This window comes from Rutidosis leptorrhynchoides, chromosome 6 (genome assembly GCF_046630445.1).
Source record: "Rutidosis leptorrhynchoides isolate AG116_Rl617_1_P2 chromosome 6, CSIRO_AGI_Rlap_v1, whole genome shotgun sequence".
In the NCBI taxonomy this organism is placed as follows: Eukaryota; Viridiplantae; Streptophyta; class Magnoliopsida; order Asterales; family Asteraceae; genus Rutidosis; species Rutidosis leptorrhynchoides.
The window spans coordinates 349,927,775-350,071,953 of record NC_092338.1 but is presented as its reverse complement, the minus strand read 5'-3'; the positions used below and the strand labels follow the sequence as shown (position 1 = coordinate 350,071,953).

Here is a 144,179-nt window from a genome sequence, read left to right as displayed (position 1 = left end):
TCAAGGAGGAAATTTTTAAAGTTGTCCAACTTCAAGAAGAACTTGACATTGATGTCCTAGTTCATGGTGAACCAGAGGTACTCGCCTATGCACCATACTATTATTTACCAAATTAAATAAAAAAATTCAAGTCTAATAGGTTTTTTTTTTTTTTTTTTTTTTTTTTGGAAGAGAAACGATATGGTTGAGTACTTTGGTGAGCAATTGTCTGGTTTTGCCTTCACTGCCAACGGATGGGTTCAATCTTACGGTTCTCGATGTGTGAAGCCACCAATCATCTATGGTGATGTCAGCAGACCCAAGGCCATGACTGTCTTCTGGTCCACCATGGCTCAAGAAATGACCAAGCGCCCAATGAAGGGTATGCTCACTGGTCCAGTCACCATTCTCAACTGGTCCTTTGTCCGTAATGACCAACCTAGGTATAATCACTTAAATCATTGATCACTTTTAATACATGTTGAAAAAACGTTTCGAAAAATGACTAATTTAACCTTCCCATATCAGATTTGAAACTTGCTACCAAATTGCTTTGGCAATCAAGGATGAAGTTGAGGATCTTGAAAAGGCCGGAATCACCGTTATCCAAATCGACGAGGCCGCTTTGAGAGAAGGATTACCGTTAAGGAAAACCGAGCACGCGTTCTACTTGGACTGGGCTGTACACTCTTTCAGAATCACCAATGTTGGTGTCCAGGACACCACCCAAATCCACACCCACATGTGCTATTCCAACTTCAATGACATCATCCACTCTATCATCAACATGGACGCTGATGTCATCACCATTGAGAACTCCCGATCCGACGAGAAGCTATTGTCTGTTTTCCGTGAGGGAGTCAAGTATGGTGCTGGAATCGGGCCTGGTGTTTATGATATCCACTCTCCAAGAATACCATCCATGGAGGAGATCCATGATAGAATCAACAAGATGCTTGCAGTTTTGGAGACCAATATTTTGTGGGTCAACCCTGATTGTGGGCTCAAGACCCGAAAGTACAATGAGGTCAAGCCCGCTCTTGAAAACATGGTTACAGCCGCCAAGAAGCTCCGTGCCGCTCTTTCCAGTGCTAAGTGAAGACTATGAGTCAACCGGTCAACGGTGGAGGGGATGATGAGGAGATAATTTTATGTTATAATGATGAAATAACTGTTTGATTAGGTTTTGTATTTGGTTCCATCTTCTTCAGGATGGTATTATGTTTAATCTTGTTTTTGACGCTTTTTTGTTTGTTATTGTTGGAATGTAATCTACTACTTGAGGGCTTTTGCATACCCTTCAAATGAATCAAATTCTAGAGAAGTAATTTTCCTAGTTTGCAAAGAAAAAAAAAACACAAAGAAACACATCCGTTCAATGTTTTTGGATATTGAATATTAATACAACGTATGTGTTATTTTTTTTAATTTTTTTTTTTTTGAACGGCAAATTATATTAAAGAAAAACCCAAATGATACGTATGTGATAATTTTGGTTGTGAAATGAAGAGTGCCCCTTGTATCAATAAATTTTGTATACACGCAATTGAAGATCTGTATGATTTTGTAAAGTACAACATTTTAATGCTATGTTTGGTGTGTAAAATGTCATTGATCATTTGGTCAAAGCAAGGTAGAAAAACTCGGAACTCAGGGAGTTCTCGGCGGAATAATTTTTAGGAGTTCTCGGCGGAACAATTTTTAGGAGTTCTCGGCGAACTGGGGAGGACTCGGTGGTTGACTTTAGTTGACTTTTAATATAAATATATATTTTTGAATAAATATATGTATAAATATTAGACTTTTGAGATAATTTCCGAGATTTGACCGATTTTTATGAGAAGTTGACTGATTTTTCCGAGAAATTGGTCATTGACCGATAAATTACGCGTTGACCGATTTTTTGCCGATTCACAAACGAGTTCTCGCCAAGATTGAGTTTCCGAGTTCTCGCCGATTTTTTTCTGATTTTTGCAACCATGGGTCAAAGCCTATCAATCATGAATCAAATATTATATAGTGAAGTCAAATAGTAGATTTAAATAACAATCCTTGTTCTTGCCGAATCTGGCTAGTATAATTTTTTTTTGCCTTGTTTTCTTCTTCTTGGTTTCAAACAAGAAAGAAAAATGTTTATATAAATGGAAGTCTTCATGCATATCCTTGAACCAAACTCGAAGAATATTGAGTACTTACTTTAAGCTAATTGATCCAACTCATTAATGTCGATCTTCAATCACATTATGGTTGCTTTAGCGATTTTGGTTGTGGCGCTACTTCCAGCTAACGTGACAGCAACAAACTATGCCGTGGGAGATGATAGCGGTTGGACCAACCGTTATGATTATCAAGCTTGGGCTAAAAACAAAGTTTTTAAAGCTGGAGACATGCTAAGTAAACGTTTTCTATCCATTTGCTTTTGTAAACAATTCTATGTTTTAATGCTAACACATTTTTTGATTCTTATGTAACAGCTTTCAACTACCCAAAAGGTGCACATAACGTGTTCATAGTGAATGCTACTTCGTATGCTGATTGCATAATCCCACCGCCAAGTGAAGCGTACACGTCCGGTCATGACATGATAGGGTTAATGGTTCCGGGCCAAATGTGGTTTATTTGTGGTGTAGGGGACCATTGTGCCGAAGATAAACAAAAGCTCGCTATCAATGTTACATATTCATAACACAAAGTTACGAAACATTGTGTGCTAAATTTTCTTGAATTTCAACTTTTAATTGTCCTTGATCAATTGCTTTCAAATAATAATTAAGTACGTTTTGTTATTATTATTATTATTATTTTATATTAGATATATATTATATTATATTATATTATATTAGATTATATTAGATTATATTAGATACAAACTATTTGAGGTGCAATTTTTGGTCGTTCATTCAAGATGAAAACGTCAGCTCACACTAAATTTACAAACCAGTCCCCCTTAACTATCATTCAAGCTACAACTTTATCAAGGGCATAAACCGTCAAATTATTATTTTATTAAAAATCCTTAATCAAACTTCACCAAATTTTTTAGCGGGCTGTATCTTTCCGCTAGCAGAATGTTAAATTTTCCCGACACCACCGTTCAACTTGGAATAATTTTACGAAAACAACGCAACTGACTATACGCAAAACGGTCATTTTTTTAAAAACACTAAACACACCTACATCTAAAACATGGCTTAACACATGAGTCGTTTTAGCCTCTGTAAATACATAACGCTACGTTAACTATGAATGTGCAACCCGGAAGGTCTCGCCGCAACGCGCGGGCCGGTCTAGGTCTCGTTAATATCATAGTTGATAATTGATTCTTAATGATAATAATAGTTGTATCTAATTATTTTGCATATTTTTTTTTAAAAGGCAAGTAAATTTTATTAATAAAAGGAAACAATACACGAAATAAAAACTAGCCAGGAGCTTGACAAAACACACAACAACAAGCAACCGCATAAATAAGACGCACCCACACACACTAAGCTCGAAACTATATAAGACGCACAATCACGAGGACGTTAGCGGTGACACCTCTCGATCGACAAAAGCAAAACTATGTTTCCGAGTCTGATGACGCATAAGAAGAGCAGCATGAGCAGCAACCAATATCCTCATCCGAGTCATTCATCACATTCTCGATAAAGTATCTTTCGTGCCACCGAAAATTGTCTCGAAGACGGTTACATTTCATATTACACCTACCCCGCACATATTTAATAAAATGACTTTTGATCAAAGGAGGGACTTTTTTCTTTTTAACCCGAAAACGAGCAACCGCGGTATAAGCTAGACAATCAAATTTTTCTGGGCTAGGGTCACCCACGTCTCTTTCGTCTGAGCCCAGGTCCAGCCCATTTAGGGCCTGATTGTTCATATCAAACACACCATAATGGTCTGGCCCAATTAGAGTTTCTGGCCCATTTTAGTTTTGAAACCCTCTTGAATGGGAAATCTGTGACGACCCGGAAATTTTCGACCAAATTTAAACTTTATCTTTATATTATTCTGACACGATAAGCAAAGTTTGTCAAGTTGAATCTCAAGAATTTTAAACTATATTCATACATTCATTTAACCTCGACCAAGTTCTGACGATTCACGAACCATTAATTAAATGGATATGATTATATATATGTGTACATATTATAACCTGAAATGTTAACAAAGTATTTAAATGAATAATACTTTACATGAACATGTTTGTTCAATATATTTATCGCTAGAATTATAAGATAATATCAAATGATTAAGTTATCTGACACATTGTGATATGATTACAGGTCTCTGTTATGAGGTCCACTATGATTTGAGAAATCTATTCTTTTTAATGATATTCGGAATAAATGGTAAAGTGATCTACATGTAAGAACAAAGTGTCAATTAGTGAGAACTAGACAAAAGATAGTGGAGATTCCTGCTTAATTTTCAAAGTATGCTTTACAATAATTTACTTGTGACTTTTGATACGGTAATTATTAGCTTTCATATTATTTAATGCGAAAGTGAAATTATGGAATATAGATAACTTAGACTATAGATATCGACAAGTTAAATAAATCGACATTTTACATTAAGATGATTCCATATGTCTATTAAACCTTTGGACTTTATCCCACGCTTCATCAACAAACTGTAATTTAAACATTTGAAATCTATTGCATATATATATATAATTTTTACTTTTCTAAAATGTTTTATGATATAACGATTTCCATTATTTTAACCTTTTAACAAAAATGAGTCATAAATATTTATATTTCAAAATAAAAGTATATATACATATTTTGCAATGTAATAAGATTTAATATTAATTTAACTATAAATCGTTTATTTAAAATAACACTATTATGTATATATATGTATATGTATATATAACGAGACGTTGATTTAAAGAAGCAAATGATCAAAACACTCAAATGAATAAGTTACACTTTGAGTGGGATAGTTTTTCTTTAATTTAAGTCTAGTTATTGTTAAAGGTACGTGTCGCGAAACGTAAAGTACAAGTTTTCTAAGCGTACGAAAGGACGTTCGAAAAACCAGAACCGGTACGTAAGTCGAGCGTCAACGTACAATTCATATGTGCTAAAATTACAAATCAACTATGCACGAGAATATAATATAATATTTAATTAATTCTAAAGATTTAATATATTATATATTAAATATATATTTATAATATTTCAGGTAACCATAGGAATTGCGAAGGTGGGATGGAATTGTGTCTCATGCACTCGCATGAGCTCTCTACACAATTCTCATGCAAGTGCATGGGGGGTTAGGTGAGAGATATGTCCTTAAATTCGATCGGTTTGCTGTGTTCATTCATTCACAAAATTCGTTTCTCTCTATCATTTTTTTTGGGTAAGAGTTTTTACCCTATCCCACTCAAAATTCGTTTCTCTCTATCATTCTATATATGTATTTATATTATTATTATTATTATTATTATTATTATTATTATTATTATTATTATTATTAATATTATTATTAGTACTATACATAAAATACTACGACGAGGTCATGAGCAAATTATTTTCAAAGACGGGTTTTTCGAGTGGGATAGGGCTAAGGAAATTATGGGTTATAGCTATGGAGGTTATGGGTATAGTTCGTGGGTATACTCGTGAGGCCAATCTAGTGTTTATCATCTCCGTTGCGTCTACGTACTTTCCTGCAATATTGAATCTCAATATTGATACGTGAGCACTCATAACTTAACTTTTGTATATTAATAGTGTATCCCTGACTAGTGCTCGAGTATATAGGATTATGCATGCTTGTACGTTTGATATTGTCGTTAGATAGGTTATGTTGAATCCTAAATTAGATACACATGCTACTGAGATAAGGTATATGATATGCATGTCGTTGAAAAGCTATCGAAAAATTAAGAACTTTTCATTTAGAACTCGTGTGAATTCGATGAACGGATAAAAAGATATAGTCAACTGAATTATTATTAAGTTTAGTATTATTGTTAAAATGATTATTATTACTATCGTCGTTATTATCGTCGTTATTAGTATTACTTAATTATTATTATTATTATTATTATTATTATTATTATTATTATTATTATTATTATTATTATTATTATTATTATTATTATTATTATTATTATTATTATCATTATCATTTTTAATAGAAATATGGTTGTTATCATAAAATATCATTATTATTATCATTTTCGTAGTATTATCATTAAGAATTATCATTTTTTTGGAATTATTATTTTCATATAAAATATTATTACAGTTAATATTAAAGCGTATCATTATTATTAAAAATTATCATTTTGAATAGAAGTAATATTTAAAATATTATTATTATTGTTATCGTTAATATTAAAAATAGTTATTGTTATAATTTTCAGGTTTGTTAGAAAATAATATTTTAAATCTTGAAAACTTATATTTTCATTTTATTAGTATTATTGATAATAATAATATTGTTATCAATATTATTATCATTAACATGACTATAATATTTTTATCATATATAAATTTTAAATATAAATTTTTATTAACAAATGACTTTTATTAATTACTCTAATAAGATCTGATAGATATATTTAAATATATAAAATGACTATATTTATGATATACAATTTTTGGAAATCATTTTGGTCAAGTTGACTTTTGTTGACTTTTGCATGATAATCTCGAGCATTAGGATTGTGATACACTATGATCTGACCTAAATTGTTAGATAAATATTGACCAACATATGAATATATATACTTAGTATAGGTTCGTGAATCCGAGGTCAACCTTGCACTTGTTCAATGACGTCATATGTATTTTTACTACAAAATACAGTACTCTGAGTTTCATTTGCTCCCTTTTTAAATGCTTTTGCAATATATATTTTTGGGACTGAGAATACATGCGCTGCTTTTATAAATGTTTTACGAAATAGACACAAGTAATCGAAACTACATTCTATGGTTGGATTATCGAAATCGAATATCACCCCTTTAGCTTGGTAACCTAAGAATTAGGGAACATTACCTCTAATTGACGCGAATCCTAAAGATAGATCTATGGGCCTAACAAACCCCATCCGAGGTACGGATGCTTTAGTACTTCGATTTTATACAGATGAGAGGATTCTGTTATACAGACGAGAGGATTCTGTTTTGGGGATATTCTATATGCATCTTGTTAATGTCGGTTACCAGGTGTTCACCATATGAATGATTTTACCTTAATGCAAACCAGAGGATTCTGCTTGAGAATTATGTTTATGATAAAAATAAAAATCTTGTGGTCTATTATATTATGCAGACGAGAGGATTCTGCTATTGGTATTATGTTTAATAAAAATCTTGTGGTTTATTAAAATAATGGAAATGAATGATTATGATAAACTAATGAACTCACCAACCTTTTGGATAACACTTGAAAGCATGTTTATTCTCAGGTTTGAAAGAAATCTTTCGCTGTGCATTTGCTCATTTTAAAGATATTACTTGGAGTCATTCATGGCATATTTCAAAAGACGTTGCATTCAAGTCATTGAGTTCAGTAAAGAATATGATTAAGTAAATGACAGATTAGATCATTTATAGATGGATATTACGAAATGGTATGCATGCCTGTCAACTTTTGATGTAATGAAAGTTTGTCTTTTAAAACGAATGAAATGTTTGAAAAATGTATCATATAGAAGTCAAATACCTTGCGATGTAATCATATGTTATTGTATTCATTCTTATGAATTAGGACGCGTCTTTACATGTGGTATCAGAGAGGTGGTCTTAGCGAACCAGGTCTGCATTAGTGTGTCTAACTGAAAAGTCGTTAGGATGCATTAGTGAGTCTGGACTTCGACCGTGTCTGCATGTCAAAAGTTTTGCTTATCATTATTGTGTCAAAAATCATCTACTTATCATCCTTAGGAAAAATTACCTACGCATTATTCTTAGTCTAGACACATCTTATTGCATTGATTACATGAATAGTGTATAGACAAAATTCATATCTTAGCGTATCTGCTAATTCATATCTTATCGTATCTATTACTGTAAACTTTGCCTGACATATTCCGTAAATTCCTCCGTAATCTACGAAATCTTTTGCTCTATATATATAGATATTCTATGTAATTAGAATACCACCTGATAGCCGGAAAATTATTTCATATCGAAAAATCCTTTATTCAATCGTACAAAATGGAATTCGTCATTAGTTCAAGTCACTCGGATTCCGAAATGGAATCCCATTCAAGCTCCGAAAGCAGTGTGACTGGAACGGATCAACCAATCAGCCATCATCTATTCTGGATGAATTGGAAATGAGTTCGTAGCCTCCTCAATCATTAGAGACAAGAAGAAGGTGATCCTTTTCATCCACCACATTGTCCTCTTGACGAAGAACCTGAAGCACTTACCGGTGAACCTGCCCGAAATACCATTTTCTCTCTCATTTCCAAAGTATCTTGTCACGATTATATACTACATCAAATTCTAGATTTTATTTATCCGCTCGTCCGAACTGACAATCACCCCGGTGTAATAGAAGAAGTCAACGAACTTCGCACTCGGATAATGGCTTTGGAGAACATGGTGCAAAGGTTACAAACACCAGCAGAAGCACCAGCAGCATAACCAGTACCACCATCATCAACTCCAACAGTACCATTACCACCTCCAACCACAACCGTGTCGTAAACCTCAACTTCACAATCTGTCCCACGAGCATCAACGTCATACGCCCTATAGATAACAAGGAAGGCCAACAACAACAAACGATGAAGTATTAATTCATAACTTCATCGGAGAAATATTCTATGGTGATTATGTAATCTCTAAAATTTTAGAGATTACTTATTCTAGACCTAACCATAAATCAGATGAGTGAACCAAAATGATAGAAAGAAGAGTAGAAACCCTGACAAGAATGATGCATGATTTACAAGCTAGACTTGTTTTACCAACAGCATCAACAGTACCGTCAGCATCATCAGCACTAGCAGTACCCGTAACATCACAAACTCCGTCAGTTCAAGAATCACCGTGGACATCATTACGAATCAACAACGAGTATATTGTATCAATGAGTTATGAAGTATTAACTCATTCCCTCTGAAGAAATTATATGTATATTTTATATATATATATATATATATATATATATATATATATATATATATATATATATATATATATATATATATATATTGAGATCAAAGTAAATCTTTCCGTACTAAGCTATTATGTGTGAATCTTAACTACTCGGTTTACGTCCTTCGTCAGCAACTTAACCATCGTTAACTACAATCTCTGTTTTAATTCAATGAATTCCATCTCATAATAAAACAAGTGTATTAATCAAATATATGTTTGATTTTTCACTTTCATCATCGATGTACTCTAAACTTTTCAAATAACATCATTCGTACCTTGCGAAGTTCACAAGAATATCACAAAAACCAACATCATGCATCAACAAATAACAAAGTATTGATTCAAAATTTCAATAAGAAATACTTATGTGATTTCTAAAGCTTTAGGGATTACTCAATTCTAGTTTCAACCGTAAATCAAATGAGTTTAATATTAACTCATTAAATCTATTTTACATCTGAAGAAAATATACACATATATATTTTTATAAAGACTGTAATAAAATTCTTCGGTACAAAATATTAATTGTGAATATTTTTTTAACGGGTAGGTAATACCCGAGAGATATATAAATTCACAATTAATATGCTACATTCTTCGAATCTGATTTAGCAATCATCAACTATACTCACTATTTTCATAACAATATACATTCTTTCATAGAAATCAAAACAACCATACTCATTGAAATTCAATTATATATTCTGATTTTGAAATCGCAGAATTCAATTCAAGATATAACCGATATCATTACTCTTAGATTCCTACATCTTTCAAAGCTACACTTTGACTTCAAAACTGTGCTAGAACATCATAAGCATATTAACGATTACAATCTGTGTTCAAACCCTTCGAAATTTCTGAAGTCACTTCAAACAATGAACAATCGAGATGATGATCCAATCACATGTTACCCACAGTTATGTACCTGAAAAACCCTCAAAACCAAAGTCATAATTTAACACGTATCCGTGTCAGACCCTTTGGCATTTATTAGCAAAAAATAACTTTGCGATTCCTTTCAAATTAGTCAGTTTTGTCACAGCTCCAACAAGTCAACTTCGATTTTCATCCGAAGTAGTAGTCTTATTATAACCACTGACATATACAATTACCCTTTTGTTACCGGGAAACCTTTTATATTCCACCACATTATCAGCAGATGTACCAACAACTTCATTACCCTTTGACTTTAGCCTCTCCGAAAAGTCATTATATTTACTCATTAAAACCAAATCATTTATTCATCTACATCTTGTAACGAGAATTGCCATACGCATCATCGAAAATTAGCAATCAGTATTTTAAAATCTCGTAGCATGTCTACGCCAATAGTTATATGTGTACATATAACGGACTTACATATTTCGAATGTGAAGTTTCTGAAAAACACCCCGAACTGCGGAATAGTTCTCGAAATGCTGATGAAGCAGCACAAACTATAAATGACCTTAACAGTAAAAAGTTTGATGATAAAGAATAGTGTGTTGGTAAAGCTCAGAAAAAGAGAAGATTTGGAACTGGAAAACGGATTGAGCAAAGTATGAAGGAGGCTGTGGACTAATCACAAAGACTAAACCTGCCTTCAAAGAATCCAAATAATTCAGTATCTGCTGAAGTCATTAACGAATACCTTGCTCCTGACTCTAAACCCCTGCGGACAATATTTTTCATCATCCTCTGATATTAGAAATTATAAGATATCATCGTATCTTTCATTATAAATATCCTCCATATTTCTGAAGATATTTTTATAATTATTCCTATCTGAAATCATTTACCTCTTCGCGCTATCTGTATTACATCATAAAATAGACTATTTTAGCTTCTAAATTCTGAAACTTTCGAGTTTAAAATAGAAATATTTTTGAAGTAGTGTTGGGAACTGAAGCATGAGTTAGTATAATATAATGACACTTGATCAACGTGATTATATTACAGTAAGTTATGCTGAGTTTCTAAATGGAACGTGGTGATTCACAGATCATAACGTCATCATGTGGCATGTTACACGACTCTTGTATTCTACTTAAACTCTAAACATATCAAGAAAATATTTTCTTGATGATTCGGTCTTTTTCAGGATATTCTAGTAATTTGACAAATCAAGATCGTGCCATTACAAATTCCTTCTTAGAACATTAACTATGTTCATTCCGAAATTCATACCTACGAATTCTGGACCATTATTCGCTTGACTTGAAGTCGGGAAGAGGAGACAAAAGTAAGGAACTGTTGAATATAAAAGAAAATATAAAGCTCGACAACAACACATAAATTACAAACCGTGCATATCAATACGTATTGCGACGTAAAGGCACAGGAGAATTAAAATTACTATAACCCCAAGGTAATAGTAAAAGTAAATAAAATCCTCCGGTGGTAGATGAAAAAGAAGAATGACAGATATGAAAGTGAGGAGTATATCAAGAATCAGTACTGGATGGAGCATATGGACGAATACTTTAAAATATGGGTTGAGGGAGAAAGAATAGAAGGTGTGAGTTGTAAGGAAATGAAGGAGGTGGATTTATAGTGAAATATCCGACAGAGAAATCGAGATGGATTATCGCATTAAATCGAAGAAGATCCTAATTTCCTTAATTACCGAAGAACCAAATCTTATTACGAAGATTTTCTCTAAATCCATTGATTTTCGAAAAACAACTTTGGTACGTCACCGGTTAAGACAAACCTGCATTTAGTCATTTCACTCTTTTGTGATAACTTCACTCATACTATTCACATAAACGGATTGTTCTATCCATATTACTCAATGATGATAAAATTCTATTTATCAACTCATATTCGTCATGAAAACATTCTAAATGTTAGCCATGACAACCTCGATCAAATTTCGGGGACGAAATTTCTTTAACGGGTAGGTACTGTGACGACCCGGAAATTTCCGACCAAATTTAAACTTTATCTTTATATTATTCTGACACGATAAGCAAAGTTTGTCAAGTTGAATCTCAAGAATTTTAAACTATATTCATACATTCATTTAACCTCGACCAAGTTCTGACAATTCACGAACCATTAATTAAATGGATATGATTATATATATATGTGTATATATTATAACCTGAAATGTTAACAAAGTATTTAAATGAATAATACTTTACATGAATATGTTTGTTCAATATATTTATCGCTAGAATTATAAGATAATATTAAATGATTGAGTTATCTGACACATTGTGATATGATTACGGGTCTCTGTTATGAGGTCCACTATGATTTGAGAAATCTATTCTTTTTAACGATATTCAGAATAAATGGTAAAGTGATCTACATGTAAGAACAAAGTGTCAATTAGTGAGAACTAGACAAAAGATAGTGGAGATTCCTGCTTAATTTTGAAAGTATGTTTTACAATAATTTACTTGTGACTTTTGATACGGTAATTATTAGCTTTCATATTATTTAATGCAAAAGTGAAATTATGGAATATAGATAACTTAGACTATAGATATCGACAAGTTAAATAAATAGACAATTTACATTAAGATGATTCCATATGTTTATTAAACCTTGGGACTTTATCTCACGTTTCATCAACAAACTATAATTTAAACATTTGAAATCTATTGCATATATATATATATATACATATATATATATATATATATATATATATATATATATATATATATATATATATATATATATAATTTTTACTTTTCTAAAAAGGTTTTATGATATAACGATTTCCATTATTTTAACCTTTTAACAAAAATGAGTCATAAATATTTATATTTCAAAATAAAAGTATATATACATATTTTGCAATGTAATAAGATTTAATATTAATTTAACTATAAATCATTTATTTAAAATAACACTATTATGTATATATATGTATATGTATATATAACGAGATGTTGATTTAAAGAAGCAAATGACCAAAACACTCAAATGAATAAGTTACACTTTGAGTGGGATAGTTTTTCTTTAATTTAAGTCTAGTTATTGATAAAGGTACGTGTCGCAAAACGTAAAGTACAAGTTTTCTAAGCGTACGAAAGGACGTTCGAAAAACCGGAACTGGTACGTAAGTCAAGCGCCAATGTACAATTCATATGTGCTAAAATTACAAATCAACTATGCACGAGAATATAATATAATATTTAATTAATTCTAAAGATTTAATATAATATATATTAAATATATATTTATAATATGTCAGGTAACCATAGGAATTGCGAAGATGGGATGGAATTGTGTCTCATGCACTCGCATGAGCTCTCCACACAATTCTCATGCGAGTGCATGGGGGGTTAGGTGGGAGATATGTCCTTAAATTCGATCGGTTTACTGTGTTCATTCATTCACAAAATTCGTTTCTCTCTATCATTCTATATATGTATTATTATTATTATTATTATTATTATTATTATTATTATTATTATTATTATTATTATTATTATTATTATTATTATTAATAATATTATTATTAGTACTATACATAAAATACTACGACGAGGTCATGGGCAAATTATTTTCAAAGATGGGTTTTTCGAGTGGGATAGGGCTAAGGAAATTATGAGTTATAGCTATGGAGGTTATGGGTATAGTTCGTGGGTATACTCGTGAGGCCAATCTAGTGTTTATCATCTTCGTTGCGTCTACGTACTTTCCTGCAATATTGAATCTCAATATTGATACGTGAGCACTCATAACTTAACTTTTATATATTAATAGTATATCCCTGACTAGTGCTCGAGTATATAGGATTATGCATGCTTGTACGTTTGATATTGTCGTTAGATAGGTTATGTTGAATCCTGAATTAGATACACATGCTACTGAGATAAGGTATATGATATGCATGTCGTTGAAAAGCTAGCGAAAAATTAAGAACTTTTCATTTAGAACTCGTGTGAATTCGATGAACGGATTAAAATATATAGTCAACTGAATTATTATTAAGTTTAGTATTATTGTTAAAATGATTATTATTACTATCGTCGTTATTATCATCGTTATTAGTATTACTTAATTATTATTATTATTATTATTATTATTATTATTATTATTATTATTATTATTATTATTATTATTATTATTATTATTATTATTATTATTATTATTATCATTATCATTTTTAATAGAAATATGGCTGTTATCATAAAATATCATTATTATTATCATTTTAGTAATATTATCATTATGAATTATCATTTTTTTAGAATTATTATTTTAATATAAAATATTATTACAGTTAATATTAAAGAGTATCATTATTATTAAAAATTATCATTTTGAATAGAAGTAATATTTAAAATATTATTATTATTGTTATCGTTAATATTAAAAATAGTTATTGTTATAATTTTCAGGTTTGTTAGAAAATAATATTTTAAATCTTGAAAACTTATATTTTCATTTTATTAGTATTATTGATAACAATAATATTGTTATCAATATTATTATCATTAACATGATTATAATATTTTTATCATATATAAATTTTAAATATAAATTTTTATTAACAAATGACTTTTATTAATTACTCTAATAAAATCTGATAGATATATTTAAATATATAAAACGACTATATTTATGATATATAATTTTTGGAAATCATTTTGATCAAGTTGACTTTTGTTGACTTTTGCATGATAATCTCGAGCATTAGGATTGTGATACACTATGATCTGACCTAAATTGTTAGATAAATATTGACCAACATATGAATATATATACTTAATATAGGTTCGTGAATCCGAGGTCAACCTTGCACTTGTTCAATGACGTCATATGTATTTTTACTACGAAATACAGTATTGTGAGTTTCATTTTCTCCCTTTTTAAATGCTTTTGCAATATATATTTTTGGAACTGAGAATACATGCGCTGCTTTTATAAATGTTTACTAAATAGACACAATTAATCGAAACTACATTCTATGGTTGGATTATCGAAATCGAATATCACCCCTTTAGCTTGGTAACCTAAGAATTAGGGAACAGTACCCCTAATTGACGCGAATCCTAAAGATAGATCTATGGGCCAAACAAACCCCATCCGAGGTACGGATGCTTTAGTACTTTGATTTTTATACAGACGAGAGGATTCTGTTTTGGGGATATTCTATATGCATCTTGTTAATGTCGGTTACCAGGTGTTCACCATATGAATGATTTTACCTTAATGCAGACGAGAGGATTCTGCTTGAGAATTATGTTTATGAAAAAAATAAAAATCTTGTGGTCTATTATATTATTGGAAATGATTTTACTTTTATGCAGACGAGAGGATTCTGCTATTGGGATTATGTTTAATAAAAATCTTGTGGTTTATTAAAATAATGGAAATGAATGATTATGATAAACTAATGAACTCACCAACCTTTTGGATGACACTTGAAAGCATGTTTATTCTCAGGTTTGAAAGAAATCTTCCGCTGTGCATTTGCTCATTTTAAAGATATTACTTGGAATCATTCATGGCATATTTCAAAAGAAGTTGCATTCAAGTCATTGAGTTCAGTAAAGATTATGATTAAGTAAATAACATATTAGATCATTTATAGATGGATATTACGAAATGGTATGCATGCCTGTCAACTTTTGATGTAATGAAAGTTTGTCTTTTAAAACGAATGAAATGTTTGAAAAATGTATCATATAGAGGTCAAATACCTTGCGATGTAATCATATGTTATTGTATTCGTTCTTATGAATTAGGACGGGTCTTTACAAAATCGGGCGAAAATGTTCACGCGTACCTTTACATTCATCGATACCTGTACCTACAACATAGGAAATTGCATCAGAATGTGACATCCCGTTTTTCAGTTACGCGTTATTTTGGACGTCATTTGAATTACGAGGCATGTAATCATATATTTTGACCCCAAATAAAGTTTGAGTTGAAGTTTTATAACCTTACCATTGGAAAGTGGACCTTATTACGTTTCCAACGATATTTAATTCATCAAAAACGGAGTTACGGTTTGAAAGTTACGACCAAAACAAGTGTCAGAAAAATGCGAAAAAGGGCCCAGGCGCAAATTGCGGCTGGTAGGCGCAATTTTCGGCTGGCTGGGGTACTTCTGCGCCCAAATGGGCGCATTCTTGCGGCCACTTTTGCGGCTCGGCCGTAATTTGCGGCCAGCAGGCGCAAATTGCGACTAGAACGTATTTTTGGTGATTTTCTAATATCTTGAGTTTTAATGAGGGGTCTTTGAGTCTTTTTACTTGGGGGTCTGTAACATCCCGTTTATATATATATATATATATATATATATATATATATATATATATATATATATATGTATATATATATATATATATGTATATATATATATATATATGTATATATATATATATATGACTTAAGGTGCGTGTTTAACTTCGTGTACGTTTAATATAGTATCTATGGCCGTTTGTTTATAGTTCAAATGTTTGAAAATGTAGAAAATGATTCGATCAGGCCTTATGTCGCGTTTTGGGTGGTTCCATCGCGGTTTGGTCTGTCGTGATACGTGACAGAGCTGGCTGAAATGCGACAGCTTCAGGACCCCCGACCTTTCCACTTTATCGCGTTTGGTTAGTGTGTGTCGCGTTTGGGTGTGGCGTAACGCGACAGATTGTCGCGAAACGCGACAGATGTCGCTGTTTGACATTTTTGACCTAAATTAAATGGCATCTTTGAGGGTGTATTGGTCTTTTCACTTATGGACGGTTTTGGGGAGTCTAAAACTGATTCAATCTTATCCTATCCTCATTTATCACATCTTCATCTCCCTAAATTAAATCTAGAGAGAGAGTTGAGGTTTTTAGTGAGAGAGAGCTCACTTGGAGAAGAAGGAGACCAAATCTCACCCGAGTCCAAGTTTTAAAGTTATTCCCTACGTCTCTAGCTACGTTGTTATTGTATTGGTAAGTCTTAACTCCGTGTTTTGAGTTTTAATTGATTTATGGCTAGGGTTTGTTCGTTTGGGACTTGTAAGAACCATTTGGGGTTAAATGGGCGAACTTGGGTTAAATTGATGTAAGGAAACCCTAAGGTTTTGTAATCTAGGGTTTGGTCTTGTAAGTTGGTGTTTGTAAGTATTAATGGTGTTGTCAAATCCCTAATATACTTGTGTGTTAGTTAAAGGTTGATAACGGTTTCGAGTTTGACCAAAATATAAGTCTTGTTGTAAAATGGGTCAAATGGGCAATGGTTGACCTAGTTGGGCAATATGGGTAAGAAAATACCATAAATGGTGTTAGTCTTTGTTGTGGGACTTTAATCACTAGCTTTTAGTGATTTATGATGAGTCTTGGCCATTAATGGGCGGTTTTGGTGTAATGGGCCATGTAATGCAAGCAAGTCATTAAATGCTCAAGAGTTAAGTGTTGGTGGATAGTCCCACTAATTTGTATATTGATGTGAGTACTTAATGTATTAGGTACTTTGCGTGAAGCTTGCGGAGTTGTTAATCCATCGCCTAGTCGATAAGGTGAGTGGAATAATTATGCGTATATGTATATGGCGTATTTATTTGTGAATGTTAGGATATGAACCACGAGCCGGTAGTACCATAGCATGTATGTGACGAGTGTCATGATGTGAACCACGAGCTGGTAGCATCAAGTGTGAACCACGAGCCTGTAGCACTATAAATCAAAGTGTGAACCACGATCCGGTATCACTATAAAATAAAGTGTGAACCACGAGCCGGTAGCACTATAAATGAGTGAGACTCAAATACGTATGGTGTGAACCACGAGCCGGTAGCACCATAGCGTTATGGTTAACCATATCATGTTGTTGGATATTTTATATATATATATATATATATATATATATATATATATACATTTATATATATATATACATATATATATATACATATATATATATATACATATATATATATATATATATATGGTGTTGTGATATTGTACGAGTTACTAGCATTATGAGTATGATGGCACGCTATTTGAGTTATATTTTTCGTATGAGGTATTTGGTGGGTGCGATTGCAAATAGATGAGTTATATATGTATATGTATAATTATTGCACTCACTAAGCTTTGCTTACCCTCTCGTTGTTTACATTTTTAGGTACGAATATGGAGAAAGGGAAAGGGGTTGTCGGGAATTAGAAATCCCCATGTTGGTTGCTAATTGGAGCTTTTGGAAGTCGACCCAATGTTTTGGATAGTTTAGCCCCAAACCATGCTCGAGTGTCGTTTGGTTTAAAACTATCATTTATGGGTCGAACTTGTATTACTTTTGATTAATGGCCTTCGTGCCCATGATGTAAACTTTAAACATGTTGTACGTTTAAATGGGTTGTATGAAATGGTTTACATCTTGTGACCATTCGAACGGCGCGTGAATGGTTTATTATAAAAAAAAATTTTAGTCAGTTGAATACGGGTTGGGTTGTTTCAAGTGGTATCAGAGCATGGTCTAAGGGATTTAGGCGACTTGAGATAGGTGCCTAGACTTAGACTTTATTGTGTATGCGCTTAATGCAGGACTTGTAGGAGACGGGTCAGACCGGGATGGGTTAGTTCTTAGGTTTATGTGAACTAACCTTGCACTAATTGTTTTTGTGTTGTGTTGCAAACATCAAGCGAGATGGGCGTTGTACTAGCAAGTTAATGTGACGTGCTCGCGTAACAATGATTAGCTACCATTGTTACGAGTGCAAATCGTGTCAAACAAGCAACGTACGACGAATATCAAGCAAGATGGGGCGGTGTGGTATTTATGCATGTCATTCTCGTTTGTTCCGTCGTTTAACCTATTCCGTTTTATAGAATGAAGATGAGAAACGGACACGAAACTAATGACGGAGGTACGAGTGAAGATGCTGAGTTCACGGCCAAAGTTGAGGCCATCATTAAAAAGCAAAGAGCGGAATTTCTTGACGATGTCCGAAGGGTTTTCCAAGAATCGGTTGATGGGCAAGTAACCGAGTTAATAAACGAGCGAATGAATGCCACGATCAAAGAGGCATTAGAAGCTAGAAATATTCATCATCGGGGCAAAGGGGGTGATGGTAATTGTGAATATGGAAGGCGAGACTTCCATTACAAAAATTTCAAGGATGCTCAACCTCCTATGTTTAATGGAGTAAGGGATCCGTTGAAAAGCACATGTTGGATCTCCGACATCGAGGGGGCTTTCCGTACCGCGGAGTGTCCTCCCGAGAAGAAGGCGAGATATGGTTCTAGTATGTTACGTGAGGAGGCTAAGTTGTGGTGGGACGATAAAATTAAGTTTTATGGTGAAGAACAATGCATGGGCTTGACGTGGGAAGAGTTTAAAAAGGAATTTTTCAAAGAATACCGAACTCCTTCCGACCTTGATAAAATTCGGGACGAGTTGCACAATTTGCGACAAGGTTCAATGGACTTGGTTACCCTCAAGTCAACCTTTTTGGCAAAGACTCGTTTTTGCCCGGAGTATGTTGGCGATGATCACAAGTTGATGCTAGATTTTTATCATACACTAAGCGATGAGTTAAAGCGTAAGATTAGTCGGAGAATGGCTAAGTCTTTTGAGGAATTGTTTGAGTTAGCTCGGGGTTTCGAACCGGAAGTTCCCAAGCAAAGCGATTTCTCTTTCTCTAAGAGAAAATTTGAAGGTTCGAGTCATTCAAACTTTTCGAACAAAAAGAGCAAGAAGGGTTCCGAAAGTGCTAATAGCGTGAAGAAAGGTGGTTCTTTGAGTTATGGACCCACGTGTTTTAATTGTAATCAAAGAGGGCACATGGCCCGTGATTGTACCAAGGAGTCAAGCAAACTTACTTGTTACAATTGTTGTAAAGAAGGGCATCGAAGGACGGAGTGTCTCGATTTGAACACCGATCATGTTAAACGGCTAGAAAAGGCGGCGGGTACGGCTAGAGGATGCAATTATTTGATGACTAATGATGAGGCCAAGCAATCAAACGAAGTTGTCTCAGGTACTTTCATGGTTAACTCTAATCCAGCAAGGATTTTATTTGATAGCAGTGCTAATTTACCGTTTGTCTCTCCAAGATTTGTGTCTAAGCTTGATAAACCGCTAGCTAAGTTAAGTCATCCGGTAGAAGTCAAAATAGCGGATGGTAAGACGGTGCTAGGGGTTGATGTGTGTAATGATTGTGATATTGTGTTTGGTTCCGAAACGTTTAAAATTAATCTTATCCCGATGACCTTAGGTGAATTTGATATTGTCGTTGGTATGGATTGGCTCGATCGTTATAGAGGCGATATTTCATGCCATGAGAAATCTATTCGTGTGAAGACCCCAAGTGGGGGAGAGTTAATTATTCATGGCGAGAGACGGAGAAGACTTGTGCCACTATGCACTTATGCACGGGCACGTCGTTTCCTTCTTAGTGGTGGCATGACTTTTCTTGCTCATGTAGTTGATACTCGTGAAGAGCCACCACCCATTCGTGAAATTCTAGTGGTTAATGAGTTTGTTGATGTTTTTCAGGATGAGTTGTCGGGTGTTCCAGCAGAAAGACAAGTTGAATTTCGCATTGAGTTGGTTCTGGGTGCTACTCCCATTGCTAAAACTCTTTATCGTTTAGCACCGACCGAAATGCAAGAATTGTTAAATCGAACCCAAGAGTTGCCCGAGAAGGGTTTTATACGACCGAGTGCTTCACCATGGGGTGCTCTGGTTTTATTCGTGAAGAAGAAGGATGGTAGTATGTGGATGTGCATCAATTATCGGGAGTTGAACAAAGTTACGATCAAGAATCGTTATCCATTGCCTTGGATTGACGATTTGTTTGATCAACTCCAAGGTGCAATGTATTTCTCTAAGATTGACCTACGGTCCGGCTATCATCAAATGCGGGTCCGTGAGGAAGATATTAAGAAAACGGCTTTCTGAACGCGTTACGGGCATTTTGAGTTTGTAGTTATGCCTTTTGGTCTTACGAATGCACCGGCGGCATTCATGGATCTTATGAACCGGGTGTGCCAACCTATGCTGGACAAGTCGGTGATAGTGTTCATTGACGACATACTTGTCTATTCGAACAGTATGAAGGAACATGAACATCATTTGCGGGGTGTGTTAAAGACGTTGCGGAAGGAGAGGTTGTATGCAAAATTCTCCAAATGTGATTTTTGGCTAAGGGAAGTTCAATTCCTTTGTCATATTGTGAATAAGGAAGGTATACAAGTAGATCCGGGGAAGATAGAGACGGTGAAGAGTTGGGGACAACCGACTACACCTACGGAAATCCGAAGTTTTCTCGGATTAGCCGGTTATTATCGTCGGTTTATCCAAGACTTTTCTAAAATTGCTTCTCCATTGACGAAATTGACGAGGAAGAATGCTAGATTTAATTGGGAAAATGAGCAAGAGATCACTTTCCAATTGTTAAAAGAGAAGTTGTGTCAAGCTTCGGTGTTAGTGTTGCCGGAAGGTGTGGAAGTTATGATGGTTTATTGTGATGCCTCGTTAAATGGGCTCGGTTGTGTTCTAATGCAAAGAGGTAAAGTCATCGCTTACGCCTCTCGACAATTAAAGGAACACGAAATGAGATATCCGACTCATGATCTTGAGTTGGTGGCTGTTGTTCATGCGTTGAAAATTTGGCGCCACTACTTGTACGGTGTTAAGTGTACGATTTATTCGGATCATAAGAGTTTGTAACATCTTTTTGATCAACGAGATTTGAATTATCGTCAACGTAGATAGATGGATGTGGTGAAAGACTATGATTATGAAATATTATATCATCTGGGCAAGGCGAATGTGGTCGCGGATGCGCTAAGTCGAAAGAGTCAACATCCGACGATACGAGTAGGATCGTTACACATGATTATTATAAACGATTTTCTTGTAAAGCTTGGTGAGATTCAAATTGAAGCTTTTGTTAATAATAAGCATGAAGAACGAATCGTGGGGCAAACGAAGTCTATTACCTTTGGCCCGCATGGTTTGTTGTCCTTTCAGGGACGTGTATGGGTGCCTAAGATGGGTGGTAATCGACGAGTGCTACTTGATGAAGTACATAAGTCAAAGTATTCCATTCATCCGGGCGTGACGAAAATGTATCTTGACTTAAGGAAAGAGTATTGGTGGCCGGGCATAAAACGTGATGTTGTTAAGTATGTTGAACAATGTGTCACGTGTTTGCAAGTTAAAGCCGAACACCAAAAGCCGTATGGTATGTTGCAACCGTTAGAAATCCCGAAATGGAAATGGGAGCACATTACCATGGATTTCATTACAAAGTTACCAAAGACGGCGATGACCCAATTTGATTCAATTTGGGTGATAGTTGATCGGTTGACGAAAAGTGCCTTGTTTCTTCCCATTCGGGAAACGATATCGTCGGAGGCTTTGTCGAAATTGTTTATCAAGGAGGTGATATCGAGACATGGGGTTCCTATATCTATTATTTCGGATCGATACACTCGTTTCACTTCTCGGTTTTGGAATAAGTTTCATGAAGATATGGGTACACAATTGAGAATGAGCACGGCGTACCATCCTCAAACGGATGGTCAAACCGAATGTACGAATCAAACATTGGAGGATATGTTGCGGGCTTGTATTATCGATTTCGGTGGTAGTTGGGATGAGCACTTACCCTTGGTGGAATTCTCGTACAATAATAGCTATCATGCTAGTATTGGAATGCCACCATACGAGATGCTTTATGGGCGTAGGTTTCGAACCACGATTTGTTGGGGTGAGGTGGGTCAAAGAGAAATCGGGAGTACCGATTTAGTTTTAGAGACGAATAGCAAGATTGATATGATTCGGGCTCATTTGAAAAAGGCTCAAGATAGACAAAAGTCTTATGCCGACAAACGAAGGCGACTGATTGAGTTTCTAGAAGGCGACATGTTGATGCTTAAAGTTTCGCCATGAAAGGGTGTTATTCGGTTTCGAAAACGAGGAAAGTTAGTTCCTCGGTTTATCGGTCCTTTTAAAATTTTAGCTCGTGTTGGTGAAGTTTCATATCGTTTGGAATTACCCGAAGAGCTTGCGGGGATCTATAATACATTTCATGTTTCCCATCTCCGTAAGTGTCTTGCAGGTGATTCTTCATGGGTACCATTGGACGAGATTGAGCTAAACAACAAGTTAGAGTATGTTGAGAAGCCGATTGCTATACTCGATGAAAAGGTAAAGAGGTTGAGAAATAAATAGGTGAAAACTTTTAAAGTTCAACGGAGTCGTAGTAAAGGTTCCGAGTTTACATGGGAACCCGAAGAATTTGTATTGGTGTATCTTCCGGCTTGTCATGCGGCTTGGATCGCGAGGACGCGCTCCGATTCAAGTGGGGGGAGAGTTGTAACATCCCTTTTTTTTATATATATGACTTAAGGTGCGTGTTTAACTTCGTGTACGTTTAATATAGTATCTATGGCCGTTTGTTTATAGTTTAAATGTTTGAAAATGTAGAAAATGATTCGATCAGGCCTTATGTCGCGTTTTGGGTGGTTCCATCGCGTTTTGGTCTGTCGCGATACGCGACAGAGCTGGCTGGAATGCGACAGCTTCAGGACCCCCGACCTGTCCACTTTATCGCGTTTGGTTAGCGTGTGTCGCGTTTGGGTGTCGCGTAACGCGATAGATTGTCGCGAAACGCGACAGATTGTCGCTGTTTGACATTTATGACCCAAATTAAATGGCATCTTTGAGGGTGTATTGGTCTTTTCACTTATGGATGATTTTGGGGAGTCTAAAACTGATTCAATCTTATCCTATCCTCATTTATCACATCTTCATCTACCTAAATTAAATCTAGAGAGAGAGAGTTGAGGTTTTTAGTGAGAGAGAGCTCACTTGGAGAAGAAGGAGACCAAATCTCACCCGAGTCCAAGTTTTAAAGTTATTCCCTATGTCTCTAACTACGTTGTGATTGTATTGGTAAGTCTTAACTCCGTGTTTTGAGTTTTAATTGATTTATGGCTAGGGTTTGTTCGTTTGGGACTTGTAAGACCCATTTGGGGTTAAATGGGCGAACTTGGGTTAAATTGATGTAAGTAAACCTTAAGGTTTTGTAATCTAGGGTTTGGTCTTGTAAGTTGGTGTTTGTAAGTATTAATGGTGTTGTCAAATCCCTAATATACTTGTGTGTTAGTTAAAGGTTGATAACGGTTTCGAGTTTGACCAAAATATAAGTCTTGTTGTAAAATGGGTCAAATGGGCAATGGTTGACCTAGTTGGGCAAGATGGGTAAGAAAATACCATAAATGGTGTTAGTTTTTGTTGTGGGACTTTATTCACTAGCTTTTAGTGATTTATGATGAGTCTTGGCCATTAATGGGCGGTTTTGGTCTAATGGGCCATTTAATGCAAGCAAGTCATTAAATGCTCAAGAGTTAAGTGTTGGTGGATAGTCCCACTAATTTGTATATTGATGTGAGTACTTAATGTATTAGGTACTTTGCGTGAAGCTTGCGGAGTTGTTAATCCATCGCCTAGTCGATAAGGTGAGTGGAATAATTATGCGTATATGTATATGGCGTATTTATTTGTGAATGTTAGGGTATGAACCACGAGCCGGTAGTACCATAGCATGTATGTGACGAGTGTCATGATGTGAACCACGAGCCGGTAGCATCAAGTGTGAACCACGAGCCGGTAGCACTATAAAACAAAGTGTGAACCACGAGCCGATAGCACTATAAAATAAAGTGTGAACCACGAGCCGGTAGCACTATAAAAGAGTGAGACTCAAATACGTATGGTGTGAACCACGAGCCGGTAGCACCATAGCGTTATGGTTAACCATATCATGTTGTTGGATATTGTTTAGCATGTTATATATATATATATATATATATATATATATATATATATATATATATATATATATATATATATATATATATATGTGTGTGTGTGTGTGTGTGTGTGTGTGTGTGTGTGTTGTATTGAGTATATGCAAATGTGGTGTTGTGATATTGTACGAGTTATTAGCATTATGAGTATGATGGCTGATGTGTTCTAGAGGGTGTGTATGAAACGGCTATCAGTTTTATATTTATTTACTACAGAAAATCACCTAAATTAAACTAAAACACAAAAGGCAAGTATACCTATCGTGTAATAATATAGCTAAGGTAAAGTCCGGGAGGTCGATTCGTGGACACTATTATTGGGTGTCTTACTAGGTCAAATTAGTTAATTAAGTAGTTAAACTAGATTTAGTGATATATAGTAATTATAGGTAACTTTGGGGTTTTTTACCGTTTAATGACCGGTTTGTCGATTTTAAAACTTAAGTCACAATTAAAACCTAATGCAAAATATAACTTAATTTAAAGTGTAAAGTAAATGATGATAATTAAAAGTACAATAAATTAAAAGTGCGATAAATAAAATGACAGTAAATAAAAGTACGATGAGATATAAAATAAAGGAATTATGCTTATTTAAACTTCCGTAATCATGATGTTCGACGTGTTAATTTTAATTTATTACCATGGGTTAATTGTCCTTTGTCCTGGATTATTCGATATGTCCATACGGTTTTGTCCATAATACTCCATCGGTCATAATTATAAAGTGCGAGGGTCTTCGTCAAATTATCCTTATACCCGAAGTCAAATATTCCAACTAATTGGGGATTCAAACTGTAACAAGGTCTTAATACTTTGTTTAATGAATACACCAGGCTATCGACTGTGTGTAATCCAAGGTTTTAATAATTTGTTAACAATTACACCAATTACCCTTGAATGTAATCCACCCCTGTTTTAATGAGTCTAGTAACTATTAAATCATCCCCGTGTCCGGTCAAATGAACAATAATTCGTACTTATAAATATCCCGCTCATCGTACCCGATTAAGCGTATGTGGTTATATATAGATACGTCAAATCATAACCTTTATATTAAATTAACGAGGTATCGTTTAGTTAATATAAAGCCCATTAATAGCCCATAGTCTAATTTCCACAAGTGTCGATCTTTTGTCCAAACCCCAATTATGGTCCAAAACCCAATTATCCCGTCTTTAATATTTAGTCTAACATCACGATTACTTCGGCTTAAATAAGCATAATAATAACTTAGCTACGAGACATTAATAAAAATAATTTAAACATAACTTACAATGAGTATTAATAGCGTAGTGTTACACGGACAGAGTTTCGACTTACAAACTTAAAACATTCGCTAACATAACCTTATTATTATTAAACTTTAATATTAAAATTATAATATTAATATAAATATATTAAGAGAGTAAGAGATTTAGAAAATAGAAAAGGTGTATCTTTGATTACTCCGTAGTCTCGTTTTATAGGCAAATGATGAATTTGAAATTTTCACTTATGACCCCTTAACTATGCTCAATTAACAACTTTTTATTATTTATTATTATTCTTATTATGAATTATTTAAATATTATATTATATTCTTGTGCATAGTTGACTTGTACTTTCAGCTCCGTTGCGTCGAGCGTTGAAAGTTGGTTCATGTCTCGGTTCCGGATTTTCGAACGTCCTTTCGTATAATTTAATATCTTGTACTTTGCATTTTACGGCTTGTACTTTTGTAATTTTGAGACGTTTCTCATCAATAAATTGAACCACTTGAATTGTACTTTGTACTTTTTAGCTTTTTGGTCATTTGCGTCTTCAAATCGTCGAATCTGTCTTTTGTCTTCACCTTTTATTATTTAAACGATAATTACTTGAAATTAGAACAATTACAACTAAAAGCTTGTCTTTCTTAAAGGATAATGCTATGAAATATATGTTCGTTTTTAGCATTATCTAATATTCCCATACTTGAGCGTTGCTTGTCCTCAAGCAATATAGAACTTGAATATAACTTTACTAGAATCACTTCTTTATTCTTCACACTTTGTACATCAGTGATTTCAATACGGCAGTTATGAACAATGATGGTAACGATGTGGTTTACAGTCTCACATGACTATAAAAATTTATATCCGTTAGTGTTAGGTACCCGAGAAAGGAGTAATACGAGTTTCCCTAGCCTTATGGAGGATCCTTTATACGAGGCTATATAAAGGATCCAAGGCTCCCTAGATTAGCTAAGTTTAGCCACTGTTATGTAGAGATTTCAAGAGAGCCGTGGAAAGTCAATCTTGACTGATTGAATTTCTCTCTCAATCTTAATGGCTATTCTTCACATTCATTGGTATTCATGCATCTAGGGTCCTATCAATTGGTATCAGAGCCTAACCTTCAATGAAACGAAGGAGATCCCTTTGAATATCATGAATGTTTTCCCTCCACCTTCAAACCTTCAAACACCAAAACACATGCATCTTCATACCTTCATCACAAAACCTTCAAACCTTCATCATATTCATCATGAAGATATGAAGATCTTCGAAATTTGTTCGAAAAATTTTCAAAAAAATTTTTCGATACCGAATCTAACCAAAACACAAACACAACTACATGAGATTCATTAAATACCGAATCTCATTTACCGAATCTCACAACAATTATTCCAAATCACAAACACCAAACACATCTAACATCTACAGTACACATGTGTCACGTACAGTAGCAATTTACATCATCTCTCACATATACATCGACTGCTACAGTAACTTTGATATTCATTCATTATCATCAAGCTTAAATTACACGATCTTCAAATGATGATCCTCAACACAAAGAAATTACAGATTCCTGATGTTTATGTCAATCTAAACACTCGTTGATCTTCAAACAAGGTCTACAAGCTCAGATTCAACACAATTTGATTCGTGTTCTTCATAAACTGAATACGTCACCGATTTGAGCTCCGGATCATTCAAGCAACAATTAGAATAATGTAAAAGTGCAGATCTCTTCTAAAACACCTCGTGAATGTGTATGTACAATCTCAGAACCTAATTCAAAGAATTGAGCATGAAATTTCGAGTCAAAGTTCGACACAAAAATTCAACAGGTTATTTCATCATCAAATTCGAGTTCTGTGTTTCTATTCAGGTTCAGATGATAATTTTCGAGCATTCATAGGATGATTTGAAGCAAGTTTTGTGAAGGAAGTATAACTTGATAGTCATCAGATTCGATTTTGATTTTACACCTTTACAATGGCGGTTTTCATTTGCTTTTCGATGAATCTGATGATTTATTGCTGTTTTGGATCGAGATTCTTCACAAGTGTTTCAAATCGATGCTACTGGAATCACTCCAAATCGAGTTCAAGCTTCAATTCGCACAAATTGTGGTTTTGTTGTTCATCGCTACTTGATGAATCAGACTCGGTAATACTGAATTTAATCAGATTCGGTATATGGCGGTTACGGGACTCGGTATGGATATTGAATTCTGCATTCGGTAGATCATTCGGTATTACTTTCGGTATATGAGGTTTCTTTAGCTATGATGTTCATATTCGGTATATTGATGAACATATTCGGTATAGAAGTTCACTATCTGATTCGGGTCCTCTACATTCCTTCATATGTTATTAGGCTGCCCAATCCAACAAGGCCCATCAACCGAATCTGACATGTTAATATGTTTCATCTTTAATTGGGCTTCAACTTACCGAATCTACCTCTTTTCTTGGGTCTACCGAATGCCATAAGCCCAACAGCCAAATTTAGTCCAACTACCGAATCTGGTGTCTTTTATGTGATATATTCAGTTTCAGTCCCTGAAAAGTTTCTGAATTTTACAAGGACAATCCTACTACCGAATCTGGCTCAAATTTAATAGTTTTGGCCCCTGATGCTTATCAAAATTTTCAGGAATGATCCTTTACCGAATCTAGACCTCAAAAGCATATTTTTTCACTATTTTCGAGGCTCGAATTTACATGGATTTTCTCATACATTTTCTTCATGATATTTTGGAGATTTGCCGAGCACGTTAACCATTTTAAACAATGAAGCTCTTATTTCATGCGAGCATCATTGTGGGGGAGAAATAGATATGGTTGATGTGCGTGTGACTTCAATACACGTACAGTATTGGACTCGGACTTCAAAGAGACAAAGTTAAAGCGTTACTTCTTTGACGAGTGAGCACGCGAAACCGAAAGAGACTTCCATATCCTTGGGGGAGTACATGAGACGTTAGGAACTTCGAAGGAGCCAACGATCTATATGCTTTATGTGATGATCATGTGTTTGATTGAAATCAAACTTGATCGGCCGTGCCCCATATAATTTGAAGGGGGAGTTTCTCAAAGTTTTTCGAGCTTACTAATCAAGGCAAATGTTGAGGGGGAGTTGAGTTCTTCATCAACATAAAGTGATGCTTCGATGAATGTCAAGATTATGTGCATTCCGCTGTGTACACTCAAAGACCGTTGAAAGAGCAAAGATATCACGATGAAGTTCAAGTCTCAAACAAAGTCGAAAGAAGATTGTTAGCGTGACAATTCATCAACGACCGTACATCATTCGGGGGGGAGTTAGTTAGCAATAGTTGATTCTTTCCTTGTAATGTTGTATGTTTACTAGGGAGTTAGTTTTTGGAAACCCGTCTCACTTGAAATGTCCCGTTCTTATTGATTAAAAATGTTCCATATTAATTGATTTCTTTGCGAGGTTTTGACCTCTATATGAGACGTTTTTCAAAGACTGCATTCATTTTTAAAACAAACCATAACCTTTATTTCATAGATAAAGGTTTTAAAAAGCTTTACGTAGATTATCAAATAATGATAATCTAAAATATCCTGTTTACACACGACCATTACATAATGGTTTACAATACAAATATGTTACAACAAAATAAGTTTCTTGAATGCAGTTTTTACACAATATCATACAAGCATGGACTCCAAACCTCGTCCTTATTTAAGTATGCGATAGCGGAAGCTCTTAATAATCACCTGAGAATAAACATGCTTAAAACGTCAACAAAAATGTTGGTGAGTTATAGGTTTAACCTATATATATCAAATCATAATAATAGACCACAAGATTTCATATTTCAATACACATCCCATACATAGAGATACAAATCATTCATATGGTGAACACCTGGTAACCGACATTAACAAGATGCATATATAAGAATATCCCCATCATTCCGGGACACCCTTCGGATATGATATAAATTTCAAAGTACTAAAGCATCCGGTACTTTGGATGGGGTATGTTAGGCCCAACAGATCTATCTTTAGGATTCGCGTCAATTAGGGTGTCTGTTCCCTAATTCTTAGATTACCAGACTTAATAAAAAGGGGCATATTCGATTTTGATAATTCAACCATCGAATGTAGTTTCACGTACTTGTGTCTATTTTGTAAATCATTTATAAAACCTGCATGTATTCTCATCCCAAAAATATTAGATTTTAAAAGTGGGACTATAACTCACTTTCACAGATTTTTACTTCGTCGGGAAGTAAGACTTGGCCACTGGTCGATTCACGAACCTATAACAAATATGTACATATATATCAAAGTATATTCAAAATATATTTACAACACTTTTAATACATTTTGATGTTTTAAGTTTATTAAGTCAGCTGTCCTCGTTAGTAACCTACAACTAGTTGTCCAACGTTAGATGTACAGAAAAAAATTGATATATATTATCTTGAATCAATCCATGACCCAGTGTATACACGTTTCAGGCTAGATCACAACCCAATAGATCTATCTTTAGGATTCGCGTCAATTAGGGTGTCTGTTCCCTAATTCTTAAATTACCAGACTTAATAAAAAAGGGCATATTCGATTTTGATAATTCAACCATAGAATGTAGTTTCACGTACTTGTGTCTATTTTGTAAATCATTATAAAACCTGCATGTATTCTCATCCCAAAAATATTAGATTTTAAAAGTGGGACTATAACTCACTTTCGCAGATTTTTCCTTCGTCGGGAAGTAAGACTTGGCCACTGGTTGATTCACGAACCTATAACAATATATACATATATATCAAAGTATGTTCAAAATTTATTTACAACACTTTTAATATATTTTGATGTTTTAAGTTTATTAAGTCAGCTGTCCTCGTTAGTAACCTACAACTAGTTGTCCACAGTTAGATGTACAGAAATAAATCGATAAATATTATCTTGAATTAATCCACGACCCAGTGTATACGTATCTCAGTATTGATCACAACTCAAACTATATATATTTTGGAATCAACCTCAACCCTGTATAGCTAACTCCAACATTCACATATAGAGTGTCTATGGTTGTTCCGAAATATATATAGATGTGTCGACATGATAGGTCGAAACATTGTATACGTGTCTATGGTATCTCAAGATTACATAATATACAATACAAGTTGATTAAGTTATGGTTGGAATAGATTTGTTACCAATTTTCACGTAGCTAAAATGAGAAAAATTATCCAATCTTGTTTTACCCATAACTTCTTCATTTTAAATCCGTTTTGAGTGAATCAAATTGATATGGTTTCATATTGAACTCTATTTTATGAATCTAAACAGAATAAGTATAGGTTTATAGTCGGAAAAATATGTTACAAGTCGTTTTTGTAAAGGTAGTCATTTCAGTCGAAAGAACGACGTCTAGATGACCATTTTAGAAAACATACTTCCACTTTGAGTTTAACCATAATTTTTGGATATAGTTTTATGTTCATAATAAAAATCATTTTTCCAGAATAACAACTTTTAAATCAAAGTTTATCATAGTTTTTAATTAACTAACCCAAAACAGCCCGCGGTGTTACTACGACGGCGTAAATCCGGTTTTACGGTGTTTTTCGTGTTTCCAGGTTTTAAATCATTAAGTTAGCATATCATATAGATATAGAACATGTGTTTAGTTGATTTTAAAAGTCAAGTTAGAAGGATTAACTTTTGTTTGCGAACAAGTTTAGAATTAACTAAACTATGTTCTAGTGATTACAAGTTTAAACCTTCGAATAAGATAGCTTTATATGTATGAATCGAATGATGTTATGAACATCATTACTACCTTAAGTTCCTTGGATAAACCTACTGGAAAAGAGAAAAATGGATCTAGCTTCAACGGATCCTTGGATGGCTCGAAGTTCTTGAAGCAGAATCATGACACGAAAACAAGTTCAAGTAAGATCATCACTTGAAATAAGATTGTTATAGTTATAGAAATTGAACGAAAGTTTGAATATTATTATTACCTTGTATTAGAATGATAACCTATTGTAAGAAACAAAGATTTCTTGAGGTTGGATGATCACCTTACAAGATTGGAAGTGAGCTAGCAAACTTGAAAGTATTCTTGATTTTATGTAACTAGAACTTGTAGAATATATGAAGAACACTTAGAACTTGAAGATAGAACTTGAGAGAGATCAATTAGATGAAGAAAATTGAAGAATGAAAGTGTTTGTAGGTGTTTTTGGTCGTTGGTGTATGGATTAGATATAAAGGATATGTAATTTTATTTTCATGTAAATAAGTCATGAATGATTACTCATATTTTTGCAATTTTATGAGATATTTCATGCTAGTTGCCAAATGATGGTTCCCACATGTATTAGGTGACTCACATGGGCTGCTAAGAGCTGATCATTGGAGTGTATATACCAATAGTACATACATCTAAAAGCTGTGTATTGTACGAGTACGAATACGGGTGCATACGAGTAGAATTGTTGATGAAACTGAACGAGGATGTAATTGTAAGCATTTTTGTTAAGTAGAAGTATTTTGATAAGTGTATTGAAGTCTTTCAAAAGTGTATAAATACATATTAAAACACTACATGTATATACATTTTAACTGAGTCGTTAGGTCATCGTTAGTCGTTACATGTAAATGTTGTTTTGAAACCTTTAGGTTAACGATCTTGTTGAATGTTATTAACCCATTGTTTATTATAACAAATGAGATGTTAAATTGTTATATTATCATGATATTATGATATATAATATATCTTAGTATGATATATATACAGTTAAATGTCGTTACAACGATAATCGTTACATATATGTCTCGTTTCGAAATCATTAAGTTAGTAGTCTTGTTTTTACATATGTATTTCATTGTTAATACACTTAATAATATATTTAATTATCATTTAACATAATTAACCAAGTGTATCAATATCTTATGTACCTAGTAAGACGTTGTTATAACGATAATCGTTATATATATCGTTTTCGAGTTTCTTAAATTAATAGTCTCATTTTTATGTATATAACTCATTGTTAAAATACCTAATGAGATACATACTTATAATAAAATCATGTTAACTATATATATATAATCATATATATGTCATCGTATAGTTTTTACAAGTTTTAACGTTCGTGAATCACCGGTCAACTTGGGTGGTCAATTGTCTATATGAAACCTATTTCAATTAATCAAGTCTTAACAAGTTTGATTGCTTAACATGTTGGAAACACTTAATCATGTAAATAACAATTTCATTTAATATATATATAAACATGGAAAAGTTTGGGTCACTACAGTACCTACCCGTTAAATAAATTTCGTCCCAAAATTTTTAAGCAGTTGGAGGTGTTGACGTATCTTCTGGAAATAAATTCGGGTATTTCTTCTTCATCCGATCTTCACGCTCCCAGGTGAACTCGGGTCCTCTATGAGCATTCCATCAAACCTTAACAATCGGTATCTTGTTTTGTTTAAGTCTCTTAACCTCACGATCCATTATTTCGACGGGTTCTTCAATGAATTGAAGTTTTTCATTGATTTGGATTTCGTCCAACGGAATAGTGAGATCTTCTTTAGCAAAACATTTCTTCAAATTTGAGACGTGGAAAGTGTTATGTACAGCCGCGAGTTGTTGAGGTAGCTCCAGTTGGTAAGCTACTGGTCCGACACGATCTATAATCTTGAATGGTCCAATGTACCTTGGATTTAGTTTCCCCCGTTCACCAAATCGAACAACGCCTTTCCAAGGTGAAACCTTAAGCATGACCATCTCTCCAATTTCAAATTCTATATCTTTTCTTTTAATGTCAGCGTAGCTCTTTTGTCGACTTTGGGCGGTTTTCAACCGTTGTTGAATTTGGATGATCTTCTCGGTAGTTTCTTGTATAATCTCCGGACCCGTAATCTGTCTATCCCCCACTTCACTCCAACAAATCGGAGACCTGCACTTTCTACCATAAAGTGCTTCAAACGGCGCCATCTCAATGCTTGAATGGTAGCTGTTGTTGTAGGAAAATTCTGCTAACGGTAGCTGTCGATCCCAACTGTTTCCGAAATCAATAACACATGCTCGTAGCATGTCTTCAAGCGTTTGTATCGTCCTTTCACTCTGCCCATCAGTTTATGGATGATAGGCAGTACTCATGTCTAGACGAGTTCCTAATGCTTGCTGTAATGTCTGCCAGAATCTTGAAATAAATCTGCCATCCCTATCAGAGATAATAGAGATTGGTATTCCATGTCTGGAGACGACTTCCTTCAAATACAGTCGTGCTAACTTCTCCATCTTGTCATCTTCTCTTATTGGTAGGAAGTGTGCTGATTTGGTGAGACGATCAACTATTACCCAAATAGTATCAAAACCACTTGCAGTCCTTGGCAATTTAGTGATGAAATCCATGGTAATGTTTTCCCATTTCCATTCCGGGATTTCGGGTTGTTGAAGTAGACCTGATGGTTTCTGATGCTCAACTTTGACCTTAGAACACGTCAAACATTCTCCTACGTATTTAGCAACATCGGCTTTCATACCCGGCCACCAAAAATGTTTCTTGAGATCCTTGTTCATCTTCCCCGTTCCAGGATGTATTGAGTATCTGGTTTTATGAGCTTCTCTAATTACCATTTCTCTCATATCTCCAAATTTTGGTACCCAAATCCTTTCAGCCCTATACCGGGTTCCGTCTTCCCGAATATTAAGATGCTTCTCCGATCCTTTGGGTATTTCATCCTTTAAATTTCCATTTTTTAAAACTCCTTGTTGCGCCTCCTTTATTTGAGTAGTAAGGTTATTATGAATCATTATATTCATAGATTTTACTCGAATGGGTTATCTGTCCTTCCTGCTCAAGGCATCGGCTACCACATTTGCCTTCCCCGGGTGGTAACGAATCTCAAAGTCGTAATCATTCAATAATTCAATCCACCTACGCTGCCTCATATTCAGTTGTTTCTGATTAAATATGTGTTGAAGACTTTTGTGGTCGGTATATATAATACTTTTGACCCCATATAAGTAGTGCCTCCAAGTCTTTAATGCAAAAACAACCGCGCCTAATTCCAAATCATGCGTCGTATAATTTTGTTCATGAATCTTCAATTGTCTAGACGCATAAGCAATCACCTTCATTCGTTGCATTAATACACAATCGAGACCTTGCTTTGATGCGTCACAATAAATCACAAAATCATCATTCCCTTCAGGCAATGACAATATAGGTGCCGTAGTTAGCCTTTTCTTCAATAACTGAAACGCTTTCTCTTGTTCATCATTCCATTCAAATTTCTTCCCTTTATGCGTTAATGCAGTCAAGGGTTTTGCTATTCTGGAAAAGTCTTGGATGAACCTTCTGTAGTAACCAGCTAGTCCTAAAAACTGGCGTATGTGTTTCGGAGTTTTCGGGGTTTCCCACTTTTTAACAGTTTCTATCTTTGCCGGATCCACCTTAATACCTTCTTTGTTCACTATGTGACCGAGGAATTGAACTTCTTCCAACCAAAATGCACACTTTGAAAACTTAGCGTACAGTTTTTCTTTCCTCAATACTTCTAGCACTTTTCTCAAATGTTCTTCGTGCTCTTGATCATTCTTTGAGTAAATAAGTATGTCATCGATGAAAACAATGACAAACTTGTCAAGATATGGCCCACACATTCGGCTCATAAGGTCCATGAACACAGCTGGTGCATTAGTTAAACCAAACGGCATGACCATAAATTCGTAATGACCGTAACGCGTCCTAAAAGCAGTTTTTGGAATATCATCCTCCTTTACTCGCATTTGATGATATCCATAACGTAAATCGATCTTCGAATAAACCGACGAGCCTTGAAGTTGATTAACTAAGTCGTCAATTCTCGGCAGTGGATAACGGTTTTTGATGGTAAGTTTGTTCAACTCTCTGTAGTCAATACAAAACCTAAATGTACCATCCTTCTTCTTGACAAACAAAACAGGAGCTCCCCACGGTGATGTGCTTGGTCGAATGAAACCACGCTCTAAAAGTTCTTGTAATTGGCTTTGCAGTTCTTTCATCTCGCTGGGTGCGAGTCTGTAAGGAGCACAAGCTATTGGTGCAGCTCCTGGTACAAGATCTATTTGAAATTCAACGGATCGATGTGGGGGTAATCCCGGTAATTCTTTCGAAAATACATTGGGAAATTCTTTTGCAATGGGAACATCATTGATGCTCTTTTCTTCAGTTTGTACTTTCTCGACGTGTGCAAGAACAGCATAGCAACCTTTTCTTATTAGTTTTTGTGCCTTCAAATTACTAATAAGATGTAGCTTCGTGTTGCCCTTTTCTCCGTACACCATTAAGGGTTTTCCTTTTACTCGTATAATGCGAATTGCATTTTTGTAACAAACGATCTCTGCTTTCACTTCTTTCAACCAGTCCATACCGATTATCACATCAAAACTCCCTAACTCTACTGGTATCAAATCAATCTTAAATGTTTCGCTAACCAGTTTACTTTCTCGATTCCGACATATATTATCTGCTGAAATTAATTTACCATTTGCTAATTCAAGTAAAAATTTACTATCCAAAGGCGTCAATGGACAACTTAATTTAGCACAAAAATCTCTACTCATATAGCTTCTATCCGCACCCGAATCAAATAAAACGTAAGCAGATTTATTGTCAATAAGAAACGTACCCGTAACAAGCTCCGGGTCTTCCTGTGCCTCTGCCGCATTAATATTGAAAACTCTTCCGCGGCCTTGTCCATTCGTGTTCTCCTGGTTCGGGAAATTTCTAATAATGTGGCCCGGTTTTCCACATTTATAACAAACTACATTGGCATAACTTGCTCCGACACTACTTGCTCCGCCATTACTCGTTTCGACACCATTTGTTCCTTTCGTTCTATTAACCCCTGGTCCGTAGACCTCACACTTCACCGCACTATGACCATTTCTTTTACACTTGTTGCAAAATTTGGTGCAGAACCCCGAGTGATACTTTTCACACCTTTGGCATAGCTGCTTCTGATTGTTGTTGTTGTTGTTGCAGTTGTTATTGTTGTTGGGATGATTGTTGTAGTTGCTGTTGTTGTTGTTGTTGTTGTTGTTGTTGTTGTTGTTGTTGTTGTTGGGCCGTTTGTTGTAGTTGCGATTGATGTTGCGATTGTTGGGATAATTGTTGCGATTATTATTGTAATTGCTGTTGTTGTTGTATTGGTGATTCTTATCACCGTTTTTCTCCCACTTTCTTTTGACTTGCTTCACATTGGCCTCTTCAGCCATCTGTTCTTTAATTCTTTCCTCAATCTGGTTCACTAGTTTGTGAGCCATTCTACATGCCTGTTGTATGGAGGCGGGCTCGTGTGAACTTATATCTTCTTGGATTCTTTCCGGTAATCCTTTCACAAACGCGTCGATCTTCTCTTCCTCATCTTCGAATGCTCCCGGACACAATAGGTACAATTCTGTGAATCATCTTTCGTACGTGGTAATATCAAATCCTTGGGTTCCTAACCCTCTAAGTTTTGTCTTGAGTTTATTGACCTCGGTTCTGGGATGGTACTTCTCGTTCATCAAGTGCTTGAATGCTGACCACGGTAGTGCGTACGCATCATCTTGTCCACTTGCTCTAGATAGGTATTCCACCATGTTAACGCAGAACCTGTGAAGGTATGCGTAGCGTACTTCACTTTGTCCTCTTCAGTACACTTACTTATGGCAAACACCGATTCGACCTTCTATTTCCACCGTTTCAATCCGATCGGTCCTTCGGTTCCATCAAATTCCAAAGGTTTGCAGGCAGTGAATTCTTTGTAGGTGCATCCTACACGATTTCCTGTACTGCTAGATCAAAGGTTATTGTTGGTATGTAGCGCAGCCTGTACTGCGGCTATGTTTGAAGCTAAAAAAGTACGGAATTCCTCTTCATTCATATTCACGGTGTGTCGAGTAGTAGGTGCCATTTCCTTCAAAATAGTCAAATGGAACAAGTTAATCATACAGAATATTAAGAGTAGTTAATAGTATTTCGTAGCATAATATGAACTCATTTATAAAAGCTTTTTCTTCATATTAGCGTTTTATAAGTTTAAATTCGGGTAGTACCTATCCGTTAAGTTCATACTTAGTAGCTAATATACAATTCCACTACTACAATTCTATATGAAAAACTGATTATAATAATAATTCGCGTTCAAACTTTTATACAATATTTTACAAACTTACAATACCGCTTATTTTACATAAAGCATGAAATATAGCACACAATAACTTTGATACAAGATAGTTGTGAAGATAATTCTAGCTAGTACACAAGTCGTTCAGCAAAGGCAATAAAGACACGTAATTCATACGTCCAGAAACAAGTCATGCATTCTGGTTTTACTAGGACTACTTCCCATCCTTGGTCTTGTGGAATATAACCGTTATGTCCGTTGATAAGACAGCGTGTTGTAACGTCGTCAAAGGGACGAGGGTTACGTAATGTCCAACAGTCCCGTAACAATCTAAAAACCTCATTTCTTACCCCAATTACCGACTCCGTCACTTGTGGAAACGTTTTGTTTAATAGTTGTAGCCCGATGTTCTTGTTCTCACTTTGGTGAGAAGCGAACATTACTAATCCGTAAGCATAACATGCTTCTTTATGTTGCATGTTAGCCGCTTTTTCTAAATCACGAAGTCCAATATTCGGATATATTGAGTCAAAATAATTTCTTAACCCATTGCGTAAAATAGCATTTGGGTTCCCCGCAATATATGCGTCAAAGTAAACACATCGTAACTTATGGATTTCCCAATGTGATATCCCCCATCTTTCGAACGAAAGCCTTTTATAAACCAAGGCATTCTTGGAACGTTCTTCGAATGTCTTACAAACTGATCTCGCCTTAAATAGTTGTGCCGAAGAATTCTGACCGACTCTAGACAAGATTTCATCAATCATGTCTCCGGGTAGGTCTCTTAAAATATTGGGTTGTCTATCCATTTTGTGTTTTTATACTGTAAAATAGACAAGAGTTAGATTCATAAAAAAAATACTTATTAATACAAGCAATTTTTACATATATCATAAAGCATAAGCACACTATATTACATATATTACACCACACGAATACAACTATCTTATTCCGACTCGCTTGTTTCTTCTTCTTCGGTTTTGGTTCGTTTTGCCAAGTTTCTAGGGATATATGATGTTCCCCTAATACGAGCCGTCGTTTTCCACATTGGTTTAGAAAAACCTGGTGGTTTAGAGGTTCCCGGGTCATTGTTACAACTTAAGGACTTCGGGGGTTCACGATACATATAAAGTTCATCGGGGTTGGAATTAGATTTCTCTATTTTTATGCCCTTTCCCTTATTATTTTCTTTTGCCTTTTTAAATTCAGTTGGGGTAATTTCTATAACATCATCGGAATTCTCGTCGGAATCCGATTCATCGGAGAATTGGTAATCCTCCCAATATTTTGCTTCCTTGGCGGAAACACCATTGACCATAATTAACCTTGGTCGGTTGGTTGAGGATTTTCTTTTACTTAACCGTTTTATTATTTCCCCCACCGGTTCTATTTCTTCATTCGGTTCCGATTCTTCTTCCGGTTCCGATTCTTCTTCCGGTTCCGACTCTTCTTCCGGATCCGACTCTTCTTCCGGTTCCTCTTCGGGAACTTGTGAATCAGTCCACGAATCATTCCACTTTACATTTGACTCTTCATTATTATTAGGTGAGTCAATAGGACTTGTTCTAGAGGTAGACATCTATCACATAATATCAAACGCGTTAAGAGATTAATATATCACATAATATTCACATGTTAAAAATATATAGTTTCCAACAAAATTTGTTAAGCAATCATTTTTCAAGTAAACACGGTCGAAGTCCAGACTCACTAATGCATCCTAACAAACTCGATAAGACACACTAATGCAAAATTCTGGTTCTCTAAGACCAACGCTCGGATACCAACTGAAATGTCCCGTTCTTATTGATTAAAAACGTTCCATATTAATTGATTTCGTTGCGAGGTTTTGACCTCTATATGAGACGTTTTTCAAAGACTGCATTCATTTTTAAAACAAACCATAACCTTTATTTCATAGATAAAGGTTTTAAAAAGCTTTACGTAGATTATCAAATAATGATAATCTAAAATATCCTGTTTACACACGACCATTACATAATGGTTTACAATACAAATATGTTACAACAAAATAAGTTTCTTGAATGCAGTTTTTACACAATATCATACAAGCATGGACTCCAAATCTCATCCTTATTTAAGTATGCCACAACGGAAGCTCTTAATAATCACCTGAGAATAAACATGCTTAAAACGTCAACAAAAATGTTGGTGAGTTATAGGTTTAACCTATATATATCAAATCATAATAATAGACCACAAGATTTCATATTTCAATACACATCCCATACATAGAGATAAAAATCATTCATATGGTGAACACCTGGTAACCGACATTAACAAGATGCATATATAAGAATATCCGCATCATTCCGGGACACCCTTCGGATATGATATAAATTTCGAAGTACTAAAGCATCCGGTACTTTGGATGGGGTTTGTTAGGTCCAATAGATCTATCGTTAGGATTCGCGTCAATTAGGGTGTCTGTTCCCTAATTCTTAGATTACCAGACTTAATAAAAAGGGGCATATTCGATTTCGATAATTCAACCATAGAATGTAGTTTCACGTACTTGTGTCTATTTCATAAATCATTTATAAAACCTGCATGTATTCTCATCCCAAAAATATTAGATTTTAAAAGTGGGACTATAACTCACTTTCACAGATTTTTACTTCGTCAGGAAGTAAGACTTGGCCACTGGTTGATTCACGAACCTATAACAATATATACATATATATCAAAGTATGTTCAAAATATATTTACAACACTTTTAATATATTTTGATGTTTTAAGTTTATTAAGTCAGCTGTCCTCGTTAGTAACCTACAACTAGTTGTCCACAGTTAGATGTACAGAAATAAATCGATAAATATTATCTTGAATCAATCCATGACCCAGTGTATACGTATCTCAGTATTGATCACAACTCAAACTATATATATTTTGGAATCAACCTCAACCCTGTATAGCTAACTCCAACATTCACATATAGAGTGTCTATGGTTGTTCCGAAATATATATAGATGTGTCGACATGATAGGTCGAAACATTGTATACGTGTCTATTGTATCTCAAGATTACATAATATACAATATAAGTTGATTAAGTTATGGTTGGAATAGATTTGTTACCAATTTTCACGTAGCTAAAATGAGAAAAATTATCCAATCTTGTTTTACCCATAACTTCTTCATTTTAAATCCGTTTTGAGTGAATCAAATTGCTATGGTTTCATATTGAACTCTATTTTATGAATCTAAACAGAAAAAGTATAGGTTTATAGTCAGAAAAATAAGTTACAAGTCATTTTTGTAAAGGTAGTCATTTCAGTCGAAAGAACGACGTCTAGATGACCATTTTAGAAAACATACTTTCACTTTGAGTTTAACCATAATTTTTGGATATAGTTTCATGTTCATAATAAAAATCATTTTCCCAGAATAATAACTTTTAAATCAAAGTTTATCATAGTTTTTAATTAACTAACCCAAAACAGCCCGCGGTGTTACTACGACGGCGTAAATTCGGTTTTACGATGTTTTTCGTGTTTCCAGGTTTTAAATCATTAAGTTAGCATATCATATAGATATAGAACATGTGTTAAGTTGATTTTAAAAGTCAAGTTAGAAGGATTAACTTTTGTTTGCGAACAAGTTTAGAATTAACTAAACTATGTTCTAGTGATTACAAGTTTAAACCTTCGAATAAGATAGCTTTATATGTATGAATCGAATGATGTTATGAACATCATTACTACCTTAAGTTCCTTAGATAAACCTACTGGAAAAGAGAAAAATGAATCTAGCTTTAACGGATCCTTGGATGGCTCGAAGTTCTTGAAGCAGAATCATGACACGAAAACAAGTTCAAGTAAGATCATCACTTGAAATAAGATTGTTATAGTTATAGAAATTGAACCAAAGTTTGAATATGATTATTACCTTATATTAGAATGATAACCTACTGTAAGAAACAAAGATTTCTTGAGGTTGGATGATCACCTTACAAGATTGGAAGTGAGCTAGCAAACTTGAAAGTATTCTTGATTTTATGTAACTAGAACTTGTAGAATATATGAAGAACACTTAGAACTTGAAGATAGAACTTGAGAGAGATCAATTAGATGAAGAAAATTGAAGAATGAAAGTGTTTGTAGGTGTTTTTGGTCGTTGGTGTATGGATTAGATATAAAGGATATGTAATTTTGTTTTCATGTAAATAAGTCACGAATGATTACTCATATTTTTGTAATTTTATGAGATATTTCATGCTAGTTGCCAAATGATGGTTCCCACATGTGTTAGGTGACTCACATGGGCTACTAAGAGCTGATCATTGGAGTGTATATACCAATAGTACATACATCTAAAAGCTGTGTATTGTACGAGTACGAATACGGGTGCATACGAGTAGAATTGTTGATGAAACTGAACGAGGATGTAATTGTAAGCATTTTTATTAAGTAGAAGTATTTTGATAAGTGTATTGAAGTCTTTCAAAAGTGTATAAATACATATTAAAACACTACATGTATATACATTTTAACTGAGTCGTTAGGTCATCGTTAGTCGTTACATGTAAATGTTGTTTTGAAACCTTTAGGTTAACGATCTTGTTGAATGTTATTAACCCATTGTTTATTATAATAAATGAGATGTTAAATTGTTATATTATCATGATATTATGATATATAATATATCTTAGTATGATATATATACAGTTAAATGTCGTTACAACGATAATCGTTACATATATGTCTCGTTTCGAAATCATTAAGTTAGTAGTCTTATTTTTACATATGTATTTCATTGTTAATACACTTAATAATATATTTAATTATTATTTAACATAATTAACCAAGTGTATCAATATCTTAATATGATTCATATGTACCTAGTAAGACGTTGTTATAACGATAATCGTTATATATATCGTTTTCGAGTTTCTTAAATTAATAGTCTCATTTTTATGTATATAACTCATTGTTAAAATACCTAATGAGATACATACTTATAATAAAATCATGTTAACTATATATATAACCATATATATGTCATCGTATAGTTTTTACAAGTTTTAACGTTCGTGAATCACCGGTCAACTTGGGTGGTCAATTGTCTATATGAAACCTATTTCAATTAATCAAGTCTTAACAAGTTTGATTGCTTAACATGTTGGAAACACTTAATCATGTAAATAACAATTTCATTTAATATATATATAAACATGGAAAAGTTCGGGTCACTACATCACTCCTGGGGGGAGATTGTTAGGTACCCGAGAAAGGAGTAATACGAGTTTCCCTAGCCTTATGGAGGATCCTTTATACGAGGCTATATAAAGGATCCAAGGCTCCCTAGATTAGCTAAGTTTATCCACTGTTATGTAGAGATTTCAAGAGAGCCGTGGAAAGTCAATCTTGACTGATTGACTTTCTCTCTCAATCTTAATGGCTATTCTTCACATTCATTGGTATTCATGCATCTAGGGTCCTATCAGTTAGGAAATTGGATCTTTATGAATACATTTGATCTTTTGAAAATTCAATCTAGTTTTTACCCTAGATAAGTTTTCCGGAATAACCCTTCACCGGTGTTGCAAAATGTTTTTGTGGGTTGTGTGGTTTTTAGATTTGAAAATTTTAGCTCAAAACTTATGGTTTTGTGTCACCCACTTGCTAACCTTATATTAGGAAAGCAACACGTCCAGTTTACTTGTTCCGTATATTACCTTTCAGTAAACTACCGTCCGGTTGTAAAGGAAAGCGATGAACAAGCAACTGTTAAGGCAATGTCTAATGACATGCTTTTGATTATGGTCTATATCGTGTCGGATGCAATTACTATCCTTTGTAGGAGCAATAGTAAAGATCACCCTATAGTTTTTTGGTCTGGCACAAGGTCCTGCCTTCGACCATGCTATGCAACCAACGTTCTTACGGTTGACACCTGATTTGGTTCAGGTGACCTAATGAATTCCAGGTGAATTTCTAGGATTTTACGTTCAATGGTAATGAACGCATTAAAAATGGGTTTTCAGAAAACAAATCGGTTTGTAATTTGATCAAAATATTTTCTCGTTCAAGCTCGAGTTTAGATATCATCGAATTCCATGAGTTTGTAATTCTCAATCTTTAAAGTCAATCTCAAGGATTGAGTAATATCAGGCTTAAAAGTTGATTTTTAATCTTTAAGGAGATTATCCTTACTGGGGTTCTGATTCATTTATCTTATCAAGCTAATTTGCACGACGCCCTCCCCATTTTACGAGACAGATCCTCTCATGGTTAGGATAAGTCTGACCACATGGCGACCCTGTTTGATGCTGAGGTTCGTGGATTTCCTGCTGATTTTAGAGATGACTTTTCTAGATTTTTCGTCAACCTACAGCTGGTCTGGACGACAAATTCTTGACCTAAATCAAGAAGCGCGTGTCTTTTTCGGAAGACTTTACTTCCTTATAATGATGGAATTGATTCATCGTGTAGATCCATCTTCTTTCAAAAGTATTACAATAAATCGGGTAAAACTGATTGGTTTAGTCCAAAACAAAAGTACCTGCAATAAGCTTGTACAGATATGTGATATATGTTTTAAAGAACTTGGTGAATTCTTCCCACACTCAGCTTTTATTTATTTTTTTCTTTGCCTTTTTATTCTCATTTATTCCATTTTAAATGAATTCAAGCATTTTGGGTTGTTTCTCAATTTATGTCATTTCCAAGGTAACAATAATTTCGGTAGTATCACCTAGTTTTATCGTTCATAAATATGTATAAACATGATTTTGAATTCATTTAGTTGAAAATTTTTCAAATTTTCACAAAATTTGGCAATTAAACCAAGCGTAAACCCGAGAGAATTTATAACCATTCCCCATACTTGAGATCTTGCAATGCCCTCATTTGCAAGAAATCAGTAAAAATTTAAATTCATGAGGGTGATTAGTGTAGAAAAATGATTAAAAATACCGAGTTTGCAAACATATTGTTTTATATCACATTTGATATTTTACGTCTTATTGTTAAAATTAGTAGCTTTTGATGAACTTAATGTCAGTCTTTGAAAGTGCGCTGTTTTACCCTGTTTTGTACATAAGATAAACTACAAACATATATATACATATTTTTTTTATTTATAAAAACCTTAACTTAATAAAACAAATAATTGAGTAATTTAAAATTTTGTTTTCCTTTTTATTTAGGAGGAGGTTGTTTCGGTACGTTTACCTAGTCCGTCCCTCGACAAAATTTTAAAATTTGTCATTTTAAAGCGATTGTTTTAAAAGCAAAGATTTTGGGTTTTTTTTTTTTTTTTTTTTTTTTTTATGTTTTTGGTATACTTTAATTCAATAAGATTAAAAATAATGATAATAAAATTTCTCGTCCCTCCCTTGGGTAAAGCAATTTCGGTTCAACGACCTAGTCTTCAACTCACGACGAATTTTAGAAATCATATTTTTAACTTAATGAGATAAAGTAAATTTTGTTTTTAAATTCACACCAAACTTAAATTTAAAATGCATAAAATTAAAAATTCATATTAATATTTTCATATTTTAGTTTTACAAACTTATTTTAAAAATATTAGTTTTTAAAATATTTACAAACTTAAATATATTGATTTTAAAAATTTATAATATTAATTTTAAAAATATGGTAAAAATAAAATAAAATTAAAAATCTTTTTGGTCTTTTATCCCACTTTAATCAATCAAATATTATCAAAAATATACGCCCCTCTTTTGGGTAAAGTAATTTCAGCTATATTACCTAGTTTTACTCTTGACGAATTTTTGAAATATTTTGGATTGATTGATTAAAGATATTTATACATTATGAATAAACGGTAAATTTCGCAGTGATGTAATATATTTTTGTATGATATCAATAATTTCGATTTTAACACCTAATTTTATTGAATATCAATTTAATACTTTATAGCGAACGATTCAGCGTTTATTATCAAAAGGTTAAAAGCAGTAAAAATAAAAACAAAAATTGTACATACTTACCTGCTAGATGGAATTCTTAGTGACCCGCTTTAGCCGACTCATAAGAGAGTCGTACGAATTGGTTTTCCATAGCTACGTAAGCGTATCCACGAATTTTCAATAATTTTTTTTCTAAACATATGTACGGTCCTTCTCTGCATAAAGTAACGAACTCGGTATTGGAATGTGTCTGATTGTTCGAACATTTCCCTTTGTGTGACCATTTTTCGCATTTGTGACATCTTTCAAGGTGTCGTGCTCTTCTTTTCGCTGCGGATTTTGATTTTCCTTTACCAAAATGTAACTTATTATGATCGTTTCTGAGTTCTTTTCTTCCTCCGTCCAATTTGGCTCTTATTACTGATACCAGGTCACTCGGGAGTGTGTCATTATTACGTTTAGTGATCAAAGCATGTAGCATTAGACCATGGTTTAGTTCACAGGAATTCTTCATCTCGTAAAACCTAAAAAAATAAAAATTCAGAATGGGGGGAGAAGACTAGTTCTTTAGGGTCTGCTAGGGAAAGACCATTCAGATTCCATTCTCGAGAACTACACGAAAACAGAACATCTAACTCTAACAGAAATTCATATTTTCCTTAAAAAGACTTGACTCTCCCCACACTTAGTTAGCTGTGGTATCGAAATTGTGATTGACTTCATTGATTTCAATTGGACTATCAACAACTTGCATATCACTGATTTTTGCTTTAAGCCATTTGTTGATTTCCTCTGTAACATTCACAAATTCTACTAACATCGCTTTTTCTTTAGGCGACAAATTGGATACTAATCGGTTACATAACTTAAAGTTCCCCTTATTTCTAGCATCTTGAATCCGTTTATACAGTTTCTTCGTTGAACTGTTAAAAATGGGTTCATCTAATTTTGTATCAACAACGGGGTTCTTTGTTATCAGTTCATCATTAAGTGTTTCTTTATCTTCCCCACACTTAGGCATTTTTATTGGTTCAACAGTTTTGGTTGATGGAGATCTAAACTTTCGGTTCACAAAGGTGACTGATTTGTTACCATCCCTAAGTGTCATTCTACCTTTTCTTACATCAATGAATGCTTTGGTGGTTGCTAAAAATGGGCGACCTAAAATTAGAGGAATATCAAGGACTTCCTCCATATTAATAACTATGAAGTTTGCAACAAAGATCAAACTTCCCACTTTAACAAGTAAATTGTTTGCTATTCCAACCAGATGTTTAATGGTTTGGTCAAATAATTGAACACCTATTTTGGTTGGTCTTAATTTACCCACACCTAATCTTTTGTGTAAGGAAAGAGGCATAACATTTGCACTTGCTCCTAAATCTGCGAGTCCATTATACATAGCACCATCATTAAGTAAACAAGAAATGATAAATTCACCTGGATCTCCCACTTTAGTAAGTAGATTTGGTTTGTTAACCTTATTTGGGTGATCTTTTCTTGGTTCTTCCACTTCTTGTTCACATTTTTCTTCATTTCTTAGAATGGGAGGTTTGTATAGAAATTCTTCTTCACCACTCCAGTTTGAAGATTCTCCATCTTCCAATTTTTGTTTTTCATATGTTGTTGATAACATATTTATGTTTTTATTCTGAGGGTTTTCTTTGGTGATGAAATTATGATTAACTTCATTGTCAACTTCCATCGGATTATGTACGTAATGTTTAACTCTGTGACCATTAACTTTAAATTCAATCCCATTTGAATTTATCAACTCTATTGTTTCATATGGGAAAACTCTTTTGACTATGAATGGTCCAGACCATCTTGATTTCAATTTTCCAGGAAATAGCTTGAAACGTGAATTGAAAAGAAGAACTCGGTCTCCTTCTTTAAATTCTTTTGAACTTCTAATTCTTTTATCATGCCATTTCTTCGTTCTTTCTTTATAGATTAATGAATTTTCATATGCTTCATGTCTTAATTCTTCTAATTTGTTTAGTTGACTTAACCTTAAACGTCCGGCTTCATATAAATCAAGATTACATGTTTTCAGAGCCCAAAATGCTTTGTGCTCAATTTCTACTGGAAGGTGACATGCTTTTCCGTAAAGGAGTTTAAAAGGTGTGGTTCCAATTGGAGTTTTGTAGGCTGTTCTAAAAGCCCAAAGTGCATCCTCCAATTTCATGGACCATTCCTTCGGATTTGATCCTACGGCTTTCTCTAGAATACGTTTTAATGCTCGGTTGGTATTTTCAACTTGTCCACTTGTTTGTGGATGATAAGCAGTGGAGATTTTATGAGTTACTCCATATCTTTTGAGAACTTTCTCAAGTTGATTATTACAAAAATGAGTACCCCGATCACTTATTAAAGCTTTTGGTGTTCTAAACCTTGCAAAAAAAACGTTTTAAAAAGTTGACTACAACTCGTGCATCGTTAGTTGGGAGAGCTTGTGCTTCTGCCCATTTAGATACATAATCAATGGCAACGAGAATGTAGAGATTATTATGAGATTTTGGAAATGGACCCATAAAGTCAATACCACAAACGTCAATTACTTCACATACTTGAGTGACATTTTGTGGCATTTCATCACGTTGACTTATTTTTCCGGCCCTTTGACAAGCATCACAGGATTTGCAAAGAAGGTGTGCGTCTTTGAAAATTGTAGGCCAATAGAATCCAGCATCGTAAACTTTTCTTGCTGTAAGTTGAGGCCCATAATGCCCTCCTGTTGGTCCTGTGTGACAATGGTTTAAGATTTGACTAGCTTCATCTCCGAATACACATCGGCGTATTATTCCATCGGGACAACTTTTAAACAAATGTGGATCTTCTCAGAAATAGTGTTTTATATCACTAAAGAATTTCTTTCGTTTTTGGTACGACAATCCTTTTTCAAGGAATCCACATACTAAGTAGTTTGCATAGTCTGCAAACCATGAAATTTCATTATAATCTATCTTCAATAGATATTCATCAGAAAAGTTGTCTTGTATGGCCAATTCATTTAGAACTTCTAATTCAGGATTTTCAAGACGAGAAAGATGATCAGCCGCGAGATTTTCTGCTCCCTTTTTGTCTCGGATTTCAATATTGAACTCTTGTAAGAGTAAGATCCAACGGATTAATCTTAGTTTAGTATCTTGTTTTGAAAATAGGTATCTAAGAGCAGAATGGTCGGTATAGACCACCGTTTTAGCTAGAACGAGATATGAACGAAATTTGTCAAAAGCAAAGACAATAGCAAGGAGTTCTTTTTCAGTAGTTGTATAATTCGTTTGTGCTCCTTGTAATGTCTTACTAGCATAATAAATAGGTAGAAATCGTTTTTCAATCCTTTGTCCTAAAACGGCTCCCATTGCAAAATCACTTGCTTCGCACATGAGTTCAAATGGTAGATTCCAATTTGGAGTTATCATGATCGGCGCATTATTGAGTTTTTCTTTAAGAATATTAAAAGATTTGATGCATTCATCTGAAAAGATGAATGGAGCATCCTTTTCTAGGAGTTTATTCATAGGAGTGGCAATTTTAGAAAAATCTTTTATGAAACGTCGGTAAAAACCGGCATGCCCTAGAAAACTCCTAACTCCTCTAACATTGGTGGGATGTGGAAGTTTAGCAATTACATCTACTTTAGCTCTATCTACTTCAATTCCTTCCTTTGAAATTTTATGACCAAGAACGATGCCTTCATTGACCATGAAATGGCATTTCTCCCAATTAAGAACCAGATTTGATTGTTCGCATCTAATAAGCATTCGTTCAAGATTAACTAGATATGTTTCAAAAGTATCACCGAAGATTGAAAAGTCATCCATGAAAACTTCCATGCATTCTTCTATCATGTCGTGAAAAATCGCCATCATGCACCTTTGAAAGGTTGCAGGGGCGTTGCAAAGTCCAAATGGCATGCGTTTATAAGCAAAAGTACCATAAGGGCATGTGAATGTGGTTTTCTCTTGATCTTCGGGTGCTATTGGAATTTGAAAATATCCGGAAAAACCATCAAGAAAACAATAGTAACTATTTCCGGCTAATCTTTCCAACATTTGATCAATGAAAGGTAAGGGAAAGTGATCTTTTCTGGTGGCGTCATTTAATTTTCTATAATCAGTACAAACACGCCATCCTGTTATAGTCCTAGTAGGAATAAGCTCATTTTTCTCATTTGTGATGACAGTCATGCCACCCTTCTTAGGTACGCATTGAACTGGGCTTACCCATGGACTATCAGAGATTGGATAAATTAAACCTGCATCTAGCAGTTTAATAATTTCTTTCTTAACAACATCTTGCATATTAGGATTTAGTCTTCTGTGGCGTTGCACATATGTTTTATGACCTTCTTCCATAAGGATTTTATGTGTGCAATACGAAGGACTTATTCCTTTAATATCATGAATTTTCCATGCAATAGCTGGTTTATGAGCTTTTAGCACAGAAATGAGTTGAGATTTTTCATTTTCAGTAAGAGAAGGTGATATTATTACAGGTAATTCGGATTCACCATGTAAATAAGCATATTCCAAATGGTTTAGAAGTGGCATTAACTCTAATGTCGGTGGTTCTTCTATCGATGATTTATATCGATATCTGTCTTCTTCTTTTAGCATTTGAATTTCTTCTGTTGTTGGTTCATATCCATTAGCCATAAGTGTAGCTAACATTTCAGTTTCATCAATTGGTTCAGTTCCTTCTCCTAAAGAACATTCTCCTGTTCCTTGTAATTCTAGAAATTCTTCTAACAATTCTGCATGTGAATCTATAGTTTGAATATAATAACATGTATCATCTACAGATTGCAGTTGTTGCATGGCTCTATCAACTGAAAAGGTGACACTTTCGTCCTCTATATTTAGGGTCAGTTTCTTACCAAACACGTCTATTATTGCTTTAGCCGTGTTTAAGAATGGTCTTCCTAATATGAGAGGAACTCGAGAATCTTCTTCCATATCCAGAATAACAAAATTAACTGGAAATACTAAAGTACCAACTTTAACTAGCATGTTCTCCATTATCCATCTAGGATATTTTACTGATCGATCGGCTAGTTGTATACTTATTTGTGTTGGTTTCAATTCTCCAAGGTCTACTTTAGCGTATAGTGAATACGGCATTAAATCTATACTAGCACCTAAATCTGCCAATGCTTCTATTGAACTAAGACTACCCAGAAAACATGGAATCGTGAAACTTTCTAGATCAGATAATTTTTCTGGTATCTTATTCAATAGTACTGCAGAGCAATTAGCATTCATAGTAACAGCCGAGAGTTCTTCCATTTTCTTTTTATTTGTGATTAGATCTTTCAGAAATATAGCATATCTAGGCATTCCTGAAATCACATCAATGAAAGGAAGATTAACATTTATCTGTTTAAACATATCCAAGAATTTGGATTGCTCGGCTTCAAGTCTCTCTTTTTTCATTTTACTCGGGTAAGAAAGTGGTGGTTGGTATGGTTTAACATAAGGTTTAGCCTTAATTGTGTTATCTTCATTAACCTTTTCAACTACCGGTTCTGTTTCCTTATCTTGCTCAGATTGTGGTTCTTGTGGAGTAGGAATAGCTTCATCAGAGATTACAGGCATTTCAGGTGGTTTAAGTGTAATACCACTTCTTGTGGTAATGGCTTTAGCTGTTTCATTTCGGGGGTTAGCATTTGTATCACTAGGTAAACTTCCCGGTTTTCTTTCACCTATTAACCTTGCTAGGTTGCTTACTTCTTGTTCTAAATTTTGAATCGAAGCTTGTTGATTTCTAAATGCTTGAGCATTTTGTTCATTGGTTTGTTTCTGAGATGTGAAAAATTGCGTTTGAGATTCAATTAGCTTTGACATCATATCTTCTAAATTTGGCTTTTTATCATCGGTTTGTGGTGGTTTGTTTTGAAAAATAGGTCTTTGCTGATTGTAAGTATTATTGGATACTTGTTGATTGCTAGGACCTTGTTGGTTGTTGTATGGAACATTTCGGTTATAATTCTGATTTTGATTGTAGATTGGTCTTGGCGGTTGATAATTATTCTGATAATTATTTCCAGGCCTTTGGTTTATGTATGAAACATTCTCTCTTTGTTTCATTGTTAGTTCAATACTGAGACAATCTTTTGTCAAATGTGGTCCTCCACACTGCTCACAACTAATTCGTATTGAGTGGATATCTTTAGTCATCTTTTCCATTCGTCTCTCGACAGCATCTATCTTTGCAGAAATGGAATCGAAGTCATGGCTAGAATCGGCTCTAGCTGCTGTAGATGATCTAACGATATCTTTTTCTTGATGCCACTCATGTGAGTGGGAAGCAGTGTTATCAATAATTTTGTAAGCGTCAGTTGCGGTTTTCTTCATAATGGAACCACCAGCTGCTATATCGATGTCTTTTCTTGTAGTGATGTCGCATCCTTGGTAGAATATTTGTACTATTTGACAAGTGTCTAAACCATGTTGCGGACATCCTCTTAATAATTTTCCAAATCTTGTCCACGCCTCATAAAGAGTTTCATTTGGCTTTTGTGTGAACGTAACTATTTCTCCTTGAAGTCTCACGGCTTTAGATGCCGGAAAGAATTGTTTAAGAAATTTTTCAACTAAAACATCTCATGTATCAATCGCCCCTTCAGATAACGATTCTAACCAATCTTTGGCTTCTCCCTTTAAAGTCCAGGGAAATAACATGAGATATATCTGTTCATCCTCCACTTCTCTTATTTTAAATAGAGTGCAGATCCTATTAAATGTACGAAGATGTTCGTTTGGATCTTCCTTCGGTGCACCACTAAATTGGCATTGATTAGTCACCATGTGTAGGATTTGTCCTTTGATTTCATAATCTGGCGCATTAATGTCTGGTTGAGTAATTGCGTGACCTTGGCCAGTGCGTTTAGCTCGCATTCGGTCTTCCATACTTAGAGGTTCCAGATTTTCCATGATTGAATTTGTTGAATCTGAATCACTAGAGGATTCTGATTTAATGGTTAGTTCCTCGACAATCTATGTTTGTATGATTTGTGATTCAGGAGGAATGATTAGTGGATCAGGATCTTGGAATTGTCCCTCCGGATTCTCAATTGTGAGATTGGGTTCAAAAAATGGATTATCGGAAATTTGAGTTGGAGTACTTGGTCGACTAGATGACAATTCTAAAGAAAAATCAACGGCGACAATATTGCATAGATGTCTTGATCGAGTTACAGGTGGTGAACGTATGAAAGGTGGTGAACGTTTTGCTCGGTGCATTCACTGAATATCCTATTAGTTATAAAAGATAAAAATTATATAAGTTATCAAATTAATAGACTTGTCTGCTTTTGCCCACGTTTCGAATATCCAATAGATGCAGCAGGGAGCCAGAACCCTTTAAATCGGAAGCTCACAACTCAGCCACTAACAAATCCAACTATTACTACGAAGCAGAAAATTTGGATGTCTATCAATTCAACCACTTAAAATAATTTTTCGTTTGAAATTTTAGAGAAGAAATAGAAAATTCTATGTCCTAAAAACTAGAGCGTCGAGAAATAAGAAAGAAAAAGATTGCGTCAAAAAACGTCGAAAAAATAAAAGGTCGAAAAATAAAAATAAGAAAGTAGCGCGTCGAAACTTAAAAGGGATTCTAAACAAAAAACGGGAATTATTTAAAAGGATACTAAAATTCTAACACGGGGTCGCAAAATTTTAAGGCACCTAAATCTTAGTCTAAAAAAAAAGCACTTAAGGGATTTTACGGCAAAGCCTAAAAATCTAAAAGTATATAAATAACTATGACAAAACTAAACTTAATACTAAAAGTTGTGACTAGAGTCTAAAAATCTAAAGGTAATAAAACTTAAAATAAATATATTTTTTTTAATTTTATAGACAAAATCTTTAATATATATATATATATATATATTTTAAAAAAAAAATTATTTTTATATATTTTTTTTAACGATTTTAATATTTCTTTTTTAAGGATTTAACAGTTTTTTTTTAAATTTTTTTTTTCTTTTTTTCACGAAATTAATATTTTTTTTTAAAAACTTTTTTTAACTCATTTACTATTCATAAATAGTAAATGAAACGAAATTATTAATTTACTATTCACATGAAAGCGACATGATAGAAATTATTAATTATAAGTTACATAATATACCCTTGAAGTATTTAATAAATACGACTTTTTAAAACTTTACGATTCAAATTTGATTCAAAATTATTATTATATTATTATATTTTATTTCAATATTATTATATTATTATATTTTATTTCAATATTATTATATTATTATATTTATAAAATTATTATATTTAAATTAATATATCTTTAATCAGTCAAAAACTAAAAAAAAAAACTTAAATACCCCGTGAAGACACAAAAAGTGTCCCCGGCAGCGGCGCCAAAAACTTGATGTGTTCTAGAGGTTGTGTATGAAACGGCTATCAGTTTTATATTTATTTACTACAGGAAATCACCTAAATTAAACTAAAATACAAAAGGCAAGTATACCTATCGTGTAATAATATAGCTAAGGTAAAGTCTGGGAGGTCGATCCGTGGACACTATTATTGGGTGTCTTACTAGGTCAAATTAGTTAATTAAGTAGTTAAACTAGATTTAGTGATATATAGTAATTATAGGTAACTTTGGGGGTTTTTACCGTTTAATGATCGGTTTGTCGATTTTAAAACTTAAGTCACAATTAAAACCTAATGCAAAATATAACTTAATTTAAAGTGTAAAGTAAATGATGATAATTAAAAGTACAATAAATTAAAAGTGCGATAAATAAAATGACAGTAAATAAAAGTACGATGAGATATAAAATAAAGGAATTATGCTTATTTAAACTTCCGTAATCATGATGTTCGACGTGTTGATTTTAATTTATTACCATGGGTTAATTGTCCTTTGTCCTGGATTATTCGATATGTCCATACGGTTTTGTCCATAATAGTCCATCGGTCATAATTATAAAGTGCGAGGGTCTTCGTCAAATTATCCTTATACTCGAAGTCAAATATTCCAACTAATTGGGGATTCAAACTGTAACAAGGTCTTAATACTTTGTTTAATGAATACACCAGGTTATCGACTGTGTGTAATCCAAGGTTTTACTACTTTGTTAACAATTACACCAATTACCCTTGAATGTAATCCACCCCTGTTTTAATGAGTCTAGTAACTATTAAATCATCCCTGTGTCCGGTCAAATGAACAATAATTCGTACTTATAAATATCCCGCTCATCATACCCGATTAAGCGTATGTGGTTATATATAGATACGTCAAATCATAACCTTTATATTAAATTAACGAGGTATCGTTTAGTTAATATAAAGCCCATTAATAGCCCATAGTCTAATTTCCACAAGTGTCGATCTTTTGTCCAAACCCCAATTATGGTCCAAAACCCAATTATCCCGTCTTTAATATTTAGTCTAACATCACGATTACTTCAGCTTAAATAAGCATAATAATAACTTAGCTACGAGACATTAATAAAAATAATTTAAACATAACTTACAATGAGTATTAATAGCATAGTGTTACACGGACAGAGTTTCGACTTACAAACTTAAAACATTCGCTAACATAACCTTATTATTATTAAACTTTAATATTAAAATTATAATATTAATATAAATATATTGAGAGAGTAAGATATTTAGAAAATAGAAAAGGTGTATCTTTCATTACTCCGTAGTCTCGTTTTATAGGCAAATGATGAATTTAAAATTTTTACTTATGACCCCTTAACTATGCTCAATTAACAACTTTTTATTATTTATTATTATTCTTATTATGAATGATTTAAATATTATATTATATTCTTGTGCATAGTTGACTTGTACTTTCAGCTCCGTTGCGTCGAGCGTTGAAAGTTGGTTCATGTCTCGGTTCCAGATTTTCGAACGTCCTTTCGTATAATTTAATATCTTATACTTTGCATTTTGCGGCTTGTACTTTTGTAATTTTGAGACGTTTCTCATCAATAAATTGAACCACTTGAATTGTACTTTGTACTTTTTAGCTTTTTGGTCATTTGCGTCTTCAAATCGTCGAATCTGTCTTTTGTCTTCACCTTTTATTATTTAAACGATAATTACTTGAAATTAGAACAATTGCAACTAAAAGCTTGTCTTTCTTGAAGGATAATGCTATGAAATATATGTTCGTTTCTAGCATTATCAATGGCACGCTATTTGAGTTATATTTTTCGTATGAGGTATTTGGTGGGTGCGATTGCAAATAGATGAGTTATATATGTGTATGTATAATTATTGCACTCACTAAGCTTTGCTTACCCTCTCGTTGTTTACATTTTTAGGTACGAATATGGAGAAAGGGAAAGGGGTTGCCGGGAATTAGAAATCCCCATGTTGGTTGCTAGTTGGAGCTTTTGGAAGTCGACCCAATGTTTTGGATAGTTTAGCCCCAAACCATGCTCGAGTGTCGTTTGGTTTAAAACTATCATTTATGGGTCGAACTTGTATTAATTTTGATTAAGGGCCTTCGTGCCCATGATGTAAACTTTAAACATGTTGTACGTTTAAATGGGTTGTATGAAATGGTTTACATCTTGCGACCATTTGAAAGGCGCGTGAATGGTTTATTATAAAAAATTTTTTTTTAGTCTGTTGAATACGGGTTGGGTTGTTTCAGGGTCGGTTTTGAGCCACTAAAACTGATCCAATCTCATTCTTATCCTCATTTCACCTTCTCAAACACTCTCATCCATTTCTAGAGAGAGGAACCCATTTTAGAGAGAGAGAGAGAGAGAGAGAGAGAGAGCTTGGTTTGAGGAAGAAGAAGAGTGAATCGGGTCAAGTCGTGAGGGTTAAAGTTGTTCATCTCATTCTTAGCTACATTTTGGTAGTGGTGGTGAGTTCTAACTCCGAATTTTATTGTTTAAGATTCTTGTTCATGCTTAGGGTTTGAGCTAGTTAGGGTTATAAACCCCATTTCTCATGAAATTGGGGGGTTTTGTAGTATGTATTGTCTATGTAAACCCGATTATTGTGGGTTTAGGGTTTAATGACGAATTTAGAAGTATTTGTCATGGTTTGGGTGTTAAATCACTAGATTGAAAGGTTGTTAGTGATTTTGATGTTCTTAAGAACAAAGTTTGCTAGTAAAAAAATGGGTGTTGACTTGGTTTGGTGTCAAAATGAGTTTTGAGTCAAGTTTTGGTGAATCAAGTATGTAAATACTTGATTTAGGTGTTAATCGGTGTTTTGAAAATATAATCACTAGTCGTTAGTGATTTTCGGCGTTTTTGGGACTTATGTCAAAATGGGCAATTTGATTGGGTCAAATTTGGTAATGACACTAATTTTGGATTAAATGGATGTTAAACACTCTTCTTAAGTGTTAAATGGCATTTTTGAATGAAAGTAATCGTGGGAGGTGATTTTGGGTTAAAATGGTATTTTAACATAAGTCAAACGTGGTCAACCGCAATATGGGTCAATATTGCACGTATTATAGTTTTGGTGTACATGACGTTTGAAATGATTACTACCTAAATAGTAATTTAGTATTAAGACCTAGGTTTGGTCTAATTGGTGTAAAGTAAAAATTGGGTTAAATTGTACTTTGTAGAGTGGGTTTGAATTACCACCCGAAGTGGTAATTGGTTTGTGTCCATTAGGTGTTAAATGGGTGGGTTTTGACGAGCAAGGTGTGATCCCTCGGCTAACGGATGTTTGTGTCGGCTTCTCTTTTAAGAGAATGGCTATTTATGTGTATATTGTACCTATATGTGATATAGGTGGTTACTTGCTCGGATTTGAGGACGGAGATCATGTTATACATGACTTGTGCGGGCATTCCAAGGTGTAAGACCCGTTTATTCATACGATATATATATATATATATATATATATATATATATATATATATATATATATATATATATATATATATATATATATATATATATATATAGCACATGCGACGTATAACGGATATATATGTAGATGTATGTACGTGTTATATATATATACATAAATAGCGCACGATGGGTTTAACGAGATATTATTCGAATTGTGACGTGAAGTTATGAAGCACGTGAATGCATGCAAGAGAATATATATATACGTATGCATGTACATGAGAATATATATATGTGTATATGTACGTGCATAAGAGTGTATGAGAATATGTACGTATATATGCATAATGAAAGCGTTTAAGAATGTAAACGATATGTGTATATATGTATATAAGTTTAGATTATATAGGCAAAGTATATATGTATGTTTATGCATGTACATTGCATGCATGTATATAGAGGGTTCGAGGATGATCGAAGGGAGGTTATACGTGTTCTAAAGTGTATGTATGTTGCGTGAATGAAGAGAACAAAGCATGTACGATTGGAAGGGTGTTAGTAAGCGAAAAGGGGAAAAATGGCTGTTGGATCGCGGCATATCATGGATTCCACGAACATGAGCTCGACAAAACAACCACCAGACCACGCTGGTGGTCGCGGCATGAAGAAAGAGGACCGCGGTTCAATGATGCTGCAGTTCTGGGTCTGAAACTTTGTAATTTTAAGGGTTCGTTGGGGGCACTTTGGTCATTTCGCATGTAGATCAGATTATAGGCTCAAACCTCATCCACTCATCTCATTTAATCTTTTCTTTTCTCTTTTTCTTTCACCCTTTCTCTCTAAACTTCATTTCTTCCAATCCATTCAAAGTGTAAATCGAAGGAGAGGAAGCGGGATTCGATCTTTGGAGCAAGAACAAAAGTCGTTCTCCTCGTTCTTAGCTACGATTTGATACTAGTGGCAAGTCTCCTATCTGAATTTCGTTCTTGTGATTCATGTTCATATTTAGGGGTTTTTTATTGTGAGTTCATAATGAAACCCCATTAGTTGTTAATGGAAGGTTAACACTAAGATTTGGGTTTATAAGTGATGAAGGAGGGTTTTGGGTTAGGTGAACAAGTTTAACTCATGTGAGACTTACAAATGAGTGTAATCACTAGTATTTAGTGATTATTTAAGTGATGGAAGCCTTTTGGGCTCATTTAATTGACTAATTTCGAATAGAGTCAAAACTAGGGTTGTTGGGGATAATGGACCGATTATCAATTGTGTGGGGTTTGTAAACTTAAAATGAGTTAAGTTAAGGTACAAAATTGAGTTAATGGCATTTTGGAGTGAAAACTAGCAAATGTGAGAATTTGACTTTGTTAAGGGTCAAAATGGGTTTTTGGGCGAATATGCGAGCTAGTGAGTGTTTAACGGCTATATGTGGTGTCTTTGGGTATTTCGGGAACGCGGGAACTAGTCTCGTTAGTTTTGGACCTTCGGGTAGCGTTAAAAGTGCAAAAGGGTGCATCTTGCACTTGTTGTTCATTTGGGCGGGTCGAGAGTCCAAATGAGGTTGTATTGATGATTATGTGATAAACGGAATAGGTACGTTCCATTGGCGAGTTGCGGGATTTGGATTGCACTTCATCGAGGCGTTACAGTGAGTGGGATATTTATGCATGTATGTACATAGTATATTTATTTGTATGCTATGGCATGATCCCCGGAGTTGGAAGTGCCATAGTATGTGTGAGTGTGTTATGATGCGAACCACGAAGCTGGTGGCATCATGGTACGTGTGTTGTAGTGTGAACCACGGAGCGGGTAGCACTATAGCACGGGTGTTGAGGTGTGAACCACGGAGCCGGTATCGCCTCGACAAGAGTATGACTCGAATTGTGATGTGAACCACGGAGCCGGTGACATCAAAGTGTGAACCATGGAGCCGGTAGCACTATAAAATGAGGTGTGAACCACGGAACCGGTAACACCAAAGTGTGAACCAAGGAGCCGGTAGCACTATAAAAGAGTATGACTCAAATGCGTAGTGGCGTGAACCAAGGAGCCGGTAGCGTCATAGCATTACGTATGATGTGAACCACGGAGCCGGTAGCACCATCACGCGCGTATGGGTAACCACATAGTTTGTGTATGTATTGTAGTGTAGCATATTATATTTTGGAGTATATGCTATTGTTTATACTAGTTGCGGTAATGGAGGTTATTAGCTTTATACTTGGAGTTTGTATGCTAATATTATATTGCTAGCATGTTTGTGGTATGTGAGTAGTGGTTGCAAGTAGGTATATTATATATGCATGCGTATACTTATTGCACTCACTAAGCGTTAGCTTACCCCTCTCGTTGTTTACTTTTTTGCAGGTATTGTGATTGTAAGGTTAGCTAGTCGTTAGACTAGATGTGTAGGAGCGCTTGGGCTCGATGGGGTAGCTTTCGGAGATTTGGACGCGGATTGGGGATTTGGTAGTCCCCGGGATTATGCTCTTGGTATTGGGTTGGGTTATTGAGTATTAACCCATGTTTTGTGTAATTGGGTCATTGTTACAAATCATTTTGTAATGTGTCATTTGTGTAGCAAGGGTTATATTAAGTTTTTAAACGTAACATTATGATATTATGTTTTCGGTTAAAACAGAGTTGAAAATGTTATGTACTATTAACTGGATATTGGGACCTAACATAAATAATAATAAAAATGTGCTTCGTTTTTTGGTAAACGGAATTGGGGTCGTTACACAAGGTGAGTGGAATAATTATGCATGTATGTATATAGTATATTTATTTGTATGCTATGGCATGATCCCGGAGCCGGAAGTGCCATAGTATGTGCGAGTGTGCTATGATGCGAACCACGGAGCCGGTGGCATCATGGTACGTTTATTGTATTGTGAACCACGGAGCCGGTAGCACTAAGGTACGTGTATTGTAGTGTGAACCACGGAGCCGGTAGCACTAATGTACGTGTGTTGTAGTGTGAACCACGGAGCCGGTAGCACTATAGCACGAGTGTTGAGGTGTGAACCACGGAGCCGGTATCGCCTTAACGAGAGTATGACTCGAGTTGTGATTTGAACTACGGAGCCGGTAGCATCATAACAATGCGTATGGTGTGAACCACGGAGCCGGTAGCACCATGGCGCGCGTATGGTTAACCATATAGTTTGTGTATGTGTTGTAGTGTAGCATATTATAATGTTTCGATTATATGCTATTGGATATGCTAGTTGCGGTGTTGGAGGTTATTATCTTTATACTTGAGATGGTATGCTAATTATATTGCTAGTATATATGCGGTATGTGAGTAAGTGTTTGCAAGTAGGTATATTATATATGTATATGTATAATTATTGCATTCACTAAGCTTTATGCTTATCCCTCTCGTTGTTTACCTTTTTACAGGGATTGTGATTGTAAAGCTAGCTAGTTGTTAGACTAGAGGCGTAGGAGTGCTTGGGCTCGATGGGGTAGCTTTTGGATAATTGGACGCGGATTGGAGATTTGATAGTCCCCGGGATTATGCTCTTGGTATCGGGTTGGGTTATCGAGTATTAACCCGTGTTTGTGTAATTGGATTATTATTACAAATGCTTTTGTAAGGTGTCATTTGGGTACCAAGGGTCATTGTAAGTTGTTAAACGTAATGACACGATATTATGTTTTTGGTTAAAACAGAGTTGGAGATATTGTGTGTTAATGGGACCTAACTTATAACTTCAAAAAAAATGTGCTTCGTTTTTGGTAAACCGGTTGCGGTCGTTTCACAGAATACCTCGGCGATTGGAATTTTTTGGGTGACAGGTCATCATCCAATTTGAATTCTGGGGTGGGAATCGAGGCTGAAGAACCGCCGGACGGTGGTGGATCAATGCTATCGTCAGAATCATCCGGCGTGAACTCACCATCTTTAACCTCAACATCATCAACCTCTGCGACCTTATCATCTACCGGCGAAGACTCACCATCAACAACCTCATCCTCTTCGATATTCACAGTAGGTTTGTCAGCCTGTAAATCTATCTTATCATGTTCACAATGCTCACCCAAATTAGCCGGTACTTTAACCTCACCTGAAGAATCTAGGCTCAAAAAAGACGATTCATCTTCAGCCTCACCCAAATTAGACCCCATGGCCGGCTCAGATTGAATCCCCTCTTAACATCTTCGATACGGGACTTATTAATTTCGACCATAGACCACGAAATCCGGTCCTTGTTGAAACGAAAAACAAGGTTATGATTGCTCACCGATTTTGGAAGGTCAAATTCGATCCATTTGCCATCGATTTTTATCTCGACACGATTTAAATTATTAGTTCCAACTGAATCAGCGAAGGTTTTACCTTCCCGGCTAATTGGAATTGACGGTTTAGACGATACACGACTCTAAGGGGCATGTGGAAGTTCATCATAATCATCGACATTTAGATTAGGAGTACGACCATAACCATCGGCATTCAGGTTGGAAACACTTCCTTTGTTCTGTACACGTCTGGTTGAATCTCTCTCGATTGCCTTGTAGGCACGAATCCACCTTCCATTCATGTGTATGTTGTTTAAAGTTTTCGTGAATGAATCGATGTCAGTAACGCCATCAAATCGGACGTACCCGAAGCGTTGGCCGCTCGATAACCTCTTCCGAGCAAAGTACACGTCCTTGAGTGCCCCATAATCCTCGAATACTCTCCGACAATCATCACGAGACCAAGACTCCTTAAAATTGAAAATCAAAAACGAAGTTACACGACAGTCACTCGACTTTGTACACGAAAAGCCATTCGGCTTCGACATTTACATCATCTTCGGCCAGAGGTCTGGCCGGAGGAGATGGTGGGTTGAGCGGTAGTAAGGGGAGATGAACGGAATAGGTGATGGTTGAAAACGAGAGAGAATTTTTCAAAAAACTCTTGCTATATTTTGCATATTAATTAAACGATCAAATTGTTATGACTTTCGAATATGCGAGCTTAAAACGTTATTGCACGATTAAGTTAAAGTCGTTCAATCATTTTATAGTTCATTTTCACATATTAATGATCAAACTGTTATGAAGATATGAGAGTTCATTAACGAATCAAGATGATTATAACAGATAGACGAATAAGTTTTTCTCTGTTTAACGAATAAGTTTTTCTCTGTTTAAAGTGCCCGTAAGGAGTAGAATAACATTACCCTTATAAATTAGTACGTAGTAATTACTATCATATTACATAGCAAAATGTCTTGGTCCCACCCTACTTCAAAACTCATATACATGTAACAAAATTTCCTTTCTAATAAAATCTCTCCAAATCATCATATGCATAGGCGAATCCAGTATGTTAGGAGGGGGACGCCCGCCCCCGGTGGATTTGAAAATTTTAGCGTAAAATTTTTGGATATTTTTACTTTGCCCTTGGTGGAGAAAATTTTTTGCCCCAAAACCTACATATTTTGCCCCAAAACCTTCAAATTTTGTCCAATATTCTCCAAATTTTGCCCTCAAATCTTCAAATTTTGCCCACAAACCTTCAAATTTTGCCCCAAAACCTTCATATTTTGCCTAAAAAAATTGCTACGGTTTTAAATTTTTTTTTTTACCCCCGGTGAAATATAATCATGGATCCGCCACTGATCATATGAATATATCTAGTATGTTGAATGTAAGTCGAGTTGGATGAGTAAAATTCCCATTAATCGATAGTATGTTTCATGGTTAACGCAACGAGCAAGTCTCTATAATCCCCAATCGGGAGGCTATCTACTATCGCGTCGCTTAGATCCATCCCATATATGTTCTTGTAGTTCTTCCTTATTTTGTTCATATCCATCTCACTTTTTTGACTTAGGATTATACGTTCCAAATCACCCTCATCACTTGTTCTTCTCTTCATGCTTGCTTCTAGAGCCTGAATTTATAAATTAGAGATTTTTAAAAAAAATAAAAAAAATAAAATTCATAACTATAACAGAGGAAGCAAATTGTCAATAAATGGAGGTGGGGGTACGATTGTTAATTTGTTATTGTCGTCTTCTATGTACACCTCAACTTTAGTTTAGCTGTACTTAATTATAGTTTATTTATATTCATTGGCTATTAACTGATTTATCAAATTCAAATTAACTCAAGTATAGACAAACTTAACTTGCCTACTCGACCAAAATAATTATTGAATGGCTAAATTTTTTGTGAAGTTTTAGTTTTTACAAATTGACAAATTGGGTTGCTTGAAGCACTGTAAACTATAAAGTTATGAACTTATACTTTTTGGATATCAAATTACTAAAGTAAATGTAGAGTGTATTAAGGCAGAAGTTATTTATAGAATAAAATTATATTTGCTTGAAACTTCCATGAAGTTCAAAGAACTCTTCTTTAACATTTACTTGAAAAGCAAGAATAAATTACTACCTTTGCATAATACTTTGGTGCATTGGTCAGTAATTTCACCACAAATTTTAGTGCTTCTTCAAACTCTCCATCATATTTATTTTTGAAGTGCTGCCAAATAAGAGTTATATCTACGCACTTTAACATAACATAAATAAAAATATATAAACTTAGTTAAGAAAACATAAATAAGAATATTTAAAGTTAAGGTTGAACAAACAGATTTTGAATTTTCAATAGCAACACTTGTAATAAACGGAGAGAGTAATAACATAAAGTTTTCACCTTTGTATAGCTATGGCCATAAATATGTTTATACATTGAGAAATTGAGCTTGAGTTGTGAAATGCTTCTTTTACTTAAAATTTCTAGCACAACTCCGTCATCAATCTTGAACCCACCAGATCTTGCTTCACCTGTTTGAAATAGCCTTTGTGCATCACACTTGCCAATGTGTACACTAACATCATCACTATGAGCTTTTTGTGACGCAGCCAATGCCATTAACATCTGCTCAAAAAATCAAATTTTAATCAACCTTTTCCCATGTGCGCTTTGCAAAAAGATTTGTACTTTTTCATTATGAACAATTATTCATCCATAAAGTACAATCACTCATGGACAAGAAAAAGAATGATTAAACTTTGGGTATGACTTTATGAGGGTGTACATGAAGTCCAGGACTTGTTAAAACGAACAATTTCTTAGATAATCATTTATCATTCTATGTATAAAAAGATGTCATTTTCTCAAGGTACAAACTATTCATGAGCAAAGTACAACAACATATGCACACCAAGAAATATAGATTTACCTTTTGGTAAGAGTGTGGGGGTTCAATACTCATAATATCTTGGTCCAAATGCCTTCTAAATTTACTCTGATAAGCTTGTTGGATTAGGAAAAAATGGCTTGATTTCCTACAAACATAAATCTCAATGAGAGCCTTGTAATTCACACTATCTCTTTGCTTAAATATAGCGTCTTTAGCTACAATGGCATCGCGCTCATGTGGATTAAGCATCAACAATGACAAGAACGTACACGTCTTCGATGTTTGACCATCGATCATGTTTTGTAGATGATCAGATAAGTCTTCTCCATACATTTCTATGTACTTTTCGCGGGTCTTTTGGCATTCTTGTTGCGTTAATTGACATTTGAAAATTTTGACCATGAGGCTAACATTTGCCAAAGAACCATGAATTTGCTTGCAAATGTCTTCAATTGAGACTTGGTTTTTGGGTTTTGCCATTGTTGGTTAAGGTTGGATGAAATGTAAATATGTGTTATATATAGAAAACTAATGCCTTGGGAGCGAAGGGTGTGGTCTCATGGTCCACTAGTATAAATTACAAAAGCACTTTTCTTTTCTTTTTCTCGACGAAGTTATATGCTTTACTTATATTTACTTATTGTACTTATTTAGAAGTTGCTTGTTTTATTTTGGGTCAACTATTGACTTAACTATAATCCTTTTTTTTTTTTTTTTTTTTTTTTTTTTTTAACGACCAAAAAATGAATATAAATAGAATAACGTTCTCTACTAAGACGCTAAGAGAAAATTACAAAGGAATAGAAAGTCATGTGTTCCAATTAGAAACACAACGACTTCTATTTTTCAACCAACGAAAAGCAACTAGTCTAATTACATCAAAAAGATTACTTCTACTACAAAAAGAATCATGAAAAACAAGACCATTACGAAAACGCCACAAAGCCCATAGACACGTCACCACCACCGCAATGATCCGATTCTTTGAAGAAAATTGAAATCGAACACCTTCCAACCAAGAAATAAAAGAATCCCTTGAGTCAAACGGAGGAAGATCGCAATTAAGCCAAATACGAATCTTACGCCAAACCTCGCTAGCAAGCACACAATCGAAGAAAATATGCTTGGACGTTTCTACCCCATTATCGCAAGAAGGACAAACAACCGAAACAATATCTATCCCCTTAGCGGAAAGATTCCAACGAACAGGAAGACAATCGAGCCGAAAGCGCCAAAGAAAAACGTTAACTTTGCGAGGCAAAAACTTAAACCATAGAGTGCTAGTAATCGATGCCGGAAGCCGAATACTATCCAAATGAACGCGCGAATCTTTAACAGTGAATGCCCCTTCTTTATTAATCGAACACAACCACGAATCAGATCTATTGGTCAAAGTTGGGCAGCCTATCTCCTCGAGTAAAATAGATAGCATACTTTCGGTCCTTCCTCTCAAACGGTCCCTAGACCACTGAATGTCCAGTCACTGTTGTTGCGTTTATCAGCGATGGTATCATAGGGAGACGAGTCTAGATGAAATAATAGACTATATCTATCTTTCAAAGGAGTATTTCCGACCCATAAATCGTACCAAAAGAGGATGTTTCTACCATCACCTATAGACATACGAAAAAAATCAGGAGGAACATGCCCTTCAGCAATGCAATTCGAACATGAACTGACAATATTCGACCACACTGTCGAAGTAGGCGATTTGGTAACTTCGAAACAATTACCATGTATAGATTTAATGATGGAAACCCACATATCGTTCGGATTAGTTAAATATCTCCATCTCCATTTAAAAATGAGAGCCAAATTGAAAGCTTTGAGACTTCCAATATTGAGACCTCCTTTGTCGAAAGAGGCGAGGACTTTGTCTCATTTAATCCATGCCATCTTTTTGACTGATTTGTTTCCTCCCCAAAAAAATCTAGCTCGAATAGATTCAAGCTTCTTTAAAACCGTTTCGGGACATTTGAATAACGACATAAAGTAAATGCCGAGGCTACCCATAACCGATTTCACTAAAGTTAAGCGACCTCCCACGGATATAAGATTAGCCTTCCACATCGATAATTTGGAGCTGAATTTCTGTACTAAAGTGTCCCGATTTGAAACCCGTTTCATGCTAGAACCAATAGGAATACCTAAATAAGTAGTAGGAAATGTACCAGCGCGAGCTCCAACGCTATTAGCCATCGAAGCCACTTCCACTTCCTCCACCCCTATTCCGAAAACATGGCATTTAGAGACATTTAATCTGAGCCCGGAAACTCTATAAAAGATCTCTAAAATCATAACAATTCGTCTCATCTCTATGGCGTTCCAATCTGAAAAAATAATGACATCATCTGTATAAATAAAATGAGATAAATGAATGTTATCGATACCAACTTTGATGCCCCGGATGAGATTCGCTTCCATGGCATGATGAAATGCAAGGTGAAGACCTTCCATGACTATAATAAATAAAAAAGGGCTAAGAGGATCGCCTTGTCGCAAGCCCCTCTTTAAAAAAAAATTCATGAGTTGGACTACCGTTAACAAGAACAGAAGTTTTAGCTGAATATAGACACCCTTTAATCCAAGAACACCATTTCGAACTAAATCCCAACGAAGACAACATAAATAAAAGATACTCTCAGTTTACCGAGTCATACGCCTTCTCAAAATCAACTTTAAAAAGAAGCATCTTCTTATTGTTATTTTTGAACCAAGAAACAATCTCGCTGAGCATAAGCGGGCTATCCAAAATCTGACGTCCAGCTATAAAAGCAGACTGAACCGGACTAATAACCTTATCGATGACACCTTGCAATCTATTAGTCAATATTTTGGTGACGGTCTTATAAAAACAGCTCACCAAAGAAATAGGACGAAAATCCTTGATGAGAACGGGGTGACTAACTTTCGGGATTAATGAAAAAAATGCCGAATTTGCACCTTTAGGCATCTTGCAAGAAAGGAAAAAATCTTTGACATCCCTACAGAAATCAAATTTCACAATATCCCAAAAGTGTTTTAAAAAGCGAAATGAAATACCATCGGGGCCGGGAGCTTTCGAACTCCCGCAATTCCACACCGCATTTTTGATCTCAACCACGTCGACATCTGCATCAAGGAAAGATGGATCAGCTTCTGAAAGCGTAACTTTCGGCCTAATATCACCAAAACCGAAATCAGCATCCGAAGAATCGAATTTGGATTTAAAATACTCAAAAAAACTTGTTTTGATGTCGTTAGGATTGTCAATCCAGACCCCGTCTATTAAAAGGCCTTGTATGTGTTGAACACGTCTTTTCCTTTTAAGAGAACAATGAAAAAAAATTCGAATTTTCGTCCCCCTCTACATCCCACTTTACATTCGCTTTTTGTCTAATATCCAAATCTACAATTTTTGCTAAGTTGTCTTTTTCAGCCGCTAAAGCATTTCGATCCTCCACATGCTCGATCAATGCAGTATCATTATCAATCATAATATCAAGAAGATCAATCTTTTCAGTTAACTCTTTTAAACGAGCAGCTTCTACTGAACGGGAAGAGTGAATCCAACTTTTCAATTGGAATTTAAGAAGACGAAATTTAGCAACAATATCTAAACTTTTATTAATTTTGATCACGTCCCAAGTTTTATGAACCGTATCTTCAAAATCACTCCGTTGGAACCAAAAATCAAAGATTTTAAAATAAGTCGGGCCAAAATCAACTTTGTCTTGGTGTAAGTAGAGAGGCGAGTGATCCGATAGACCTCTAGGTAAAACTAGACCTTTAAGGTTATCGAAAACGTTTAAAATATTATTCGTGATGAGAAAACGATCTATTTTACTGAATTTGCTACCCCGTTTGTTCCTCCATGTGAATTGAAGGCCACCTAGAGGCATATCAAATAAGTCATTAGCAACGATAAAGTTATTAAACAACCACGCCTCATTCGGACAAAAAACGGACCCACATCTCTCATCTTCATTTCTAACCGAATTCCAGTCGCCCATACATATATAATCTCTCGGGTGAGAAGAGATAAATGTAGATAGTTTGGTCCATAAATTCTCTTTATCTAACAACGACTGAGGAGCATAAACATTCACCATGTACACCTCCGAATTAACACGATACCAAGTCCCCTTTACGATGACAAAGTTATCATCGCACCATATATTACTTTTACCAAAAATATATGTGTCCCATAAAGAGATGATTCCTCTTGAGAAACCACGTGATAAAGTTAAGGCGTAATCAAAGTTTTGATTACCCCAAAACGATTTAAGACGAGCCATATTAAAACGAGACAACTTCGATTCTTGAATACCTATAAAATCAATATTCAACGTAACACACAAATCTTTGATCCACTTTCTTTTATCAAACAACAACGATCCACAAGAATTTACCGATAAAATCATCTAAAAACAATATTATCGATATTACGGTTCGGCAACTTACAGTGACCTTTAGGATGATACCCCAACAATTCACCAATTCTAAAAATATCTTCACTTAAATCCAAACTTTGGGACGGGACAATATCATGATTAATAATCGTAAAAGGAGTGTGACAACTAAAAGATGAAGTAATACCTTGATTCTCAATACCCTTGTTCATGGAGAAACCTGGAGCGTGAGATAAGCTAGTACTACCTTCACTGTTACCCGCGACATTAACAAATAGAGGTTTAGTCGACATAGAATTTTCATTGTCAACGTCATCAACATTCTGTACCGAAACATGCACATTAGAATTGACATACTCGTGATTATGAGCTGGAACATTCAGATTAACAGTCTCTTGTTTCTGAGAAGAAACATTGACACTGCTTGTCTTATTTGTATTCGAACTAGACACAGAGTCATCTATCTTAATCCCTTCAAATTCCTTTAAATGATCAGAAAAAGATTGTGAGTCATCTGAAGATTGATACCCGGAAGAAATACTACCTGCCTCTTCATTTTCCACAATATTATCATCATTCTTTTCAACTTTGATTGTCAATTCAATGTCAAACAACCAAGTGCCAACCTCTTGAACAACAACCTCCACATTGGAATTGTCTATTACAACTTTACGAACCGATGAGATCGGGTGTTTGTTAAACGTAGCAATACAAACACGAGATGTAGACAAAGGTAACTTGCAATTAGACTCAAAAAATAAGAACCTGCCGAATAGAGAAGCCACTTTTTTACCTGCGTTAGTTCCCCAAGCACACGTAGGTAAACCATTAATCTCAATCCACACAATTCGTTCATCAACTACGAACATGTCCGAGGGCTCTTTCAAGCAAGCAAACAACGATATCATGTAAGGACTAGATTTAAAGCGTGCACAAGAGTCAATAGAATCGAAAAGTAACCATACCCATAAACCTCCAATGTATTGTATCTTGAATTCAGAGAAACCTTCCACAATACATTGTTGGTAAATGGTAAAAAGCGTACCAATATCTTTAACCTTTGCCATGACTATATGATCATTATCTGAGACTCTTATGATATCATCATTATTAAGAGTAAGCTTTTTAACATGCTTTTCCCCTTTGACAGTAGAAGCATATGACCCCTCACTAACAGGAGGTTTCTTGACCGAATTCCCGGAATTATCGACGCCTGCACTAACATGAACCTTTTCTTTGGGAATCGTAGTGGTCTGTTGTCGTCTAGGAACAAAAACAGGTACATTAGCAGGTGTTTTCTGCTGTCTAGGTAATCGATTATCATGCAACGGATTAGGATTTGGTTTATCAACCTTCGACGATTCCACATGAAGGTGATGATTACCAATCCATATATCCGCCATTCGGTTTTCCATCTCCAAGACATTCTTAACGCCCATGAATCTGACAAACCCAAATCGTTTACCAGTTTTGGCTCTCTTTCTTGCGACGTATACATTCATTAAATACCCATATGAATCAAACGTTTTTCGGAGAAGATTGTTGTCGGCCGTTTCCGGAAAATTAGTCACATAGAACGAATGTACTTCGTTATCAGAATGAGTATTCCCGTTCGTTTTCGCTTTGAGAAACCAACCATTATTCAAGGGGATATTACGCGTTTTACGAGCCGTCGGTGAATTGGCGTCTGGACCCGCCGAAGATCACCGGAGAAGAACGGCAGAAGAATGGCGCCGAGGAAAAGATCTCCCAAGAATTGCGGAGCTAAATCAAGAAATTGAAAGCAGATACTTGTAGAGGAGGTCGCGTGGAGTAAGATGCTATATTTAATTTTGTGATTTGTTGAGCGATTGAGGTGATTGGATCATGAAGATGGGTCGATGATGGTGAGATCTACATCTAACTATAATCCCTTCTTACAATATTAAATATGTTTCGAGTTAAAATACAATTACTTATTACTTATCTTTTTAAAAGAGTAAAATTGGTTGTCTATTTTTAGAAATGAACATTTATTTTCTGACATATGTGAAAGAGAGGAAGTAATAGTTAGCGTGTTCAATTTGGCTCTACGTTTTAATGAAACAAATTAGCTTTAACTAGTTTTTTAGGGGGAAAAATAGGCCGAAAGTCACATTAAAGATTTACTTTTTAAGTACCTTCAACAGTTCAACCAATGAGTACTACTGCGGAGATAACGAAGGAAGAATGCACTTACAATTACTCCGTAGACATGAGTCGAACGAACCAAAAAGGAACCATCGGTTGATAGTAAGTAATCTTTAGATCTAGTTATTATTTTATCCTATTAAATAGTAAATCTTTAGTTTCTAGTTCAATAAAATTTCGTCAATTAGATAGTTTATATTTCTTTTTTCAACATTTCCTTTTAACAAAAGGAATCATAAAGTGGTGAAAAGCAAAAAGGAAAGGTCGTCTTTCACTTGCTTTTTGTGTCGAAGAGTAGGGTGTCAAGTGATATGTGAGTAGTTGCGTTTTGTAATGCAAAATGCTTCATGAGCTTTTGTATTTTAGTGATGTACAATGCTTTTCCTTGTAGACAATGAGTATGAAAACGACTAACCCCATTTGTAAACTTTAGGTTTGGTTTTATGACCTACCAAATGTGACATGTGAGAATGTGATTTACATATATTATATCAATCGTTCTTATTTTATTTGAAAATTTACTGATGATCGAGCCTAATTTTGACTATACTAATCAAATTTAGTCTGAGTGCATGAAGGTTAAAGTTATTCCGACGTTTAAGGAACATTATGATCGTCTTTAGTTCTAAAACTTAATTTAAAATCATCAATCACCACGTCCCGTTCTTGAACCTTGAAGTTAATAATATTTAAATGACTTGCATTTCATTGAATGTATCGTAATGTTTAAATACAACAGTATACAACAGATTACAAGGGAAGTTCCACTATTCTAGGAGACTAATTCAAATATAATCTTTCCACAAGAAACGGAAATAGTAACAGACTAGATGAGGATGAATACTAGAGTATGAATAAGTCATAGGTGCTTATATACCCCCCTCAAGTTTAGCACGGTTTACCGATGCCTAACTTGAAATAATTGCGATGAAACAATGACTTAGGAAGAGCTTTTGTAAGTGTGTCAGCAGGTTGATATCCAGAATGTATGTGACGAACATGGATGAGTTTACTTTTCACCTGATTTCGTACATAGTGAAAATCAAATGCGACATGTTTCATACGACTGTGAAAAACAGGATTTTCACAAAGGTAGGTAACGTCGATGTTGTCACAGTATATTGTTGGAACCTTTCGTAATGGGATATGAAGTTCTGTTAGGAGGTTCTTGACTCATGTTGTTTCTGCAAGAGCACTCGCAACAGCCTTATATTCAGCTTCGGTTGACGATCGAGCAACAGTGGTTTGTTTCTTTGAGGACCAACTGATAGGATTACGACCAAGGAATAGTAAGTAACCTGTGGTTGAGACTCGATCATTAACATCACCTACCCAATCTGCATCACTATACATATAGAGGTGACTATCATTAGACCGACGCAAAATTAAGCCATGTTGAATCGTCCCTTTAAGATATCTTAAAACACGTTTGAGTGCTCTCCAATGATGTTGTGAGGGGGCATGCATGAAGTGTGATAATTTGTTAACAGAGAAGCTTATATCTGGCCTTGTAAATGACAAGTATTGAAGCTTGCCAAGAACTTGACGGTAATGAGAAGCATCAGTAGGAGGTGAACTGTCATGGACCTTTAAAATGTCAGTAGAACTCATTGGTGTTATAGATGGGTTGCATTCAAGCATGTTTTCATCATGTAAGATCTCACTAATATAATTTAACTGAGATAGAATAAGACGATCAGCTTGTTTCAGAACCTCAACACCGAGAAAATAATTGAGTTCCCCAAGATCCTTAATAGAGAACCGTTTTGCAAGGGATGAAATAACTTGATTAAACACTGAAATGCTGCTCCCTGTAACAAGTATGTCATCTACATATACAAGGATGTAGATGGTAGCACCATGATGTAACAACCCAACCCAAATTACAAACGATCACGTGGAAAATTGAAATAAAAAAAAAAAATTTCTTTGTGCAGCTGGTGGCGCGGCGCGCCATTCCCATGCGCGGCGCGCAGAATAGGTCTGGCAGCCCGCTGTCCAAAAAGTCCCCAAATACGAAAATGTTCGGCCACTTCCCAACGTAAATAGACAAAACGCTTTTCACAACACAATCATATAAGTAAAACTAACACGTTCCATTAATAAAATAAGTTTTACGAACCCGGGCCCACATATGTCCAAGTTGCCCCTTAAGTACAAAATACAAGTTCGAACACAAGAGTTTAAGTTCCAACAAGACCACGAGCATGATGTTGGGGATAAACTACCCAAATCCTAGGTCGAATTCAAAAGTAATCCAAGTAAGCATCAAAAGGGGAAAATCATCTAAATCCCGAGCATAGCCTTGCCAAATCCGCTTTCGTACCTAAAAATGTAAACAACGAGAGGGTAAGCTAATGCTTAGTGAATGCAATACTTATACATATACATATGTAATTTGCCTACACGCATCCACTTACAATACCATGTAAACAAAATGCATAAACGAACTAGCAACACCAAACATACGACTAGCAACAACGTTAGTATATAAACCGTCACAATAATATACTAAAATCACAACAATGCATAAATATAACAAACCGTTCCCCGCTATGGCACTACCGACTTGTAGACGATCAATAACATCGAGTCTCACTCGTAAGATGCCACCGACTTGTGACTCATCATAAGGTGTCACTGACTTGTGAATCACCAAAGGGTGTCACCGACTTGTGAACTACCCACTAATATCTATGGGTCACCGACTTGTGAACGCCATGTGACGTCACCGACTTGTGAAGCGCCACCAATAAGTGTCACCGACTTGTGAAGCACTATAGGGTGTCACCAACTTGTGAATCACCCGCCAATACATACGAGGTCACCGACTAGTGAACCTCCAAGAGGTTCACCGACTTGTGAATTGTGATGACCCGGGAATTTCCGACCAAATTTAAACTTTAATCTTTATATGTTTCCGACACGATAAGCAAAGTCTGTAATGTTGAGTCTCAAAAACTTTGAACTGTGTTCATGTATACATTTGACCCTTGACCATTCCCGACGATTCACGAACAATTGTGTGTAAATATATATATATATATATATATATATATATTATATATATATATATATATATATATATATATATATATATATATATATATATATATATATATGACCATTCCCGACGATTCACGAACAATTGTGTGTAAATATATATATATATATATATATATATATATATATATATATATATGAATTCAATACATAAGTAATATTAATTATGTTAATGGATATTAAGGATTCAATATATTATAGTTACTAAACATAATATAATTAATAAGATACAATTTAATCATTTGAATTGGAAATTGTAAAGTAATATACAAAGTAATTAAGTTGTATTAAAGTGAATCTATATATATAGTGTATAAATATTAAATTTTATGTTATACAATTATTAAAACCTAAATAATTAATAAATGGTAATTGATAATGCTAAAAACGAACATATATTTCATAGCATTATTCCTCAAGAAAGACAAGCTTTTAGTTGCAATTGTTCTATTTACAAGTGATATTCGTTTAAATAATAAAAGGTGAAGACAAAAGATAGATTCGACGAATTGAAGACGCAAACGACCAAAAAGCTCAAAAGTACAAAATACAATCAAAGAGGTTCCAATTATTGATAAGAAACGTCTCAAAATTACAAGAGTACAAGATTTAAAACGCAAAGTACAAGATATTAAATTGTACGCAAAGACGTTCGAAAATCCGGAACCGGGACCAGAGTCAACTCTCAACGCTCGACGCAACGGACTAAAAATTACAAGTTAACTATGTATATAAATATAATATAATATATAATTAATTATATAAATTATATATATATATATATATATATATATATATATATATATATATATATATATATATATATATATATATATATATATATATTATATTTATATATTAAAACCGTCGGCAGACTAGGATCCAAACTTGTGTGAGCTGGTTTTACGAACTCCGCGACTTGCGGAGTTTGTAGTGGAAAAATACCGCGACTCGCGGAGAGACCCTGGACAAAAATGCCTATAAAAGCCAGCGCATTCTGAACGTAAAATATATCTTTTTCTTCATTCATCAACATAGTATATGTATATATATATATATATATATATATATATATATATATATATATATATATATATATATATATATATATATATATATATATATATATATTTTAATTTTAATTTTAAATCCTAATAATAAGGGTATGTTAGCGAATGTTGTAAGGGTGTAAGTTAAAATTCTGTCCGTGTAACGCTACGCTATTTTTATCATTGTAAGTTATGTTCAACCTTTTTATATTAATGTCTCGTAGCTAAGTTATTATTATGCTTATTTAAAATGAAGTAATCATGATGTTGGGCTAAAAATACTAAAATTAGGTAATTGGGCTTTGTACCATAATTGGAGTTTGGACAAAAGAACGACACTTGTGGAAATTAGACTATGGGCTATTAATGGGCTTTATATTTGTTTAACTAAATGATAGTTTGTTAATTTTAATATAAAGATTTACAATTGGACGTCCCTATAAATAACCATATACATTCGATCGGACACGATGGGCGGGGTATTTATATGTACAAATAATCGTTCATTTAACCGGACACGGGAATGAATTAATAGCCACTAGAATTATTAAAACATGGGTGAAATTATGTACAACGACACTTGGCATAATTGATAAAAAAGTATTAAAACTTTGTTACAGTTTAAGTCCCCAATTAGTTGGAATAATTGACTTCGGGTATAAGGATAATTTGACGAGGATACTCGCACTTTATATTTATGACTGATGGACTGTTAGGGACAAAAACCTGACGGACATATTGAATAATCCAGGACAAAGGACAATTAACCCATGGGCATAAAACTAAAATCAACACGTCAAACATCATGATTACGGAAGTTTAAATAAGCATAATTATTTTATTTCATATTTAATTTCCTTTATTTTATATTTAATTGCACTTCTAATTATCGCACTTTTATTTATTGTTATTGTATTTAATTGCACTTTTAATTATCGTACTTTTTAATTATCGCAATTTTATTTTATCGCACTTTTATTTATCGTAATTTCATTATCGTTATTTACTTTACGCTTTAAATTAAGTCTTGTATTTATTTTTAATATTTTACATTATGTTTTAACTGCGACTAAGTTTTAAAATCGACAAACCGGTCATTAAACGGTAAAAACCCCCTTTTTATAATAATAATATTACTTATTTATATATTTGTATTTTTATAAATTAAAACTAATATAGCGTTAAGCTTTGGTTAAAGATTTTTCCCTGTGGAACGAACTGGACTTACTAAAAACTACACTACTATACGATTAGGTACACTGCCTATAAGTGTTGTAGCAAGGTTTAAGTATATCCATTCTATAAATAAATAAATATCTTGTGTAAAATTGTATCGTATTTAATAGTATTTTCTAGTAAAATTTAATAGTATTTTATACCCCTTAACTTTAACTATCAAGTATTTTTGGCGCCGCTGCCGGGGATTTTAAAATCTAGCTTAAAAGCCAGAAGCGCAACGCTATATAAAAAAAAAGTTTTTTATTTTTAGTTTACTTTTATAAAAATACGTTTTTGTAAAAATACGTTTTAAATATTCGAAAATATAAAAAGAAAAACAAAAATATAAATATTTTTAAGAGTTTGTTAAATATTTAAGTTTTATAAAGTTTCTTTATTTTTATTTTATAAAAATATAAGTTTTATTTAAATATTTTGTGTTTATTTAAAACATAAAATCAAAACCTAAAATATATATATATATATATATATATATATATATATATATATATATATATATATATATATATATATATATAAATCTAGTTTTAAGATTTTTATTTATAAAATTAAAAAATATTTCAATTTTTATTTTAGTTTTTAAAACATAAGTTTTTATTTAATTTATATAAATATTTTATTTAATTATTAAAACAGAAAAATATATAAAATATAATTTAAAAAAAAACTACAGAACCTGTCAAACGAAACCACCTTATCTGAAATTTCAAACCCCACGACTCGCAGAGTTTGTTGCCAGGTGTACCGCGACTCGCGGAGCCACCCTGACACGCGCCTGACAGAACCCTAATCTGCATTAAATACGGAGTATTATTAATTATTATTAATTAATTTGTATTTAGGGTTAAATATTTAATTAATTTAGTATTTAATTTAAGTTTTAATTAATTTTTGTATTTAGTTTAATTAGTTTTATTAAATTATAAAATTAATAGTTTTATTAAATAAATAATATAAAAATAATATTTTTATAAAAATTGTTCTTTTTACAACTTTTAGTATATTTTTATATTTTGTCCCTTTTTAATTGTTTTAGCGTAATTTGTTGTATTTTTCGCTCGTATTTAGTTTTAAATATAGTTTTTGCCATAGTTATTTTTACTTCTAGATTTTTAGGCTTTGCCGTAAAATCCTTTAAGTGCTTTCTCTTTAGACTAAAATTTAGGTGCTTTAGAATTTTGCGACGCCTATCTAAGTTATAGTACCTTTTTAAGTTATTCCCATTTAGGATATAGTTTTACTTGTAAGCTTTAATATTTTTAGACGCAACTTTTAATTCTTAGTTTTTAGTTTTTTTTTTTAAGTTTCAACGCGCTACTTTCTTATTTTTATTTTTCGACACCTTTTACCTATGTATCAATTATCACTCCAATTAGTAATCTCAATTTGCAATTTTAATTTTAAGTTAGTGATAGTAATAAGGTTAGGTTAGTCGAGTGTTTTAAAGTTTTATAAGTCATTCTTTTTCTTTCTTATTTTTCGACGCCTTTTATTTTTCAACCCTTTTCTTTTTCGACCTTTTTCGACGCGCTCTTTTTCTTTCTCATTTCTCGCCATTCTAGTTTTTAGGACTTAGAATTTTTTTTATACTTCTTATCTAAATTTCTTAAAATTACGAAAATTTATTTTAAGTGGTTAAATTGATAGACATCAAAATTTTCTGGTTCGTAGTAATAGTTGAATTTGTACGTGGACCGGGTTATTGGAGCCAAACAATACTCAATTATATTGAGACCAAAAGAATCCTGCCCCTCTGCTGCATCTTTTGGCTATTCGAAACGTGGGCAAAATCAGAAAAGTCTATTAATTGGATAACTTATATAATTTTTCTTTCCTTTTAAAAACTAATAGGATATTCAGTGAATGCACCGAACAAGACGTTCACCACCTTTTGTACGTTCACTACATGTAACTCGATCAAGACATCTAACTAATATTGTCGCCGTTGATTTTTCTTTAGAATCGTCATCCAGTCAACCAAGTTCTCCAATTCAAATTTCCGATAATCCATTTTTTGAACCCGGCCTCACAATTGAGAATCCGGAGAATATTCAGGGACAATTCATAGATCTGAACCATTAATCTTTCCTCCGGAACCACCAATCATTCAAACAGAGATTGTTGAGGAACGAACCATTAAATCAGAATCCTCTAGTGATTCAGATTCAACAAATTCAATCATGGAGAATCTGGAACTTCTAAGTATGGAAGACCGAATGCGAGCTAAATGCACTGGCCAAGGTCACGCAATTACTCATCCTGACATTAATGCGCCAGATTATGAAATCAAAGGACAAATTCTACACATGGTAACTAATCAATGCCAATTTAGTGGTGCGCCGAAGGAAGATCCAAACGAACATCTTCGTACCTTTAATAGGATCTGCACACTATTTAAAATAAGAGAAGTGGAGGATGAACAGATATATCTCATGTTATTTCCCTGAACTTTAAAGGGAGAAGCCAAAGATTAGTTGGAATCGTTACCTGAAGGGGCGATTGATACATGGGACGTTTTAGTTGAAAAATTTCTTAAACAATTCTTTCCGGCATCTAAAACCGTGAGACTTCAAGGAGAAATTGTTACGTTCACACAGAAACCAAATGAAACTCTATATGAGGCATGGACAAGATTTGGAAAGTTATTAAGAGGATGTCCGCAACATGGTTTAGACACCTGTCAAATAGTACAAATATTCTACCAAGGATGCAATATCACTACAAGAAAAGACATAGATATAGCAGCTGGTGGTTCTATTATGAAGAAAACCGAAACTGATGCTTATAAAATTATTGATAACACTGCTTCCCACTCACATGAGTGGCACCAAGAAAAAGATATCGTTGGATCATCTAAAGCAGCTAGAGCCGATTCTAGCCATGACTTAGATTCCATTTCCGCAAAGATAGACGCTGTCGAGAGACGAATGGAAAAGATGACTAAAGATATTCACACAATACGAATTAGTTGTGAGCAGTGTGGAGGACCACATTTGACAAAAGATTGTCTCAGTATTGAACTAACAATGGAACAAAGAGAGAATATTTCATACATAAACCAAAGGCCTGGAAATAATTATCAGAATAATTATCAACCGCCAAGACCGATTTACAATCAAAACCAGAATTATAACCGAAATGTTCCATACAACAACCAAGAAGGTCCTAGCAATCAACAAGTATCCAATAATACTTACAATCAGCAAAGACCTAATTTTCAAAACAAACCACAACAAACCGATGATAAAAAGCCAAATTTAGAAGATATGATGACGAAGCTAGTTGAAACTCAAACACAGTTTTTCACATCTCAGAAACAAACCAATGAACAAAATGCTCAAGCATTTAGAAATCAACAAGCTTCTATTCAAAATTTGGAATAAGAAGTAAGTAAGCTAGCAAGGTTAATAGGTGAAAGAAAACCGGGAAGTTTACCTAGTGATACAAATGCTAACCCCCAGAATGAAACAGCTAAAGCTATTACCACAAGAAGTGGTACAACACTTAAACCACCTGAAATACCTGTAACTTCTGATGAAGCTATTCCTACTCCACAAGAACCATAACCTGAACAAGATAAGGAAAAAGAACTGGTAGTTGAAAAGGTTAATGAAGATAACACAGTTAAGGCTAAACCTTATGTTAAATCATACTAACCACCACTTCCTTACCCGAGTAAAATAAAAAAAAAGAAACTTGAAGCCGAGCAATCCAAATTCTTGGATATGTTTAAACAAATAAATGTCAATCTTCCTTTCATTGATGTGATTTCAGGAATGCCTAGATATGCTAAATTTCTGAAAGATCTAATCTCGAATAGAAAGAAAATGGAAGAACTCTCGGCTGTTACTATGAATGCTAATTGTTCAGCAGTGCTGTTGAATAAGATACCAGAAAAATTATCTGATCCAGGAAGTTTCACAATTCCATGTTTTCTGGGTAGTCTTAGTTCAATAGAAGCATTGGCAGACTTAGGTGCTAGTATAAATTTAATGCCGTATTCACTATACACTAAACTAGACCTTGGAGAATTGAAACCAACAAGAATAAGTATACAACTAGCCGATCGATCAATAAAATATCCTAGAGGGATAATGGAGAACATGCTAGTTAAAGTTGAAACTTTAGTATTTCCAGTAGATTTTGTTGTTCTGGACATGGAAGAAGATTCTCAAGTTCCTCTCATATTAGGAAGACCATTCTTAAACACGGCTAAAGCAATGATAGACGTGTTTGGTAAGAAACTGACCCTAAGTATAGAGGACGAGAGTTTTACCTTTTCAGTTGATAGAGCTATGCAACAACCGCAATCTGCAGATGATACATGTTATTATATTCAAACTATAGAATCACATGCAGAATTGTTAGAAGAATTTCCAGAATTACAAGGAACAGGAGAATGTTCTTTGGGAGAAGGAACTGAACCAATTAATGAAACTGAAATGTTAGCTACACTAATAGCTAATGGATATGAACCAACAATAGAAGAAATTCAAATGCTAATAGAAGAAGATATATATCAATATAAATCATCAATAGAAGAACCTCCGACATTAGAGTTAAAGCCACTTCCAAATCATTTGGAATACGCTTATTTACATGGTGAATCTGAATTACCTGTAATAATATCGTCTTCTCTTACTGAAAATGAGAAATCACAACTCATTTCTGTGTTGAAAGCTCATAAACCAGCCATTGCATGGAAGATTTATGATATTAAAGGAATAATCCTTCGTATTGCACACATAAAATCCTTATGGAAGAAGGTCATAAAACGTATGTGCAACGCCAACGAAGACTAAATCCTAATATGCAAGATGTAGTTAAGAAAGAAATTATTAAACTGCTAGATGCAGGTTTAATTTATCCAATCTCTAATAGTTCATGGGTAAGCCCAGTTCAATGCGTGCTTAAGAAGGGTAGCATGACTGTCATTACAAATGAGAAAAATGAGCTTATTCCTACTAGGACTGTAACAGGATGGCGTGTGTGTATTGATTATAGAAAATTAAATGACGCCACCAGAAAAGATCACTTTCCCTTACCTTTCATTGATCAAATGTTGGAAAGGTTAGCCGGAAACAGTTACTATTGTTTTCTAGATGGTTTTTCCGGATATTTTCAAATTCCAATAGCACCCGAAGATCAAGAGAAAACTACATTCACATGCCCTTATGGTACTTTTGCTTATAAACGCATGCCATTTGGACTTTGCAACGCCCCTGCAACCTTTCAAAGGTGCATGATGGCGATTTTTCACGACATGATAGAAGAATGCATGGAAGTTTTCATGGATGACTTTTCAGTCTTCGGTGATACATTTGAAACATGTCTAGCTAATCTTGAACGAATGCTTATTAGATACGAACAATCAAATCTAGTTCTTAATTGGGAGAAATGTCATTTCATGGTTAAAGAAGGCATCGTTCTTGGTCATAAAATCTCAAAGGAAGGAATTGAAGTGGATAGAGCTAAAGTAGATGTAATTGCTAAACTTCCACATCCCACCAATGTTAGAGGAGTTAGGAGTTTTCTAGGGCATGCCGGTTTTTACCGACGTTTCATAAAAGATTTTTCTAAAATTGCCACTCCTATGAATAAACTCCTAGAAAAGGATGCTCCATTCATCTTTTCAGATGAATGCATCAAATCTTTTAATATACTTAAAGAAAAACTCACTAATGCGCCGATCATGATAACACCAAATTGGAATCTACCGTTTGAACTTATGTGCGATGCAAGTGATTTTGCAATGGGAGCCGTTTTGGGACAAAAGATTGAAAAACGATTTCAACCTATATATTATGCTAGTAAGACGTTACAAGGAGCACAAACGAACTACACAACTACTGAAAAAGAACTCCTTGCTATTGTCTTTGCTTTTGACAAATTTCGTTCATATCTCGTTCTAGCAAAAACGGTGGTCTATACCGACCATTCTGCTCTTAGATACCTATTTTCGAAACAAGATGCTAAACCAAGATTAATCCGTTGGATCTTACTCTTACAAGAGTTTGATATTGAAATCCGAGATAAAAGAGGAGCAGAAAATCTCGTCGCTGATCATCTTTCTCGTCTTGAAAATCCCGAATTAGAAGTTCTAAATGAATCGGCCATACAAGACAACTTTCCTGATGAATATCTATTGAAGATAGATCATAATGAAATTCCATGGTTTGCAGACTATGCAAACTACTTAGTATGTGGATTCTTTGAAAAAGGATTATCGTACCAAAAACGAAAGAAATTCTTCAGTGATATAAAACACTATTTCTGAGAAGATCCACATTTGTTTAAAAGTTGTCCAGATGGAATAATACGCCGATGTGTATTCAGAGATGAAGCTAGTAAAATTTTAAACCATTGTCACACAGGACCAACAGGAGGGCATTATGGGCCTCAGCTAACAGCAAGAAAAGTTTATGATACTGGATTCTATTGGCCTACAATTTACAAAGACGCACACCTTCTTTGCAAATCCTGTGATGCTTGTCAAAGGGTGTAACATCCTGTTATCGGGCCTAGCTGAAATGACCCTTTTGACCTTGGGTGTGATTGTATGTTGTTATAATAATTATATGTTTATAATTATTTGGTTGTTTAGTTGAGACCAGTTTGTGATAAGGGTCACAGAACAGGTTCGTTTGTTTAATTTGAACTCCATTAGGGCCGCCTAACGAGGTACGAAAGATATCAGATAACTGATAAATACCCGTGTGTTGTGGGATATGGGGTTTTAACCCCAAATAAGTGTTTTGTGCTGCACTTTCCTCTCATTTTCTTCCTCCCTCTAGAAATTTCCTAAACTAAACCGTACCCACTTCATCTCCTATCTCAAACCCTAGATTCCTAAATTGTGTTCTAGAGCTCAAATTGTTCATACCATCTTGTTTCTTACAGATTACTGAGTCTATCAAGGTAAGTAACATGTGTTTTTGTGTTCAATTCGTTGTTAAATTCAAGGTTTTGTGTGAGTTTTGTAAAAAGCTTGAATTTGTGTCAAAACAAGTAATTTAAGTGTTGTTATGGTCAAATTGTTGTGGGTTTTGAGTCTATAACAAGTAGTGAACAAGTTGTGGTCGATTTTGGTGTTTAAAACGAGCTCTAGATCGAGATTTGAGGATTTCACCGTGAAGTCCGTAGCCTTTGTTCAGTTTTTGAGGAAGATGAACACAGTCAGCCGACTGTCGGTCGACAGTCGACCGACTGAGGGTGAACCGACCGGCTGGAGAGTGAACCGACCGACTGAGTTTGACTTTCAGCCGATTGTGGAAATACCAAATAAGTCGACCGATTGGGAAAGTCAGTCGACCGGTTGTGTCAACAGTCGACCGACTGTCTACGTCATTCGACCGATTGAGGAGACAGTCGACCGACTGTGTGCCCAGGGCAGAATGTTTTACCAAAGTGCCTTTTTCTAGCCGTTATGCTGCCCGTTTGTATTTTGGTGTTCAGGATGTTAATTTTGAAAGTGCATAAGTGTTAGGTGGACTTTTAGCGGCGCTTTTGTGACTGATTTTCTGTACTGTGTTGTTTTGTGTTAACGGATAGAAACTAACTTGATTTGCCTTATGTTCAGGTGATAAGGATAAGAAAGAAGCTCAGTGACAGTTTATCTGAGCTGGTTGCTGGTAATCGGTGAGTGGGATTATCTCTGGGTGTAGTATAGAGTAGCAAGTTGCGCTACTATGTTTATATTATCGATAGTTGCCATGATTAGTAGTTATGTTGTATAGTTGATCGCAGTTAAGGTTGCCATGCTTTTAGTAGTATTAGTTGCCTGTAGTAGTAGTAGTAGTAGTAGTAGTAGTAGTAGTAGTAGTAGTAGTAGTAGTAGTAGTAGTAGTAGTAGTAGTAGTAGTAGTAGTAGACTGGTTGTATGTGCACAAGTTGTTGTTGTTGTTGTTGGAACCTACTGTTGTTAGGTTCAGCTCAGAGAGGTCAACCTAGTTGTGGTTGGGTCTAGTTGGCTACTGTTTGTTGAGTATAGTGCTGAATGAGGCATCACCTGCGTGTGGATGACTATACTGGGGATTCAGTAGTAAAGACTATCGGTAGACGCTAGACTGATCAGCTAGTGGTCGTGTGCCCGTACAAGCCGCCGATCCTCTAGTTGGAGCACAGTTGCTAGTTGTTGTTTGTTGTATGTGGATGCATATAGCTGTTGATATAGGAGTGCAAGTTGGTACTGTATGCTAGACCTTTTGATAGTTCCATTCACTTAGCCTTGTGCTAACCCCTCACCTCCTCCCTTGCAGGTTTTGGATCTTAGTACTGGTAGGGATGGGAGTCGCGTGGAAGATATGTTTGACAAGACGAACTCTGATGTCTTAACTTTTATAAATATGTAACTAGTCGTTTAATGTAACACCGGTGGTTTGTAATGAAGTAATTAACTAAGGGTATTTATGTAAATTAAGTCTTCCACTGTGATTTAAAAAAAAAAATCTAGGGTGTTACAACTTGGTATCAGAGCATAGGTTTGGCCGCATGTACATTGTGTTGAATGTCATGTTCCCAAACCTTGTGTTGTGTCAAACATATCTGAGGGGACGGGTTAAGTGAATGTAGGGATTACATGCGTTAGTCGATAGGTACTAACATGTTTTCCACTAAGCGTTTGTGTGAGATGTTGTGGTAGTGCAGATATGGCAGATAATTCAGGAAATGCAACTGGTCCGTCAGCCCCCGGAACATTCAGAGCCCCAGATGAAGACGAGTATGTGTCAGACGATAATTCGCAGGAACAAGTTCTAGATTTGGAAAGTCGGTTAAAGGAAGCAAATGATCGAATAAGAGAATTAGAACAAAGTCAGGTAATAGTGAATCCAGGTGGTAGTGTACCGAATCAGATGTTTAGTGGTAATCCGGTGCAGCCAAATATGTATCAGCAAACTAGAAGTGCTTTCCAACAACATCAATGGTTACCACCTCAGTGTCAGTTTCCTCAACAGTATCAGGTGCCACCTCAGTTTAATCAACAGTTCACAAATCAGATGTGGGGTCAGTATCAGATGCCAACGTTTCAACAACCGAAGAAATGTACCTTCAAACAGTTTCTGAATTGTAATCCACCAGAGTACATAGGAAGTTCTAACCCAACAGTAACCCTTAACAGGTTAAGAGAGATAGAAAAAGATTTGAGGCATGTCATGTAGAGACCCGTCCTAATCCATCCGAACGAAGTCCATATCGATTATAAACGATTCACAACAGTTGATTACATCGCGAGGTACATGACATCTATATGATACATTTTACAAACATTGCATTCAATTTTAAAAGATAATCTTTCTTTACAACGAAAGTTGACTGCATACAAACCATTTCATAATATATCCAACCATAATTGACTTAATAATAATCTTGATGAACTCAACGACTCGAATGCAACATCTCTTGAAATATGTAATGAATGACTCCAAGTAATATTTCTAAAATGAACAATTGCACAGCGAAAGATTTCTTTCGTACCTGAGAATAAACATGCTTTAAAGTGTCAACCAAAAGGTTGGTGAGTTCATTAGTTTAACATAAATAATCATTTCCATTATTTTAATAGACCACAAGATTTCTCATAAATAAACGTCCCATGCATAGAGACAAAAATATCATTCATATGGATTGAACACCTGGTAACCGACATTAACAAGATGCATATATAAGAATATCCCCATCATTCCGGGACACCCTTCGGATATGATATAAATTTCGAAGTACTAAAGCATCCGGTACTTTGGATGGGGTTTGTTATGCCCAATAGATCTATCTTTAGGATTCGCGTCAATTAGGGTGTCTGTTCCCTAATTCTTAGATTACCAGACTAAAAAGGGGCATATTCGGTTTAATAATCCAGCCATAGAATGTATTTTCATTTACTTGTGTCTATTTCGTAAAACAGTTATAAAAACAGCGCATGTATTCTCAGTCCCAAAAATATAAAGAGTAAAAGGGAGCAAAAGAAACTCACCATACTGTATTTTGTAGTAAAAATACATATGACGTCATTTAACAAGTGTAGGGTTGACCTCGGATTCACGAACCTATATTCAATATGTATATTAATATATGCAATGGAAATCTCATAATCTCATTTATTAATTATATAATATTTATGTGTTTGTAGTTATATAAATTTCATACTAATTTTTATTTTATACATATACTTTGTTTATATGTATTATAACTTAAATTATATGTTATATATCTACTTTGTATATATATATATATATATATATATATATATATATACATTGAAAATAATTATTATATATTCATTTAGTTATATTAATATATCTATATATATAATTATATGTTTTATTGTTATATATATAAAAATATAGTTTGTTATATGTAATATTGTTCATAATAATAATATTAACCTAAATGAAATTTTAGTAAATATAATAACTTTATATAAAAAATGATAATTTTTGACAAGGAGATAGTTTTTTTTTTTTTTTTTTTTTGTTTTAAAAAAAAATAGTAGTAATAATCATACCAATAAATATAATGATAATATTAATAATAATAATAATAATAATAATAATAATAATAATAATAATAATAATAATAATAATAATAATAATAATAATAATAATAATAATAATAATAATTAATACTTATAATAAAGACTACCTTAGAGGAAATCGTCCTAAAATAAATATACTGCAGCTCCAAGGACTCGAACCCACGACCTCCTGCTAACCCATCAACACCTTAAACATCTGTCCATTCTTGCTTTTCTATTCTAATTTATGGACTACAGTATTTAACCAATATATCTGGATGTTTTCTTATGTTTCTTCTTCTCAAAAAAAATATATGCCTGAACCTAGGATTGAACCTGTGACCACTAGTTTAACCACATCATCCCTAAACCACTCCTCCTTTTCTGTTAATCTGATTAATATCAGATTTTAATTATATTTAACCATTTATACTTCTGTTAACTTCTTCTTTCTTAAACCCAATTTAAACATCATTATGTTCTTCTCCAAAATCATCTTCTCTGAATCATTTCATTATTAGTATCATCATCATTTTTACGTCACCTTCATCATCATCACACTTGTTATTATTGTGCACGAAAAAAAAATATATAAACAAATGAGAGTTGTAGTAGGGTAACAAGGAGTAGTCTTCATCATCATAAACCCGTACATGGCTCAAACGTTCAGCCCAAAATAAATTCCAATATCCTGCAGCCCATCAGAATCTTACTAGCTCTCGGTCCTAACCTATTCATCATCGTAATTGTTCATTGTTTTCATCATCCAGATCTTAGCAGTTGTAAGTGATGAGTTGTATTGTCACGAAGGAAATAGCAATAGCAGGAAACTCATTTGTTTTGGTTTTGTGGGTAACGATTAGCAACAGAAGCAGAAGAAGATAGTTGCATAATCATGGAAGATGAAAAAAAAAATGATAGAGGTTTGCAGGCCCGATTGCTCGCGGTATGTAGGTTACAGGCCCAAATTTAATAGCCTATCATTACACCGTAACATAGCAGTCCATTAACGATTCAGTCCATGATCACCTTAAGTCTATTTTGCAGTTCGTGTAGCTCAACATTTTAACTAATTGAACTCCTAACCTACCCTACCATAATCATATATATTGTGATTTGTCTAAAACAGCTGGAATAAAATAATTAGTGGGGTTTTCTCCTTGATAAAGTGTCGACCAAAAGAAGATAAAAAGAAAGGAAACACAATCATCTATCAACTTTAATATCTATCACCTTATTAATATAAACAAAGAAGGGTTGTAACCTTTCAAATGGATTTGATCGAGTAATGATATTAAAGAGAGATGGTTCGATAGTGTGATTTGTTGTTGAGGTTTCTTTGTTGTCTCGGTTGTTTAATACGAATAAGAACCACACCCAAGATAGTTGCAACAGCAGTAATATTTTGCCCATGGTTGTTTAGGGTGTGCGTGTTTATAAGTAGAATCAGTAGAAGAAGAAATCATATAATCAAATGTAGTGTTTTGAAGGTGGTAGCTTGGTGACATTTTATTGAAGAAGAAAGGGTTGGTTATCGAATGGTGGTGATAACTTTAATGAAGATTAGTGTAGCGGTTAACAAGAACAAGAACAAGAACAAGAAAGAAGAGGAGAAAGAAACGCAGAAAGGTACCATCATCATCCTATCGTTTTCACTGTATGCGTCACAACATTCTTTTATCTCCTTCGTTTATTATCACAGCCATAATTCTGGGTTTGTGGTGGTTGTTCATGGAGATGGGTTATGGTGTTGGAAAGTGACGAGTTTGAAGTGATGATGGTGGTTCGTATGATGGTTGTCGAATGGAGTTATTGATTAATTGAAGAATATGGTAAGTATGGTACAAAGGTAGTGGTATTAGTGATTGAGATGACGAATTGTGGTTATGTGTTGATGTTTGGTTTCGTAGTAATGAACTTCGACAGAAAGAATCATTTTCAGAAAACAAATAAATAATTAACAACAAAGATGATAATGACCCTAAACTGATTTTGGATTCTTTCTGTGGATTAAAGTCGCAGGGAATCAAATTTGAAGACAGGAGTACCAATTTGATACAGTTTGATAGCTGTTTGTAACAAGATTGTACGAATCATCAAATTATATAATTTATACAATTAATATTTAATATTAATATTAATAATAATAATAATAATAATAATAATAATAATAATAATAATAATAATAATAATAATAATAATAATAATAATAATAATAATAATAAAGAAAAATAATAGTGAACAATCATAATAACTTAAAATTTTAATTTTACTGTAATTATGATGATATAAAAAAAATTAGATGTATCAATTATAATGTTAATCTAATATTAGTATTTTAGTATTAATGTTAATGTTAATACCAATGGAAATAAATATAATGATATTAATATAACAGTTATATTTAACTTATATTTATACATATATATATCTATATATTTACATTTTTATAGTAACTTAGATATTCTATTTATTTATTATATATTTTTAATTCATATTGATTAAAGTGTATTTTACTACTTCAGAATATTATATATATACTTCTATTTATATTTATATATAAATTTACATATTTGTTATACACAATTGTTCGTGAATCGTCGGGAGCAGTCAAAGGTTAATTGAATATATGAACATCGTTTCAAAATTTTCTAGACTCAACATTACATACTTTGCTTATCGTATCGAAATCATATAAAGATTAAAGTTTAAATTTGGTCGGAAATTCCCGGGTCATCACAGTACCTACCCGTTAAAGAAATTTCGTCTCGAAATATGATCGGGGTCGTCATGGCTAACTATAAAAATGTTTTCATGACGAATATGAGTTGGTGAATAGAGTTTTATCATCATTGAGTAATATAGATAAAACGATTTGATTATACGAAGAGTATAAGTGAAGCTATCGCAAGAGAGTGAAATGAGTAATTGTATATTAGTTTTAAACGATGACGTAGTCACGATTGATTTTTGGAATTTACGGGATTCAAAGAAAATCTTCGTAATAAGATTTGATTCTTCGGAAATCAAGGGAATTAGGATCCGCTTTAAAAGCGATCATCTGTTTTGATTGCTCTGTCGGATATCTTTCTATAAATCCACTCCCTTCGTTTCCTTACAACTCACACCTTCTATTCTTTCTCCCTCAACTCATACTTTAAGACATTCATCAATATGTTTCATCCAGTTTTGATTCTTGATAAAATCGTAACTTTCATATCTATCGTTTTTTTTTATCTACCATCAGAGGAATCTATTCACTTCTATTATACTCTTGGTTTTATAGTGTTTTTAGTTCTCCCGTGTCTTTACGTTGCAATACTTATTTATATACACGGTTTGTAATTTATGTGTTGTTGTCGAGCTTTATCTTTTATATTCAAGAGTTCCATACTTTTGTCTCCTCTTCCCGACTTCAATTCAAGCGAATAATGGCCTAGAATTCATAGGCATGAATTTTGAAACGAACATAGTTAATATTCTAAGAAGAAAATTGTAATGGCACGATCTTGATTTGCCAAATTACCAGAATATCCGGAAGGATAGAACTATCAAGAAGATATGTTCTTAATATGTTTGGAGATTGGGTAATGTAAGAGTCGTGTAAATGGCACATGATGATGGTACTGAGAATCATTACATTCCATTAGAACTCAACATGAATTACTGTAATATAATCACGTTGATTAAGTGTCATTATATTATACTAACTCATGCATCAGTTTCCAACACTACTTCAAACCATTCATATTTTAAATTCGAAGATTTACAGAATATAGAAACCAAAACAATTTCCTTTTATGAGATAACACAGATAGTGCGGAGGGATAATTAATATCGGACGAGAATATTTATGAAGATATCTTCAGAAATATTGAGGATATTTACAATGAAAGATACGATGATATCTTAGGATTTTAGAATTAAATTGTGATGAAGAAATTCATTCACGATGATTTAGAGCGATTAAAGAGCATGATATTCGCTAAGAATTTCATCAGAACAGAATCATCAGGATTCTTTATGTACAAGTTTAGTCCTTGTAATTCGTTCAGAGTCTCCTTCATGGTTTCACATAATTCGCTTTTCGCTACTAAACTTTCTATTGAGTGTTTCCAACACTCCCTTCTTTATCTTCATACCTTTGACTGTTAATGTCATCAACAGTTTTCGCTGCTTTATCAGCTTTCTCAAAATTCGAAGAACTGATTCGTAGACTAGAGTGCTGTTCAGAATTTCAGAATAGGAGATCATAATTCTAAGAGATAAATGTTATATGTATACATATAACTTGTTGATGTAGAAACGCTGCGAGATTCAAAATATCGATTGCTAATTCCGGGTAATTGGAATGGTAATTCTTGTTATAAGATGTGGATGAGTATACGAATAGGTTTTAACGAACAAATATAATGGTTCTTCGGAGAGACTTAAACCAATGAGTAATGAAGTTGTTGGTAAGTTTAATGCTAATGTGGTGGAATATAAACGGTTCCCCAGTAATGATGACGAAAGGCAAACTTATATATCGAGGTTATAATAAAGCTAATTCGAATGAAAGTCGAAATTGATTTGCTGAAGCTGTGACAAAATTGACTACTTCAGAAAGGGATTGCAAAGTTATTTTCGGTAATAACAACGCCAAAGGAGTTAGCACAGATACGTGTCAAACGTTTACTCAGGTTCCGAGAGTTTTTCAGGTGCATAACTATATGCATTAATCTTTTCTTCCGTAGATGAAGTGCGGTTGGTTCATCCTCTCGATTGAGGTGTTTTCAAGAATCATGAAAAGTTTGAACGTAGATTGGAGTCGTCAAGATACAAATGAGATTTAAATTGAGATCAAGTGGCAAACTTGAAGAAATGTTTAGTTTCATATGTTATATTCAATATTTTAATTCATTTTAATTATCCATTGTTATTAGTCCACTGTCGATAGTCCACAGTTGACAGTCCAATAATTCATATATAGTTTAATATATAATATTCAAATTAATTAATAAGTATCGTGACCCGTATACGTTTCAGACTCACAACTCAAACTATATATATTATTGTAGAATCAACCTCAACCCTGTATAGAGAACTCGATCATTACTGCATATAGAGTGTCTATGGTGATTCCAAATAATATATATAGATGCGTCGATATGATATGTCAAAACCTTGTATACGTGTCCCGATATTTAAAGTGCGTAAAATAAATAACAGAAATTAAATAACGATAAATAAAGTGCGTAAAGTAAATAACAGAAATTAAATAACGATAAATAAAGTGCGTAAAATTAATAACAGAAATTAAATGACGATAAATAAAATTGCGAGAATGTAAATTGCGATAATTAAATTGCGATAAATAAAATGTAATCAGTTAACTAGGAACAATTAGCTAGGAACAGTTAGCGTGGATTCTTAACAAAATTTCTCATAGTTAATTTGTTTGTTTCTAACAAATTTTATTTTGTCAAATGTTTTCTTCATTATACCACTTGTTGAATTCTTATAAATAAAAATCCAAATATGAAATTGGATGAAAATGGTTATTCTGCGGTGAACGGATTCGTATATCTGTGGATGTAAGTAGGATAGTGAATGACTGTTGAATCAGATTCGAAGATTGTACAGTGTAACTTATTAATGTGAAATCTAAATATCCCTCGGGTATTACCTACCCGTTAAAATATTTTCACCGTTAACAGTTTGTACGAAAGAATTTTTAATTACAATCTTTATGAAAATATATACATATATATTTTCTTCAGATGTAATCATGGATTTAATGAGTCAATATGATATTAAACTCAGTTGATTTACCATTAGAACATGAATATATAATCTCTAAAATATTAGAGATTACATAATCGTCATATAGAACGAAGATAAATGATATAGAACGTCATGTAGAACGATGATTATGCTCGGGATATAGGATGAGATGTTGAGGCATGGATTGTTGATGGTACTGGTGCTGTTACTGGTGGTACTGTTGTTTCCGGTGATGTTGCTGAAGCTGGTACATTTTGCACCCTATTCTCCAGAGCCACTACTCGAGCGTAAAGCTCATTGACTTCTTCTATTACGCCGGGATGATTGTCAGTTCGGACGAGCGGATGAATGAGGTTTAGAATTTTAGATAGAATATAATCATGGCGAGATATTCGGGAAATGAGGGTGAAAATGGCGTTTCGGACTAGTTCACTGGTAAGTGCTTCGGGTTCTTTGTCAAGAAGAAAATTCGGTTGGTGAAAAGAATCACCTTCTTCGCGCCTCCATTGATTAAGTCGACTACGAATCCATCAGATGAATTGGGGGTGGCTGATTGATGGATTCATTCTGGTGATACCGCTTTCGGAGCTTAGGTGAATATCTATATCGGAATAGCTGTCGGAATAACTATCGGAATAGCTATCGAAATTTGAGGGACTCGAACTGGTTGAGGGATTCATCTCGTACGATCAGATGAAGGATTTTCAATAAGAAATAGATTATAGGATGTAGATTAGTACCCTGCAATACATAATTTAGATATGCATATATAATACTAAAATCCCATAAATTACGGAGGAATCTACAGAAAATGACAGGCAAAGTTTACAATAACAGATACGCTAAGATATGAATTAGCAGATATGCTAAGATATAAATTTTGTCAATACACTAATCATGCAATCAATGCAATAAGATGTGTCCAGACTAAGGATGATAAGCAAGTGATTCTCTAAGAATGATAAGCAGGTAATTTTCGACACGAAATGATAAGCAAAACTTTTGACATGCAGACACGGTCGAAGTCCAGACCCACTAATGCATCTAAACAACTATCAGTTTGACACACTAATGCAAGACCTGGTTCGCTAAGACCACCGCTCTGATACCAACTGTAGAGACCCATCCTAATCCATCCGGATGAAGTCCATATCGATTATAAACGATTCACAACAGTTGATTACATCGCGAGGTACATGACATCTATATGATACATTTTACAAACATTGCATTCAATTTTAAAAGATAATCTTTCTTTACAACGAAAGTTGACCGCATACAAACCATTTCATAATATATCCAATCATAATTGACTTAATAATCTTGATGAACTCAACGACTCGAATGCAACGTCTCTTGAAATATGTAATGAATGACTCCAAGTAATATTTCTAAAATGAAAAATTGCACAGCGGAAGATTTCTTTTGTACCTGAGAATAAACATGCTTTAAAGTGTCAACCAAAAGGTTGGTGAGTTCATTAGTTTAACATAAATAATCATTTCCATCATTTTAATAGACCACAAGATTTCTCATAAATAAACGTCCCATGCATAGAGACAAAAATATCATTCATATGGATTGAACACCTGGTAACCGACATTAACAAGATGCATATATAAGAATATCCCCATCATTCTGGGACACCCTTCGGATATGATATAAATTTCGAAGTACTAAAGCATCCGGTACTTTGGATGGGGTTTGTTAGGCCCAATAGATCTATCTTTAGGATTCGCGTCAATTAGGGTGTCTGTTCCCTAATTCTTAGATTACCAGACTAAAAAGGGGCATATTCGGTTTAATAATCCAGCCATAGAATGTAGTTTCATTTACTTGTGTCTATTTCGTAAAACAGTTATAAAAACAGCGCATGTATTCTCAGTCCCAAAAATATAAAGAGTAAAAGGGAGCAAAAGAAACTCACCATACTGTATTTTGTAGTAAAAATACATATGACGTCATTTAACAAGTGTAGGGTTGACCTCAGATTCACGAACCTATATTCAATATGTATATTAATATATGCAATGGAAATCTCATAATCTCATTTATTAATTATATAATATTTATGTGTTTGTAGTTATATAAATTTCATACTAATTTTTATTTTATACATATACTTTGTTTATATGTATTATAACTTAAATTATATGTTATATATCTACTTTATATATATATATATATATATATATATATATATATATATATATATATATATACATTGAAAATAATTATTATATATTCATTTAGTTATATTAATATATCTATATATATAATTATAAGTTTTATTGTTATATATATAAAAATATAGTTTGTTATATGTAATATTGTTCATAATAATAATACTAACCTAAATGAAATTTTAGTAAATATAATAACTTTATATAAAAAATGATAATTTTTGACAAGGAGATAGTTTTTTTTTTTTTTTTTTTTTTTTTGTTTTAAAAAAAAATAGTAGTAATAATCATACCAATAAATATAATGATAATATTAATAATAATACTTATGTTAATAATAATAATAATAATAATAATAATAATAATTAATACTTATAATAAAGACTACCTTAGAGGAAATCGTCCTAAAATAAATATACTGCAGCTCCAAGGACTCGAACCCACGACCTCCTGCTAACCCATCAACACCTTAACCATCTGTCCATTCTTGCTTTTCTATTCTAATTTATGGACTACAGTATTTAACCAATATATCTGGATGTTTTCTTATGTTTCTTCTTCTCAAAAAAAAATATGCCTGAACCTAGGATTGAACCTGTGACCACTAGTTTAACCACATCATCCCTAAACCACTCCTCCTTTTCTGTTAATCTGATTAATATCAGATTTTAATTATATTTAACCATTTATACTTCTGTTAACTTCTTCTTTCTTAAACCCAATTTAAACATCATTATGTTCTTCTCCAAAATCATCTTCTCTGAATCATTTCATTATTAGTATCATCATCATTTTTACGTCACCTTCATCATCATCACACTTGTTATTATTGTGCACGAAAAAAAATATATAAACAAATGAGAGTTGTAGTAGGGTAACAAGGAGTAGTCTTCATCATCATAAACCCGTACATGGCTCAAACGTTTAGCTCAAAATAAATTCCAATATCCTGCAGCCCATCAGAATCTTACTAGCTCTCGGTCCTAACCTATTCGTCATCGTAATTGTTCATTGTTTTCAACATCCAGATCTTAGCAGTTGTAGGTGATGAGTTGTATTGTCACGAAGGAAATAGCAATAGCAGGAAACTCGTTTGTTTTGGTTTTGTGGGTAACGATTAGCAACAGAAGCAGAAGAAGATAGTTGCATAATCATGGAAGATGAAAAAAAAATGATAGAGGTTTGCAGGCCCGATTGCTCGCGGTATGTAGGTTACAGGCCCAAATTTAATAGCCTATCATTACACCATAACATAGCAGTCCATTAACGATTCAGTCCATGATCACCTTAAGTCTATTTTGCAGTTCGTGTAGCTCAACATTTTAACTAATTGAACTCTTAACCTACCCTACCATAATCATATATATTGTGATTTGTCTAAAACAGCTGGAATAAAATAATTAGTGGGGTTTTCTCCTTGATAAAGTGTCGACTAAAAGAAGATAAAAAGAAAGGAAACACAATCATCTATCAACTTTAATATCTATCACCTTATTAATATAAACAAAGAAGGGTTGTAACCTTTCAAATGAATTTGATCGAGTAATGATATTAAAGAGAGATGGTTCGATAGTGTGATTTGTTGTTGAGGTTTCTTTGTTGTCTCGGTTGTTTAATATGAATAAGAACCACACCCAAGATAGTTGCAACAGCAGTAATATTTTGCCCATGGTTGTTTAGGGTGTGCGTGTTTATAAGTAGAATCAGTAGAAGAAGAAATCATATAATCAAATGTAGTGTTTTGAAGGTGGTAGCTTGGTGACATTTTATTGAAGAAGAAAGGGTTGGTTATCGAATGGTGATGATAACTTTAATGAAGATTAGTGTAGCGGTTAATAAGAACAAGAACAAGAACAAGAAAGGAGAGGAGAAAGAAACGCAGAAAGGTACCATCATCATCCTATCGTTTTCACTGTACGCGTCACAACATTCTTTTATCTCCTTCGTTTATTATCACAGCCATAATTCTGGGTTTGTGGTGGTTGTTCATGGAGATGGGTTATGGTGTTGGAAAGTGACGAGTTTGAAGTGATGATGGTGGTTCGTATGATGGTTGTCGAATGGAGTTATTGATTAATTGAAGAATATGGTAAGTATGGTACAAAGGTAGTGGTATTAGTGATTGAGATGACGAATTATGGTTATGTGTTGATGTTTGGTTTCGTAGTAATGAACTTCGACAGAAAGAATCGTTTTCAGAAAACAAATAAATAATTAACAACAAAGATGATAATGACCCTAAACTGATTTTGGATTCTTTCTGTGGATTAAAGTCGCAGGGAATCAAATTTGAAGACAGGAGTACCAATTTGATACAGTTCGATAGCTGTTTGTAACAAGATTGTACGAATCATCAAATTATATAATTTATACAATTAATATTTATTATTAATAATAATAATAATAATAATAATAATAATAATAATAATAATAATAATAATAATAATAATAATAATAATAATAATAATAATAATAATAATAATAATAATAATAATAATAAAGAAAAATAATAGTGAACAATCATAATAACTTAAAATTTTAATTTTACTTGTAATTATGATGATATAAAAAAAATTAGATGTATCAATTATAATGTTAATCTAATATTAGTATTTTAGTATTAATGTTAATGTTAATGTTAATACCAATGGAAATAAATATAATGATATTAATATAACAGTTATATTTAACTTATATTTATACATATATATCTATATATTTACATTTTTATAGTAACTTAGATATTCTATTTATTTATTATATATTTTTAATTCATATTGATTAAAGTGTATTTTACTACTTCAGAATATTATATATATACTTCTATTTATATTTATATATAAATTTACATATTTGTTATACACAATTGTTCGTGAATCGTCGGGAGCAGTCGAAGGTTAATTGAATATATGAACATCGTTTCAAAATTTTCTAGACTCAACATTACATACTTTTCTTATCGTATCGAAATCATATAAAGATTAAAGTTTAAATTTGGTCAGAAATTCCCGGGTCATCACATGTCAGTGCGAACCAGAATTACAGGTTATTTATGCTAGTCGTATGTTAAAAAATAGGGCAATGGTTTGGTGGGATATAGTTATTTCTAGTATACCGAAAGAGCAAGTGAACATGATTACTTGGGAACAATTTTATCGTAAAGTTTGTGAGCAGTATTGTTCGTCCTACGACCTCAATCGAATTAAGACAGAATTTTTGACAATGAAAATGACACCTCAGATGACGATCGATGAGGTGATTGAGCAGTATATGGATAAATTAAGGTTCGTGCAACAGTGGGTTCCAGATGAACAGTCCAGAATTCAACATTTTGTTAATATAATTTTACCAGAATACAGAACGATGGTTAGGATGGCGACGACGCTATCACAAGCGTTTGTTATGGCCAAGATGGTAGAAGATGACGTTAAAACAGCAAGAAATAGAATGGTAGATTATGTGGTACCACAACAAGATCAGGCGATGAGTCATTCGAACTCTAGGTCAAAGAAGTCTGTTAAGTTGAAACAGAAAAGTGGGTCAGAACAGAGTGGGACAACATCAAGTCAGAATTCTTGGTGTTATAGTTGTAGATCATCTCATAGTGGTCCTTATTCAGATTCAACCAAAAGATGTTTGAGATGTGGTATTATGGGGCACGAGGTTCGAATGTGTTCGTTCCAAGAGGATGTATGTTGGAAATGTCGTCAAGTGGGGCATAAGTCAGCTCAGTGTCCGTATGTAAGAGGATCAGGTTCTGGGACGGGGCCAGGAGCGCAATCGGGATCGGTAGGTGGATCTCCTGGTTCTCCAGTAGGGCAGAAAAGAAAGAATCTACCTACGGCAACAGCAAGAGCTTATCAGATGGTTGCAGATGCAGATGTTGAATATGATGTGAATACAGGTATGCTTCAAAATCCTCATACTGTTTAGTTGTATATATGTATGTGATTGTGTATATATATGTGTGTGTGTAGATTGGTAGATCTTGATTGTAGTGTAAGATTTATTTTGTTGCATTATGTTGTTTATATTTTGGTTACGACCCTTGTGTGCCATGTGGGGTAAGGGTGACCCTTAGGTTAACTTTTTGGGATTGAAGACCGTGACTTTGATAGAGATGTGTTTGGTATCTTTATGGAGTGGACATTTGGATGACAGAAATTTGTTAGATAGTGACACGAGTATGAGTGATATGCCGATAGTAGATTTTATTAACCAGATATTTCCTATGCTTGTTGGATGTGTAATGATGTTAGTAGATTATAGTTGAACATTTGATGAACAATGTTTTAATATCCATGATTGGACAGATGGTGCAATTGATTAATTATAAAGTAGTTAAATTAATTACCGATGCTTATTGAGGAGATTGATTGGACATAAGTTAGTAAATGAGACAAGTAGAATTTTTCCTTTTCGAGCAACTCAGAATGAAGGTATGATTTAGGATAATATACTTGTGCCCGGCCAACAGAAGTATATTATGATAAATCATACGGAATTTCTGGGAAGCTGAAGGAGAATTAGGTGGCCTGTGCTGTATTGGGTTGTGATGTGACTGGATATGAGACGAATAACCTGTGAAGTTCTGTTGACTTAATAGGTAATTTCGTGGACATATGTACAGATTTTAGCATGATAACCAATTCTATTGCCTAAGCCTTGGATAATTGGGAAAAGTGGACTGTATAAAGAGTTGAATTTGATGACCGATTGTGAAAATTCGATACAGGATGACTTAGAAATGCGAAATTTGACTTGGATAATTGGATTGACAGCGAAGATTTGTGGATTCAAGTTATTGACCAGTGGATATGATGGTAATTTGCATTGTATTAGACGTGAGTAAACGTTAGAAATTCCATATGCATGCACTTTTTTGAAGAAAGACGGTGGGTATTGGAAGTAAGATTTTCTATTTTGGGTTGATTATTGTGAAAGACTTAGTTGAGTTTATGGTTTGTTGACCGTAGTTGACCCGATTCCGAGGACGGAATCTCTTTAAGGGGGTAGATTTGTAACATCCTGTTATCGGGCCTAGCTGAAATGACCCTTTTGACCTTGGGTGTGATTGTATGTTATTATAATAATTATATGTTTATAATTATTTGGTTGTTTAGTTGAGACCAGTTTGTGACAAGGGTCACAGAACAGGTTCGTTTGTTTAATTTGGACTCCGTTAGGGCCGCCTAACGAGGTACGAAAGATATCAGATAACTGATAAATACCCGTGTGTTGTGGGATATGGGGTTTTAACCCCAAATAAGTGTTTTGTGCTGCCCTTTCCTCTCATTTTCTTCCTCCCTCTAGAAATTTCCTAAACCAAACCGTACCCACTTCATCTCCTATCTCAAACCCTAGATTCCTAAATTGTGTTCTAGAGCTCAAATTGTTCATACCATCTTGTTTCTTACAGATTACTGAGTCTATCAAGGTAAGTAACATGTGTTTTTGTGTTCAATTCGTTGTTAAATTCATGGTTTTGTGTGAGTTTTGTAAAAAGCTTGAATTTGTGTCAAAACAAGTAATTTAAGTGTTGTTATGGTCAAATTGTTGTGGGTTTTGAGTCTATAACAAGTAGTGAACAAGTTGTGGTCGATTTTGGTGTTTAAAACGAGCTCTAGATCGAGATTTGAGGATTTCATCGTGAAGTCCGTAGCCTTTGTTCAGTTTCTGAGGAAGATGAACACAGTCGGCCGACTGTCGGTCGACAGTCGACCGACTGAGGGTGAACCGACCGGCTGGAGAGTGAACCGACCGACTGAGTTTGACTTTCAGCCGATTATGGAAATACCAAATAAGTCGACCGATCGGGAAAGTCAGTCGACCGGTTGTGTCAACAGTCGACCGACTGTCTACGTCAGTCGACCGATTGAGGAGACAGTCGACCGACTGTGTGCCCAGGGCAGAATGTTTTACCAAAGTGCCTTTTTCTAGCCGTTATGCTGCCCGTTTGTATTTTGGTGTTCAGGATGTTAATTTTGAAAGTGCATAAGTGTTAGGTGGACTTTTAGCGGCGCTTTTGTGACTGATTTTCTGTACTGTGTTGTTTTGTGTTAACGGATAGAAACTAACTTGATTTGCCTTATGTTCAGGTGATAAGGATAAGGAAGAAGCTCAGTGATAGTTTATCTGAGCTGGTTGCTGGTAGTCGGTGAGTGGGATTATCTCTGGGTGTAGTATAGAATAGCAAGTTGCGCTACTATGTTTATATTATCGATAGTTGCCATGATTAGTAGTTATGTTATATAGTTGATCGCAGTTAAGGTTGCCACGCTTTTAGTAGTATTAGTTGCCTGTAGTAGTAGTAGTAGTAGTAGTAGTAGTAGTAGTAGTAGTAGTAGTAGTTGACTGGTTGTATGTGCACAAGTTGTTGTTGTTGTTGTTGTTGGAACCTATTGTTGTTAGGTTCAGTTCAGAGAGGTCAACCTAGTTGTGGTTGGGTCTAGTTGGCTACTGTTTGTTGAGTATAGTGCTGAATGACGCATCACCTGCGTGTGGATGACTATACTGGGGATTCAGTAGTAAAGACTATCGGTAGACGCTAGACTGATCAGCTAGTGGTCGTGTGCCCGTACAAGCCGCCGATCCTCTAGTTGGAGCACAGTTGCTAGTTGTTGTTTGTTGTATGTGGATGCATATAGCTGTTGATATAGGAGTGCAAGTTGGTACTGTATGCTAGACCTTTTGATAGTTCCATTCACTTAGCCTTGTGCTAACCCCTCACCTCCTCCATTGCAGGTTTTGGATCTTAGTACTGGTAGGGACGGGAGTCGCGTGGAAGATATGTTTGACAAGACGAACTCTGATGTCTTAAATTTTATAAATATGTAACTAGTCGTTTAATGTAACACCGGTGGTTTGTAATGAAGTAGTTAACTAAGGGTATTTATGTAAATTAAGTCTTCCGCTGTGATTTAAAAAAAAAAATCTAGGGTGTTACAAAGGGCCGGAAAAATAAGTCAACGTGATGAAATGCCACAAAATGTCATTCAAGTATGTGAAGTATTTGACATTTGGGGTATTGACTTTATGGGTCCATTTCCAAAATCTCATAATAATCTCTACATTCTCGTTGCCATTGATTATGTATCTAAATGGGCGGAAGCACAAGCTCTCCCAACTAACGATGCACGAGTTGTAGTCAACTTTTTAAAACGTCTTTTTGCAAGGTTTGGAACACCGAAAGCTTTAATAAGTGATCGGGGAACTCATTTCTGTAAAAATAAACTTGAGAAAGTTCTCAAAAGATATGGAGTAATTCATAAAATCTCCACTGCATATCATCCACAAACAAGTGGACAAGTTGAAAATACCAACCGAGCTTTAAAACGTATTCTAGAGAAAACCGTAGGATCAAATCCGAAGGAATGGTCCATTAAATTGGAGGATGCACTCTGGGCTTTTAGAACAGCCTACAAAACTCCAATTGGAACCACACCTTTCAGACTCGTTTATGGAAAAGCATGTCATCTTCCAGTAGAAATTGAACACAAAGCATTTTGGGCTTTGAAGACATGTAATCTTGATTTACATGAATCCGGACGTCTACGATTAAGTCTATTAAAAGAATTAGAAGAATTAAGACATGAAGCATACGAAAATTCGTTAATCTATAAAGAAAGAACGAAGAAATGGCATGATAAAAGAATCAGAAGTTCAAAAGAATTTAAAGAAGGCGACATAGTTCTTCTTTTCAATTCACGATTCAAGCTATTTCCTGGAAAATTGAAATCAAGATGGTCTGGACCATTCATAGTCAAAAGAGTTTTCCCATACGGAACAGTAGAATTAATAAATTCAAATGGGATTGAATTTAAAGTTAATGGTCACAGAGTTAAACACTACATAGATAGTCCGATGGAAGTCGACAACGAAGTTAATCACAATTTCGACACCACAGCTAACTAAGTGTGGGGAGAATCAAGTCTTTAAAGGATAATATGTATTTCTGTTAGAGTTAGATTTTCTGTTTTCGTGTAGTTCTCGAAAATGGAACCCGAATGGTCTTTCCCTAGCAGATCCTAAAGAACTAGTCTTCTCCCCCCATTCTGAATTTTTATTTTTTAGGTTTTACAAAATGAAGACTTCCTGTGAACTGAACCATGGTCTAATGCTACACGCTTTGATTACTAAACGTAATAATGACACACTACCGAGTGAACTGGTATCAGTAATCAGAGAAAAATTGGACGGAGTAAGAAAAGAATCCAGATGTGAAGATAATAAGTTACAATTTGGTAAAGGAAAATCAAAATCCGCAGCGAAAAGAAGAGCACGGCACCTTGAAAGATGTCACAGATGCGAAAAATGGTCACACGAAGGTAAATGTTCAAATAATCAAACCTATTCAAACACCGAATTTGTTACTTTATGTAGAGATGGACCGTTCATATGTTTAGAAGAAAAAACATTAAATGCTCAAGGTTACGCCTATGTAGCCATGGAAAATCAATTAGTCCGACTATCTTATGAGTGGCTAGAGCATATCACTAAGAAATCTATTTCACAGGTAAGTTTGTATAGTTTTCATTTTCATTTTTTTTATTTTTATTTTTATTTTTAACCTTTTGATAATAAACGCTAAATTGTTCGCTATAAAGTATTAAATTGGTATTCGATGAAATTAGGTCTTGCGACTGAAATTGTTGATATCATACAAAAAAATTTTTTACATCACTGCGAAATTTAACGTTTATTCTTAAGGTATAAATATCTTTAATCAATCAACTCAAAATATTTCAAAAATTCGTCATGAGTTAAATTAGGTCATGGAACCGAAATTACTTTACCGAAAAGAGGGGCGCATATTTTTGATAATATTTGATTGATTAAAGTAGGATAAAAGCCAAAAAGATTTTTAATTTTATTTTTACCATATTTTTAAAATTAATATTAAATTAATATTGTGCAATTTTCAAAATTAATATATTTAAAATTGTAAATATTTGAAAAATTAATATTTTTAATATAAGTTTGTATGTATAAAAACAAAAATATAATTTAAGTTTGGTGTGAATTTTTAAAATATGAATTTTTAATTTTATGCATTTTAAATTTAAGTTTGGTGTGAATTTAAAAAACAAAAATTTACTTTATTTCGCTAAGTTAAAAATATGATTTTTTAAAATTCGTCGTAAGTTGAAGACTAGGTCGTTGAACCGAAATTGCTTTACCCGAGGAAGGGACGAGAATTTTTATTATCATTATTTTTAATCTTATTGATTTAAAGTATGCTAAAAACATTAAAAAACCCAAAAATCTTTGCTTTTAAAACCGCGCTTTAAATAGACAAATTTTAAAATTTTGTCGAAGGACGGACTAGGACATCAATCCGAAACGACCTCGTCCTAAATAACAAGGGAAACAAAATTTTAAAATTAATTAATTAATTGTTTTATAAGTTAAGGTTTTTATAAAAAAAAAAAAGACTCCGCGACTCGCGGAGTTTTAAGGGGAAATTTACCGCAACTCGCGGAGAATGCAAATTCCAGGAAAAAAATAAAACGCAAAGATCAGATCAGTTGCACACAACCACACCACAAAACTGCGAAAACACACTCAAAAACACACACAAAAATCGTATTTTTTCACCATTTTTCATCAAATCTTTAACAATAACATGTTGAGAAGGATGCTATCAAGGAATTACTCAAGGAAAACGGTAAATTTCTACACCTAAACACCATTTAATCCGAAAATTAGTGTTCTTGAACAAATTTATACCCAATTCAATTTTGATGCTTTTTAGTGTAATTATGCTTAAATTGCTTATGTATTATGCTTGTATAACCTAGATTGATGCTATTTAACATGATTAGAAGCCTTAAACTTCAAATTTTGAGTAATCTAGGGTTTGTGTTCTTGAGCAATTTGGGGCTTTTTGATATAAACAGGTTATGGCCGATTTTTGTCATGAATTATTGCTAAATTAAGTAATGTAACATGTTTAGGTAGTTAAATGATACAAACTTTGAGCCTAAACATGATTTTTGAGAATTAAAGTAGACTTTTTCAAGTCTAAAATTCATGAACTTGATTTTTGAGAGATAATTCCATTTGAACTTATTTAATTACTAATAATGATTATTTTGACATGTTATTTGAGTTGAATGCTTATGAACTTGGCGAACATTTTCGTATATGCTTATTTGAAAAAGTGTAGATTTGATAAAAATATGAAAATAAGCATAAGTTTGATATAAATTGAACATGTCATTGTAATTATTTTGATTGATGATTTTGCTGACACTAATGCATATTTGGATTCACAAAAATTGTGTTTGATGTGTTTTGCAGACTGAAAGGGGTGAATCTTCTTCCCAAGCTCGCATTGCTCCTCCTGAGAATGCGAAACAATAAGATGTTGATAACTATTACAAACAAGATATACCTCATCCAGTTATGAAATTTTCAGATATGCATGTGGAAGATTTGCACCCAAACTTGAGATTAGACAGACGTTGGATAGATTATCCAAAATACCAAAGGAGCTTGCACACTCTTCATTCTAAAGCTGTTAAAGTACCTAGGGTAATAGAATGGGAACCGTTAGAAGCCGTAGGATTGGGCGAACGGATTAGAGAATTACTTACACAGAGGTATGGTAATTCTACTTTTAACGATTGGGTACGATTATTCAACATGCGTAGACCAGTATATAAAGTATGGTGTGAAGAATTATTGTGTAGTATAGAAATAAATGATCGAGTAGCTAGTTTAACCAATCGAACTTTTATTAGATTTTTGTTAGGAGGTTCGATGCGCCACATGTCTCTACTAGACATGGCTCAGGCTTTACGTATATACGCCTGAGGAGCTAGCATCTGCCGATTGTCGAGGGTTGATATTAAATGGTAGGAAGATTGATGAAAATTTTGATACGCATGGTGTATGGAGTCAAATGACTAGTCATCACCGATTTAAAGGGGGAAATTACTCTTATTTGGATATAGATAGAGCTGAGTTAAGAGTAATCCATAGGTTTCTAGCGAACTCGATTACACAGCGAGGTAAAAATAAGGAAAAGGTAAATGAGCAAGATTTATTTTACCACATGTGTATTCGAGACCCACAAAGCGCTGTAAGTATACCTTATTGTGTGGGTTATTATTTATCGGCTATGGTTAGGGGGATGAGACCGCACAGTATAATAGGAGGTGGTATATTTATTACATTAATTGCTGAGTATCTCGATGTGGATATAAGTCGGGGGGGATTATTAATCGAAGAACCAGAATCCCACGATACAATTGGTTTAAATGTATATCATGGTGCTAAGGTTTTGAAGAGGTGAAATAACGCCGCAGTATAATATAATGGAAGACATCCACAAGTTGAAAGAAATCAACAGCCAGGTAATGTGGGAGGGGGAAATGAAATGACAGAAATGCAAAGGTTTATAGCTTCACAAGAATATGAAAATGCTAGACATCGAGCATTTGAAGATTGGCAAGTTCATCAAAACCACATCATAGCTCATTGCCAACATATAGGTAGAAACTATATTCCTACTCCAAAGCCCGTATTTCCTCCCTGGTCTATAGAGATCCAACCACCGTATCCTACTTATAACCCAGCTGAAGCATTTTATAACACATACGGTTATGCATGGAACCCCTACTGGTATCAGTATCAACCCTAGTTTATTTAGTTTTATTTATTTTTGTAATGTTACTACATTTAACACTCATGTTAATATTGTAATAGTTTTTATAATTTTCTAACTTTTATTATTAGATTTTAATAATTTTTGAATGTGGGGTAATATACCAAACTTCAAAAATATGTATATATGTTTGCAGTTTATCTTATGTACACAACAGGATAAAATAACGCATTTTAAAATACTGGCATTAAGTTCAGCAAAAGCCACTAATTTTGACGACAAGATGAAAAATAAATGTGATGTAACAACAAGACGGAATGAACAAATGATGTGCACCATTTATCATTCAACACAAACAACAATATGTTTGGAAACTTTGGTAAAATTTAATCATTTTTCTAAGCTAATCACCCTCAATAATTTAAATTGTTACTGATTTCTTGCAAATGAGGGCATTGCAAGATCTTAAGTGTGGGAAGGGGGTTAAATTCTTTCAGATTTTAAAATTTTTTTATTTAAACACTTGGTTACCATTAAAAATACTAGTAACGCAGTAGTTGTATTAGAATCTAGTGCTCTTTGATAATAAAGAACAGCCCTAGTCTTATATACTGACTACCCAATTCTAGTAAAAATTTTCAAAATTTTCAATTAAATGAACTCAAAATCATGTTTATACATATTTATGAACGATAAAACTAGGTGTTAACACCGAAATTATTGTTACCTTGGAAATGACATAAATTGAGAAACAAATCAAAATGTTAGAATTCATTTAAAATGGAATAGAGGACAATAAAAAGGCAAATAAAAGAAAATAAAAGCCAAGTGTAGGAAAATTTACCAAGTTATTTTAAACATATGTCACATATTTCTGTAACAAATAATTGAAGATACTTTTGCTTTGAACTAAACTAAACAGTTTTACCCGAGTTACTGTAAGAAAGATGGATCTACACGATGAATCAATTCCATCATTAAAAGGAAGTAAAGTCTTCCGAAAAAGAAACGTGCTTCTTGATTTAGGTCATGAAGTTGTCGTCCAGACCAGCTGTAGGTTGACGAAAAACTTAGAAAAGTCATCACTAAAATCAGCAGGAAATCCACGGACCTCAGCATAAAACAGGGTCACCAAGTGTTCAGACTTATCCTAACCATGAGAGGATCTGTCTCGTACAATGGGGGGCACCGTGCAAATTAGCTTGATAAGACTAATGAATCAGATCCCCAGAAAGGATAATCTCCTTAAAAATCAAAAATCAGCTTTTAAGACTGATATTACTCAATCCTAGAGATTGACCTTAAAGATTGAGAATTACAAACTCATGGAATTCAATGATATCTACACTCTAGCTTGAACGAGAAAATATTTTGATCAAAATTTCAAACCGATTTGTTTTCTGAAAACCTATTTTCAATGCGTTCATTACCATTGAATGTAAAATCTTAGAAATTCAACTGGAATTCATTAGGTCACCTGAACCAAATCGGGTGTCAACCGTAAGAACGGTGGTTGCATAGCATGGTCGAAGATAGGACCTTGTGTCAGACCGAAAAATTATAAGGGTGAGCTTTACTATTGCTCCTACAAAGGATAGATAATTGCGTTCGACACGTTATAGACCATAATTAAAAGTATGTCAAGGGACATTGCCTTAACAATTACTTGTTTAACGCTTTACTTTACAACTGGACGGTAGTTTACCGAAAGGTAATATACGGGGCAAGTATACTGGACGTGTTGCTTTCCTAATACAAGGTTAGCAAGTGGGTGACACAAAACCACAAGTTTTGAGCTAAAATTTTCAAATCTGAAACCCACCAAACCCACAAAAATATTTTGCAAACACCGGTGAAGGGTTATTCCGAAAAACTTAGCTAGGGTAAAAGCTAGAATGAATTTTCAAAAAATCAAATGTTTTCATAAAGATCCAATTTCCTTAATGGATCTAAATTTTTATAGTCATGTGAGATTGTAAACCACATCGTTACTACCATTGTTTATACCGCCGTATAAAAATCACTGATGTACAAAGTGTGAAGAATAAAGAAGTGATTCTAGTATTTCAAGACTATATTGCTTGAGGACAAGCAACGCTCAAGTGTGGGAATATTTGATAATGCTAAAAACGAACATATATTTCATAGCATTATTCCTCAAGAAAGACAAGCTTTTAGTTGCAATTGTTCTATTTACAAGTGATATTCGTTTAAATAATAAAAGGTGAAGACAAAAGATAGATTCGACGAATTGAAGACGCAAACGACCAAAAAGCTCAAAAGTACAAAATACAATCAAAGAGGTTCCAATTATTGATAAGAAACGTCTCAAAATTACAAGAGTACAAGATTCAAAACGCAAAGTACAAGATATTAAATTGTACGCAAAGACGTTCAAAAATCCGGAACCAGGACCAGAGTCAACTCTTAACGCTCGACGCAACGGACTAAAAATTACAAGTTAACTATGTATATAAATATAATATAATATATAATTAATTATATAAATTATATATATATTATATTTATATATTAAAATCGTCGACAGACTAGGATCCAAACTTGTGTGAGCTGGTTTTACGAACTCCGCGATTTGCGGAGTTTGTAGTGGAAAAATGCCGCGACTCGCGGAGAGACCCTGGACAAAAATGCCTATAAAAGCCAGCGCATTCTGAACGTAAAATATATCTTTTTCTTCATTCATCAATGTAGTATATATATATATATTTATATTTTAATTTTAAATCCTAATAATAAGGGTATGTTAGCGAATGTTGTAAGGGTGTAAGTCAAAATTCTGTCCGTGTAACGCTACGCTATTTTTAATCATTGTAAGTTATGTTCAACCTTTTTATATTAATGTCTCGTAGCTAAGTTATTATTATGCTTATTTAAAACGAAGTAATCATGATGTTGGGCTAAAAATACTAAAATTGGGTAATTGGGCTTTGTACCATAATTGGGGTTTGGACAAAAGAACGACTCTTGTGGAAATTAGACTATGGGCTATTAATGGGCTTTATATTTGTTTAACTAAATGATAGTTTGTTAATTTTAATATAAAGATTTACAATTGGACATCCCTATAAATAACCATATACACTCGATCGGACACGATGGGCGGGGTATTTATATGTACGAATAATCGTTCATTTAACAGGACACGGGAATGGATTAATAGCCACTAGAATTATTAAAACAGGGGTGAAATTATGTACAAGGACACTTGGCATAATTGATAAAAAAGTATTAAAACCTTGTTACAGTTTAAGTCCCCAATTAGTTGGAATAATTGACTTCGGGTATAAGGATAATTTTACGAGGATACTCGCAATTTATATTTATGACTGATGGACAATTATGGACAAAAACCAGACGGACATATTGAATAATCCAGGACAAAGGACAATTAACCCATGGGCATAAAACTAAAATCAACACGTCAAACATCATGATTACGGAAGTTTAAATAAGCATAATTATTTTATTTCATATTTAATTTCCTTTATTTTATATTTAATTGCACTTCTAATTATCGCACTTTTATTTATTGTTATTGTATTTAATTGCACTTTTAATTATCGTACTTTTTAATTATCGCAATTTTATTTTATCGCACTTTTATTTATCGCAATTTCATTATCGTTATTTACTTTACGCTTTAAATTAAGTCTTGTATTCATTTTTAATATTTTACATTAGGTTTTAACTGCGACTAAGTTTTAAAATCGACAAACCGGTCATTAAACGGTAAAAACCGGAAGAATCAGATCTTATAGATTTCCAAGATTTTATTTTAAATCTCTTGAATTCCGGAATTCAACCATGACTACGTTAAAAGTTATGACGAAATTTATTTTCTTCATTCCATTATTTTGTGATAACTTCACTAGTACGCTTCACATAATCAAATTATTTTATCTATATTACTCAATGTTGATAAAACTCTATTTATCAACTCATAATTGTCATGAAAACATACTTATTGTCATCCATGGCCATCCCACTCAAATTTCGGGACGAAATTTCTTTAACGGGTAGGTACTGTGATGACCCGGGAATTTCCGACCAAATTTAAACTTTAATCTTTATATGTTTCCGACACGATAAGCAAAGTCTGTAATGTTGAGTCTCAAAAACTTTGAACTGTGTTCATGTATACATTTGACCCTTGACCATTCCCGACGATTTACGAACAATTGTGTGTAAATAAATATGTAAACATATATATATATATATATATATATATATATATATATATATATATATATATATATATATATATATATATATATATATTTATGAATTCAATACATAAGTAATATTAATTATGTTAATGGATATTAAGGATTCAATATATTATAGTTACTAAACATAATATAATTAATAAGATACAATTTAATCATTTGAATTGGAAATTGTAAAGTAATATACAAAGTAATTAAGTTGTATTAAAGTGAATCTATATATATAGTGTATAAATATTAAATTTTATGTTATACAATTATTAAAACCTAAATAATTAATAAATGGTAATATTAATATATAAACTATAATTGCAAGTTAATTCTAGTTGTTAGATTATTATTATATACATTATTATTTAATACCGGTACTATTAATATTATTAAAAGTTTATAACATGAAATTTATACATTTAATTTATTATGTTATTGTTATTATTAATAATATAATTATCAAGGTTAATATCATTAATATCATAACTAATGATAAAATTTTAATCTTAGTATTTATGATTAATATAAATATTATCATTGAATATTATTATTACCATTATCATTAATAATTAGTATTATTATTATAAACTTATTATAAATATCATTTTTTGTATAATTATTAAATATTTAATATTAATGTGAAAATTCATAGAGATAGATAGGATTCTGTTTCCTTTCACTTTCAAGCAATATACAAGTTTGTTTGTGTCTCCAAATTATTAGATATCTATACCAAATATCGTACAAAGTTGTTTCACATCCCTTTCTACTTTAACACATCTTGATACCTGCTTCAATCCATCTAGATCCTAAATATACACATAGCCATGACACACAAACAAAAACCCATGAGAACTAATTGTTTAGTCGAACAACACCTATTACCATTAAATCTCAATCACCACCGGCCATCTTCCTTAATCTCTACAACATAAACCACCACACCACCATAAGCAACACCATAAGCAGCTGCAATGTTCTTTCTGTCTAATCCGCACAACAAAGATCATCATGATTACCACTCCATGTTGCTGCTGCTGTATGCCCATCGACAACCACCTACTCTTACTATTATTTTCTGTTAAATAAACACCACCACAAGTCAATCATTACTAAAATCTTCTACTGCAACCATTCAATTTCTGGTTCACTGTTACCACCTGTCATCAAGTCATCATTCATCCTTCACCCTGTCACCTAACACCATTAAACTGGACTGTTAAGGCTTGTCTTACGATTACTACTTGAACCAGGCTGTAGGATAGTCTCCTTACAACAATAACTTGCTGCTATGCATGTGTTTCTACTGCAGCTACTATATATTTACCTGCTCAAAACAATCCAGTATATATAAATAGCTTTTAAAAGATCAAAATCATAACCAATTATATTTTCTTGATCAAGTCATACATGAAGCTATACTAGTTATATTTTGGACAAACCCAACCCACCTTCAATCAACACCCTGCAAACCACCATGAACCACTATAATTTACTACTACAATTATAAATCAACAAGACCCTGAATCAAATCTGAAAAAAATTGGAGCTGCAACTTACATTTACTTAATCTCTGATCGAAGTACACTTTCAAATATCCATCATCAAACTGTCGACATCTTCTGAACGAAATAGGAGTACCCATCCAAATCCTTCAAATCTGTTAGTCAAACAGCAGTTCATGAAAATCCAATCAGGGATTTGACAAAAATCACTAACTATCAAACTGAAACCTTCCTACTATTACCAATTGTGTCGATCTAATAAAAATACAGAGGACTTTTAGAGGGATGAAGAGATTAAAGGAATAATAAGGAATCAATTACCTGCTATTGATAAGGTTTGACAAACGGGAATCACAAGATCAAAATCTTCTATTTCCTATTCGTATTCAAACCCAAAAATCCACCGAAAGACTGCTGTATTTTTTTCTTTTGTGTCTGCTATAATCGGGAACCGATGAGGATGAAGATCGATAATGATGATGATGATTGTTGATGGATTAATTCGATGGTGATGGTGATAATTTTCTCTGCGTGTTTCTATCTCGATCTGCTTTTGAGAGCAGATAAAACCCGTGACCTTTTATAAGAGGTATAACTATAATTATTATTATTATTATTATTATTATTATTATTATTATTATTATTATTATTATTATTATTATTATTATTATTATTATTATTATTATTATTATTATTATTATTATTGTTATTATTATTGTTATTATTATTGTTATTGTTATTATAAATTAGGATTATGTTAAAATTGATGATATAATTACTAATATTATGATTTTAGTTATTATTATGTAATATTGTTATGAATTAAAAGTATTATTATTATTATTAATAAAAAGTATGATTTTTATTATTATTACGAATATGATTATTATTATTATTGTTACTACGAAAATAACATAACTTATTATTATTTTCACTTTTATAATTATTAGTAATATTATCATTAACATAAGTATCATTATCAACAATATCATTATTATTATTATTATTAGTATTATCATTATTAATAAAGTTATTATTATTATTATTATTATTATTATTATTAGTAACTTATCATTATCAAAACTATCATTTTAACAAATAAATATTAGTTTCATAAAAGATATTTATTACATTTACTAATTGAGATAATATTCCATATAACTATATATCAAATAGGCTAACATTTAAAATACTTATACAATATCGATTTTTAAATATAATACAAAACACATATGTATATAAATATGTATATAAATATGTATATAGATATCAAGATAACTAAAAGTATAGATATTAATGATTGTAATGATATAAATATAAAATATATATATATATATATAACATATAAGTTAAGATATGATATGATTTACATAAATAAAGAATATGTTTTAATGAAATTTAGAATAAATCCTAAATAACTACAAAGATATATAAAAAGATATAACTAATAAATTTATATGTGTTCGATTACAATTATGTATATTAATAAATATACAAATGATATAGGTTCGTGAATCCGAGGCCAACCCTGCATTGTTCAATGTCATCATATGTATTTTTACTACAAAATACAGTATTGTGAGTTTCATTTGCCTTTTTACCCTTTATATTTTTGGGCTGAGAATACATGCGTAATTTTTATAAATGTTTTACGAAATAGACACAAGTAATCGAAATTACATTATATGGTTGAATGATCGAAATTGAATATGCCCCTTTTAGTCTGGTAATCTAAGAATTAGGGAACAGACACCCTAATTGACGCGAATCCTAAAGATAGATCTATCGGGCCCAACAAGCGCCATCCAAAGTACCGGATGCTTTAGTACTTCGAAATTTATATCATGTCCGAAGGAGGATCCCGGAATGATGGGGACATTCTTATATGCATCTTGTGAATGTCGGTTACCAGGTGTTCAATCCATATGAATGATATTTTTGTCTCTATGCATGGGACGTATGTTTATGAGAATTGGAAATATGAAATCTTGTGGTCTATTAAAATTATGAAATGATTATTTATGTTAAACTAATGAACTCACCAACCTTTTGGTTGACACTTTAAAGCATGTTTATTCTCAGGTACGAAAGAAATCTTCCGCTGTGCATTTGATCATCTTAGAGATATTACTTGGAGTCATTCATGACATATTTCAAAAGACGTTGCATTCGAGTCGTTGAGTTCATCAAGATTATTATTAAGTCAATTATAGTAAGATATATCACGAAATGGTATGCATGTTGTCAACTTTCGATGTAATGAAAGATTGTCTTTTCAAAAACGAATGCAATGTTTGTAAAATGTATCATATAGAGGTCAAGTACCTCGCGATGAATTCAACTGTTGTGAATCGTTTATAATCAATATGGACTTCGTCCGGATGGATTAGGACGGGCCTTCACAATTGGTATCAGAGCGGTGGTCTTAGCGAACTAGGTCTTGCATTAGTGTGTCTAACTGATAGTTGTTTAGATGCATTAGTGAGTCTGGACTTCGACCGTGTCTGCATGTCAAAAGTCTTGCTTATCATTCTAGTCGGAAATCATCTGCTTATCATCCTTAGGAAATTACCTGCTTATCATTCTTAGGGAATCATTTGCCTATCATTCTAAGTCTAGACACATCTTACTGCAATGACTGCACGAATAGTGTATAGACAATTCATATCTTAGCGTATCTGACAATTCATATCTTAGCATATCTGTTACTGTAGACTTTACCTGACAGCTTCCGTAGATTCCTCCGTAACTTATGGGATTTTAGTATTATATATGCATATGTAAATTATGTATTGCAGGGTACTAGTCTACATCCTATAATCTGTTTCTTATCGAAAATTCTTCATCTGATCGTATGAGATGAATCCCTCAACCAGTTCGAGTCCCTCAGATTTCGATAGCTATTCTGATAGTTATTCTGACAGCTATTCCGACATGGATATTCACCTAAGCTCCGAAAGTGGTGTTACCAGAATGAATCAACCAATCAGCCATTATCAATTCATCTGATGGGTTCGTTGTTGACTTAATTAATGGAAATGCGCAGAAGGCAATCCCTTCCACCAACCGAATTCACCTCTTGACAATGAACCTGAAGCGTTTACCGGCGAACCGGTTCGAGAAACCATTTTCAGTCTCATTTCCAGGGTAACTCAACAAGATTATATTCTATCCACAATGCTGAACCTTATTCATCCGCTCGTTCTGACCGACAATCATCCTGGAGTAATAAGTCAACGAACTTCGCGCTCGAATAATCAATTCGGAGAACATGGTGCAAAATGTACCAGCTTCAGCAACATCACTGGCACCAACAGTACAATCAATAACATCACCAGTACCATCAACAATCCATGCTTCAATATCATCATATGTACTTTGAGTATGATCTTCGTTCTACGTATCGTTCTACCTCATTTATCTTCGTTCGACATGGCGATTATGTAATCTCTAATGTTTTAGAGATTATGTACTCTAGTTCTAACTGTAAATCAGATGAGTTTAATGTCATATTAACTCATTAAATCCCTAATTACATCTGAAGAAAATATATATGTATATGTTTTCATAAAGATTGTAATTAAAAATTCTTTTGTACAAACTGTTAATGGTGAAAATATTTTAACGGGTAGGTAATACCCGAGGAATATTTAGATTTCACATTAATAAGTTACACTGTACATTCTTCGAATTTGATTCAACGATCATTTACTATCCTATTTACAACCACCGATATACGTATCTGTTCACCGCAAAATAACCCTTTTCATTCAATTTCATATTTGGATTTTGATCTATCAGAATCCAACAAGTGGCATAATGAAGAAATAATGGACATAATAAAAATTGATTAGAAACAGACTAATTAACAATATGAAATTTTGTTAAGAAACCACGCTAACAAGATCCTAGCTAATTGTTCCTAGCTAACTGTTAATTCCGTATTACATTTTATTTTACCGCAGTTCATTTATCGCATTTTACATTCTCGCAATTTCATTTATCGTCATTTAATTTATGTTATTTACTTTACGCACTTTATTATTCGTCATTTAATTTCTGTATTTATTTTACGCACTTTAAATATCGGGACACGTATACAAGGTTTTGACATATCATATCGACGCATTTATATATATTATTTGGAATAACCATAGAAACTCTATATGCAGTAATGATTGAGTTCTCTATACAGGGTTGAGGTTGATTCTACAATAATATATATAATTTGAGTTGTGATCGAGTCTGAGACATATACGGGTCATGACACGTATTAATTAATTCGAATATTGTATATTAAACTATATATGAATTATTGGACTGTTACTGTGGACTATCGACTGTGGACTAATAACATTGGACAATTAAAATGAATTAAAATATTGATTATAACCTATGAAACTAAACATTCTTCAAGTTTGCCACTTGAATTCATCTTAAACTCCATTTGTATCTCGACGATTACAATCTGCGTTCAACTCTTTCATAATTCTTGAAAACACCTCAATCGAGAGGATGAATCAACCACACTTCATCTACGGAAGAAAAGATTGATGCATATAGTTATGCACCTGAAAAACACTCGGAACTTGAGTAAACGTTTAACACGTATCTGTGCTAGCTCCTTTGGCGTTGCTATTACCGAAAATAACTTGGCAATTCCTTTCCAAATTGGCCAATTTTGTCACAGCTCCAACAAATCAACATTTACCTTTCATTCTAATAAGCCTTATTATAACCTTGATATATATGCGTGCTCTTTTATTGTTACCGGGGAACCTTTTATATCCCACCATATTATCAGTAGACGTACCAGCAACCTCGTTTCTCCTTGAGTTAAATCCCTCCGACAAATCACTATACTTATCTATTGAAGTCTTATCATGAACTCATCGACATCTTGAAACGAGAACTGTCATATCAATTACCGAGAATTAGCAATCAGCATTTCGAATCTCGCAGCGCTTTTACATCAACAGTTATATGTACACATATAACATTTATCTCTTAGAATTATGATCTTTCATCTGAAATTCTGAAAAGCACTCAGTCTACGAATTAACACTTCAAAGTTGAAAAAGCTGAATGAAGCAGCAGAAACTATAGACAACTGTAAACTACCTTAATCGTCGGAAGTTAGATGATAAAGAATAGAATGTTGGCAAAGCTCAAAAAAGTTGGAACTGGGAAATGGATTGAGCAAACCATAAAGGAAGCTGTGAACAAATCACAAGGACTAAACTTGTACATTAAGAATCCTGATGATTCTGTTTCTGATGAATTCTTTAGCGAATACCTTACTTCTGAATCCAAACTCTTGCGGACAAATTTTCTTCATCGTACTTCGATATTAGAAATTCCAAGATATTATCGTATCTTTCATTATAAATATCCTCCATATTTCTGAAAATATTTTCATAACTATTCTTATCTGAAATCATTAAGCTCTTCGTGCTATCAGTGTTACATCATATAGAAACTGTTAGTTTCTATATTCTGTAAACTTTCAAACTTAAAATATGAATGTTATTGAAGTAATGTTGGGAACTGATGCATGAGTTAGTATAATATAATGACACTTGATCAACGTGATTATATTACAGTAAGTCATGCTGAGTTTCTAATGGAATGTGATGATTCACAGTACCATCATTATGTGCCATGTTACATGATTCTTTCATTCTACTTAACCTCTAAACATATCAAGAAAATATTTTCTTGATGGTTCTGTCTTTTCCGTAACTTCTAGTAATTTAACAAATTAAATCGTGCTATTACCTTTCCTTTTCGCTTAGAACATTAAGTTATGTTCATTCGAAATTTTATATGTACGAATTCGAGACGTCTTAATCGCTTTACTTCAAGTCGGGGAGAAAAAAAAACATGGAGCCTCGAAATACAAATTGGAGTATAAATCGCAGCAAACAAGAAAGATCATAAACCGTGTATGTCTATGCGAATAGCAAGATAAAGACACGGGAGGATCAGGAATACAATAATCCCTAGAACGTAATAGAAGTAAACAGATTCTTCTGGTGGCAAATGAAAAAGAAAAATTATTGTTGCAATGACCAGAATAATATTCAGAATTAAAACTGAACTAAGCATTTTCACAATCTTTTGGATGTAAGAACTAAGAAAGAAAGTATAGGAATGGTGAGAATACTGGAACGGAGGAGTTTAATTTATAATAGAAATATCAGACAGAGTAATCGAAGCAGATCACCGTATTTAATTAGAGAGATTTTAATTTTCATAAATCCCGAAGAATCAGATCTTATAGATTTCCAAGATTTTCTTTTAAATCTCTTGAATTCCGGAATTCAACCATGACTACGTTAAAAGTTATGACGAAATTTATTTTCTTCATTCCATTATTTTGTGATAACTTCACTAGTACGCTTCAAATAATCAAATTATTTTATCTATATTACTCAATGTTGATAAAACTCTATTTATCAACTCATAATTGTCATGAAAACATACTTATTGTCATCCATGGCCATCCCACTCAAATTTCGGGACGAAATTTATTTAACGGGTAGGTACTGTGATGACCCGGGAATTTCCGACCAAATTTAAACTTTAATCTTTATATGTTTCCGACACGATAAGCAAAGTCTGTAATGTTGAGTCTCAAAAACTTTGAACTGTGTTCATGTATACATTTAACCCTTGACCATTCCCGACGATTTACGAACAATTGTGTGTAAATAAATATGTAAACATATATATATATATATATATATATATATATATATATATATATATATATATATATATATATATATATATATATATATATATATATATATATATATATATATATATATATATTTATGAATTCAATACATAAGTAATATTAATTATGTTAATGGATATTAAGGATTCAATATATTATAGTTACTAAACATAATATAATTAATAAGATACAATTTAATCATTTGAATTGGAAATTGTAAAGTAATATACAAAGTAATTAAGTTGTATTAAAGTGAATCTATATATATAGTGTATAAATATTAAATTTTATGTTATACAATTATTAAAACCTAAATAATTAATAAATGGTAATATTAATATATAAACTATAATTGCAAGTTAATTCTAGTTGTTAGATTATTATTATATACATTATTATTTAATACCGGTACTATTAATATTATTAAAAGTTTATAACATGAAATTTATACATTTAATTTATTATGTTATTGTTATTATTAATAATATAATTATCAAGGTTAATATCATTAATATCATAACTAATGATAAAATTTTAATCTTAGTATTTATGATTAATATAAATATTATCATTGAATATTATTATTACCATTATCATTAATAATTAGTATTATTATTATAAACTTATTATAAATATCATTTTTTGTATAATTATTAAATATTTAATATTAATGTGAAAATTCATAGAGATAGATAGGATTCTGTTTCCTTTCACTTTCAAGCAATATACAAGTTTGTTTGTGTCTCCAAATTATTAGATATCTATACCAAATATCGTACAAAGTTGTTTCACATCCCTTTCTACTTTAACACATCTTGATACCTGCTTCAATCCATCTAGATCCTAAATATACACATAGCCATGACACACAAACAAAAACCCATGAGAACTAATTGTTTAGTCCAACAACACCTATTACCATTAAATCTCAATCACCACCGGCCATCTTCCATAATCTCTACAACATAAACCACCACACCACCATAAGCAACACCATAAGCAGCTGCAATGTTCTTTCTGTCTAATCCACACAACAAAGATCATCATGATTACCACTCCATGTTGCTACTGCTGTATGCCCATCGACAACCACCTACCCTTACTATTATTTTCTATTAAATAAACACCACCACAAGTCAATCATTACTGAAATCTTCTGCTGCAACCATTCAATTTCTAGTTCACTGTTACCACCTGTCATCAAGTCATCATTCATCCTTCACCCTGTCACCTAACACCATTAAACTGGACTGTTAAGGCTTGTCTTACGATTACTACTTGAACCAGGCTAAAGGATACTCTCCTTACAACAACAACTTGCTGCTATGCATGTGTTTCTACTGCAGCTGCTATATATTTACCTGCTCAAAACAATTCAATATATATAAATAGCTTTTAAAAGATCAAAATCATAACCAATTATATTTTCTTGATCAAGTCATACATGAAGCTATACTAGTTATATTTTGGACAAACCCAACCCACCTTCAATCAACACCCTGCAAACCACCATGAACCACTATAATTTACTACTACAATTATAAATCAACAAGACCCTGAATCAAATCTGAAATAAATGAGAGCTGCAACTTACTTTTACTTAATCTCTGATCGAAGTACACTTTCAAATATCCATCATCAAACTGTCGACATCTTCTGAACGAAATAGGAGTACCCATCCAAATCCTCCAAATCTGTTAGTCAAACAGCAGTTCATGAAAATCCAATCAGGGATTTGACAAAAATCACTAACTATCAAACTGAAACCTTCCTACTATTACCAATTGTGTCGATCTAATAAAAATACAGAGGACTTATAGAGGGATGAAGAGATTAAAGGAATAATAAGGAATCAATTACCTGCTATTGATAAGGTTTGACAAACGGGAATCACAAGATCAAAATCTTCTGTTTCCTATTCGTATTCAAACCCAAAAATCCACCGAAAGGCTGCTGTATTTTTTTCTTTTGTGTCTGCTATAATCGAGAACCGATGAGGATGAAGATCGATAATGACGATGATGATTGTTGATGGATTAATTCGATGGTGTTGGTGATAATTTTCTCTGCGTGTTGCTATCTCGATCTGCTTTTGAGAGCAGATAAAACCCGTGACCTTTTATAAGAGGTATAACTATAATTAATTATTATTATTATTATTATTATTATTATTATTATTATTATTATTATTATTATTATTATTATTATTATTATTATTATTATTATTATTATTATTATTATTGTTATTGTTATTGTTATTATAAATTAGGATTATGTTAAAATTGATGATATAATTACTAATATTATGATTTTAGTTATTATTATGTAATATTGTTATGAATTAAAAGTATTATTATTATTATTAATAAAAAGTATGATTTTTATTATTATTATGAATATGATTATTATTATTATTGTTACTACGAAAATAACATAACTTATTATTATTTTCACTTTTATAATTATTAGTAATATTATCATTAACATAAGTATCATTATCGACAATATCATTATTATTATTATTAGTATTATCATTATTAATAAAGTTATTATTATTATTATTATTAGTAACTTATCATTATCAAAACTATCATTTTAACAAATAAATATTAGTTTCATAAAAGATATTTATTACATTTACTAATTGAGATAATATTCCATATAACTATATATCAAATAGGCTAACATTTAAAATACTTATACAATATCGATTTTTAAATATAATACTAAACACATATGTATATAAATATGTATATAGATATCAAGATAACTAAAAGTATAGATATTAATGATTGTAATGATATAAATATAAAATAAATATATATAACATATAAGTTAAGATATGATATGATTTACATAAATAAAGAATATGTTTTAATGAAATTTAGAATAAATCCTAAATAACTACAAAGATATATAAAAAGATATAACTAATAAATTTATATGTGTTCGATTACAATTATGTATATTAATAAATATACAAATGATATAGGTTCGTGAATCCGAGGCCAACCCTGCATTGTTCAATGTCGTCATATGTATTTTTACTACAAAATACAGTATTGTGAGTTTCATTTGCCTTTTTACCCTTTATATTTTTGGGCTGAGAATACATGCGTAATTTTTATAAATGTTTTACAAAATAGACACAAGTATTCGAAACTACATTATATGGTTGAATGATCGAAATCGAATATGCCCCTTTTTGTCTGGTAATCTAAGAATTAGGGAACAGACACCCTAATTGACGCGAATCCTAAAGATAGATCTATCGGGCCCAACAAGCCCCATCCAAAGTACCGGATGCTTTAGTACTTCGAAATTTATATCATGTCCGAAGGGGGATCCCAGAATGATGGGGATATTCTTATATGCATATTGTGAATGTCGGTTACCAGGTGTTCAATCCATATGAATGATATTTTTGTCTCTATGCATGGGACGTATGTTTATGAGAATTGGAAATATGAAATCTTGTGGTCTATTAATATTATGAAATGATTATTTATGTTAAACTAATGAACTCACCAACCTTTTGGTTGACACTTTAAAGCATGTTTATTCTTAGGTACGAAAGAAATCTTCCGCTGTGCATTTGCTCATCTTAGAGATATTACTTGGAGTCATTCATGACATATTTCAAAAGACGTTGCATTCGAGTCGTTGAGTTCATCAAGATTATTATTAAGTCAATTATAGTAAGATATATCACGAAATGGTATGCATGTTGTCAACTTTCGATGTAATGAAAGATTGTCTTTTCAAAAATGAATGCAATGTTTGTAAAATGTATCATATAGAGGTCAAGTACCTCGTGATGAATTCAACTGTTGTGAATCGTTTATAATCGATATGGACTTCGTTCGGATGGTTTAGGACGGGTCTTCACATGAATCTCCTAACGAGACACTACCGACTCGTAGTTCTCTTCACCTATAGCCTCAATAAGTCACCAACTTGTGACGTAACGCCCAATACTCACGATGTGGCGCCTAAGGCCCACATCGCGTACGAGTAAATAAACCATATACATACATGTATAAATATTCCACTCACCTCGATTACTTGAAGAAGTGCAACTCGCAAACTTGAACTTCTTCCACCGAATTCACGTATATCACCTACGCAAATCATACATGCAAATAAGCTACAAGTTAAGCCTATTCGAATTAAAACATCACAAGTGTAATTTCGACTATTTACACTTGACCAACTTTGACTAAGTCAAATCTCACCCGAACCACTCATAATCACAATCGAATAGTGATTATGTCCCATTAATATATTTTGTACAAGGTTTGATCAACCAAACCCCCATTTGGACTCACGACCCGCTCAAATTGACATAAAGTGCAATCTACGCCTATTTGAACTTTTAACGATACTCGAAAGTCCATGACTAACGAGACCACTTCCCGCGTTCCCGAAATACCTAAAAACACCTCTTTTAGGCTTTAAACGCATTTTAGATCAACATTTACACAAAAACCCATTTTGACCTAAAAACAAGTCAAAACGCCAATTTGCATACTTACACTTCTAATCACATTTAACACAAGTTAACTAGCGATTTAAACACTTGAACATGCTTATGAACTAACCAATTTCATCATCCAACCCTAAACCCACCAAAATGGTCTTCCTTACCAATTACTAGTTTAAATTATTCATTTAACAACTAGTGGGGTTTTGTTCAAGAACATACAATCAAAAGCCCTAATTATGAACATAAACTTGAAAACGAATTTCGGATTTAGGACTTACCACTACTATCTACTCGTAGCCGTGAACGAGGTGAACAACTTTGCTTCCTATGCCTTGACCCGAATCCTTCTTCTTCCTCTTCAATGGAGCTTTATCTCACTAGAACTTGTTTCTCTCTCAAGGGTTTGAAGTGTGTGGGTGAAGGAGAAGGAAGAAAATGAGTTAGGATAGGGGTTTGGATCAGTTTTGAAGTCCACAAACCGACCCCAAGTGAAAAGACCATAACACCCCTCATTTAAACTCTTTAAAAATGCTGAAAAATGCATCAGACGCAATCGGAGCGCTGCTCCAAAGGGTGGAGCGCCGCTCCAACCTACAGGTCAGTTTTCAGTACCTTGTTTTGGCCATAACTTTTTGACCGTAGCTCCGTTTTCGATGAATCAAATATCGTTGGAAACGTAATGAGATTTTCTTTCCAATGGTAAGGCTTTGAAACATCAACACAATCTTTATTTGAGGTTGAAAAGATACGTACACACCTTGTAACTGAAACAACGTCCAGTTTTCTTCGACATTCGAGCAAGCAACACGTACATGCTTCGTACACTTCATACACGCATCGTACACCATAAATACATTATGTACAATAAATATTTGGGTCTTACACATGAGTGTGATAAATAAACAGAGAGTTATCAGATTCTGATCGACAAAACCCCGTGACGAGTAAGTGAGTTTTAAGATCGTTGTACCAAGCGCGTGGAGCTTGTATTAGGCCATAAATAGCTTTACGTAGACTGCATATATGAGATGGGTTTACACTATTTTCAAAGCCCGGGGGTTGGCGCATGTACACTTCTTCTTCGAGGCGGCCTTGAAGAAAAACGTTGTTAACATCGAGTTGTCTCATAGGCCAATCATGTTGAAGAGTGATAGAAAGAACAAGACGAATAGTTGTGGCTTTGACATACATTAGCAGTATGACCAATTCTGTTACAGAGTTGGCATTTCGGGGCACCATGAGCAGATGTCTGATTTCGCCAAGGTGATTGCTGGTAGGAACCATTGTTGGTCTTCCATGTTTGTGTGTTGTTAAAATTTTGGCTTCTATTCTTGCTACGGTAGTTGTGGTTATTGTTAAACGTTGGTTGTGATTGTTGGCTCTTTGTAGCAACAGCAGCCGAGATGGGGGAGGCCATCTTTTTGACTTCATGTTGAAGGAATAACTCATGATCAGTAAGTTTTTCAAATAGTTCTTCAAATTCAATTGCCGTGCTTCGATTTCGAATTGCAGCAGAGACTTCGCGATAGTCGGGTCCTAAACCACTAATAATTTTGATTACTAGTTCTGGACCAGACACGTGTGAACCAGGAATGGCAAGTTCATCAGATATGGATTTGACTTGATGTAGATATTCTGTAATTGTTTTGTCATCCTTAGTGACTCTATTAAGTTGGTCACGTAAGCTATAGATTCGAGTGTGACTTTTGTTAGCATATGATGTATGCAGGAGTGTCCAAGCATTCTGAGAGTTGGGTGCACCGGCCACCATGGACGCGATGGTAGTGTCAACTGATGCCAATATAGCTTGTTGTATCAGGCGATCTTGTCGAACCCATAGTCGGTAAGCTGGGTTTTCTTCAGTATTTGTGTCGCGTGTTATGGTTTTCGGTGGAACGGGTTTGGTGCCATCGAGATGACCATACATGTCATGTCCTTCAAGAAGCATGGTGAGTTGAGCTTTCCATGTGGTGAAATTAGTGCTGCCATTGAGCCGAATAGGCAAATGGGATGCGGGGTTAAATTGAACAATATGATCACGTGATCCGTTACAAAAATAATGCTCAACGATTTTTGTAAGGACATATATATTTGGGTTTTGCCTTGGAAGTAATAGAACAACAAACAATAATGATATAAATTATATGTGGAATATTTTTGTTTTTATTTCTCTCTTTAATTGCATAATCGGTGATTACAAATAAAGAGGCTTTTCTTTTTGTTCTCTTCAATTACAAATACAGAGATTGTAAATGAAGGCTTTTTCTTTCTCTCTATTTTACATATTACATTACGATAAAAAGTAAAATAGAGACTCCATTCCTTTCTCTCATTTACATGTTATTTATAATTAACAAAACTAAATGAGACACTATCCATGATCTCTAATATCTCCACGTGCTTGCATAGAATTAGGAACATGGGCAAAGTGGTCAAGTCCATTTGAAAGTAATGCTATACTTGCCATGACTTCTTCCGACTTTCTAACCGTTCATTATTTCTCGGATTCTGGTTCGGGTAATATTCACCCGGATCATTCCTCCCCTTCTCCGGTAAAGGCGACTAGCTCCTGCTAGTCCTTAATTTTTTTTAATGATGAACTCTCTCAAAATATAAGTTATCTTCATTTTGAGGCTATATTTTTCTACTTCCTTGTATGAACAAAGAAGATGCATTTTTTCTCCATGTAAAAGCATATAAGCTTAGAACATAAGCTTCTTTCTTCCACCATTTTTTAATTTATTATGATAAATAAATGATAAGTAGTAGGCTTCTCCTTTTTCTCCATATTGTCCCCGAAAAAAATTTCATAGGACCATGGGCCTTTTTTTTCTTTTTCCGTTATAACTTTAAAGGAAGAAGCGTTGATATTTTTCTCATGTTAAACAAGTTGGAAGAGTCAAAGAAGATCCCGTAATATTGGTCCTATTAACGTGGGTGGTTTACTTGACCAACTAACCCATGATCCTATTTCTATGTATAGTAGGATTAGTGGAGAAAATGCCTTTTGTTTACTTGTTTAATATAAATACATGTAAGCATAAGAGAATTGGCGGTAGCCTTTAGTTTTACGTTAGAGATATGTAAACTAAAGAGAGAAGATTAAACAAACAAAGAAAGAAACTTTGTCACATATTCTTTCTTCATTATTTTATACTTCTGTTACTCCATATTCATACTTATGTTGTTAGACGATTACAACACAAAAACAACCACTAATTTGTCATCCTTACGAAAGTCGTCGTGTGATTATTTTCGTTACGGATCAAGTGGTATTCAGAGCTGTTTGTTCCTACGTGTGACAAGTTTTAAAGCTTCCGCTAATTCTCGAAAATCGTATGGGAATGACCAACAAATCAAGAAAAAGGAAATATGGAGAAAAGATGAAAGAAAAAGAAGAAGAAAAAAAGAGGAAAAAAAGGAGAAGAAAAGAAGACAACAAAAACAAATGGGGAGAAGAAAAAAAAAGGCTCATGGTTCCATGAAGAAAAAAAAAATTCTCGGGAAAGCCATGGAGAAAAAAAAATGATCTTGTGTCTTGTACTTACACGCATTACATGAAAAATTCGCGTCTTCTTTTGTTACAAAAAGAAAAAAAAAAGATGGTAGAGAAAGCCTCAAATGAAGAAAATTGAGAGAGTCATCACCAAAAGTTTATGAGCAACAGGAGTTGCTCGTTTTCGCTGGAGAAGGGGAGGAATGATCCGAGTGGATATTATCCTACCCGAAACCGAGAACAAGGCAGTTAATTAACCAAGTCAAAGGAGTCATGCCCAAGTATTGACCAACCGGGCCCATGTTCCTTATTACTTGCATACGTGGGGTGTTGGTGATCATGGAGAAAAAAAAAGCCTCATTTATTTATTTATTAGTATAAATAATGTAAATGGGAGAGTAGGAAAACAGCCTCCATTTTACTTGTTCGATCATTTTGTAATCTGGAGAGATATTAAATCACATGCCTCTATTTTACTATTTGTAATTTAGAGAGAAAAGACCTCTAGCTTATTATTGTATACAATGTGAGCTAGGGAGAAAAATCCAAACTAGCCTCAAACTATTCTTTTTTGTAACAGAGAGAGTTTGAGAGAAAATCAATATATCCTCTAGTATTTTGTTTACATTATGTACTAGAGAGAACTTATGCCTCAATTACTTTTATCACTTTAATTGTATTGAGAGAGAAATAAAATCACATTATCTATCCCATATATTATTTTGTCATTCTATTTTCCTTCTTGTTTCAATTCCGTAAGTGGTATTCAGAGCATCGTTCCTACGGTGATCAACTACAAAGCTTCCGCGAGTTTTTGAAAGTGTCATTGGAATGGCCAAGAAAAAGAAGAAGAAGAAAAAAAAACAAAGAAGACAGAAAAAATGGGTATGAAGAAAAAGAAGCAAAATTTGTCATGTTTACATTTATAAAAGAATGTTTAACATGAGAAAATTAAACTCTTCCTTTTAAGGATAGAGAAAAAAAAAATCCCATAATCCCATGGAAAAAAAAGTTGGGAGATATGGAGAAAAAAAAGCCTTCTACTTTTCTTTATCATTAATAAATGAAAGATGTAGAAGAGAATCTCATGTTTCTTGTGATTATACATGATTACATGGGGAAAAATGCATCTTCTTTTTCAAAGAAGATAAAAAAAGCCTCAAATGAAGAAACAACATAACGTTGTATTTGAGAGAGTGCATCATCAAAAGTTAAGGACTAGCAAGAGCTAGTCATCTTTGCCGGAGAAGGGGAGGAGTGATCCGGGTGGATCTTAACCCTAACTAAGCCGAATCCGAGAGTCAAAGTTAAACAAGTTGGAAGAGTCAAAGAAGATCCCGTAATATTGGTCCTATTAACGTGGGTGGTGTACTTGACCAACTAACCCATGATCCTATTTCTATGTATAGTAGGATTAGTGGAGAAAATGCCTTTTGTTTACTTGTTTAATATAAATACATGTAAGCATAAGAGAATTGGAGGTAGCCTTTAGTTTTACGTTAGAGATATGTAAACTAAAGAGAGAGGATTAAACAAACAAAGAAAGAAACTTTGTCACATATTCTTTCTTCATTATTTTATACTTCTGTTACTCCATATTCCTACTTATGTTGTTAGACGATTACAACACAAAAACAACCACTAATTTGTCAGCCTTTAGTTTTACGTTAGAGATATGTAAACTAAAGAGAGAGGATTAAACAAACAAAGAAAGAAACTTTGTCACATATTCTTTCTTCATTATTTTATACTTCTGTTACTCCATATTCCTACTTATGTTGTTAGACGATTACAACACAAAAACAACCACTAATTTGTCATCCTTACAAAAGTCGTCGTGTGCTTATTTTCGTTACGGATCATCACGAGTGGTGTGAGTATCAACATTTACTACGGCTGTGGTTCCATTGCTTGATGTTGTATTTGTCATTGTGATTGATAATGAAGTAGGGTGTCGAAAAAAAAAATGGATCGATAGATGACTCGTTAGAGTTTCAAAGCTCCAATACCATAATAATGTTTAAATGACTTGCATTTCATTGAATGTATCGTAATGTTTAAGGCTATTTTTGGTAGCGAGCTTTTTGAAGCTTTTTGGAGCTTTTAACTTTTAGCTTTTATAAAAAAGCTCATATTTAATAAAAAGCTTCGTTTGGTTGGAGAAGCTTAAAGCTTTTGTTGAAAGTGAAAAAGCTCTAAAAAGCTTCTAGGTAAAACGCTAAGTGGAGTAGCGTTTATGAGAAGGTATGAGAGTTTGATTCTTGCATTACTTATATACCCTTTGATATTTATTATTTCTCCCACGTGAATCCAATACTTCTGGTGCATCTAATTTGTTATACAGAGACATATCAATATTTATATTAATATATTATCAAATATAATATAATAATCCATTATCGATGTACTTTTTTATATAGACATATCTATTGGAGCCTCCAGCATAATCGTATTTGTTGGTGTGTTATGTGTATACAATTAGTTGATGTATATATGTGTTACATGGTAACTTGTAAACAAATATGTATTTATTTCTCGCGTCCATTTTTGTCACTTTATCATATTTTTAACAGCTTCAGCTACTTTGCCAAACACGTAAATATATGTAAAAAGCTTCAGCTATCAGCTACCAACTATCAGCTACTAACTAATAGCTATCTGCTAACAGCTTCCGATTTTCAGCTCCAGCTAACAGCTAGTTTTGCCAAACATACCCTAAATACAACAGATTTACAAGAGAAGTTCCACTATTCTAGGAGACTAATTCAAATATAATCTTTCCACAAGAAACGGAAATAGTAACAGACTATTTGGATGAGGATGAATACTAGAGTATGAATAAGTCATAGGTGCTTATAGAAGTTACCTTGATTTGAAGATGGTACAATTCACAATTGACTTAATGTAAAATGGTGATGATATGCTTTAAGAGAATTATGGTTCAACCATGTCAAATGAGTGCTCAAATCCTCTATATATAGTTTCCCCAATCTTAGCGGATTGCGTATAAAATACTTAAAAATTGCGGATTATGCGTAATTATGTTATTGCGCAATATTGTGCGTTGTCGTATATTATTTGTGCGATCTTTGTAACTTAGCGTAATCCATATGCATGACCACACATATGATCAGATAGTCCATGCAATCTTCATGAAATGACACAAATCAATCAATTGTTTTAAAAGTTACATCGATAGTCATTAATTTACATGAAAGTGTATGTTGATGGTCAATTATTTACTTAAATGTGCATTGATCGTCCCCTCCATTGTCATGCTTTCTAGATAAGTCGGAGACCATTAACCTAAAAATTAATGTAGGTCAGGGAATATCAATGCAATTTTATAATGATAAGGATGATTTATGTAATTTTATGACAATCACAATGGGCGACCTCGTGCACTACCAAATCAATTATGGACGATTGGTGTATTTTGTAAAAGATAAGGAATGTTAATGTAATTTCATGTAAACTACAAAGACTATATGTATGATTTACTTTTTATTTTATTATTGTATTTTTTAATGAATTAATAGTATACATAATCGAATTACACTAAAAGTTGCATTTTAAATTCTTGGACATGGTCACATAGAAAATTGCGAGCATTATAAACAAAAATACATTGACAAAGTTGACATGATTATTTTATACGAAGTATTATATTACTACTAAAAAAACTGTCATTCGATATTTTAATGACATCTAGAACTTTGTCTTCGAGTTATTATCTTGATCGTTCACCTCATGATCACTCTTGGATTCTTTGAGTCTCAATTGTTAGCCTGAGAGAAATGAAACCCACCACGTTGTCCAATAGTCAACTCCAGGGGCAGACTTGCATTTTGGCAGGGGATCACTTTCCCTATATGGCCCACTAAAATGCAATGCTAAAATTTAAGGTTTCCGAATCAGTATCAGGATAGGTTCGGCATTGGTTTAATTCCAACTCCACAATCCGTCGATTCAGACGATCGATATTCATGTCTCGAGGATTATCATCGTTGTCTCATTCGGGAGTTTCTACGACTATCCCCATCGCTGCCTCATTCGGCTTATTTGCGATAGTCACCTCGATATCCTTCAGGATACATTGCAACTTTAGGCTCTGATACCAAATAATGTCTCAACGAGGCCAATATTAGAATAAGAATTTTTATTGTTTGCAATCTGTATTTTGTTGTTGGTTATGTGGAGCTTGATTGTTAATTGATGATAATGATGGATTGAAGAGTTGTCAAGGTTTGAAGGTCTCATACTCTTTGCGAATCAGGTGTTGGTTAGTCTTAATCGACATACCTGGTATGGAGTTAATCTAATCAACACATAGTTGGGACATAGTTTAGTATGAGTTATATTCCAGGGACCACTTATGACCATTTTTTTCTTAAAGGGTTCATTTGTATTATTCATAGTTTTTGTTAGCTATATAAGGTTAAGTATTAGGGCAGATAGATATAATTCGACTCTAATTATTTTCTGATTCATTCTTCCGTTGTATATTGTTATAAACCTTAATTTTTATTTAGTGAATTATTGAAGCAGATTACTAATTATAATTTGTCATGTGCTAAATTGTGATACCTTTACATGGTATCAGAGCTTTGGATGTGATCGATTGGTGTTGATTTGGTTCTGGTTTCATGATAAACTCTTACTGTTTTCAAAATTTTGCATGTTCTTAGGTTCAATTAAAGAACCGTGGTGGGATTCTCATCTTGTGTTGGTGATCGTTAGGGTTTCAATCTTCAAAAATTGATTATTGTTGGTGAATTGAGGCTTGTTGCTCCGTGTTGTTTCCCCTACGTAAAAAATAGGGTTTGGTGGGTTCATTTCAAGCAAATCACTGTGAGATCTTTCATTTTTTTTTCAATATCTGATTGTTGTTCTAATCTTTTCTATGTAGAAAAGAGAGGATATCGTGCCCAACTCTTGATTTTGGTTCTTGAAGTCACCGAATACTTGATCAAGCATCCTATTAGGATTGTTGTTCTTCATTTTTTTTTTGCTTTGATTTCTTTTATCTCACATGGTTAGTTCTAATGTTGATGGTGGTACTTCTGTTACTGTAATCAACTAATTGGATTTTGGAGATCCTCTTTATCTTCATGCTTCTAACACAACTTAAGATTTTCTAATGTTGATCAAGTGTTTCTTTTCTGGCATTCAATCATGAATACCAATTAAGCTAAGTGCATATTTGGATCATATCCAATGTATCAAACTTTGGTCAGAATCAAACCGTTTGGGTTTAGGTTGACAAAGAAACTTTTGCTTTAATTTTTTTGAAGGGGTACTTACTCTTTGTTTATAGTCGTTTAAGTATATGTTGTTGAATATGATGTAGGTAGCTGAGATTATATATCAGATCTTCAAACTTTGCATCTTATAGATATGTAAATATAGATATATAGATTTATATAAGATCCACAAATTAGTTCAATAACATTCTTCAAATATAACATATCATTCAATAATTTTTCCTTTAAAATCTCATGATTCCATGAGTCTCTGCACTAGTATTAAATTATATTTCAATATTTTCTGATAGATATGTTCTTTAAACCCGCAAAAGAAACAGGTCCACCCTTAATTGATTTAACATCATTCTGCAGAGACATGTTTCCTGTCATGTGAAATGTCCCATTCATATCGATTATAAACGTTTCATATTAATTGATCTCTTTGCGAGGTTTTGACCTCTATATGAGACGTTTTTCAAAGACTGCATTCGTTTTTAAAACAAACCATAACCTTTATTTTATCGACAAAGTTAAAAGGACACCACCTAGATTATAAAGAAATGATAATCTAAAAATATCACACTTACACACTACCAATACATATTGGTGTACAATATTAATATGTTACAACAAAGTAATTCTCGAATGCAGTTTTAAACAATATTATACAAGCATGCTAACACCAAATCTTGTCCATATTTTAGCATGCAACAGCGGAAGCTCTTAATAATCACCTGAGAATAAACATGCTTTAAACGTCAACAAAAATGTTGGTGAGTTATAGGTTTAACCTATATATTTATCAAATCGTAATAATAGACCACAAGATTTCATATTTCAATATACATCCCATACATAGAGATAAAAATCATTCATATGGTGAACACCTGGTAACCGACATTAACAAGATGCATATAAGAATATCCCCTATCATTCCGGGAAATCCTTCGAACATGATAAAAACAAATTCGAAGTACTAAAGCATCCGGTACTTTGGATGGGGTTCGTTAGGCCCAATAGATCTATCTTTAGGATTCGCGTCAATTAGTAGATCGGTTTACTAATTCTTAGGCAACCAAGCAAAAGGGGCATATTCGGCTTCGATCATTCATCCATATAATGAGATTTCAATTACTTGTGTCTATTTCGTAAAACATTTATAAAACTGCATGTATTCTCATCCTAAAAATATTAGATTTTAAAAGTGGGACTATAACTCACTTTCACAGATTTTTACTTCGTCGGGAAGTAAGACTTAGCCACTGGTCGATTCACGAACCTATAATAAATATGTACATATATATCAAAGTATGTTCAAAATATATTTACAATATTTTTTAATACGTTTTACTGTTTTAAGTTTATTAAGTCAGCTGTCCTCGTTAGTAACCTACAACTAGTTGTCCACAGTTAGATGTACAGAAATAAATCGATATATATTATCTTGAATCAATTCACAACTCAGTGTATACATGTCTCAGGCTAGATCACAACTCAAAGTATATATATTGTTGGAATCAACCTTAACCCTGTATAGTTAACTCAAACATTACTGCATATAGAGTGTCTATGGTTGTTCCAAATAATATGTATACATGGGTCGATATGATATGTCAAAACATTTGTATACGTGTCTATGGTATCCCAAGATTACATAATATATTAGAATACATGTATAATACAATATAAGTTAGCTAGGATATGATTAATATAGATTTGTTACCAATTTTCACGTAGCTACAACAAGCAAAATTATCCAATCTTGTTTTACCCATAACTTCTTCGTTTTAAATCCGTTTTGAGTGATTCAAGTTGCTATGGTTTCATATTGAACTTAAGTTTATGAATTTAAACAGAAAAAGTATAAGTTTATAGTCATAAATATAGGTTACAAGTCAATATTATAAGAGGTAGTCATTTCAGTCGAAAGAACGACGTCTTGATGACCATTTTGAAAAACATACTTTCACTTTGAGTTTAACCATGATTTTTGGATATAGTTTCATGTTCATAAGAAAAATCATTTTCCCAAAATAACAACTTTTAAATCAAATTTTATCATAGTTTTTAATTAACTAACCCAAAACAGCCTGCGGTGTTACTACGACGGCGTATATCCGATTTTACGGTGTTTTTTGTGTTTTCAGGTTTTAAATCATTAATTTAGCATATCATATAGATATAGAACATGTGTCTAGTTGATTTTAAAAGTCAAGTTAGAAGGATTAACTTTTGTTTGCGAACAAGTTTAGAATTAACTAAACTATGTTCTAGTGATTACAAGTTTAAACCTTCGAATAAGATAGTTTTATATATATGATTCGAATGATGTTATGAACATCATTACTATCTCAAGTTTTGTGGATAAACCTACTGGAAATGAGAAAATAGATCTAGCTTCAAAGGATCCTTGGATGGTTTGAGAGTTCTTGAAGCAAAATCATGACACGAAAACAAGTTCAAGTAAGATTTCCACTCGAAATAAGATTGTTATAGTTATAGAAATTGAATCAAAGTTTGAATATGAGTAATACCTTATATTATATAGATATCTTACTGTAAATAAGAAAGATTTCTTGAGGTTGGATGATCACTTAAAATGGATTTGCAAGATTGAAAGTAAGCTAGCAAACTTGGAAGTGTTGTTGGTGTATTCTTGAGTAGTTGTTTTGTATCTTGATTTATGTATGGATTTATGAACTAGATTGAGCTAGATTTTGATGAATATGATGAAGAACACTTAGAACAAAGGAATAACACTTGATATAGAGTAATTGGATTCAAAAAAATTGCAAAGTGAATGTGTTTGTGGTACTCATCATTCACGTGAATATAGGGTAGTCATATAGGCTCCATTAGTTTGTAATTTTTTTTAGATATTTCATGCTAGATGTTAAATTATAGTTCCCACATGTGTTGGTGACTCACAAGGGCTGCTAAGAACTTATCATTGGAGTGTATATACCAATAGTAAATACATTTAGAAGCTGGGTATTGTTCGAGTACGAATACGGGTGCATACGAGTAGAATTGTTGATGAAAATGAACGAATATGTAATTGTAAGCATTTTTGTTAAGTAGAAGTACTTTGATAAGTGTCTTGAAGTCTTTCAAAAGTGTATGAATACATATTAAAACACTACATGTATATACATTTTAACTGAGTCGTTAAGTCATCATTAGTCGTTACATGTAAATGTTGTTTTGAAACCTTTAAGTTAACGATCTTGTTAAATGTTGTTAACCCATTGTTTATTATATCTAATGAGATGTTAAATTATTATATTATCATGATATTATGATTTATTAATATATCTTAATATGATATATATACATTTAAATGTCGTTACAACGATAATCGTTACATATATGTCTCGTTTCGAAATCCTTAAGTTAGTAGTCTTGTTTTTACATATGTAGTTCATTGTTAATACACTTAGTGATATGTTTACTTATCATTTATCATGTTTATATATAGTGTATCAATATCTTAATATGATTCATATGTAATTAGTAAGACGTTGTTATAACGATAATCGTTATATATATCGTTTTCGAGTTTCTTAATTCAATAGTCTCATTTTTATGTATATAACTCATTGTTAAAATACCTAATAAGATACATACTTATCATAATATCATGTTAACTATATATATATATATATATATATATATATATATATATATATATATATATATATATATATATATATATATATATATATATATATATATCCATATATATATGTCATCATATAGTTTTTACAAGTTTTAACGTTCGTGAATCGCCGGTCAACTTGGGTGGTCAATTGTCTATATGAAACCTATTTCAATTAATCAAGTCTTAACAAGTTTGATTTCTTAACATGTTAGAAACACTTAATCATGTAAATATTAATTTCATTTAATATAAATAAACATTGAAAAGTTCGGGTTACTACATCATGTGCCGGGACGCCTCACTATCAACAATCCAAGTATTTTTGTTTGGACTGTAGGCGACCTGCACAAATAATTAGAAAAATTATTAGTTTAAGGGGGGATACCCATGCCTTTTCGGCAATGGGTTTCCCATTGACAATGACAACCTTTTCATTTTCCCTGTAAGCGGTACCCAAACCACTAGCCCCATTACATCCCTCCTTCGATACCCACATTTGACTTTTATGTAAGGGTTTCTTAAAATAAATATTATCTTGCTTAACCCTTTTACCTATATCAGTCTTGGACGGATTTTCATGAATCACATATTAATTAGACCCTTGAGAGTTAGGTCTAGATGACATCTGATTCTTAGGAGGAGAAGCTGATCGAAACTTATGAAATCTTTTAGGGGGACTCAGCTCAATCCTCCTTCTGGGTGCTATGAATCGTTTGGAATAGTGAATAGACCTATGACCTCCCAACCCGCAATGTAAACATGAACGCGTAGTTTCTATATTTTCATCTCTAAAATAGGAATTAAATCTAGGCCTATTAGCAAGTGGGGATCTATTTCTATGAGGTCCCGGTGGAGACCTCCTGTTCACAGGGGATCTCTCGGGAGTTCTATCCGGAGACCGTTTAGGTGGAGGAACATACTTCGGCGGCGTATTACACGCTAGTTTCAAGAAGTCCTCCTCCTCAAAATTAGGACCTTTAACAAATTTAATTGGCGCTTGATGTTAAAGCTAAGGTATATGAAATAGTTTATATTTTACTAGGAAAAACTATTAAATACGATACAATTTTACACAAGATATTTATTTATTTATAGAATGGATATACTTAAACATTGCTACAACACTTATAGGCAGTGTACCCAATCGTACAGTAGTGTAGTTTTTAGTAAGTCCGGTTCGTTCCACAGGGAAATCTTTAAACAAAGCTCAACGCTATATTAATTTACTTTTATAAAAATACAAATATATATATAAGTAATATTATTATTATAAAGGGGGTTTTTTTTACCGTTTAATGACCGGTTTGTCGATTTTAAGACTTTAGTCGCAGTTAAAACCTAATGTAAAATATAAAATAAATATAAGACTTAAATTAAAGCGTAAAGTAAATAACGATAATGAAATTGCGAATAATAAAAGTGCGATAAAATAAACTTGCGATAATTAAAAAGGACGATAATTAAAAGTGCAATTAAATAACAATAAATAAAAGTGCGATAATTAGAAGTGCAATTAAATATAAAATAAAGGAAATTAAATATGAAATAAAAGAATTATGCTTATTTAAACTTCCGTAATCATGATGTTTGACGTGTTGATTTTAGTTTTATGCCCATGGGTTAATTGTCCTTTGTCCTGGATTATTTAATATGTCCGTCTGGTTTTTGTCCATAACAGTCCATCAGTCATAAATATAAAGTGCGAGTGTTCTCGTCAAATTTTAATTATACTCGAAGTTAAATATTCCAACTAATTGGGGATTCGAATTGTAACAAGGTTTTAATACTTTGTTTAATGAATACACCAGGTTATCGACTGCGTGTAAACCAAGGTTTTACTACTTTGTTAACAATTACACCAATTACCCTTGAATGTAATTTCACCCATGTTTTAATTATTCTAGTGGCTATTAATTCATTCCCGTGTCCGGTTAAATGAACGATTATTCGTACATATAAATACCCCGCCCATCGTGTCCGATCGAGTGTATATGGTAATTTATAGGGACGCCCAATTGTAAATCTTTATATTAATATTAACAAACTTTCATTTAGTTAAACAAATATAAAGCCCATTAATAGCCCATAGTCTAATTTCCACAAGTGTCGTTCTTTTGTCCAAACCCCAATTATGGTACAAAGCCCAATTACCCAATTTTAGTAATTAGCCCAACATCATGATTACTTCGTTTTAAATAAGCATAATAATAACTTAGCTACGAGACATTAATGTAAAAAAGTTGAACATAACTTACAATGATTTAAAAATAGCGTAGCGTTACACGGACAGAATTTCGACTTACACCCTTACAATATTCGCTAACATACCCTTATTATTAGAATTATAATTAAAATTAAAATATAAATTATATATATATATATCGTTTACGTATGATAAGAGAAGAAAAAGATTATGAATTGCGATCAGAATTCAGTTGCTTTTATAGGAAAAGTCGAATTTTGGGGCTCCGCGACTCGCGGCAAAATCCTCTTCAAACTCCGCGAGTCGCGGAGAATGAATTTACAGCTCACACCCTTGGAGTCTTTCTCTGCCGACGGTTTTATAATATATATATAATATATATATAATTAATATAATTAATTATATATTATATTATATTTATATGCCTAGTTAACTTGTAATTTTTAGTCCGTTGCGTCGAGCGTTAAGAGTTGACTCTGGTCCCGGTTCCGGATTTTCGAACGTCCTTGCGTACAATTTTATATTTTGTACTTTGCGTTTTGAATCTTGTACTCTTGTAATTTCGAGACGTTTCTTATCAATAATTGGAACCTTTTTGATTGTCTTTTGTTCTTTTGAGCTTTTTGGTCGTTTGCGTCTTCAATTCGTCGAATCTGTCTTTTGTCTTCACCTTTTATTATTTAAACGAATATCACTTGTAAATAGAACAATTGCAACTAAAAGCTTGTCTTTTTTGAGGAATAATGCTATGAAATATATGTTCGTTTTTAGCATTATCAAATATTCCCACACTTGAGCGTTGCTTGTCCTCAAGCAATATTGTCTTGAAATACTAGAATCACTTCTTTATTCTTCACACTTTGTACATCAGTGATTTCTATACGGCGGTATAAACAATGGTAGTAACGATATGGTTTACAGTCCCACATGACTATAAAAAATTTAGATCCATTAAGGAAATTGGATCTTTATGAAAACATTTGATCTTTTGAAAATTAAATCTAGTTTTTTACCCTAGATAAGTTTTCCGGGATAACCCTTTACCGGTGTTTGCAAAATATTTTTGTGGGTTTGGTGGGTTTCAGATTTGAAAATTTTAGCTCAAAACTTGCGGTTTTGTGTCACCCACTTGCTAACCTTGTATTTGGAAAGCAACACGTCCAGTTTACTTGTCCCGTATATTACCTTTCGGTAAACTACCGTCCGGTTGAAAGGAAAGCGTTGAACAAGCAACTGTTAAGGCAATGTCCCCTGACATGCTTTTAATTATGGTCTATAACGTGTCGGACGCAATTACTATCCTTGGTAGGAGCAATAGTAAAGCTCACCCTTATAATTTTTCGGTATGGCACAAGGTCCTGTCTTTGACCACTATGCAACCACCGTTCTTACGGTTGACACCCGATTTAGTTCAGGTGACCTAATGAATTCCAGGTGAATTCCTAGGATTTTACGTTCAATGGTAATGAACGTATTGAAAATAGAGTTTTCAGAAAACAAATCGGTTTGTAATTTTGATCAAAATATTTTCTCGTTCAAGCTCGAGTTTAGATATCATTGAATTCCATGAGTTTGTAATTCTCAATCTTTAAGGTCAATCTCTAGGATTGAGTAATATCAGTCTTAAAAGCTGATTTTTAATCTTTAAGGAGATTATCCTTTCTGGGGATCTGATTCATTAGTCTTATCAAGCTAATTTGCACGGTGCCCCCCCATTGTACGAGATAAATCCTTCTCATGGTTAGGATAAATCTGACCACATGGCGACCCTGTTTAATGCTGAGGTCCGTGGATTTCCTGCTGATTTTAGTGATGACTTTTCTAGATTTTTCGTCAACCTACAGCTGGTCTGGACGACAACTTCATGACCTAAATCAAGAAGCGCGTTTCTTTTTCGAAAGACTTTACTTCCTTTTAATGATGGAATTGATTCATCGTGTAGATCCATCTCTTCTTTTCTTTCATTGGGTAAAACAGTTTAGTTTAGTCCAAAGCAAAAGTATTTTCAGTTATTTGTTACAGATATATGTGACATATGTTTAAGATAACTTGGTAAATTTTCCCACACTTGGCTTTTATTTTCCTTTTTATCGTCCTCTATTCCATTTTAAATGAATTTTAACATTTTAGTTTGTTTCTCAATTTATGTCCTTTCCGAGGTAACAATAATTTCGGTGTTAAAACCTAGTTTTATCGTTCATAAATATGTATAAACATGATTTTGAATTCATTTAATTGAAAAATTTGAAAAATTTTACTAGAATTGGGTAGTTAGTATATAAGACTAGGGCTGTTCTTTATTATCAGAGAGCACTAGATTCTAATACAACTACTGCTTTACTAGTATTTTTAATGGTAACCAAGTGTATAAAGTAAAAATTTTTAAAATCCGAAAGAATTTAACCCCTTCCCACACTTAAGATCTTGCAATGCCCTCATTTGCAAGAAATTAGTAACAATTTAAATTATTGAGGGTGATTTGTGTGAAAATGATTAAATTTTTACCAAAGTTTCCAAATATATTGGCGTTTGTTTGCTGAATGATAAATGGTGCACATCATTTGTTCATTCCGTCTTGTTGTTATTTCACATATATTTTGCATCTTGTCGTCAAAATTAGTTGCTTTTGCTGAACTTAATGCCAGTCTTTGAAAATGCGTTGTTTTACCCTGTTGTGTACATAAGATAAACTGCAAACATATATACATATTTTTAAAGTTTGGTATATTACCCCACATTCAAAAATTATTAAAATCTAAGAATAAAAGTTAGATAATTATAAAAATGATTACAATATTAACAAAAGTATTAAACGTATAAATAATTACAAATTACAAAATAAAAAATAAAATAAAAAAATAATAAGTAAACTAAGGATGATATTGGTACCAATAGGGGTTCCAGGCATAACCATAGGTGCTATAGAATGCTTCGGCAGGGTCATACGTAGGATATGGTGGCTGCATCTCTATAGATCAGGGAGGGAAGATGGGTTTCGGTGTAGGAATATAGTTTCTACCTATATGTTGGCAATGAGCTATGATTTGGTTCTGATGAACTTTCCAATCTTCAAATGCTCTCTGTCTAGCATTTTCGTATTCCTGAGAAGCTATAAACCTATGCATTTCTTGCATCTCATTCCCCCTCCTACATTACCTTGCTGCTGGTTTCTCTCCACCTGTGGATGTCTACCATGGTATCGTACTGCGGCGTTATTTCGCCTCTTCAAAACTTTTGCACCATGGTATACATTTAAACCTATAGTATCGCGGGGTTCCGGTTCTTCTACTAATAATCCCCCCCGACTTATATCCACACCAAGATATTCACCAATCAAAGTAATAAAAATACCACCTCCTATTATGCTATGTGGTCGCATCCCCCGAACCATAGCTGATAAATAATAACCCACACAATATGGTATACTTACAGCGCTTTGTGGGTCTCGAATACACATATGGTAAAACAAATCCTGTTCATTTACTTTTTCTTTGTTCTTACCCCTTTGTGTAATCGAATTAGCTAAAAACCTATGTATCACTCTTAATTCGGCTCTATCTATATCCAAATAAGAGTAATTTCCCCCTTTGAAACGGTGATGGCTTGTCATTTGACTCCACACACCGTGTGTATCAAAATTTTCATCTATCTTTCTACCGTTTAGTATCAATCCTCTACAATCGGCAGACGCTAACTCCTCAGGCGTATATATACGTAAAGCCTGAGCCATGTCCAGTAAAGACATGTGGCGCATCGAACCGCCTAACAAAAATCTAATAAAAGAACGATCGGTTAAACTATCTACCCGATCATTCAACTCTATACTACATAACAATTCTTCACACCATACTTTATATACAGGTCTACGTATGGTGAATAAACATACCCAGTCATTAAAAGAAGAATTACCATACCTCTGTACAAGTAATTCCCTAATTGGCCCGGCCAATTCTACAGCTTCTAAGGGTCCCCATTCTATGACCCTCGGTACCTCAACAACCTTAGAATGAAGAGTATGCAAACCCCTTTGATATTTTGGATAATCTATCCAAAGTCTGTCAAATCTCAGGTTCGAGTGCAACTCTTCCAAGTGCATATCGGAAAAGGTCATGACTGGATGAGGTATATCCTGCTTGTAGTAGTTATCCACCTCCTGTTGTTCCAAATTCTCAGCAGGAGCATTGCGGGCTTGGGATGAAGATTCACCCCTTTCATTCTGCAAAACACATCAAACACAATTTTTGTGCATCCAAATATGCATTAGTGTCAGCAAAATCATCAATCAAAATAATTACAATGACATTATCAATTTATATCAAACTTAAGGTTATTTTCACATTTTTATCAAATCTACACTTTTTCAAATAAGCATATACGAAAATTTTCGCCAAGTTCATAAGCATTCAACTCAAATAACATGTCAAAATAATCATTACTAGCAATCAAACAAGTCTCAAATGGCATTATCTTTCAAAAATCAAGTTCATGAATTTTAGACTTGAAAAAGTCTACTTTAATTCTCAAAATCATGTTTAGGCTCAAAGTTTGGATCATTTAACTACCTAGACATGTTACACTACTCAATTTAGCAACAATTCATGACAAAAATCGGCCATAACCTGTTTATATCAAAAAGCCCCAAATTTGCTCAAGAACACAAACCCTAGATTACTCAAAATTTGAAGTTTAAGGCTTCTAATCATGTTAAACAGCATCAATCTAGGTTATACAAGCATAATACATAAACAATTTAAGCATAATTACACTAAAAAGCATCAAAATCAAATTGGGAAAAAAATTGCTCAAGAACACCAAATTTCGGATTAAATGGTGTTTAGGTGTAGAAATTTACCGTTTTTCTTGAGTAATTCTTAGATAGCATCCTTCTCAACATGATTTTAGCAAAAGATTTGGTGATTAACGGTTAAAAATTGTGATTTTGGGGTGTATTTTGCGGGGTTTTTCGGAGTTTTTTCGCAGCAGTTTTTGAGTTTGTGGAGTGTGAAACTGAGCTGTTGCAGCTCTTATTTTTTTTTTTGTAATCCGACTCCTCCGCGAGTCGCGGGGATTTACCCTCCAAACTCCGCGAGTCGCGGAGTTTGGTATATTTTTTTTTTTATAATCATTAACTTATTAAAACAATTAAGAAATTAATTTTAAAATTTTGTTTCCCTTATTATTTAGGACGAGGTCGTTTCGGATCGATGTCCTAGTCCGTCCTTCGACAAAATTTTAAAATTTGTCTTTTTGTAGCGATTGTTTTAAAAGCTAAGATTTTTGGGTTTTTTAATGTTTTTGGCATACTTTAAATCAATAAGATTAAAAATAATGATAATAAAAGTTCTCGTCCCTCCCTTGGGTAAAGCAATTTCGGTTCAAAGACCTAGTCTTCAACTTACGACGAATTTTAAAAATCATATTCTTAACTTAATGAGATAAAGTAAATTTTTGTTTTTAA

General features: G+C 33.5%; 5 protein-coding genes across 5 annotated transcripts in view; 2 read left to right on the top strand and 3 right to left on the bottom strand.

Annotated features, from left to right (window-relative positions):
- The window catches only part of LOC139852824 (5-methyltetrahydropteroyltriglutamate--homocysteine methyltransferase), a 4,582-nt gene extending 3,327 nt beyond the window's left edge, over positions 1-1,255 (top strand). Inside the window, exons 9-11 of the mRNA XM_071842162.1 lie at positions 1-77; positions 172-422; positions 508-1,255. The exon at positions 1-77 is cut by the window's left edge and continues 29 nt beyond it. Coding sequence (XP_071698263.1) covers positions 1-77; positions 172-422; positions 508-1,078 — 899 coding nt within the window. The 3' untranslated portion in view covers positions 1,079-1,255. The remainder of the gene's footprint in view (positions 78-171; positions 423-507) is intronic.
- Positions 1,256-2,222: 967 nt separating this feature from the next.
- On the top strand, positions 2,223-2,665 carry LOC139854785 (blue copper protein-like). The gene is made up of 2 exons (XM_071844068.1): positions 2,223-2,373; positions 2,454-2,665. The coding sequence occupies exons 1-2, from the start codon at positions 2,223-2,225 to the stop codon at positions 2,663-2,665; spliced, it is 363 nt and encodes a 120-aa protein (XP_071700169.1).
- A 60,990-nt stretch (positions 2,666-63,655) lies between these two features.
- Positions 63,656-65,643, bottom strand: LOC139851391 (uncharacterized). Its single transcript, XM_071840422.1, has 4 exons — positions 65,203-65,643; positions 64,674-64,898; positions 64,410-64,499; positions 63,656-63,906 (listed from the first exon to the last, which is right to left on the bottom strand). The coding sequence occupies exons 1-4, from the start codon at positions 65,641-65,643 to the stop codon at positions 63,691-63,693; spliced, it is 972 nt and encodes a 323-aa protein (XP_071696523.1). The 3' UTR covers positions 63,656-63,690.
- Positions 65,644-65,971: 328 nt separating this feature from the next.
- LOC139854784 (uncharacterized) lies at positions 65,972-66,595 on the bottom strand. The gene has a single exon (XM_071844067.1). The coding sequence runs from the start codon at positions 66,593-66,595 to the stop codon at positions 65,972-65,974; it is 624 nt and encodes a 207-aa protein (XP_071700168.1).
- A 6,301-nt stretch (positions 66,596-72,896) lies between these two features.
- On the bottom strand, positions 72,897-126,042 carry LOC139854783 (uncharacterized). The gene is made up of 5 exons (XM_071844066.1): positions 125,305-126,042; positions 121,224-121,323; positions 120,573-120,650; positions 120,452-120,472; positions 72,897-73,552 (listed from the first exon to the last, which is right to left on the bottom strand). Exons 1-5 carry the CDS (start codon positions 126,040-126,042, stop codon positions 72,897-72,899), a joined length of 1,593 nt encoding a protein of 530 aa, XP_071700167.1.
- Between the last annotated feature and the right edge of the window lie 18,137 nt (positions 126,043-144,179).

Bases quoted from the DNA above. Each gene is read 5' to 3' on its own strand.
- LOC139854785 (XM_071844068.1), top strand. From the start codon at position 2,223: ATGGTTGCTTTAGCGATTTTGGTTGTGGCGCTACTTCCAGCTAACGTG. The intron at 2,374-2,453 runs GTAAACGTTTTC...CTTATGTAACAG, and splicing joins TAAAGCTGGAGACATGCTAA to CTTTCAACTACCCAAAAGGT.
- LOC139851391 (XM_071840422.1), bottom strand. From the start codon at position 65,643: ATGGCAAAACCCAAAAACCAAGTCTCAATTGAAGACATTTGCAAGCAA. The intron at 64,500-64,673 runs GTGAAAACTTTA...CTTATTTGGCAG, and splicing joins ATGGCCATAGCTATACAAAG to CACTTCAAAAATAAATATGA. The intron at 63,907-64,409 runs GTAGTAATTTAT...TTATAAATTCAG, and splicing joins CACCAAAGTATTATGCAAAG to GCTCTAGAAGCAAGCATGAA.
- LOC139854784 (XM_071844067.1), bottom strand. From the start codon at position 66,595: ATGCTATCTATTTTACTCGAGGAGATAGGCTGCCCAACTTTGACCAAT.
- LOC139854783 (XM_071844066.1), bottom strand. From the start codon at position 126,042: ATGTATGGTCATCTCGATGGCACCAAACCCGTTCCACCGAAAACCATA. The intron at 121,324-125,304 runs GTATGTCAAAGC...TTTGACTAACAG, and splicing joins GAATTGGTCATACTGCTAAT to ATTTGGAGGATTTGGATGGG. The intron at 120,473-120,572 runs GCCGGTGGTGAT...GTGTATATTTAG, and splicing joins TGTAGAGATTATGGAAGATG to GATCTAGATGGATTGAAGCA.